The 114,659-nt window shown below is 46.1% G+C and overlaps 6 protein-coding genes across 14 annotated transcripts; 2 read left to right on the top strand and 4 right to left on the bottom strand.

Annotated features, from left to right (window-relative positions):
* Window positions 1-4,270: 4,270 nt before the first annotated feature.
* On the bottom strand, window positions 4,271-30,238 carry ARHGEF33 (Rho guanine nucleotide exchange factor 33). The gene is made up of 15 exons (XM_049817849.1): window positions 30,007-30,238; window positions 26,580-26,629; window positions 20,387-20,551; window positions 18,626-18,747; window positions 17,587-17,729; window positions 16,227-16,286; window positions 14,798-15,013; window positions 13,956-14,085; window positions 12,483-12,615; window positions 11,576-11,659; window positions 10,608-10,691; window positions 9,657-9,805; window positions 8,621-8,779; window positions 6,144-6,905; window positions 4,271-4,409 (listed from the first exon to the last, which is right to left on the bottom strand). Exons 1-15 carry the CDS (start codon window positions 30,026-30,028, stop codon window positions 4,271-4,273), a joined length of 2,418 nt encoding a protein of 805 aa, XP_049673806.1. The 5' UTR covers window positions 30,029-30,238.
* Window positions 30,239-41,820: 11,582 nt separating this feature from the next.
* On the top strand, window positions 41,821-63,953 carry DHX57 (DExH-box helicase 57). Of its 3 annotated transcripts, XM_049817834.1 has the most exons (25): window positions 41,821-42,950; window positions 44,318-44,532; window positions 45,206-45,358; window positions 45,644-45,814; window positions 46,549-47,360; window positions 48,793-48,971; window positions 49,112-49,233; window positions 49,498-49,693; window positions 50,464-50,588; window positions 51,765-51,898; window positions 52,585-52,639; window positions 53,405-53,607; window positions 54,632-54,748; window positions 55,111-55,207; window positions 56,532-56,705; window positions 56,977-57,177; window positions 58,047-58,323; window positions 59,490-59,585; window positions 59,685-59,768; window positions 59,902-60,039; window positions 60,859-60,933; window positions 61,363-61,497; window positions 62,525-62,725; window positions 62,840-62,951; window positions 63,081-63,953. In XM_049817834.1, the coding sequence occupies exons 2-25, from the start codon at window positions 44,327-44,329 to the stop codon at window positions 63,086-63,088; spliced, it is 4,071 nt and encodes a 1,356-aa protein (XP_049673791.1). In that variant the 5' UTR covers window positions 41,821-42,950; window positions 44,318-44,326; the 3' UTR covers window positions 63,089-63,953. The 3 variants fall into 3 exon arrangements, with proteins under 3 accessions (XP_049673791.1, XP_049673788.1, XP_049673789.1); XM_049817831.1 differs by having other exon boundaries at window positions 41,821-42,945; window positions 62,840-63,953; XM_049817832.1 differs by having other exon boundaries at window positions 62,840-63,953.
* A 2,643-nt stretch (window positions 63,954-66,596) lies between these two features.
* LOC126046036 (serine/arginine-rich splicing factor 7-like) lies at window positions 66,597-74,217 on the bottom strand. Of its 4 annotated transcripts, none has more exons than XM_049817854.1 (9): window positions 74,094-74,217; window positions 73,504-73,684; window positions 73,181-73,357; window positions 72,181-72,255; window positions 71,955-72,056; window positions 71,410-71,463; window positions 68,973-69,017; window positions 68,273-68,308; window positions 66,597-67,401 (listed from the first exon to the last, which is right to left on the bottom strand). In XM_049817854.1, exons 1-9 carry the CDS (start codon window positions 74,113-74,115, stop codon window positions 67,377-67,379), a joined length of 717 nt encoding a protein of 238 aa, XP_049673811.1. In that variant the 5' UTR covers window positions 74,116-74,217; the 3' UTR covers window positions 66,597-67,376. The 4 variants fall into 4 exon arrangements, with proteins under 4 accessions (XP_049673811.1, XP_049673813.1, XP_049673812.1 ...); XM_049817855.1 differs by lacking the exon at window positions 66,597-67,401 and adding an exon at window positions 67,408-68,021; XM_049817856.1 differs by lacking the exon at window positions 68,973-69,017.
* A 201-nt stretch (window positions 74,218-74,418) lies between these two features.
* Window positions 74,419-79,495, bottom strand: GEMIN6 (gem nuclear organelle associated protein 6). 3 transcript variants are annotated; one of them, XM_049817860.1, is made up of 3 exons: window positions 79,488-79,495; window positions 78,471-78,616; window positions 74,419-76,250 (listed from the first exon to the last, which is right to left on the bottom strand). In XM_049817860.1, exons 2-3 carry the CDS (start codon window positions 78,596-78,598, stop codon window positions 75,875-75,877), a joined length of 504 nt encoding a protein of 167 aa, XP_049673817.1. In that variant the 5' UTR covers window positions 78,599-78,616; window positions 79,488-79,495; the 3' UTR covers window positions 74,419-75,874. The 3 variants fall into 3 exon arrangements, with proteins under 3 accessions (XP_049673817.1, XP_049673815.1, XP_049673816.1); XM_049817858.1 differs by lacking the exon at window positions 79,488-79,495 and adding an exon at window positions 78,953-79,453; XM_049817859.1 differs by lacking the exon at window positions 79,488-79,495 and adding an exon at window positions 79,381-79,453.
* Window positions 79,496-86,372: 6,877 nt separating this feature from the next.
* On the top strand, window positions 86,373-94,817 carry SRSF7 (serine and arginine rich splicing factor 7). Its single transcript, XM_049817853.1, has 9 exons — window positions 86,373-86,470; window positions 86,805-86,985; window positions 87,131-87,307; window positions 88,192-88,266; window positions 88,356-88,457; window positions 88,829-88,882; window positions 91,066-91,110; window positions 91,707-91,742; window positions 92,868-94,817. Exons 1-9 carry the CDS (start codon window positions 86,443-86,445, stop codon window positions 92,920-92,922), a joined length of 753 nt encoding a protein of 250 aa, XP_049673810.1. The 5' UTR covers window positions 86,373-86,442; the 3' UTR covers window positions 92,923-94,817.
* Window positions 92,723-107,768, bottom strand: GALM (galactose mutarotase). Of its 2 annotated transcripts, XM_049817850.1 has the most exons (8): window positions 107,454-107,767; window positions 106,812-106,966; window positions 102,551-102,757; window positions 101,040-101,121; window positions 97,537-97,678; window positions 97,268-97,442; window positions 96,672-96,783; window positions 92,723-92,905 (listed from the first exon to the last, which is right to left on the bottom strand). In XM_049817850.1, exons 1-7 carry the CDS (start codon window positions 107,647-107,649, stop codon window positions 96,706-96,708), a joined length of 1,035 nt encoding a protein of 344 aa, XP_049673807.1. In that variant the 5' UTR covers window positions 107,650-107,767; the 3' UTR covers window positions 92,723-92,905; window positions 96,672-96,705. The 2 variants fall into 2 exon arrangements, with proteins under 2 accessions (XP_049673807.1, XP_049673808.1); XM_049817851.1 differs by lacking the exon at window positions 97,268-97,442 and having other exon boundaries at window positions 107,454-107,768.
* Window positions 107,769-114,659: the final 6,891 nt, after the last annotated feature.

The raw sequence follows: 114,659 nt of genomic DNA, 5'->3' as shown, positions 1-114,659 counted from the left end.
CGTGAAAGGATCTGCCGTCTATGGGTAAACAGATCTGTCTCTTGAATTTTACTGTATGAGGTTTTTAGGTAGGTAATTTCATGTAAGAGCCTACTTTTTGTCCCCTTGTCGAATCAAATCACAGTAAATAAAGGGACATAATGTTTAATATCTCATATCTGGCAATAGGCAAAACATCTGCTTTCAAAGAATGGAGTGAATAAATGAAAACCACTCACAAGTAGAAACTGCTTAATATTCATGGTAGTCTCCTCCATCTAATCCACCCCACAAAACCCACAAAACAAAGCAGTGGCCAAACACAGAACTACACATCCCAGCTCCTCTTCTGTTTAGGCATGAGCAAGGAGCCATCACAACTGTGTGCAGAGTTGGGAAAAAGCAACTGGATTCCTCAGAGCTTGTTGAAGTGGTTTTTGCCCTTAGCGAGGATTATTTGTACTTGTACATGTACATGACTTGTACTGACGTGAAAATACTCTTAAGAACTTGTGAAAGAAGCCAGGATACATTGCAACTCTGGGGGAAAAAAAGTAAGAGAAACTGCCTAAGCTATATAAACTTAGAAGTAGCCTCAGTTACACTGGCTTAGAGGAATGAAGTGGTGAGAGGATATGTTTGACCAGCAGTGAAAGTCAAAGTTACCCATAATCTGAGGAGAGTCTAGGGTGGCTGACTTAAGGAGGGAGTGTAGCCATGGAGAGGTGATCTGGAAGAGTCATAGCCATGATGACAGCATGTCCTGTTGAGGGCTGTCTCAGGTGCTGGCAGTTCCCCAGCAGCTAGCTGATAGGCATGTTCTGCATCCACATGATCAAAAGGGATTTGAGGAGGAAACAACCCCAGTAGGTTTGCACAGGAGTAAACCTGCATTTGGGCTGTTCATTCAAAACTCTGCTGGCATACTCTAATCTCTGAGACCGCTGTCCTCAAGTGACACAATGCTGCAGAGAGCTACAGAGCGGTAGGAGGAATGCTACACATGCTTGCAGGTGCTGTGTGGCATGGGGAGGTCTGAGTACTGCAAGCTGCATTGTCCCTGTTTGTGGTGTCATTGTTTAGGACCGGCTGAGAATGTGGCAAGGGTAAGATAGTGTCGATAGTCAGAACTGGAATTCAGTTTTTTAAAAAACTTGGTATGTGACAGGTGTTTGTGATACACAGGAAGATATTAAGATCTCTTACAGAGTTGGATAGTTGAAAATACAGTGCTGTGTATGTCAGTGGAAGAGGCTCATGGGACTTTTTTTTTTTTTTGTGAAAGTTCATGTGTCTGTAGCAGAAGGAGTAAAGGAGATGTAGGAAGGAGCTGAAGAAATGTCACAGTGAGCTGCAGCAACAACAGGATCTTGACCAGAAGCCTAGAGAGTGAGTCAGCCGAGTGCTGAGTAAGAGTCTTGGAACCATGTGTTTAGAATCAGTCCTCCCACATGACTGTGTGTGCAGTGGAACAGGATTTTGTAAATAATGTTGCCTCAGAAAGGGACCTGGGAAACATGGCTGATTCAGTGCAAAAGAGACAACAGCGTTATTTAAAAGCAACATTTATTTGGCACAGGAAGAAAAACAATCCAGAGTACACACATACACTAAAGGTGAAGTTGGATCGGATCCTGCAAGAGGTTGTGTGTTTCTGTGTGGTGCTGAGCATCATTCATTTATTTTATTTACATTTGCAGATCGTGAGCAGGTACAAGGACATCTCAAATGATAACTATAGGTCTGGAAGTAAGAACTCGTACAGGATCAGAAAGAAATAACCATCAATTCTGACCATGCCTTAAATCACTAAAACAGAAGCTAAAATCCACGTGCAGTGTACAAGCAAGGGTCTGCCACTTTGGAAGGATTTCCTCACCCAGGAGATGTTAGCAGGTAGGTTTTCCCCTTTGTCCTGTTTCTGTCCTGGCATCTGCCTGGCAAGTGTGAGGAAGCAAGTTTGTTCTATGAAGGATAGAAGTGTCATTATATATAAGACCAAAGACACAAGCATCAGAGCCCTTGACAGCATCAGTGCATTACAGTGGAAACTCGTCCATATTGATGTTAACTCTGGTTCCATGGATGAATAGGTCGGTCTGTGGCTGATTCCTTTGCAGAACAAACAGGCTTTGCTGATGCTTCAGTTACAAGTATCTGGCTCTTACATATTTCTATCCTGGCCCTGCGCTGTCTAACTGAAAGCTGCGAAGTCCTGGGAAGTGTCTTTGTGATGCAGTGGCTGGTCAGTGTGGAGCTGTTGTGACTGGGAAAGGCCAGGGAAATTGTCATTTAATGACAATGAGAGGGAAAGGGAAAGAGATGGAAAGTTTTTTTGTCATTAAAAGCCTTACATTAAAAAAAAAATATATCTTCCCAGAATAGTTTCCAAAATGGGGCAGGGGTTGGGGATGATACTTCTTTCAACTTTGTAAGGAGGAAAAGTGGATTTTTGGGAACTATTTTGGGTCCAGTAAAATCTACGGGGCAGGCAGGCATCAGCTAAAATATTTTAATCTCCGGGGTTTTGCTTGGGTCACTTTCTTGAAATGTTGGGAAAACTTTGATTGAGATAAAGGATGGATTTTGTCTGTCTTAGGTGGATAATGCTTTTCACACACACCTCTTCACCTCCACCAGAGGAGGAAAAGCAGATGGTGGATGTGGGTCAGTTGACTCTATGGGAGAGCTATAGGCCCCACATCTGCAGTGGGTGTTAGCCGCTGCAGCCGAGGACACCTGCTCTGGGGCCTCCCCATACCATTGCTGCTGCCAGGAGAGCCATGCAGCATGATGGCACCAGATTCAGTCACCCTTGCACTGGTGTTGGAGTCCCAAGCCCCTACTCTCAGAGCCTTGCATCTTTCCCCCGAGGTGTTGCTGTTGGCCCCATGGAGACAGTTCACAACCTCTTCAGGTGAAGCTGTTCTTTATGACAGACCAGTGTCCCAACCCTGCCAAAATAAGGTGATAAAAGCATATTTTCTCTTGAAACTGCCTTCAGCATGCCCCAACTTCAGCTAACACCACAGCACTGTACGAACAGTGTTCTTGCTGCTGGGGTGCAGTGGGATATCACACCAGAGGGCTGTTTCTCTGCATACTTTCTTTTTGACAGAAGCTATAGTATTCTGCAGAGAACAGCATTACTGAGGGTTTGTTATGTCGAGATGCAAGGAGGGTGGTGTGTGTGCGGCCTTGTGGGAGGAAGAGTATCCTTGCACAAGAAGGAGGGCTTGTGACTTTGAACATGGGGCACCATCGACTTCCTGCCCTAGTGCCTCAATTTTAGCTAGAATAACTGCTCCAAAGCAGGGTTCTGCACGCGATGGAGCTTGTGGGGTGGTGTCAGGCCAAAGAGAGTTAGCAAAGAGTATTTCAGGTGTATTACAGACCAGGAGCCAGGACACTGGTTTACTGTGTGTGTCTGCATCGATCCATGGTGGGAAGTAGGGTGGAGAAGAGTCTTTGTCTGTTGTGGCAGGCCCTGGGGTCAGCTTGTGTCACCTGCCTGGAGACACAGGCAATTCTGACAGCAGGAGCAGAGATTCATACAGCACGAGGGAATTCAAGAAACAGCATGCCGCATAGAAGGTGAAGGAGGATTTTGGGCAATGATGAAAGTCCAAAAGGAAGGATGCTGCTGATTAAGTAGTACAAAGCCCAGGTGCTTCAGCTGATGCTTATCGGACCTTCTCAAACCAGCAGGGTAATGTGAGCTGGCCTGGAAGACATCTTAGATGGTGGGGTTTGGTTTTTTTGTTTGTTTGTTTTTTTGGTTTGGTGTTTTGTTGGGGAGGTTTGGGGGAGTGGTTTGGAAAGTGGAGGAAAGAGGGGAATTTCAGACTTCTGGCCAGGATGCCAAGGCTGCAGAGGTAACCCCTGTGTTGTGGGTGAGCCCAAAGTAGACCTGACTTGAATTTGGAAGAGCAAAGATGTATGGGAAATCAAGCAGCGTTGGGGGAGGAGGGGGAGGAGAAGACAGTGGGATTCAGCCAAAGCTTTCCAAAACTCCAAGGAAAGTTAAGTCAGGCAGAGGTGAAAGCTAGCAAGTTCCTGTGCTTATCGGACCTGCTGGCTGAGCTCCACTTCAACCCATAGCCTGGCCCTGCCCTGTGCTAGGAAGAGCAGGATGTGTTTGTAAGGCAGTTGTGACAGTCTCCTCTCCCCCACCCCTCCACCTACTGTCTTAGTCAGGGGTGATCTTGGGACCTTGCTGTCTGTCTCCACCCTCAGGGACCTGGGGAAACACTGTCGCACTTAGGCTGTGGCCTGCCTTTCTTGGGGCTGCTTATTTCTTTTTGAAGAGCTTGCGGAAGGAGCTCCGGAAACCCCCCTTGGGCTCGTGCCGTGGGTTGTGGTCGCTGAAGGATGTTTGCTCATTGTCATCCTTCTGGCAGAACCTGGTGTTGTCTTCTGCATGGAGCTCCTAAAAGGGAAAAGACAATTTAACCAGCATTTGTAACCTGACATCCTTGTCCCCTTCTCTCAATCTCTCTCTGTCTCTCTCTCTGTACTAGGAGGGACCTGGTGTGTGAGGAGGTGCTGGCAAGGCTGGGAGACAACAGGTCACTCAGGCCTTGGCAGCACTGGTACCTCTGCAGGGAGCTTGTTGCTGGCTCTGAGGCTGAGGCAGTGGCAGAGGATAAGCACTGTTAGAGGGAACTGGAGCCTTCCTTGCTAAGCTTTTTGTTTAGGGGGAGCTTACTAGTCCCTTTTGCCAACAACAGAGCAAGCCAGTATAGGCAGTTGAAGGAACTTCCCACCCTCTCCTTGCTCATGAGCTCTGTTTACCCTAGGGCAGGGAGGCTTCAGGTTTCTTGAGCTGATACGGTGTGAAAGACTTCTGTTGGCTCTGCTGCTGCCTGGTTTTGTATCTGTGGGGCAGAAGGCTTCATTAGCACATGCACCTTGCAAAAAATGTGCCACTAAAAGATCTCTTCCCCCTTTCAGGAGAGTGCCGAGTTCCTCTCTGCAAGGCTCTGGACAAGTCCCTTTTCTCCAGTTCTGCCCCCCACTGCCACGGTGGTCTCCTTTGCTCTGTGAGGGAGATTGTGACCTGCAGTTCTGGACTAGCTCCACATCCGCACCCTGCTGTGGGCCATAGCTCTGTGCAGGTGAGTGCGAAAGAGCTTGCAGGCTCCTGTTTGTGGCGGGGGCTGTGTCCCCATGGCTGTTCTCCCTCTGCCTCATTTCCCCTGCTCAGCCTTCCACCACCTCCTTCACTCACTGGGCTTTTTTCTCTTTTCTTTCGAGGCTTCTTTGCTGCCTTTTCAGTCAGGCTGTTGGAACCTTCCTCCTATCATCATCTACAGCCTCATCTGCATCTTGCCTCATTTTAACAGGAGGGTGTTTCTCCAGGCAGCACTGAGAGAACTAGCTAAGCACCTCAGCACCCTCAGCCTTTTCCCCAGGAAGTGTGAAGGGCATCTTCCCCCTGACTGTGACAGCTCAAAGCTAACTCTGAACAGGCACTGCAGACTACAGAAACATTGCTCCTGCAAGACCTGGTGTCCCTGCCATGCCAGTGGTTGTCTGAGGGACACAGTTGCTGGGCTCTGTCTATTTTCACACAGAATTTAGCATGGGTCTGCAGTCCATGCAACAAACGCAGATGAAACAAAAACCATGGACCAGATCCTCGCTGGTGTAAACGGGCTGAGTTCAGCCAAGTCATGCTGGTTTACACTAGCTGAGGATCTGATACTATATCCATTGGTTTTCTTAACCCAGCACTCCTCACAGCGGGTGGAAAGGCACCTTTTCAACTAGGTGCCACCCTATAGCACTAATTTTGAAGAGCTTTGTGCATACTTGGTGACCCTGCTCAGATACAACATTTACTTGTGGGCGAAGCTCAGTGACAGCTAGAGACACATGAGAGGCTAGCTTGTCTCAAGGGTGTTCTAGCTGTCACTCAGCCAGCTGTGTGCCTTAAGCCCATGCTTGTCCCTGGGGAAAGATGTGTGTGAAAAGGAGCTGTCATGTCCCTCCCTTGGGCATGTACACGCAGATGAGGACTTTGAGTGTGTGGACTTGGAAGCTATTTTGGTATGTTCTGCCCTAACTATCTCATATCTTTCTCCTGCTGCTGCCGCTGCTTCTGCACCACAATGTGCTTTTTTTTTTTTTTGCTTTTTTTTTTTTCCTCCTCCTATTTAAGCCTCCTTACTTCCAAAAAGCTCTGTTTTTCACCAGCTCCTCTCTGTGGGGGGAAGTAGCTCCTTTGGGAGCTTCGAGATGAGGCTGAGATCATGTGAGGCTGGACATTCCTCTCCTGCTTCTGCTGCAGCCGGCTCCCACTGCTGCTCCGTGTGCTGTAGAGTCTGGTGCTCACGCCCTCAGCGCTCCTCGGCAGCTCCTTCAGAGACCTGCTCAGCTGCTTGCCTTTGCTGTGGAACATCTCACGCTTGTAAGTACTGCTGCTTACGGGAGTGCAGCTCTTGGGTAATGGCTGTAAGGCATGATCTGTCCTCTCTGGTTCTGATGTAAAGTTAACAGGCCTAAGGAAGCAAATGTCTAAGCTGGACTCAGAAGACGCTGGGGAGCAATTCTCAAAGAGAGCAAGGTTTTGGAAGGCATCATCTTCGTAAGGGCCTGGCAGGGTGAAAACTTCCCCAGGGTAGTCAAACTCTTCATAGCTTGGCGCAAAGTTCCTCGCATCCTGCAGCAGCTCCACAGAGGTCCTGATGGCTCTCTCAGTGTTTCCCACCGCATCAGCTGGTGGTGCTTCATATTCCATTTCAGGGATGGACTGTAAGGGAGCTGTCAGAGCCTTGAGTTCCTGCTCTGTGAGCTGAGAGGATGCAAGGATGTTCTCTGGCCTCTCATGTTTTCTACTCTCCATTTCCCAGTCAGAGGGCTTTACAGCCTGAATGTTCTCCATCACGGTTGGCTGGGGTTTCTTCATCTGGGGCATCAAATGCCTTAAAAATAAGAAACAAAACAAAACAAAAAACCAGAAGGAAGTGGAATACTAAAGGATGCCTGAGAGACAGTGTGACAAGCCCCCCTCCCTGCTTGCTCCCCCAGCCTTATTCTCTTGCTTTTAAGGCCAAAAGGTATTTTCGTATCTTGGAGAACAGTAACAGAGCTGCTACTAATGGAAATTGCCTGGCTGAGTTAGCAGGAGCAAACTTGCAGGGTTAGAACTGCTTATCTAGTAGCTTTGGCTGACTTTTGTACTCTACACCATGAAATGAATAGAAACTGAGATGAGAAGCCAACTGCTCCATCTCTCTCCTGTTCATCTGCATTTTGGACTTTTACTTTACTTCTCTTTCTGTAATGTAAGGGCTGTGTCTTACTTTCCAGTGGTTTGATTGTCTTCTCAAGTGGACAAGGTTCCTCTCTTGGGTCGGGTGACTCTGTCCCCAGAAGTGTGTTAGGAGTACTTGGAGGGCTCCTACGCTCTGTGTGTTCCAGGTTAGTCAGCAGAGAGTCCTGCATTGGATGAGGTATTAGGTGTAGGGTGTCCACCCCCATGGCCTTTAATGAACACTAGTTAGGAAAGTCCCACTGCCATCTTCTGGGGACATAATGAATAGAATGAGGGAACAGAAACCTTGTGATGTTCAAGATGTGCAGAGCTCTGCATCTGTGGCAAGATAACCCCATATATCAGAACCAGGCTGGGAGATTTGGGTTGAGCAGTAGCCCTGGTGTGAACTTGGGGTTATAGCCAATGCCAGGGTAAAGATGAGCTGACAGCATGTTCTTGTGGCAGACAAGGAAAACCCTGACCTGAGCTGTATTAGGAGCTGCATGGCCAGCTGAGCATGGGGAGTTATTTTCCACCCCTCTGTTCAGTGCTGGTGAGCCCCCACCTGGACCCATGTTGGGTCCTCAGTTCAGTATGAATGTGGGGAAACTGGGGAGCCACCAGCTGAGGCTACCAAGATGGGGGCCTAGAACATAATGTCTGTGAGGAGAGGGAGATTGGCTTGGGTAGTCTGGTGAGAAGGAAGCTAGGGATTGATCTAATAACACTACCTTTTGAGGGAGACTCAGAATGATGAAGCCAAACCCTCCTTGTTAGTGTCAAACGATGTAAGGAAGCACAACAGCCACAAATCACTGACATAAGAAAAAAGGCAAGTCTAGTGTGCTTCTCTGATCATCACCTCAGTTGGCACATATCAGTAGACTAGAAATGGCCAAAGATTGCCGGGTGCTACTAGTAGCTCTGTCTTTCTTGAATTAGTCTTGTGTGTTTTTGAACCCATTTGTACTTACATCTTGTGATAGTGAGTCCCATCATTCAATGATGTGCTGTGTGGAAAAGTACTTTTTTTGCTAGTCTGAGACCTTGGTCATGTTTCCTAGCTCTTGTAGTGTTGACAGTGAATAATGCGGAGTGTTACTATGCACACCACTGCCAGACTTACACAAATACATATCTGCCCTGGTACACTGTTAAGACAGCTAGCAAGAGCATTGACAGCCCTGGGTAGGGCTCTGAAATGTTTCCTGCTTGTAAGCCACATGGTAGTGGATAGCAGGAAGGAGCCAGCCCTTCATCTCTCTATGCATACGCAGGGAGTAGTCTTGGTCTGTAACTGCCTAGTGTCACTGGCATAGTATGGGGGAGGAGAGAGTTTTCAGCCTACTTTGAAAGCCGCCTACTAGATAATAGGCTTACGGGGTTGTCGTGCCAGAGGAAGGTGCTGGTGGGAACGACTGTATTGTCTCTTCAGAGTGGATCCCACTGTCCCGGATAGATGTCGCACTGGGTGTTGGAGAAACCTCTTGGCTCGTACACTGGGAGGTAAGACCTTTGTACAGCTTCACCAGGGATGACCTGAGGGAGGAGAAATCCATCGTCGTGCTAAGAAATAAGGCAGGGAATGAGCACGAGCATGTAGAATCACAGAAAACAGGGCTGGGAGGGACCTTAATATTCCCATTCACCTCTTCCCACCCCAAGGAAGGACCTGTTCCACCTAGTCTTTCTGTCCTCCTTTTAATGCCTCTCCTGATAGCAGTCCCTCCCCAGCAGTCTGCTCCAGCCCTTTACCACCCTCCATATTTGCAAGCTTTCCTTGAAGTCTGATCTTGCCCTACTCTCCCAGTGAATCATCACAAGGAGCAAAGGCAACCAGATTTTGATTTTACTAAAAAGTATTGATTTCAAGGAACTCTTCTGAACCTCAACTTGAGAATCAACATTCAGGGTCATTTCTATCACAGTTCATCTCAAACAGGTTATGGGAAGCTTTTGTTTCTCCCACCCCACTCCCCCTGTAAAATAAGGTAATGCTATTCTTTCTCAATCTTAGCCTATGAGGGTTTCAGGCAACAGTCTGGGTGTTCACCAGGGTCCTGAGCTGCCAAAGCAGCTAAGTCCCCATGTATTTGCCTACTGGGGAATAACTTTGCCATCAGCTTAAGGAATCAAATATTCCTGTAAAACATGGCTGCTATGTTTAGAAGGATTAAACTGATTTTCCTTCTACTCTCAGAGTTAGACAGAAGGGCCCACCGCAAATCTGACCTCAGTTTGGAGGACAAATGCCAATAGTGGGCCTTCTCCAGCACTCATATGCAAAGGGCTTTGTTTTATTTCAACAGAGCAATGTGCCTGTTGACCTTGCCTGGACCTAAATTCCCTGTTTCCAGGCTTCCCACACACCTCCCTTTCCCTGGTGATAGAGAGAATGAGCTGATGTTGTGCTTACTTCTTCAGCTTTTTCCTCTTCTGTATCAGTAGGTCTTCATTGCATTGGAAGAGGAGGCTATAGTGTGAGATGAAAACCCGGAGGCGCTGCACACACACCAGCAGCAGGTAATAGTCAGGATGCTCTTGCTCCGTGAACTTCAGGACGTTCTGGGGCACAGAGGAGAGCAGGCTGTTTGGAGGGTGTCCTAACCCCTTCTGGGGAGAAGGTGCTATTGGGACCATGGATTAGTGCTCTGGAGTGCCCTGCACTGCCCTGTGGGAGCACAGTGGGAGCTTTTCTAGGCAGCACCAGTGTCTGAGGGACTTGGATGAGGCCTGCCTCCAGTGCAAATACACAAATAACCACTGTAAATGTAATCATGAGATGTGTGGGTGATGCACTGATTGAGTTTAGCATTGGATAAATAAACCAATCTCTCGTTTTTATAGTGCTTGCTTTCTATGTCTTTTGCCTTGTCTGAAATGTTTCACTACAATTCAGATAACCCTCCTGTGAACCAGAACTCTTTATCAGCAAGCTCTGTGTAGGAAAGGTTGTTGGGCTCTAGGAGCCTCTAGCCCTCAGCCAACAGGCTTGTGGACCACTCAGCAAAGAGGCCAGCTCTGTTACAGGATTTAGGTTGGAGCTCACAGTAGATGTGCCCCATCTCTGGCCTCCTGTTCTCCCAGAGCAGCAGGCAGAGCTTTTGGCTTCCCAGGGGACAAAAGCTGGTTCTGTCAGGCCAGAGAAACTGGCAAATAGAAATGAGCTTCAGGTGAAAACTATAAAAATTAAGCCATTCTCAGCTGGCTTTCCCTTTCAAAGGTTGTTGGGTTTGGTTTTTTTCAGAGAGCTCACTGGGTTAGCCAGAAGCCCTGTACCTGTACAGGCCTGAATACCAGCTCTGAGTTAAAAGTTGCACGTTGCGCTAAGAGTTCAACAAGATAGCTTTCCATCCTGGGGCCCTACCTGTAGATGAATAAGGTATTCAGGGATTCGCTGGACTATATGGAAGAACAGAATGTAGAGATCAGACTTGATTTCTTCTTCTACCTGAAATACAGAAAACAACTTCAGAGTCTTTCCCACCCATAAAACATGTCTGCTTCCAAATGGTTGTGGGGTTTAATTAGTAGTTTTGCTGTAAGTAGTTATAAGAGTTCACAGGAGCACGCCAGTTAAGCAGCAGTTGTGCGTGACAATACACCAGTCTTCATCTGCCTTCTGGAAGGGATATTTGCGACTCCTTCTACAAGCAATACTAGTCCTAAGGATGAAGTTCCTTAGGCTGGTGATTATCTGTGAGGGACACTCAGCCTAATTAAGTAGGGTTGCATGTTTAAAGTGCAGTAGTAGTTTCACTGAAACCCCAGATAGGCACTGTTGTTCAGAATGAATTTCTTAGTTTAGGCCCAAATGAATATAACAAAATGAGATTGACTGCTAAATTAAGATGTCTTGGAAGCGAGCTAGTGTGGTTTAGTTATTGCACTTTAAAACTACTTTTATATTTAACCTTCCTAGTTTAAACCAAGAATCAAGGGTGTGAGAAGCTGAATGGTAGAGACTGTTTTCTCTCTAAAGCACTCTCAGCCTCGCTCTTGGTCTCCCTGTTTGGCTGAGTCCTCCATTTTCCAGGAGACACTGTTTGCCTGGGACAGGTCTGGATAGCATGTGCATAGGCAAGCTTTCTGGGAGGTTTGATCTGAGACATTATTTTATGTCACAGCAGAAATACAGCTTTGGTTACACACAGTGATGAACATGTTAAAGCTGCCTTTTGTAGGTGCATGTTAGCCATGGCAACGTTCAGGAAACTGGCATTTGATAACAGAACAAGTGAATTGGCAGAAGAGTCCTATCATGGCAGGCATAACAGGACGAGATCCAGGCTTGCATGTTGCCATTATGTGTCTGTGAAGCAGGCAGAAGTTTACCTCCTTCAGGATCACCACGTGGATCAGAGATATGCATTCTGGGAGGTCCCTCAGGTACGCAACATAGTAGTCCAGAAAATTATTCTTACAAAAGGGAAAAAGAAAAGAACAGAGAAACTTAAGAGAGATTTTTGGTCATAGAGCCAGCCAGAATGAGAAACTGTTGATTCCCCACCATCACTCCTGGGAGCTCATCAGTGCAGCAGAGCTGCTAACTGTGTGAAGCTTTCAGGGCTTGGGACTTCTCAAGAAAGGCTGTTTAATAAAACGTGTTCAGCTGTTGAGCACAGTATATAAAGCTTTATAACAGATAGGAGGGGTAGAGAGGCTGGGGAGGAAGATGCTTTTCTTATTTAAGACTCCTAAAATTTATAAAGCATCAGGTGAGTTTTTACACATCTTTCCAGGAGAGGTCCCACTGCTCACCAGGGGTTGGGCAGACCTTCACCCTGAGAAGGAGGTGCTTTTTCACTTGGGGCTACAAACCATATAGGATATGGGGCCTGCCCACCCATTTGTCATAACTCTGAGCAAAGTGTATTGGGGAAGGGGAACATAAGAAACAACATTATTCTCACACTCTTACTGTGAATACAGACGTCCAAGCTGTCAAGGCTCACCTGTGGCTCCTGCAACCAAGACTAGATCTTATGCATTTATTCTAGGGCTGTGCTATGTGGCTGCATGCCCCCAGGTGAGCCCAGCATGTGGGCTCCCTGACCAACCAAGTACTACAACAAAGGGGCTACCATGCACTAGGACACTCCTCAAAGGAGGCTGACTGAAAGGCCTTACCCTAGCCAGGGCTTCACAGCACAGCCCCCCTGTTGCAAGGTATCTCAGCCCACCTGTGGGCTGTCAGCACAACATCATGAATCATAGCAGAAGAGAGGTGTCTGTAACATACCTCATCATTTGTTAACTTCAGGAAGATGTCTCCTAGGATCCCTTGTCGTGGCCAGCTCAGAACTCGCTCCTGTAGAGCGTGAAGTAAATCGACATGCTGCTGGACCAGGTACCGCAAAGAGTTGGGGAAGAAACTGAAGGGAGACGATATCAGGCTGGTTACACAGAACAGAAGCTCAGCCCTAAGCATGTACTGCTGAAGTGTGCATTCATGGGTGGTCAGCACAGTCTTGCTTTAGACACAGGTATTAACAACTACCTTTATTGGACTCCTGGCTGCACCAGGAGGCCCTGTTTTGGCTGCTATGTACATGCAGGTACCCTCTCCAGTAGGCTGTTATTACAATGTTTTGAAGGTTTCTTAGGCTGACTCTCCAGTGCATTGTGTAGCTGACCAGAATTTGCAGAATTAAAAAGCCCAAGGCAATGCTGCTGTGGCTAATGAAGCAGGACCATGGTGCTGAGCCATCCGATAACATGCTTAGCGGAGAGGTCCCTAGCTTTGTATGTTGTCTCATTGGTCAGGCCCTTTAACAAGCCAACCCTTTGATGCAGAGCTGTTCAAAATGTACTATTGCTTTTCTGTCATTTCATGCTGATTTCATCCAGAATCAGAATGAAGATGTCAAGTATCAAAATACTTCACCAGATGGAAAGATCCCAGGGAAAAAGAGTAAAATTAAAAACTCACTTTGGACTATCATGCTTCAGTTTGAACTGTGTCATGTAACTGCTTAAATGAGTCCACATGAACCAGTGTACCAAGTGTCCCACAGTGGACTTCTGTCAAATGACTCCTTGGATATGGGACTCCTAGGGACAATGGAAAAAAGCAAAAAAATAGAGAGCTAGCAAGGACTGGGCTCCCCAAATGTGTTTAGGGGATGGGAACTCCCAGGCCAAAGCTGAGTGAATGGGGAGAGCTGTAGGAAGCTATCCCATCCTAGGAACTAAGACTGATGCCACAGGGAATGGCCTTTGCAAAGAACTAGGTTTAACTGCTAAGCTGGGTCGGCCCCACTGGTCTTGTGCCTGTGTGTAAATACCTGTGTATGTCTGTATATATCAATACCTGATGGATGGCAGCCACTAGCCAGGGGCTTATGCCCACAGCAGCTTCTAGAGCGGGAGCTGTGCACTGGGAGAAGCAGGCAGTGAATGCACAAAGCTTTGTTTCCATCCAGGCAGGAAGCATGCAAAAGAAGAATAGGAGACTGATGGGGCTCAGAAGGAGACTGAAATGAAGTAGTGTGAAACGGTTTGGGATGCAAGGTGGACAAGATGCAAAGACAGGCAGGATAGTCTTTAATCACTGCAAAAACCTTCCAGTGCCTCAAATTTTCAACTAGAAATAAGCTCTAAGTGTTCAAAGATCTCTCTGTGGATGAAAGAAAAGTGGGAGAGAGGATGATGAAGAAAGAATATTGACTGAAGAAAACTCCCCAAAAGAGAGAGAGCGCACTAAATCAAATACCTTCTCTCTTTGGTGCTCCTTTTCACATCTGGCCCTTGCAACGTGGCCTTGATCTTCAGGATTAGGGAAAGGTTGATGACATATTTCCTTTCTGACTCCAGCAGTTCCAAAGCGATGTTCTGCCTTTTGGCTTCCAGAAGATAATGGTTAAGTTTAAAAATAAGGAAATGCTGGCCTCAAGGACAGCCTCATCTTAGAGCCATTGGGCTGGAATTGCTTTAATGCAAATACTTTGAATTTGGGTTGCAATGAAACATTTTCTGTAGCTTTTGTTCCCTCTTTTTTCCAAGTGGATTCAAGCAAAATGTCAGACTCGTGATCTGACATTAAATCATGAAAGGAGAAACTGTCAAAAAGTGACACCAATGTCTTGTCTTTGTGTGTCTACTTTTCCCAAAATATAAAATTCTAGCCTGATGCTCCAGACATGACTGGAGCCACAGTTTGCTAAGAAAGCTCCAAAGCAAATGTATTTTCCCCTGTGAATACCATTTTTTTCCCAAGAATAACAAAACAAGCAATCAAAGGCAAAACAACTCATACCAGGGATTCACATCCAGTTTCCTGCAGAATGAGAAGTTGTATTTTTCACCCACTTAAGCAACTACGCTGTCACAATCCCATCAGTACTCTGAACCTGCCAGGTCTTTGAGAGGAGAATGGGTGTCCTGGGTGTAGAGCAATTCTGTCAATGGCACAGACCAGAGGCCCTGAGACATTCCCCCCTAGCAGAAGAAACTGGCTTGTGTGTCTCCCTCTGTAGAAGCTGATTACCAACCAGCTCACACCAGATGTGAATGCAGCTTTGAGCCTCTCTAGCCAGTTTTCCACTCTGTCCTTACCAGCCAAGGAGGGTTCACATATAATGTTGTCTGCTGAGCTGTATCTGCTTTGGCCCATGTCTTTCCCTCGTTCCGGTTGCTCTTTGGAAATGTATTCATCTCCCCAGTCCTTGGTGTCCTTGGGCTGCTTCCACACTGTTGATGGCAGATGTACTTTCGACTGCCCCTCTGTTGTCAAGGAAGGCTTGAGACTGTCATCTGTCTCTATGGTTGCTCCTGCAATGACAAACAGCTGTATGGATCTTGATGTCTCGGTTGACAGGTTATGCTACAGCAGGCAGCTAACCTGCATTGTCATCCATTTGAAGTACTGGAGGGAGAGTTTGAAGCATTCTCTGTGTTTCACAAGGGCTATAGCCTCGTAGCATTAATTTACAAACAGAAATGCAGTTGGTGAGCACTTTGGCAGAACAAGGTTTGCACTCTTCCAGTGTTTATTTTCAGGCCAAATAAGGTCCAAAATTAGACATATGTCAGAAAAGAAAAAACATGTATTCCAAGTATGGTTGCACTTCAGGATTCTAGGACATTTCAGGACTTGGTATTATGACACTTATTGTTAGGTATTGTAGAAACAGAAAGTATTATTATAATTTGGATTTAAATGCTATTCTCAATGGATGTAAACTGTCCTGGCTTTTAAAATTTTTGTTAGTGTGATGTGATTATACAGCAACAGCAGGACCAGTAGTCTGATGCTACTAAATCACAGAAAAGGTAGGAGAGGGTGGGTGCAAGTGCATTAGAGCTACTGGGCTGGAACTGCTTTAATGCAAATACTTTGAATTTGGGTTGCAATGAACCATTTTCTGTAGCTTTTGTTCTCTCTTTTTTTCAAGTGTGTTCAAGCAAAAGAGCTATCGAGAACAGTGAGTGCTTCCAGTGAAGAGTGCAGACATCTAATGGTTGTTCTCATGTGTCCTTTTGCTGGCCAGGATCCATAGTGTCTCTTTACCCTTCTCTTACTTCTGACCAATTTTTATTTTTGCCAGAAAAACTCCTCTGTTACTATTCAGACATGTCTACAAGGATTCTAGAAGCTGGTGGGCAAATCAACAGCTCACCAGTTCTACTGGTATGTGGTTACCGCAAAGACGATCTCTTCCCAAGTGGCAAAATGGCACTCTCGTTATTCTTTGCCACATCAATTCTTCCTTTCTGCAAGGGCACTTAGAACCTCCAAAAGCAGCAGCAGCAGAAAGGCTTTCCCTGACAAATATCAATCCTTTGCACTGTCTGTCAGGTATTTGGCACTTCAGGAATGTAGGTTTGCCCTCATATCTCAACTGCAAGTATGAAAATGGAGGTACACAGCAAAGTGAAAGACATTCTTGTGAAATGCGTTCCCTGAAAGCATTTCTTCAGTGCAGCAAAGTAAGCACTCTGAATCAGTGTCCTACTGTTTTTTGACAGTTCAATATTTTCCTACCTGGACATGCTACAACTTTCACGCTTCCTTCTCCCATCGGCATGATCCTGGTGTCAGACACTGTTGAAGAACAAAGGGAAATTTTACAAGAGGACAGCTGTAGAGCAGTCTTCCTCCTACCAAGCCCAGTCAGGATGGTTAGATCCTACAGTCTTTCACATTTTTGCTATGGAAACACCCCCATTAGATCCTCCACTAAGGAGGATCTTTACTGTTGTGGCTCTTGTTGTGGTCTTTCTTGCAGTAGCACCTGCAGGCACACTAATGTGGGGGTCCTTGGTGTGCTTGGTGCTGTATGACTGCAGAGGAATGTGAGCAGTCTTGGTTCGTCCTTGCTTAGTAGGTGCATGTTGGGTAGAAGGCACCCAGCAGGCAGAACAAGAGGATGGAGGCCTGACAGAGACACGGCTGCCATTTTGGGTAGAAAAGAGCTTATTGAAGAGTAGAGGAGTGAGATGACTGGAAAGAAAGGGGCAGTGGGAGAAGTGTGTGAGAGATGTGGATGTGCAAGAGGGGTGTGAGGGAGAGGGCTAACATACCACCTCAGAGGAGGGCAGAGGGGGGGCAGATTCTGAGCAGAACACAGTAGAAAACAGCACGTGGTTTTCATCCAATCTCTGCCTTTGCTGACACTTTAAATGTATATGTTTTTAGTGTCTTCCTATCTGAGCAGCAAGAGAGTGATAGACCCCCAAAGTTAAAAAAGGCTCTGGTCCATCACCTTGTCTTTGCTTCCAACATTCACAAGTATTTGGCAGTTGACAGTTTTCCTGGTCAAGGTGTAACCCTAACACCATGGGTTAGCAGCTTCCACAGCTAACAAGGGGCAGTGATTCTCCTAGCAGTGTGGATATGCCAGGAGCAGTAACACCAGTAGCCTAGTGTGTGTATGTACGAGCTCCCATGACCCCTCGTCAAATCAACCACTGGTATGGCCCCTTAATGGCACCAGGTGTTCTTTGTCAGCCCAGTCCCTGTGATCTTCCTTTCTGTGCCCTGCTCCCTTACAGGGAAACAAATCCACAGGTTGTAGTATTTTTATCAGGGGCTCTTACTTGGCTCTGTGTCTGTGCCACTAGCATTGCAGGGGAGAAGATCCAGCCTGCTTCCCTTTCCTTGGAGGAGGCAAGCAATGGCTTTTGGGACATTGTTCACAGAGCAGCATCTCCTGAATCCAGGCCAGCACCAAGGTCACTATCCTGAGACACTGCCAAAGTGCATGCAAAAACCCAGGAGCACCCCTGTTCTCTTCTTGTGCTGCTGGCACTTGAGGAAAACTTGGTGTCCTCTTACCCTAGTGACCTTTTTCTGGATTTTTTTTCCTGAGGAAGGCACTGCATTTGCCTACTCTATTTCCTACCTTTTTCATAAGTCACGTTGTGTAAAAGACTTGTAAAATCTTCATTGATGAGCACAGGTTCTGGGAGGTTAATGGATCGAAATGGGCTGCCCTGAAGAGGTGTAGGCACTGTCTGTGACCCGTGATCATCCTTCTGTGCTCTTCTGTACAAATACAAAGAATGAGACGGTTGGAAAGTATGAATGCTACAGGTGAAGCTCCTACACTACAGTTGTGGCAGACACCAGTATAAGTACAAGCACAGAGTCAGAAGTAGGACAACTCCAGCAGAGACCAGGAAAGGAGTTGGCTTTGATGGAGTTGTCTTTGATGCAGTTCATGAACAATGTTCTGTAAGTAACTTCCACTAGCTATAGGAGAAGGTTATTTCAGATCTGTTCTTTTGCAGAACATATTTCATCTAATTAAATGGCTTAATTAGCTAAGGGGCTAGCCTAGATTTGCAAAGTGTTTGCATCAAGGCAGCTGTATGCTCATCATCAAAACTCTGTTTTCAGGAGGCTAATCAGGGCCAAGGTGGATGAGCCGTCTGCTTCAACACAGCAACAGTGTGACCCAGCAGTGTGCAAACAGGCTCCTGCATGACCTGCTCAGAGAAGAAAAGGCTGGTGACAGGGAAGCAGAGCATGACTACACCATCAGGAGACCGCTGAGTTCTGCACGCTTGGAAAGGGAAACTGTAGTGCTATTGTCTGCATGGGGGTGGCTTAGCAGTAGCTTGTAATGGTGAAGGCTCCTGACTTTCAACAATATTCTTGCCCCAACATGTCTTTAGCAGGTCTGTGTGTTTCAGCAAGCCCTGGTTTCCCTGAGAGGTGCTGGGGCTATTTTGCTGTTGGAATCCCAGTGAGGTGCTGGTGGTTTTCTGCTGTGTTTGCTCTGTGGGGTACGTGCCTAAAAGCCTGGGGTGAACTGAAGTGTAGAGCTTCCAGTAATAATCAGCCAGGAAAAGATTTAAGAAATTAAGCTATAAGGAAATGAACAAAATGAACACCACTGCTAATTAGCACTTCCGGAGCCCTCAAGTTCGGGCCCTTACTTAGCTTTCACTTTCCGTGATTCCCGCCGCTTCTCTTGCTGCAGCTGTTCAATTTTCTGTTGCATTTCCTCCTGCTTCGCACTGATTTCTTCAATCATTGACTTTGCATCGCTGAGCTCCTCCTGAGAAACAGGCAAAAGCACAGCATTCCCAGGGTGCCCATCAGCCTTACATGGCACAGCTTTGAACGCTGCCTGGTGTGCACTAGATGTGCTTCAGGGTGCTGTGGAGAGTGGCTCTGTGATTAGACCCTCTTCCTTTGCAAGTCCAGTGTCTGTGATACATGCCATGTACAGTGTGGCAATCCTTAATTCAACTACAGGCAACTCACCCAAGCCAGCGTGATTTCACATGGTTAAGGCACTGGTGGGAGATGGAGACATCGGGCTTCATCGACCACCAGCTGAAAGCACTGGGAGGACTCCTGCCTTTAATGGCATTAGGAGGTTGGCCTGAGGAAGCACATTTCCCTCTGCAGTTCTCCAGCATGTGTATTCACATGTTGCACTTGGTTCAGATCCCAGTGTGATCACTCATACATGTATAAGCTTTTGCCGGTCAGGCCTTGGAACTGCCTTTTTAGCCTGGTTTCCTAAGGAAATGAGGCCCTCTATAACCTCCCTGTCAGCACGTCCTCCCTCAGACAGTTTCAACTAAGCCTTACTCAGATGTAGAGCTCTCCGATGCATGAAGTTCCTGCAGGTTTCATCAATGTGAGCAGCAGGATGGAGGAGAGAGACTCAAGAGTTTCTTGTAAATCAAAGGAGAGGGATTTTCCCCAAACAAGGAGGTGGCTTCACTGGGAGCTCAACATTTGGACAGTCAACATGGGCATGAGGCAGAGGGAGAGCAGCCTTTGCCCCTCCTGTTGCTTGCATAATTCCTTGTATCTGGATTTTAAACCCCTTTTTTCCCCTGTAACAATGTCCTGGATAACCCTGCCTCTGGTTGCTTTGAGACCTCTGCCATGTGCCCTTACACTTCTTGTCTCCCTTGCTTGACTGGGACCACAGGGCTCCTTTTGCCCAGTGCTATTCATCTTTCCCTGTCACAGGGTCAGTAACAGGCTTTTCCAGTAAGCAGCCCTCTTTAACTTCACAAGGTATTATTGACTCAGCAAAACCCCATGGGGAAAATTTACCATAAAAATAATAAAACAGTTCCTCTGCCTGCCTCCTCACAGGCAGCCATCCAGTTTCTGCATGGAGACACTGGCTGGTTTAAAGTGTACATCAAGCCTTCTTGCTAGGCTCTCTCTCCAGTCCTTTGTCTTTATCCTCTTGGGCCAGATCAAACCAAGCAGCACTTCCTCCCAGCCGTGTGGGAATGCAACTTCAAAAGGCTTTAGGGTTTTGTGTTAATTCCCTGCTCCCCAGTGGTTTTGATTCCTGCAGGAAATGTAAGAGACCTGACCCAGGGAGAGGTATGGCACTGTGGCCCAGCGGCAGCCTGTGAACAGGCTGTGTACCCATTGCATGTGCAACCCGGAGCAAGGGTTGCTTCTGCCCAGGGTAGTTCGCAGCACTGTCTCATGGCCCATCGGGAAGGCTAAACAGGCCAGAGCACAGGTTACATTTGGGCTGGAGCAGTCGGGGCAGTTGTAGACACAAAGCCAAAGGAAGTGCACCAGATACATCAGAAACGATTGCCAGCTCATTTTCTTTGCAAGCAGGAGGGATTGATGGAGGCAGGGGAATGCTGCCCTGTGCCACCTGAGCTAATGTGGCAGGTACACAGCCCCCCTGCAGGTCACAGTCCTACCTTGAATGTGTTGAGGGAATTCTTCATCTCAGCCACTTTCTCTTCCATGGCACAGCGGCAGCTTTTGACCTTCTCCTCCAGTGCATACTCGCCATGCTGGATTCGCGACAGCTCCTGCATCGCTTCTGTGAAACCCGCCTTCAACTCAGAGGCTAATGCCTGCAACTAGAGGAACCACAAACACGGTGGGTTCAGTCCCTCCTCCCAGATGCAGGTGGCTGTGTCCCCGAGGGTCACCCATGGTTCAGAGTGGCATGAAGGCTGGGTATAACCCATCCTGTAAGGTGCGGTCCTCTTTCTCCTCCTCCTGTCATGGCTGGGAGACACGGGGGGAGGTTCGGCCCCTGCTGCAGCCTCAGTACAGGGTAGGAGGTGTTTGTCTTGGGCAGTCAATGTGCCCCTTTTTAGACTTAAAGAGTTTTTCCAGGCTCCCTGGCAGTTTGCAGCCTGTCAGTCTGTAGAAGGAGAGGACAGCCTGAAACATGCCAAGAAGGTTTGCAATAACAGCAGCCAGATTATCAATCCCCAAAGCAGCTGAGCAAAGAAGAACATGTCCATTTTTGAGCAAGTCCTCCTCCCCCACATACTCGTGGGGCTGGTGCAATCTCCAGACAGGTCTAACACCTCCTGGCTCTCCAAGGGCTGTGGAGAAGCTCTATCCTTGGTCAGCAGGCCCTTTCCAGGGAAGGAGGCAGCTCTTTAACTCGTGATGGGGAGGGGGCGGGAGGTTTTCTCCTGGTATTCAGTGACACTGTGCCCACTCTCCCTGTTTTCTGTCCCTAGAGGCCCTAGCACTGCTGGAAGAGCTCACAACCTAAGCTGGAGGCAGCCGGTTGACAGCTGGGCGAAGCAGGAGCCAGGCCGGGGCGAGCCAGGCCGGTATAGCGAGCAGACAAGGCAGGCGTGGAGGTGGGCAGTGAGGGGAGGTAGGCGGCTGGCGGAGGGCTAAGCAGGGACACCCTCTTTGGGGGAAGCCGGGGCTGGCAACCCTGGGCTCTGCCCCCACTGCTGTGAGCAAGGCACTCGTTCTGCCTGCACAAAGCCCACGGCGAGGTCGCGGCCCAAGGCACTTCGGTACCAGTGGTTTTTACCTTTACAACAGAAATTCGGCCTAACATCTGGTTATAAACTGAGTCCAAAACTGGAGCACTGATGGTAAGAGGACAGCCACCCCGGGGAACTCAGGCGCTTGAGTCCTGTAAATGGAGCAGAGATGGCTTCCGATACCTTGGGGCAATGGCATGCACCATCCTCCTCTGATCAAGACTAGCAGTGTCTTTACAGAGGACGTCTGCCTGACATTCCCATGCCTACCCCAGTGCTCACCCCACAGTCCCCAGTCTGGTCTGGCTGGACACACATTCCCAGAGCTGCCTGGGTGGGAGGAATGGGACTGACAGGAGCTGGGACAGGTCAGAGGGGAGCAGGAGGCTGAGGACATCTTGCCTTCTCAGGCAGTCAACCCTGACTCCCCAGGCCAGCTGGATCTCCAGACCCTTTGGTTCAACCCCTTTGCCCACCCTTCCTGGCCACAGTGGACGCCTTCCTGTGTCACAGGAGTGTCACAGGAATTGTCACCCTGTGACCTGTGAGTGTAGCCTGAAGGGTTAGAGGGGCTGCTTGGGGCCATGGCTGCTAGGGGAGGCAATGACCATACTGCTTCTGCTATCTTAGCCTAGGGGAGTGAGCCAGATGGTGTTAGCATCATCAGACATCCTAACGTACCTGCCTGGAGAAGTGGGGGGATATAAAGTACTGCAACTGTGCAAGATGTTAATATTCCCATCCCTGCTCACAGGTGCTTGCCACACTTCCACACTGAGCTGGCATTGCCAAGGCATAGTCTTCCTGCTAGCCTGCATGAGGGCTAGGCATTGCACACTTTCCTCCAAGTGAAAAGGGGTGATTCATCAGATCAGTCCCTTCCAACTTAAATATGCTATTATATTCTATCCTGTGCTATCCATTTTAGAGATCTGCTTTAGGATCGATATGTCACAGCCTCAAGTCTTGCTAGCAGTGGAGCAGTCCAGAAGCTGGCCCTGGAGATAACAGTGCCTGGGGAGAAGAAGCCCAAAAGGAAATGTTTCTGCCCACAAGCCTGGCCATGTCATCCTTAGATGCTTCCGGAAAGGGAGTAAATTAGACAGATCCTTTGTGAAGGGCGCAGGGATGGGAGTTATTGCTGATCTAGAGGTTTCAGAGTCAAAAACTGCTAGGCATCAGCAAGTTAGCAAAAAGGGACCGCTGTAGAGACTTTGGTGTCCATGTGCACTGAAGCGCTCTGTGAAAGCAGAGTTCAGGCAGCCAAAGGAAAGATTAGGACTAGAGGCTGGACTAAAATATTCTCTGCATCTAAGAGCAGACGGTCACTTGTTATTTTGGTGCTTATTGTTGACTGATCTCTGCTCTTGCAGTCACAGTGCTAACTTGGTTTCTTTGTGTATCCTTCCCAGTGCTCCAGACCCCAACTTGGGTCTATCCTGCCCAGTACATCCTTCCTCAGCCCTATGCAGTTTGCAGTGGCTATTTCAGACACCGAAATGCATCTTACACTCGCATTTCTCTTTATTGCCACTTGATGGATGAAAGCAGCCAGCAACACTGATCAGCCACATCTGCCAGGGCTTGTATGGCTGGACATGAAGTGCTGAAACCCTGTGAACTCCCTCCTCTGCTGCCGTCAGTGCTCAGAGCATTTTCTATTCCTTTCTGGAAACACAAACAGCCTTGTGGCATTGGATGCAAGTTTGATCCAAAATTGAGTGGAGTGGTACAGGAACAACATGTTATCTTTGAACTCATGCCAAGCGCAGTGTAGCACTTGAGCTGTGGATGTTAATTTCTCATGTCTAATGACAAGCTGTAGAAAATCATCCTTTAAATCCCATGGGCTGTTACAACAAATGGAAGCAGTTGAAGCATCAGCTCATGCTTATGTCTTGCCCAAATGATTATGCCTACAGGACCAGAGACATTTCACAGGTTTGTGAAACACTGGAAAGTTAAGCCAATTCAGTGTTTCTGAAGTTTCTAAAGTGCAACACATACCAAAACCTACAGATTTTATATTACCACAGAAACTTGGCAACAGTTTAACTGTAATGGGTTGCCCTGGCTTACCTATTCATGAGAATAAATACACACCTTAACATTTAAGTTGTGGGAGTTAAGGAACACACCTTAACAACTTAAGTTGAACTAATGCCTAGAGGGTATATGAATCTGCATGGTCACAGGGACTCTTTAGAAGCTGTCCAAGAACTGTTCAAAAAAAAAAAGCATTTAGGCTTCTCAATAATTTAGTACAAGATACACATTTCAGCCTGCACCTGCCTTTGGAGTGTGGCCCTCAAACCTGACAAAGCAATGCAGTAAGGGATCCAGCGCCATACATCTGTAGCAGCTTATGTCTTTCTTGGGGGCTGTGACTCCCATTTTACCTGCTGCCCTGATGTTTTTCAGCTCTGTGTGGAAAAACCACGCAAGTAAAATCTCTAGCGAGACCAAGTAACTGCGTTGTGCTCTATGGGTAGCTTCCCATGGGGAAATGAAGGGATTCTCCTCCCTTGTTTGCATGACTGATTAGTAGGACACTGAGAAGCAGTCATTTGTGACTCTTGCTTGTCCTGCAGCCCAATGAGAATATGGACTCTTTGTCGAAGTCCACCTGGAGAAGGGAGCAAGCGTTTCCCAACATGGAGGGCGGAACTGTGACCACATGGAAGAAGTAATGGTGGCTAAAGGGGAGAAGGATGAGATCAGAAGATGTACAAGGAGCATTTCTTGGCCTGGTTTTGACTTTACTTTGCAAGAGTGGAGCTATTTATATATAACAGCTGTGAAATATTCTTCTGAGCCTCTACTCGTCTCACTTGCTGTTCTGTCCCCAAAGGGTGGACAGGACTGATGCTGCTTCTGGGACCAGAGGCAGCAAAACTTCAGAGCCTCCCCATCCTCCCTTCGTGGGTGCCAGCAATTTGAGCTGTTTGCAGAAGGTAGTGACTGTCCCTGCATCCTAAAGCTTTGCTTAGACTTTGAGGCAGCCGAGGGAAGATGGTCATGGCCAGGAGACAGGGATTGCTTATGGATGGAAGGACTGGGATGGAAAGCAGAGGGCAGAGCCTTGGTGAGCTGAGTTTACTGCCCTGGCTGCCACTGAGAGGATGAGAGGGAATCCTTCCTTCCATGAGTAGCTGTGTCCCCACATATCTCACCTGGCACTAGCCAGGCTGTCCAGGGCTCTGTGTCTCCAGAAGGACGGCTATTTGCATCTGCTGCCCTTGGCAGCTGCCTAGGATCCTTGCGCTAGAACAGGGCCTGTTCTCAGGGACCCTGAGCTGAAGCCTGTCAAAACCAGCAGAAAACAGGCTCATGATGAAGAAATACTGCACAGGAATAATTCTTCTCTTTACATATATATATCCTAGAAAAGAGCAGAACCTTCTGTGGCCATGGAGTACTATCTGTTTTACTTCCCCCAGCCTATCTACTGTCCATCATTTTGCACATCTTCTTATGTGGCTGATCTGAAGAAGTAAGTAAACACTGTGTCACCCAAAAGAGGGCTGCCTGAGGACACTGCCTGAAACTAATCTGGCACAAAGTCCAACACTTCCCACAAAGCCGGGATCTGATTTTTCTGAGCTGCATGATGTATGCTTTTACCAGGGAACAACTGATTTCTAGCACAGCTACTAACTCCTACGTTTATGGACAGCACTTCTACAGCTAAGCATTAGGAAGGCTTGCGATGCCTCATAGTGGGAAAGCAGTAGAGCTGTGCTGATTTACAGTGGTAGAGAACCTGGCCCTAGGAGTATATCCAGTATTTATATTCCTAGGCAAGGATGGTAGGAATCAAGGCAGAGCAGCAGGGTAAGGAGAGAAGAGGAGGATGGAGATACCTCAGGGGGGCTGCAAGCACTAAACGGCTCTTGTTTCACATCTGTGCAGTCTTTTTTGGTAACTGCAGTGTCCATAGGGGCCTTGCTGAAACAGAAGGGGACAGCCAGCTGGTAACTTTCATTTAAAGGATTCATTAGGGTATCCACATCTCAGCTGTTTTTTTCTGGAAAGCAACATGTGTGCATGGTGTTCCCAGCACAATGTCCCAACAGTGTACTAGCTTTCCATGTGTGTTGGATCCACTGTGCTGGGCCCTTCAGCAATCCAGCTGCAGCTCCTGCTTAGAGCTGTCTTCATGGGAAAAGAGGATGAGACAAGACAAGCACTGACTAGTTAATGGAAAGTAGTATCTTCTACTTTTGCCATGGTGCACTTACAAGCAATTATGGGCATTAGTGTTGCAGTGGTGACAAGGGAGGTCTCAAATAGTCAGGGTTTCCAGTTCAGGGATATGTTTCTCTTTTGGAGTGCAGTTCCATATTGAACCAGACCAAGGTTTAAAGCGCTCAAAACTCTGTTGTGTTTCCTGCAGACTGGCAATACATAGGAAACATCACTGTGGAAACACCGAAACTGCATCTTACAGGAAGGATGCTCCCTGGGCTGTGGTATAGACAATCTTGTTGCATCCATGGTGGCTGATTGCAGCAAGAATGTCAACTCAAAGAGCGGCTGTAGAGCTCTGGAAGTCCTGATCACCTTGAACCAACATGGGCTCAAACAGAGGGTTTCCAAGCTCCTGGATGGAGAGCCAGGGATGTGCAGCAAGACTCAATGCTCTGGCTGGCCCAGCTGCTCTGGATTATCAGGCAAGAAGAGCACCCCATGGTCCAGGGAGCTGTGACAGGTTGCCAGGATAACCCAGAGACTTGGCCCCTGCTGGGGAAGACACCCCTACCCCATGTCAATCAACACATCCTTGCTCCTGGGACAGTTCATCGGGGTTGGTGAAAGCTCATCAGAGCTCAACCATGAAATCTCCCTCCAGCCCAGTGAATTGACATTCTCTAATTTCTGCTAATGATGCCAGCTAGTTAATTAGCTGAGCTCACAAATCACCTGTCTAAACACAACTGGTTGTGAGCAGAGAAATTTTATTGAAGTGTCTTTTAAGATGAGGCCCAAGATGTGATAGGTATGACATTTACTCATGCAATGTGCACATTTTAGTTGCCATGTTCCTTGTAAGTGCCTACATTTTTCCTTCCTCTTAATTTAGCTTTTTAACTACTGTTTATCTTTTAGTAACTCTTTGAGTTATTTAGGGCATTTTGCTCATCTTTACCTGGGAAATCTGTGTTGCAGGGGTACTCACAGGCACACTTTCAGTCTCTCCTGTGGGAATAAAGAACTTCAGTCAATTAAAATGACTTATTATGGTTGCTATAAATAACTGGAACAGAGGGTTTGAAGTCCCTCTTGAGGTACAAATCAGTTTTAAAAGACTCAAGTCTCACTTTAGGAGGTGTGAACACCATATCATTTGTAAAATAAACTGCAATTATAAACCAGGAACGTCTCACCTAAATCAGACATTAAATTCACCTCATCTGCTCTCCTGTGTCTGTCCAAAGCTGATCAATGCAAAGAGGTGAGAAACCTTGTATGTGCAATTAGGACTAAATTGCTCCCTGTGAAGTTCAGTTCTGTGTACCAACCTTAAGTAATAGGTTTTTTCCCCTAAAGCGTTACTGATCCATCTCTCTTCTGAAACTGTGAATTTTATTATCTACTATATTTGTACATATTTCTATTATGTCCACAAAAGGCTGATCTGATCTGTATATTTTAAGCCCTAGGTTATATTTTGTCACAATGCATTCCAAGCAGCAATCATGTCTTTTGTAACACCAAGAAAATATATCTTTTCATCAGTTTCATCATTTCTAGGTTTTTGTGGCCTTGTGATCCCACCTGATCTTGTACAGTGGAGCTAGACTTAAAATTTCTGAAACAGGCTTAGCTCAGGGGGGAGCTTATATCTGTTTTGCAGAAGTGTTTTGGACACTGCAGACATTACCTCTAGGCATCAATGGGTTCTTGATTGAAACCAATAAGTCTATATGTATTACTCCTCTTCTAACATCGTCTCTTCTGTGCAGAAACCTTCAATTATCCAACAGAAATTATCACTGGTTGTACTGCCGTTGCATTTTGAGGGGATTGCAGTCCAATGGCCATTGGTTCCCATGTTATTCCCTACGTCAGGCTCCCTGGCTGGCCTTCGCACCCAGAAAACACCATGCCACCCAGTTCCTCGTCTGATTCCCCTCCCCTTGGCAATGTCACTTTGTGAGGTGGGTTTTCTCTTGCCTCCAAGAATCTGCTTCACCCATTTCTGCTGTCAGTCACAAACATGACCAGTCACCCCATGCCAAATTCTAGGGGCAGCCAAGCTCCCTCTTTCCATGCTGGCTGCAGATGCTCAGTGCCTTATCCACCTGGGCCTTCAAGACCACAGAAATTCAGTCCTGCAGAGGCTTGAAAAGAGTGCAGGGAGGACTCTACACAGTCAGCCAGTGTATGAATTAGAAGGCTGAAGCCTGGAAGTCAGAGCTTTACAAGGCACAGCTATGTTCTGATTTCTGTACCCCTGAGGGGGAATATGGGTTACCACCAAGGGCACCTATAGATTGGCCCTGTTCTGGTCTCTAGGATTTGTCCTGATTCCTGAGCAAATTCTCCAGCGACTTGCAGAGGAGGAGAGGCCGTCTGCCCCTCTTGGCCCATGTGCCACTTTCTCCCCACGCTGGCTGGTCTGGCAGCCGTGGGGTTGGGTAACAAGGTCAGACACTGACCCGCCGGAGAATATCCTTTATGGTTTCTCCTGGGGAAAACAATGGGCAGCAGGCTGATTGGAAGAAGTAACTATGATCCCAAACTGCCAGCTGTTTGGGGTCAAAACTCATCAGCCAGCCCGCACAAAGTCCCAAGTTTAATCTTTTAAATGACCAGTTGTTTTCATTTTCAGGTTTGGCCCTTCTGGGTCTTTTAGGGTGGGGATTTTCTCTGCAACCCCACAAACTAGAAACCAACTTTTGGCCTGAAGTGAATGATGAAGCTTTCCCATGATGCCTGGAGTTGAGGCTTGAGAAGGCAGCCAGTGTGTACTGCGATCCTCCTGAATCAAGAAAAGTGAGGTACATGTCTGTTCTGATGTAAATGTTACTGCTGGACTCTTACTGTGGGATGGTAAGACAACTGACCCAAAAAGAGCAAGAGGACATGTTTCTTAATTAATAGCACAGTATAAACCAGATGTTGGGAGGACAGGGAGATTCTGGTTTTGCAAAGTGGTGGATGTATTGAATGCTGAGTTTTGTGAAGGGCTAGAGGTGTCAGGTAGAAGCACAGCACAGCAAGGAAGAGCCATGGTCTCTCCTCACATTTTCTTTGGGTGTTTTTCAATCTGATGTATAACATAGAGGGCTCGACCCAAGTCCTGCTGAAGTCTGTAGGGATCTTTCATTTGGGTTTGGATACGGATAAGTCTGTAATGTCCTTTGATATGCTCAAAGAGAGGAACTGCTCCAGAGCAAGACCAGAAGAGGGGAGAGGATCCCTGCTACTGTGATTTTACCTCCCACCTTTGCCATGAGCATGAGCAGAAGCACTGTCTACATGTACCCAGTCAAAATCCAGATCATTTCTATAAAGTCAGTGCTAAGAGCTAGAGCAGAGGAGGCTCCTCACAGTTGCACTGTGGGAAGCAAGGGGCTTTGTGATTATCTCCCAATTTCTGCAGTGAGCATCTGCAGCCCGTGGGGGCATACCAATTAATTGGAAAAAATCCCTGAGTTAATTTCCTTTTTGGCCTGCTGTAGTGTAGGGGCCTAGGTACACAGACCTAATTTAGTTAAATGAGAATAATAATAATAGAGAAATTAACTCTTCTGTTACTATGCCATGAATGAATGTTGGCACCACCAAGCATCTTTTAAGAGGGAAAGAGATGGTCCAGGCTTTCTTCCTGAGCTGACAGTTATGGGCACTTCTAAAGCTGCTCCCCTGTTCCTCATAGTTTCAAGAGTTCCTCAGTGTATGGACACAGTCACCTCTGAGGTGGAAAGGCAGAGCGCAATGCTGCAAGGGGTTTGGGGTGGAAAGCAAGTACCACCAGCCTCACATTCCTCTGCATCTAAAGCCGATAACCACTAAAACCCTGGACATGAAACCCCAGAGCTTTGCAGATTTTTCTAGAAGTGCTGCTGACTGTGGCAGGACTGGTTGCATGCAGGCAGTGTGGTCTGGATACATCTTGGTGCTTGCAAGATTGGGACTGGTGCAGAAGTCTGAGTTGTGGCACTGACGTGAACAAGAACCCCTTGCAACAAAGCATGTGGGGGAGAGAAGCAGATCCTCAACACAGTGCCCTCATGTAAGACGTAGCTTTTGACAGAAGTCTCTCTACATCCCAAGGCAGAGGTGAGTCCGAGGCAAGAGAGGGGAAGTGACTTCCCACATTGGACATTACATATGCCACAGGATTATTTTCCAGAGGGGAGAGGGAGGTGTTTCTAAAATAAGAGATAAAAACTTCAAACCCCAGATATTTCTATGAAACTAAAAGAAAGGAACGTTTGCCCACAGCTGCTGTAGGTAAGAGATGCTCTCAGGGGGCTGGCTGGTGCCAACAGGCAGGTCATATGAGAGCATGTTTTTTCCTCACTGTCTTTCATACTATCAAGAAGTGAAATAAGAGGATGCTTTACCTTCTTGTTTGTTTGAGTCCATGGCTGCTATAGGATGTGTGTCCTCGCAGGGACTCCTGTCCTCACTCTGGAGGGTTCTGGCTGGTCACTGGGAACATCCCATGGATTTGAGCTGCCCACATGTGAGCCCTGCGATGGGTCAGCTGGTGTGAACCCTGAATGCAGAAAGATGTAGAAAGGGTTTATTGAGCGGAGATGCTCAAAGTTCAGAAAACAGAGGGAGGAGGAGGGATTTGAGAGGGAATGAGACATCCTAAAGATCTGTTTGGGTTCACAGTGCCTTCGCAAGCAGAGTGGGCGCTGGTACAAACACCTCCCTCCCAGCCCAAGGCTGTTTGTGCTTACGTGGACAGGTGATTAAGAGGTACTATGTAATCCCACAGAGACTATTTGCTCAGCAAGATGCTTCTTGTACAAACGCAGAAGCAAAATGAGATGTATTTTGAATGGCACATGAACATCTTGCATGGGTGCTTTGCATCGAAGAAGCAGCTTTCTGCTATGCAACTAATCACCCAAAACATCCTCCAGACTTGCGTTTGGGCCAGAGAGATACTGCCTTCACAACGCTGCTGCACAATCCTGCTAGCACTTTTGGAGACACTTGTGCTTCCATGTCTGCTTTCTCCGTCAGTTGTCTCCCTGACTTTTGGAGGCACAGGAGTGCTGCAAGGCACCTCGATGTGTAGAGCTGCAGCCTCTCTGGAAACCAGGGCCAACAGAGCATGATGCTGTGCCTAAGTCACTCCCTTGGTAAAGCATCTCATCAGTCCGGTAATGGGGTTAGGACCTTGGGAACAGTCTTAAGACAATGCCTGATTAATGGCTCAGGCAGAGCCCCAGACAAAAGGATTGCAGCAGCTCACACTTATCTTTTTAGCACGGGCACTGCCCCATATCCACGTTTCCTCTGCCTAGGGTTTAATTCAAGTCTGCTTTTGCTGCCCCTTACAAGGAAACTAGATTTGATTTAGGAGTCTAGAATAACCTTCCACTTCCATTCCTGTTTGACATAGATATGCCCAAAGCTGAAGTGAGTTATCACCAGCTTTGCTAATGGCATTGGAGGGGCCAGTGTAACTACGGCAGAGCTCTGCTGACACAGCTGTGCCAGCAGGGCTGTGGTGGTTCAGAGAAGCCTGGGGTGATGTGTTCAGGGAAGCAGGCACATAGCATTAAATAGATGGGAGAGGTGCAAAAGATGCACGGGCGCTGGGTGGCTTTAGGAAATCACTGCAGAAGCAGCGGCTTCTGGTACAGTCAGCAGTGTAGCTTGGGGGGCTGCACACTTTCAACCTGATAGCTGTCCAGTGTGGAACTCCCAAGGGAGGAGGGTGGTGGCACCCTCAGGGCCCCTCCTCCTCTGCTGTGTGTTCCAGCCCTTTTCAGCAGAGAAAAAAAAAAAAAGATTTCTTTTTCTGATAGGTATTCCAAACAATGGCAAGAATGCTATTTGCTTCTGAAACACGTAAATATGCAATTCTTTTTACAGTAGTTAAACTTCCCTCTAGTAGTTTTGAGGAGAAGGTACTTAAATTTGGGTCTCTGAGCGAAACAGCCGTTTAACTTCAACTTCAGGAGCAGCTTGTTTAGTAGCAAAGTTGTAAAACTTTCCTCCCAGTTCAGACTAGTCAATGCCATAGCAAATTCCTGAAGCTTTTGCTATTGGGCCGTTGAACTGGGACCAGCTTTTTTAACACTGAGAACTGGTTTCAAAATTCAGAATTGTTTTTGCAATGTTGGGAGACAAGGAACAAAAAGGAAAGGCAAAACAGAGATGAAAGAAACATAAGCCTCCTCTGTGGTAAACATTTTCTCTGAAAACGATGAAAACGGCTTTTTTGCTGGAAATTCATTAAATTTTTTCTTTTAAACAAAATCAAGTACATATTTTTTCTACCCATTCTGCTTTTATATTATTAATGTTTTACCATGCCAGTTATAGCAATATAACCATATAATTTTTAATAATAAGAATTAACAAACATCAATTAGTATGGAATTAGTTATATTAATATACCATTAAATACACTAACTGCATAGCCTGTCTTAAAGATTTTATAATTTTACTATCCACTTGCTGAATTATTCTGGGGATGCCTAAATCTCCAGTGACAATGTGACATTCGTACCCCTGGCCTTCGCAAGGCAGAATGACCATACCCTGGCTGTTAAGAAGAATATTTATTGTGGAAGCATGCAAAAATGAGAATCTCTAACTCATACTGCTGCACAGCTTTAAATGGGGGAGTCAGGGGACTGTAATGCATGAGGAAACCATGTATAAATGGGTTGCAACGGCAGGCATTCAAGGTGAGGAAAAGCCAGAACTAAAGCATAATTCAGTTCCACGAAGTGCTCTCTACTTCCACTCCTAGTCCAGCTCCTCCCAGGCATCTGAGACCTGAAAATGCTTGTGTCTTTGTCTAGGTCCCACTTCGGCAGGTCCCCTTCCCCAGCACATCACTGGAGCTATGCCATCAGTCTGGCAGACAGCGATTCAGAGTGAAGGATGCAACACGAAGAGCATCTGTGGCTACCCTCCACTAACACAAGGAAACTGCAGTTGTCATGAGGGGCAATGTGCCTAAGAGGAGAAGCTTACAGGATGGCATTCCCCCCTCTGCTGTGCTACAAGTGATGACATGAAACAGCTTGGGTCCAGTACAATGAAAGAGGTTTTTCTGATATGGAGAAAAACAACCTACATGAGGTTTTAATGAGAGAGAAGTAATACTTGTAGAAGAAGGGCTCGTATGAGGATATGTCCTTGCCCCATTACCTATCTTCTGTTCTCATGCACTTTCAACTCAGGGCTACATAGGGCTGGAAGGTAGCCCTTTAGCATTTTGGCTTATCTCTTGGGTTGTAAAAATGCTGTCGGTTCCTGGTATCAGAAGTAATTTTTCCTTATAGAGGGAACTCAAAACAATAGCTGTACAGCATGGAGATTTAACTGAGGAGCTTCCGCATCACATTCTTGCAGACAAGGACAATGTTTGAGCACAGTCTCTGTCCTCTGCAGAGCTCAGGAGTGAGGCTTTGAAACTGGGACACCAGGGATGCCACCATCCCCTCCTGCCCCAGGCACCACCAGGAGCCCTGCTATATGACCGCACTGCAAAGTAGGTTGACCTTGGTTGACCCTGTTTTACCAGAGTAACTGTCTTTTGTGTGTCCTCTGGCTGCAGCCTTCAATTTCCTGAGTCACCCCTCGTTTTTTTGTTACATTAAATAATTGCATTACCTTGGATACTTTCCAGCATTTGGGGCTCACTGGTGGACTCCCTCAGTACGTAACATTGCCTGCCTGTCCCTGGTTCTTCTGACTTGCTGAATATATGGAACAAAACCATTTAGTCCTTCCTCAAAGCTAAAACAAACAAAATGTGCACCTCACCACAGTTTGGAGTGAGTGCTTGTCCTCTGTTCCCCCTGACTGCTGGGTGGGGAAGCTGTTAACACTGTCCTTACCAGAGACAAGGGTTTCAGTCAGCCCAAGTTGGCTGAACAGTGTCTGGCTTGTTCCTAAAGGGTGCAAAAAGGGGTTGGAAAATGGGACTGACACTTGGCCCAAAGACCCTGGATGTGGGCTGCTTGGTCAAATCCTGCCTCTTCTGGCAGCAAATGAGTCTTAAGCTCACAGCAGAGTCTACATGAGTAGGAAAATTTGTATGCCTCTAGTCCAACTTCCTGCTCAAATCAAGACTAACTCCAAACTAGATCAGGTTCCCCAGGGCTGTGTCCAGCTCAGGTCTGAATATTTCCCATACTGGAATCTTCGCAGTACCCTGGGGAAGAATATTTTTCCTTATGTCTGGTCGGAGTTTCCCTTTGCTGCAGCTTGTGCCCATTGCCTTTCACTGTGCACCTCTGGGAAGAATCTGGACTCCATCTGTTTTATAGCCCCCTTGAGGCAATTAAAAGCTGGAAGAGGATCCCCCCCCTTCACCTTTTTTTCTCAGTACTGAGCAAACCCCACACCATTAACCCCTTCCCGTAGGCACATACATGAATGCATGTGCACATTAGCAGCGAGAGCAAGCCCTCCAGGAGGCTGCTTTCCTAAACCACCATCAGGCCTCCACTCACAGCAAATCCAAGGTTTCCCTGATATGCCAGCCCACCACAGGGTAGTTTCCTCACCAACAAGGAGATGTTATTGTTCCTCTGCAAGCTCGCCACTGGACAGGGGCTCAACACCCAGTCACATGAAGCCATCAGCAGACTGTCTTGGCCTGCAGCCCAAGCCCATGGCCCCCCTGCTTTAGGGACAAGAAATGGCAAAGATGTGCTTGTTTCTTCAGAGCTGAGCATTAAACCTCATTTACCCTCCTGCAGCTCTCATCAAGCCAGAATGACATCTCCGGAGCAAAGCCCAGAGAATAGTTTCAGCATGTTAAAGCTACCAGATTCCTCCATTGTGGCAAAAGGAAGTATTTTCCCCTTTTGACTCTGTCTTCCCTCCAGCAGCCAAATCTGCCAAGCCCAAGAACCAAAGCTGAGCGCCACCTCTGTCATTAGTGATTGTCATGATTCTGACCACTGGTGTCCAGCAACGAATACTGCCCTGGTGCTTTGCAGGAGCAGCTGGCACTGCAGCCCCCCCACCCCCCCGTGTGAAAGTTAACAGAGCCTAAGCCGGCACCCACTTCCCATGAGATGCCCAAGGGAGAAGGTGTGGATGGACGGGGAGGTCCCAGTGTGTTGCTGCCTGTAGCTATCAGGGTCAAAGACCGGAGCGCGGTGCCACTGAGGCAGCACAGGGGTGGGATTCCCACTCGGAGCTGGGGGGGTGGGGGTGGGGGGAGGCAGGTCCCCCAGCCTGCAGTGTGTTTGTGTGACCATGCTCACCCTTTCAGTGCTCCCCCCACATGGAATGGCATAACTGGGAGAAACAATCAACTGTGCAGAGGATCACTTGTTTAAAAGAACAGCCAAATACCTGAGCGTTAGCATGTGAACAGGCAAAGTTCAGTAAAGCATTTACAGCCTAGCCTTGATGGACAACAGTTACTATTTGTTTGGCTTTCTGTCCCATTCTGCTTCTGAAATCTTGACATGGGTAACAGTGCAGGGGAATCCATATGCACTTTCGCTGCTTCAGTTGTTAAACATCCACAATTTTTCTAAATAAATGCTTGGGATCTTCCTGGTGACTGTCTCAATCCTGCCAGCTGAGATAGCTGGCTGTTTTAAATATCGCACTTAGAGAACAACCCCCTCTAAAGAGAGCAAAAAAATCAGTACTTTACTCTCATCACTCTCACGCTTTGTCTCCAGCTAACTCTAATGCAGTTGTCATTCAAATACTTCAATTCAGCATGATACCTCAATTTAGCTCTTAAATGGTAAGAGCAAAAAAGGTCTTTTTAACCCAGTATTTGAGAGACCTTACTATAAATGCAGCCTCACAAGATTCTCTATCACACTAAGAAGCTAGATCTCCATACAGAGTCTTAGAAGAAATCAGCTGGAAATAACTGTGGGCACTGAAGATGCAAAATACTTTAAATACCATTTTAGGTGCTGTACATGCAACATTAAATAGCTACAGCTCTATCTTTTTCCAATAATATGAAAAATGGTATCATTAATCCCACTCTTCATCCCATGCCGAGTACATTTTAAACTTACCCCAGGCTAGTTGAAGATCCTTCAGCACTGGCGGTTGCTAGAGTTGGGAATTAGCACAGTGCGAGAAAGCAGAGAGAGAGGAGAGCAATGGTGGCTTGATGTTTCCCAGGATGGGACTGTCACATGCTAATCACTGATTTGAAACGCAAGCATAACAAATGCCTTCTAATTATGTAATCTTCGGGTCACATCCTTGCATCCCCATGCAAAAATCAGGACTCTGTACTTGGAAGAAGATGATACCAACTTTTTTCCCTTTTAAGTAGAATTGCACACTGCTGCGAAGGGAGGGTGAGAAGCCTTGTGAAGTGACAGGCAGAGGGGGCCACGTGGTGAGAGACGGGTGCTGATGTTGTCTCCACTTCGTCGAGCTCAGAGGCTCTTAAGAACCTCCTGTGGCACCCAAGCGAGGCAGCCTGCAGTTGGGGAGAGGGAGATGGGACCAGCTCCTCCTTGCTTGCTTTGACACCCTCAGTCTCCTACCGTGCATGGCATCGCTAGGAACATCAGGGCCAAGACGTCTCCCCTTCTTTCATTCAGGGGCCAAGAGCAAGGTTGCCAAAGTAGCCAGGGCAGGGGAGCAGCAACCACCAGCGCTTGCGTATTTTCTGTTGGTTGTTAGATCATGAAAAATTTCCTTTGAGTAAGAATAAATAAGGGCTTGGAGGGAGGTGGGAGAGTGGGAGGCAGGAGCCCTCCACACCTGCTCCATTTCTTCACTAAGGTCCTGCAGGGCTTTTTGCTCTGAAGGGTGTCAAGAAAGCATGGGGAGAATGCAGGTAACCCAAGGCCAGGGGTGTCAGAAGGTTTGAGCCAGTCCAGTGAGGTACTCTGGAGCATGAGAGCAGGGAGACATAAAGGAGGACGAACACTAACAAAAGGCAGACTAATTTCTCCCTGGAAGACAAAGATCTGCTTCAAATATACCCTTCAGGCAGAAAACCTGAAATGTAAAACCGCACAGCCTAAATCAGTATAATTGCTGTGCAGCACAGATAAATGTGGCGATGTGGAGTCCTAGCAAAGGCACTGAAAGGACAGGCTCACAGATTAACAGCAGCTCTGTGGAAGATGCTGCTACCTCTGAATTCAGGGACTAGGGACAGAGGACACTATATTTTTTTTGGAGCTGGCTATTTCAGGAGCAAAACACAACAAAGTTGAACAAAATAAAATTATAATTCTGAAGGAATCTGCTGGAAAGTGCATTCTTGGTGGGTCAAAGATACCTATGAATTCAACAAAAAGCTTAAGCTATGAAAGATTTATTTTTTTTTTTTAATAAATAAAAAGAAAAACATTTAGCTTCATGAATCTATGAACAAAACATTTCAAACAGATTTTCCTATATGCAGCTTTAAGAAAAAAGGGCTGAAAAGCATTATATTGCCAAATATAATATGATATAATATAAACATCTGCTTTGTTTCAGATGGCCCAGTATGTTTCAGTCATAATAATGTGCTGTTCTTTCATTTTGCTAATAAACCACAGGGCCCAAGCTTCTTCCGAATCTTAGCAAAATGAGCTGAGTGTTTGAAGGCACATGTGAAGGAACAGCATTCACATATTGTGTCTGCAAATGGAGGCAAGGACAGGTATTTACTAAAACTCCATTAAATATCTGGCAAGCAAAGACTCAACACATACATTTTTTTTCCTGACAGCACTGGTATATTGTGTTTGGTTTTTTTAAACTAGAAAGCAGTTTTTCTGCTTTGTAAAGCAAAGTATTTAGATTCATAGTGCAGAGACTTTTGATGACCAAACGCAAACAGAAATAGACTTCTCATTGCATTAGACTTTCTGGTGGGACAGTGGCAGCCGTCAGTCTCCCCTGTCTACTCTCCCATCTACTTCCCTTCCCAGAAAAAAGCAGCTTTGGTGCATGGCAGAGGTCTGTCCTTGAGCAGTCTGGTACCAGAGCCTGGGATTTATGAGCTTGACCTGTGAGGAGTAACTACCATGTTACAGCTGCACTCGCTCTCTGCCCTGACCCCACTATGCAACACCCACCTTAGGGTAAACATGATCATATAAGCACTCTGTTTGCAAAAGTTTCTGTGGGTGGCAACGTTTGTTTTCTGGGGAAAGTTATAAAAGTTGAGCATAGATTAGGCTTCAATTGTTGATGGCAGGTTTTTTTGAACTCGGGGAGAAAGACATTCCTAGGGCAAATTGAAATAAAAAAAAGAATTCTAGTCATCAACTGCTCCACTTACTTACAAATTCACCCTATCCAACTTCATTTCTTCAAGGTTTTCACTTAGGAGACTTCACCTGATCAGTCTCAAATGAAAAATAATTTTGTTTACTGTTGATATGCATCCTCAGGGGTTATTTTTAATAAATGCATGAAGAAATCAATGCCTGTTGAAAACTGGTCACAGCTGTTAAGCCCAGAATGCAGAAAGCTGCCTTTAACACATGCTACTGTCCATGCCAAATAGCTACATTTTCAACTTCTGCTTCAGTCCTGCTGCTGCTGAGCCATAAAATGTGCCACTCCATTTTTATCTATAAAGTCTCCTTCACCTTCCATCCTGTAATGACAATAAATCCAGCCTGTTGAGAACACAATCAGTTTGTGGCAGCACAGTGATGTGTGCACTACCCAGATAAGCAAAATGCCAGGAATCAGTACCTTCCCACTGTAGTGTAAGTACCTGCCTTAACTTTCTCCCACACTGTCGCCTGTAAAAGTTTTGACCTGCAAAGCACACAGGCTAGACAGCCAAAGAACACATTCCTTTCTTTGCAAAACTACATTTTTACTAATGTTCCTCCCAGCATGTAGCCTCTACAGGAAAAACTTCATAGTCCAGTCATGATTTGAAGTTACCAGGGATTAAGTCCTATGAAGTTTATCCTGACTTTCATTAGGGGCACCTTAAAGATGTGTAAGTGTATGCAGCCAGATACTGTGTGATCTTCTTGCTGTAAAAATCCATCCTCTTTTACCCTTTCCCCATCATGCTACATGCCGTTGTGACAAAGTGTAAGGATTTACAGCCTCCTGCAGGGAAAAAAAAGTAACTGCCATGTGAATTCGGTCCTCATAAACCACGTATTTCTGCTGATCTTTGACAGCTGTGATCAAGCTCATCATTACACCTGAAAACCGCTATAAGGAAGAAATGTCTATGTGTCAGCATCTCTTGCAAATGAGAGGAAAATAACTTTTAAAATCAGTTACTGGAGATTTGTTTCCCTTAAAAAATGAAGGCATCTAGCAGTCACAGCAAGTTGCTATAGTGCTGCATATTTATGTTCTCTCATGAAAGCCACAGTCATCTGGTGAACTGACACCTATCTCGTGTGAGTAGGTAGAAACTAGCAATCCTGAAACTTGGCAAAATAGCCTGCATTGGGCTGTCAGGGAGTGGCACATATTAACAGTCACAAAACAGTGTCAAAAAGGAGAAGTCTTAATTCCCTGGTGAAAATGGCAGTGGCTGGCAAAGATTGGATCTCTGCTGCCAAGGGTGTATCTACATCAGCATTTTAGTTAGTTGAAATCACAAGTTCAAATCAGAACCACCTGTTTTTCTCTACTGATCAGCTACTAGTGACAAGCACCTTGCTGACCCCTTTGCAATGGGCTGTATTTTCACGGGAGAGTAGAGGCATCACCCTAAGATTTTTGAGAGAAAATGCCTGTAAAGCTATGTGTGTGATCTACTGCTGAAAGCCCTCACTGAAGTGATGAGTACTCACAGGTCCAGACTTCATGCAGAATTCACGTCTGTCGTGTAATATGACAGCAAAAGACAGAAGCTCTGTAGCAGATTTTAACATGCCACTATGATAGAGGCGTAACTTAACTCAGTCTGTTCTCAAGCATTGAAATAAATGTCTAATTTTTCCCCAGACATTTGAGTTTGTCATACAGGTTCCCATTTTGTATCCAGGTACATTCTGTAATACATATTTCATTTGGTGTCTGATCATTTAAAAATAGAAGTGGTCGTAATTCTAGTAGTATTGTGGCTATTATTTTTGGTCAGCAGGGCAAGACAGAGCTTTTTTCTGATGAAAGACCACATACTAACAAACATACATTTTAGATTTATTTCAGATACTGGACTGGGGAAGTACTGAAAAAAAAAAATTAAACCTATATCAAACCTAGCAAATTTGACAGAAAAGTCATTTAAGGAGAATAAATATGCATGTTCTTATGTCATTTTTTATGGTTAATTTTCTCATTAAATCTGCTGTGTGGATTATATACTGGGTATCAACGATTTGTTTTAGGAAAAGATGGTATCTTAGCAATTCAAAACACACACCCTTATTCAAAAGAAATTAACTCAGCTGATGTTTATATGAGTGGCACTAAAATATTTTATTCTGAGTGATGAAAATAAACCTCCATGTTTTCTTATCTCTCTGAAATTCGTACTTTACCTCAAAAAATAAGTAAGCACAAACTTTGCAAACTAGCAGTGCAAATCAGCACTGTATTTCTGCATGCATCTGTAGGCAGAGAGCTTGAAACAACAGCTCTGAAAGGGGTCCGAACTGTTCTATTTCTCTGAATTCTGCCTGAGCCCAGAGACCTGGTAACAAAAAGTGGGTGGGTGGAATAACTATCTTGAAAACTTCTGACTGGGAATGAATCACAGACTTTTGACTGATCTCATGAAAAGGATACAGCTGGCATCAGCAATCTCAGATACCCAGTGCAAGTTTCGCTAGTAGCAAAAGAAACCTACTCCCATGCTGGGTGAATTTTATTTGGACTTCACAGCTTATGAAATCAAAACCAATGGAAAAGACTACATGAGTTTTCTACTTCAAACTTATTTGTTTTCATTGAATGGTCTAAGGTACTTTGATCCATTTGGAAATGTGTAGGTTCCAGCCCCATGAAATATGTTGGTTTTGAACTTGCCTTCATAAACTGCCCCAGAAGGATGTTCTAGTCTTCCAGTAACATTCATCCGCATTTCATGAGAGATGAAGGATAAAGAAAATTATTAATGTTTATGCTTACAGTACCATTTCCTTTCATTACAATATCCTTTCAGATTGCTGCCTTTGAGTCTGCTATCATATTCAGTCTGCTATTCAATATGATAATTCATTTCAGATTTAGACAGGTTCCTGCTTCCACAAATATTTCAGGTAAGAGCTTAGAAGTTTTTGGCCAGCCATGGTGTCCAATAAACCCCTCCTCTGCTGGTAGTCTCACAGGATCTTAACAATCTATGCAGCACAGAACTGCTGTCCCCAGCCCTGCAAATAACTTGTCTACCCTGACAGCCTGAGGGGTTAATTAAATTTTCCAGAATTTATTTCTGTGGATCCAGGAAGAGCAAGTCTTTCATTTGTTCAACCTAGGCCACTAAGCCATGCCTGGGGATTTAAATCTGTGCTGTAAAGCACTTCTGTGCCATAATCTTAATTCTTATTGTTGCACCAATATTTTTGTAAGAGACTGAAAAAAAGGCCAGACTAGATCTAATAAAGCCACAAGATGCTGTTTCCTAATTGCAGACCCTTATTTGTCTCGTTTCAAGGACTGTCTCCTCTCCAGCAACAACAAAATAAGCATTTTTCCTATACTTACTAATTCATTCCTGGGGAACTCAGTAACCAAGGGCAGCCAAACAATGGTGTACCTGTCAATGGCCAGAGCTCCCCTGTTTCATTGTGGGATCTGTGTGTGGCATATATACACACGCAGGAGGGCCGTGCCTAGCCCACTATGTGTGCACAGCCCATTCATACAGGGCTTTCACAGTGGCTATGCTGTGCTGGGCACCACCGGCACCATACTACCCGGGTGTTTCACCAGGGTCTGCCTGCCAGCAATGACTGGTATGTTTGCAGGAGCCTTGGGAGGCAGCAGGACATCTGAAGACCCCAAGTGTCTCAAGGCTTCAGGCTGGGCTGTGACAAGATTCCCAGGTGGAGGAAGAGCCTGCGGTGTTGATCTGATCCTTCTCAGGTTGTGACTTTGCTTTCTGTGTCTTTTTAAGGGTGGATACAGTGAGATATGCTCCATTCCAAACCCAGAGAAAGTTTAAAATGAAGGAATACTTAAAATTACCTTGTCATTTTTCCAGCTGCTGACATAGGTAGTTCTGTTGGCACCGGTGTGGACTCCATGACCGTTCTTCTCAAGCACACCCTCAGGTGTCCTTTTGCACTCCCCCTCTAGAAAACAAGAGTGGTGGAAGACATATTTTCACTTCAAGACAGAGAGCATCTGAGAGGCAAAAACCTATGAGATAATGCAATGTGTTTCTTCTATTGCATGGAGCCATTTCTCCCAGAGCTGAGTCTCCATCTCCTTTGGACAGACTCCTCCCAGAGATGAACCCTTGGAGCACACAAGCCCTCCGGGAGCAGCCACCTTTGGGTGCCACGCACAGAGTGCAAGCCAGCAGCAGTCCCGTCACCCACTCTTCCACCACCACTGAGCCCACTCTGGGGGTGGTGGGGTGCCGACGTGGGGCAGAGCAGACCCCAATGGACCATCAGGGCGGTGGCTGTGGCCGCTCTACAGGAGGACCCTGCAGAAACACCCCCACAGCAGCTTCTGTGTGTCTGGCAGGGGTGTTCTTACACAGCTAATGCAGTGTGTTTCTTGGGTCATAGACCATTTTTGCTGGTAAAACTTTTTGCTTTAAACTCCAACCCGGCACAGGTTGCCCAGAGGGGTTTTGGAGTCTTCATCCATGGAGATATTCAAAGCCCAATGGGACGCAGTTCAGGGCAGCCGTTGTGGGTGACCCTGTAAGTGCAGGGGACTGGGGATCTCCAGAGGGGCCTCCCCACCTCAGCTGCATGGCTTCGGGGTCACTCGTCACTTAGGTAACCCTCACCCTGAAATTGGTATAGATTTCCTCCGCTTTAATCCCATACACTCAGTTTTCCAAAAGGAATTAGCACCTACCAAGATTTTCTTACCACACTTGTCTTTATTTGGGAATACGAAAGACACTAAAAACCGCAGCATCTGTTGAGAAAGAAACCACCAGTGTCACTGTTACCACTGTCGGCTGAAATTCAAATGTATATACACAAATACATATTCAAATACACAGCAGCTTGAAGCCGCACATAATTATCAGCGTGCTGCTTGAGCGTGCGGTTCTTTATAGGGGAGCACTCGGTCCTGTCAGCGGGCACTGCCTGAGGGAAACGGGGCGGCGGCGAAGGCGCGACCGTCCGTGGTTGCCAGGCGGAAGTGTCCGCTGTTGCTAGGAAGGCCGACGGCCCGGAAGGGGAAGGCGGGCGCTTCCGGGTCAGGGGAAGCTGAACGGAGCCGGTGCGGAGCGGAGAGGAGAGGTGAGGTGAGATGGGAGCGGGGAGCGGAGGCGTCTCCGGGGCTGTGGAGTCGCCCGGAGGGCGTAATGGCGCCGCGGAGAGGGAGGGGGTGCACGGGAGGCCCGCGAAGGGGGGCTGAGGGGAGGTGGGTGGGCAGGGGATGGGGTCCCGGGAACGTGGGCGGGAGGAGGGGAGGGAGAGCCTGCGGTGAGGGAGGGGCAGGGGCAGGGCCAGGAGAGGAGTTTGGGGATCCCCGGGTGTGGGGTGCTGCCGACCGGGCCACCCCGAGGCTGGGGGCGCGGGGGGTGCTGGAGGAGTCGGCAGGGAAGCGGGGCTGATGTGTGTTGAGGGGAAGGAGACGGAGACCCCGTGTCCTCGGGGACGGCTGCAGGTCTCTGGGTCCAGCTGCCGTGCTCACCCTCTTAGCCTCTCTCGCTCATGCCAGGCTGCTCTGAGCGGGGTCAGCTTGTCTGTTAAATCCTGTCCGGTCCTGCTGGAGCTCTAGTGGGGAGAACTGTCACAAAAAGGGAAGTTTGCTTCTGTCCAAGCCCTGAGCTGTTGCCACTCTCCAAGCCCTCATTTGGGCTGTTACTCATGCACAGCCACAGCCGTTCTTGTCCTGGCTCTGGAGGTGCCAGTACAAAAGTCCAGGCTCCTGCCAGACTGTCCGCAGCTTCTCACCTGTCCCTGCAGTAGCTTTCCATTTGCAGGAGCATGTGTCACTGACAACAACTGCTTAGTACTAATGGGCTTGTGTCAGAGCTGGTGAGGATCTTGCTGTGAGAAGGAGAGGAGGGCTTCTGTTTTCCAAGGCAGGTCCCTAATCACTCCCCGGCCCAGGCTCCACAGAGTGCTGAGCCATCTGGGTAGCTCCTTGCAGAAGTGGATGGGTCAGGAGCAGGCTAATGCGGAAACAAACTGTATCTTTGGCTCCAGCTCCCCTTCAACTTTTTACTGTCAGCCCTGCAAACTCCTGAGGTGAAAAGGGGCAGGGTACAGGCTGCTTTCTGCTGTGAAACTTCCCCTGAAGGTTTGTCCTTTGGGCTCCCATGTCCAAGAAATTTCCATCAGAGTGGCAGAACTGGAGCTCCCAAGCTAGGCAGCACTGCTGGTAGGCTCATACTTTTGACAGAGGTCCTGCAGTTTTTGGTTGAACAGCTGTGAGGAATATTACTTTTATTTTCTAAAACCACAGAACTTCTTTAAGTGTTCTAGAAGAACGTGCTTTGCTTCAGGTGCATACAAATATATCAACATACAGATAATTAACTGCAGTTTGAGAGGGTATCTTCTCTTGTCACATGGAAAAACAAATAATGTAATGTGTGCCCGGACATTTGCAATGTGCTAAATCATCTTCTTGACTAAGGGCTATGTTTTTTCCCTTCCTCAGCAAGAGAACATGAGTTCAGCAGGGAGGAAAAGAGGAAAGCCCAACAGAGGAGGAGGAAGAGGGAGAGGAGGTAGTGGAAGAGGAGGACGAAGAGGAGGAGGCAGTAGTAGCCATTCAAACAAGTCTCAGCTTGGTGGAAGTAGGAAATGTTCAACCAAAATTTGGGATGATGGAGATGATTTTTGTCTCTTCGAGGAACCAAGGCTGGAATCCAGGTCTTTCTGTTATTTTGGGGGAGAGTGGGGTAGAGATGTTTGGGATACTTTGATGCTGTTCTTTGGTATCCTTGAATATACAGAAGAGTGAAGGGGTGATAAAGCTGTTTCAGTATGAAGTGGTTTTTACATGTCTTTTTTTTTGATTAACATTTTAAAGCTAGGAAAGTTGTTTTAGTTTTTTTTTTTTTAATATTAGAACCTCTGATTTTCTACTTTGGTCATAAGTAATTTCAGAACATCTTTGATCAGAAAACACTAATAAACACAGGATATTAATTTTTATGTATTACAAAGCAGAAGCTGGGCCATGGAAAATAAGTAATTTAGAATTAATTTAGTATTCTGAATGTATTTTGACCAATCTAGCTTAGAAATACATGGTTGTACTGTAGTCTGAGAACCACTTTACCTAGCAAAGTGTTTATTAAATCACTTTGGATTTGACATAGGCTAAAATACATATATGCGTGCGTGTGTGTGTGCAGACATAGACACACACATCCTGGTCATGTAAGAATGAACCCAGCTGAATAATCCTTAGGTGATGGACTTGTCTTAGTTTGGTTTTCCTGGTTTGAATTACAGGGTTGGGTCCTAACACATCCCAATTCAGTCAAGATCATTTGAGCCAGGCAAATAAGTCATTGTTATGTTCCATTTTAATTTTTAGATCAAATGCCCCAGCCAGAAGAGGAGGGCAAATGAAACAGAGACCTGAAGCAAGAATGCCTCTGCAGACCATACACATGACATCGGAGAATCAGAGAAGAGTGAAAGAACTTCTTCAGGAGCTTCAAGGGCAGGAGCTGGCTCCTGAATCAGAGTTAGTTTAAATGGAGACACTACTTCTAGCTCTTCTAGATGAGCATGCTTTAACAGGCACACTGTTAGAAATGAAAACAGTATTCTTTTTTCCCTTAACTTTTAAATTGATCTCAAACCCTGTGGTTTTGAGTCTGCTTTGTTCTTCTACGATATCAGCTCTGGGAAAGGGGTATCAGAATTTGCCATTTAAGTGGAGGATTTAAAACTGCAGAGGCAGAGTTTTGTGTCTACTCAACAGTATAATTTTGTTTCATTTTAACTTTTAATAACTGTTTTTTATCAGAGTAGCTGGTTCTGGTGAAGATGATGATGAACCTGATTACCTTGATGATGAACAATGCTGGTCAACAGATCAGGAAGTATCTGACGTAATACCAAGGTTGTTGGCTGAGCCAGCTGAGCACAGAATTGTGGAAAGTGAAGTGTCTTCATTTGCTGTGCACAAACTCTCCAGGTGATGCTTTTCAGTGAATAATTTGTATCCTGAAGAGGTAAATCACTAGTCTCCTCAGTGCTTGGACTTCCTCTTGACTCCAGGGAAATTCTATGTGCAGAACTAATGAGTTTGTATCTCCTAAAAATTTAATCCTCAACTAGATGAATTTAAAATAATGGTTTTAGGAAAATAAATCACTTCAACCTTTTTTCAGTGAAGTTTTCCGTTCTTTCTCCAAGACAATGAAACATATATTGATAAAACTTGGGGAGTATTGCTGTTATATGTATGTTTCTTTCAGGTAGGTAACGTTTCAAAGCCTTGTAAGTGTTCTTCAACCATTTTGCTCAGATATGAGCATTTATTAACTATTTTTGCTTTGTTTGAGAGTGTTTTATATGTGAGAGCACTCAGCTTTTTCTGAAGAGTTTAATTTATATAGTTCTCTGGGAAATCTAATCCTGTAACTATTATGTGCTACATTGTGAGATGTGAGATAGTTTACACATAAACTAATTTGTCACCGTATAAACAACTGACTAGCATTCACAGACACCAAATTACTGCCTGCCACTGTCATTTAAAATAGCATAAATATTTTGGTGTGGGTTTTTTCCCTCAGTAGTAGTAATAGTATCTCATGCCATACATGCTTCCTTCCTGTAAGCCTAATCAAGCAGATCTGTGGTTATTTTGCTTCATATAAGTCTCTGTCACTCACTCGTTGCCATGTTGTCTCTGTTTTGTTGCAGGTATGGTTTTGACAGTGAACGTTGTAGGACAGTACTGAGATCCTGCAATGGTAATATTGGGGCATCATTGGAGTATTTGCTATTGCAGTGCTTTACAGAAAGATATGGAGAGAAGATGCAGGTTTCTGCAACAGCGGCTGAAGCCAGACAAGAAGAATGTTTAGAACAGAGACAAGAAGAGGCTTTTGCCCTCCGGTCAATATATGGAGAAAAATTTGTAGAAAGAATTCAAAATCGTGTTTGGACTTTTAGTTTGGAATTGGAGTACCTAGCAAGTAGGCACAGCAAATCTAAACAAAAGGGTGGTTGTACTAGGGACACAGCAAAGCAGACTTCAAAGGAAATATGTAAATTTTATCTCCAAGGAGGCTGCAGGTTTGGTTCAAAATGCAGATTTGGACATGAATTCCCTCCAAACCACCCACTAAAATCAGCCAGGAACTTTGTAGGTGATGCTCATCTCAGACCTAACAGTGATGGTCCCATATATGAACTTGAAGTAAGATTTCCTGAAGAAAACAAGTATCCACTTCAAGCACCTCTTGTGGCACTTTATTCCACTGATGAGAATCTGCCTCTTGCCTGTCGTTTACACATTGCTGAATTCCTCTTTGGAAAGGCCTTAATGGCTGCAGAGTCTAATGAACCAGTGGTGTACACCTTAGTGACTTGCTTAGAAGATGAATCTGAAATAAGCGAGTTACTTAAAAATACTCACCACAAGTATAGCGTTCCTCCTGTGTCCCTGCTGGCCACATCTTTGGTAAAGCTACAGACAGAGAGTACATCTGGTTCAAATCAACTGTCCGAAGGTACACCAAATTTCCCTTTATGGTTTCTGGGCTAAGAACAGTCAAAAAGATTTTAAGAAAAAAAAAAAAAAGAGAAGGCAGAGGGCCCAATTTAGGCATCTATTCTAAATGTGTTTCTGGAGATTAAGGTCATGGGGTGAGACAGATCCATAATCTGTTTGTGCCTCAGGAAGTCCCTTCCATAATAAAGCTGCGGCAGAGATGTTTTCCACCAGCAAGCACTAAATTAAAGGAGCACAGAGCTAATGAGTTTGGGTTGGCAGAGTGAACGATGCCTAATCCCACACAATCAATAAAAAGCCATTGAGATATGTGGTGTGAGCTTAACCAAAATTGACCAGAGAGGTGTGCTTGGGAGGGAACAGGGAAGGTTGTTTGCAAGCTTTGGTATATCTGCTAATCATCAATTTGGGAACTTTTTTAATTACTTAAAATTACCTAAAATTACCAAACCCTCCTTAAAATTAACTTTGTAAAGGTGGATTTAAGGCTAAGTAGATGTTGCAAGTGTTTCTAGAATGTTGTTCAAGGTATCATCCCTTTTTTTGCCTGCAAGAGTAGCTAGGTTGATTTCACAGGGGGAGGGTTGGGACAGTGTCATTTATGGCAGGATGACCTTCAAGCTCTCAATTCCAAAACTGTTTTATCTAAGGCAAACTTTCTTCAAGAGAGTTTTCAAGAATATGTGCATCACATTTTGGAACACCTGAATAGTGACAGCCTATTTTTTTGTTATAGTAAAACAAATTATTCCATTTTTTTTAAAAGCTCCACAGAAAGACAGCTTTGTTCCAGAAATTGGAATTGGAGGTTCCAAATAATCATTATGTTGTAAAATCTTCCTTACACTATAAAATACCTTGTTTAGATAAATGCAGCCTTAAAACTTTCAAGGGCTGGCTTACTGTCTGAGCAAATCCTGCTTCAATTGATAGGCAGTAGGCACCAAAGTGTCTGGTCTGGTTTCAGCCTTGGTTTAAAAGTACTTGGCAGTGGCTTAACACTTAATGTTACAGTATAGTTTTAATTTAAGCTGGTGCTGCCATCAGTCTTGTGCTCCATAGAAGTGGTCATGTGGTGAATTAGAGAGGGGAGCCGAGACACATGAAAAATGTTCAAGAAGGCAAACCAGTTACCAGTCTGGTTCACCATGTGGCCACACAGACCCAGGTGTTGCAGAGCACAGCTAGTGTGGAGGTAGTGACAAATGGGTTGGAGCTGCAGTTGTGGTTTGTTTGATGTGGTGAGCGTAGGTTTGCTGGTAGTGTTGAACTAAATGCACGTCAGAAACAGTCCTGCAGACCCTCAGCTCCAGTCTAACAAGTTTTTTTGTTGAGAATGCTCCTGAAACATGTGTCCCTTTTCTGCAGTGCTGATGAGGCCCTGTTCCTTAGTAACAAGAATACCTAACTGTACATTGTCTTGTCTCAAGCCTCAACAGTTTCAGAGCCTCAGGAAGAAGAGGAGGAGGAAGATGAGCCTGAACAAGTTGTTGTGGAGAATGAGAGTTACGTGAACCTCAAGAAAAAGCTTTCCAAAAAGTATGATGTGCAGGCAAAGTCTCTGTATAATGAAAATGTTAAAATCTGCACGCAATTTCGGCTGAAAAAGGTATAATGTACAGAACAGAATATCTGTTTTCATGCTTACTTTAGAGAAATAAATATTTAAGCAACCCGCTGCTGTTTCAAATGGTTCTGTTCCACTCCAGTGGTGTTATTACTGCCATGCTGTCTGTTTTCGTGCATCAGTCTTCTAGGCACTTCCAGTCCATGTTGTATGAAAGACAGAAGCTCCCTGCATGGCAAGAGAGAGAAACCATTCTTGATTTGCTGAAGAGCCACCAAGTTCTTGTTGTGAGCGGCATGACGGGGTAAGAGTATGATTGCACATACAGACTTTATGTATCAGCGTATACCCAGAAGATAGTGAAATACATATCCATGTCCTGAAAGGGTTAGGGTCGTTGTCCATCTGTAACCAGTGGCAGCAGTCCTAGGTGAATTTCCTGTGAAGGATGACAGTAATGAAACAAAGCAAATTTCAAGTGGAATGCAGCCATCTTTAATTTACATGGATGGAAGGTGTTGGGTTTGTGTGGGTTTTTTTTTAATTAACCCCTGATTTTGTCATGCAGATGTGGGAAAACCACTCAGATTCCTCAGTTTATTTTGGATGCTTCATTGCAAGGATCTCCAAGCAGAGTTGCAAACATCATCTGCACTCAGCCTCGCAGGATCTCTGCCATTTCTGTGGCTGAACGTGTAGCCAAAGAAAGAACAGAAAAGATTGGACTCACTGTTGGATATCAGATCCGTCTAGAAAGTGTAAAGGTATATATGCTTTGCTTGTTGGTTTTCATTTAGTTCTATTAAAGTGTGCTTAGTGCTTCTCTAGTATACAGAATCTCTGCCCTGTATCTGCCATATAGTGAGATAAGCAAGTCTGTATTACCTATATTTTATATTCTGTTATGAAATATATTCTGTATTTTATTTTATCTCAAGTTGCACAGTCCACTTTACAAAATGAGAGTACAGTACTATGTCTTGTCTTGTTGTTTTGCTTTCTGTTGAGATGGGTGAAGGGATCTGAGAGTATGAGTAATACTTCTGTCCTCTGGAAGGCTACTGACTTCATTTCCATTTGTCTCCACTTCCATTTGTCTCCCAAGTGGAGATTGAAGAGTACAGCTTCAGTCAGCCTGAAGTGGGGTTGAATTCATACTGCTGTCTTGGAAGTGAAATTTTGTCTACATTGCAGCTGATTGCTTTTTCCAAGAACTATGTTAATAAAGAGATTCACTAAATCTTTCTAGGGACAGAGATCAGAGGTGTTTATCAGAAAGCACCTTCCACAGGAAAGACATTTCAGATTTTTTGTTTAGCCCTTATAGTTAGCAATGCACCTTGGTAAGAAGCAGGTGTTCTCAAGTTTTAATCAAGAAAGAAAAATCATTCAGCCCTTCTCCAGCAGGGATCGCTTGTTTCCTTTCTGTCAAACCTGGCACTCAGCTGTAACCGTATGCTTTACAGCAACATGTATTCTTTGCACTATATTAAGTTGCCCAAAGTCAACTGAATGCTTTGTCTTGCTGTTCAAGTCCTCAGCTACCAGACTCTTGTACTGCACTACTGGTGTGCTATTGAGAAGGCTGGAAGGAGATCTCACTTTGCAGGGAATCACGCATGTTATTGTTGATGAAGTTCACGAAAGAACAGAAGAAAGGTAAATAATCTCTTATCCCATAAGCAAAATGAAGAAACATATTCAGAAGAATAAAGCTGACTAAGGTGCAAGTAACTGAAGTCAGACTTGCTGATGCTGTGGAGTAACATGGGATGGTGGAAGGAGTCTGCCTTTAGGTTCTTGTCTTTGGGCAGTAGGAAGTTGTGTTGCAGCAGCTTGCAAAGAAAGCGTGTCTCTTAAATTTCTATGCCTCCAATGTGCTGTCACATTGCAGTGGTGTTGAAAAGAGGTTTTGGATGGGGCTAGAGGGTTAAGTAACTTTTTTAACCACAGTTGTCTGGTTCTTACTCTTCCCTTGTTTCAACTTTTACCAAATACCCTAATTCTTCACATGCCCTTTGGGGAATTATTTCTCCTGATGCTACCTTCAGCAGATCACCTGCAAGGGACAAGTGCTCGTGTTTTCTTCCAGTCTATAGGTTTTACTAGTCCTAGACAGTCTCATCCTATCCTGCTCTAGCCTTCTGCAGTTTTACCCCACTTACCTACTGATGCCAGGCAAAACATAATGACTGTTGCTATCTCTGTAAACTAAGTGGCAAGCATCCTTTTCTTTGATGTTTGCCTTGTGAAACACTGCAATGCACTGGGTTTCTAGGAGGCTTTGACTGTGACCCATTATTTTACAGCTCAGGTTATATTTTAGCCTCAAAAAAAGGCTTGTATCTCTCAAGGATTCTTCTTCCTTCTCATCTAAAATCACTTCAAGCCAGTCTTCTAGGCATGTCACAAAAACTATATATATGTAGGGAAGAATACAGTGAGTAGGGAAGAGTGGGTAAGTTTGAATAACTCTTCCAGTTAGGAAGAGAGGGAAAAAGGACTCGTCTGTTACTTTGAGTTAATCTGTTATCTGGTGTTCTTGTGTTGTCATTAATGCAATTGATTTATAAGGTAGCTAGAGCTTTTTGTTGCTTAAATGAATTTTCCAAGTAATCCTGATACTCTAGTAAGGGACAACTAAAAAGTAAGCAGGTTGCCTTCCATTAATTTACTGCATTATTAGCCTCCAGCCATTCTGAGAAGCTCATGCTTCTGTGATGGTATTGCTGTACTATTGAAAACACCAGGAAGGTGGACAGAATGGGGGGGAAAAAAGAGACTCTGAAAGTTACCATGGAAGAAATTCAAATGTCTTTTTGCTTTTTTCTTCAGTGACTTCTTGCTGCTGGTTTTGAAGGATATAATGGTTCAGAGGCCAGACCTGCGCATTATACTAATGAGTGCCACCTTGAATGCAGAGCTTTTTTCTCAGTACTTTCACTCCTGTCCAATTATTAACATACCAGGTGAAAACCATTCATTTTTATTATCTTGTCACATTCATTGTTTTAGGGGTTTGTTTTCAGTATTTCTGCTTGCAAAGTATTTCTCAATTCAAGTGCAAGGGGCTAATTTGCAAAGTGGCAAGATGAGGGTTTATACAAGAACTATGATTCCAAAGGCTTAGAAGGAAAGACCAATGAGATTTAGGAGAGAGAAGGCTTGAAAATGGAGCCTTTTTTGTGCTGTCTCTATGCCAGCAGAATTTCCTTCCTCAAAAGACAAAAAATGGCATGGCATGCATGACATGGTTCCCTGAGCTAGTTTCACCACAGCTGAAGACTCTTCTCTGTCCTTGTGAAAAAGCAGCAGTGAGAGGATCCAGCTGGGTGTGTGCATGTTTAGCCAAATGTGCCTTTTATAATGCTAAGTTATTACATGGAGTATGATGCAAACTTGTAGCCTCATGGATATGTTCCTGTAAGTGTATCAGCCCTTCTCTGACTGTGTAAGTGGATGTTACCAAACCATGCTTGGAAAACATCCACTGTTTGTCCTAGACAGAAATTATACTGAAGAGTGCAGTATAGATGAGAGCTGTGAAGCCAGTGTATGACATAATAACCTGTGTGAAATGGTAACCATCTTTTGTCTTTTTCCCCTTTTATGTATCTTGTGTGGCATATAGATTTATCCTCGTGTTTCCTTTTAGGTCGAACATTTCCTGTGGATCAGTTTTTCCTGGAAGATGTGATTGCAATGACAAGGTATGAAATTGCCAAAAGTTCTCAGATGTATTTGGCCTTTGAGGTTGCACTGTTCACCTTGAGACTGTAGTAGTTCTGTGCATAGATTTAAAAATTAAATCCTTTCAAATCTCCCCCATCACCTGCAGTCTTGGAGTTCTACTAAAGCACTGACTTTAAACCATACTTTCTTGTACTGCAGTGGGGTCTAGGATCTCATGCCAAAACAAGCCTTTCTGCATTAGATACCACATAAGTACTCAAGAAAAGGTGATCTTTGTCATGAAGAGTTTGTCAGTGCTTTACTTGTTTCAGTGGTGGTTAAACATTGGCAAGCAAAAGAAATTTGAATGTAGATTTCCGCACTGAAGGTGAAAAATGCAGGATGCCAAAAATTCCTTTTTGTAAGCCCTACCTTGCAGCTCAGGTACCAGATTCCTGTTACCATTTATAGTTACTGGAGAGTCACAGCAGCTCAGATACTTCAGATAGTAAATTGATCAGCTGTTGGAAATTACTTGCAGGTTGTTGCTCTGAGCTGCCCACTTAGCTGTCAAGATCAAGTTTGCAGTCCTAGTCTTTTGCATCACAGCTTTTAAAAGACTAACACCCCAGTGTGGAAGGACACCTTGACCTTGATACTGTCTATGCTGTTGCAACCCACTTATACAATGTTCCTCTCAGATTTATATATAAACACTTTTGATACCCTATCTCTGTAGCTAATTATTAGAAGGAGGCTGTTAGGCTTCTTTCCATGCCACTAAATGTTCTTCTGCTGTTCAGGTATGTTTTAGAGGACAGTAGTCCCTACAGGCGCAAGACAAAGCAAGAAAACAAACAGAATGAAAGACACAAAAGAACTGCATTTGAAGAAGTAGAGGAGGACCTGAGACGTGCTGGCATTCTGGAAGGCACTGACACAGTTGTCAGAGATTCAGATCCAGACCAAAAATTAACCCTGAAGCAGCTCCTTACACGATATAAAGGTGAGCTCCTTCTTAAGTCTAATAAATTGGCATATAACACGTACCAGCCCACATGGTACATTAGCATATAATATTGTATGTTGAATGCATGTATATAATTCAGAGTTAAGGTCACTAATTCTGGATGAGATCAGAAACCTCCTGCTGGCTTAAAAAAAAAAAAAAAAGAGAACCATTGTTCTCTTAAACTAGAAGAAACATCTTGAACATCTTGGCTGAAAACACTTCTTAGGATCTGAAAATGGACAGTTTTCAGCTACTGTTTACATCCCTTTTCAGATGTCTTGTTAATTTGACTTTCTTCTCTATATCTGTTCTTGCTGGAGCAGCTTTACTTAAAGCACAGCATCTATCTGCCCACTTCAGGGAGGTCACTTCAGCATGACAGGCCTTCCTTGAGAAACTGAGTCACTCTGTGAATGGTTTAATAAGAGAGGCAGACCGTTCCATGAACTTCCCACTATGTCATCATCAAAATCCTCCTTGTGCTTAGTCCTGAAGAGTTCCTGCACACCCTTATGGTGAGCTCCACAGTGGTATTGAGCGAGAGGCATTGCTTAAAAGCTTCAGATTCCTGCCAGACAGTTACCATCTCAGAAGAGTAGGGGAATCTGGGTGTCTTTTTGAGTTGGTGTAAGAAACATTGGAAGGGAGAAGAAAGGGCTTGAGAAGGTAGTCCTGGAAGTATCTGTAAGTGGCCATATGAAGGCTTTTGGCTCCTCTTACCACTAGTATGTGCGTGTGTTCGTCTGCTAGTAGATGAATCCTGGTCTAAGCTGTGCACAGGGCAGGTGTGAGCCCCAGTAAGGCATAAGAAGGGAAGGGAATTGCTGAAACGGAGGAAAGCATGGAAGGGGGAATGTGACACATTGAGACACTTAGGGAGCTACCTCTGTCTGGTCTAAGCCAGATGCTGTTTAAACCAAGGTGTGGTTGTTTGTGCAGCCACACTGGTTCAATGCATCCAGCAGATATTTTTTTACAAGAGATGGACTTACTGTGTGGTTTATTTCTTTTTCCCCAGGGGTTAACAAGACAGTGTTGAAAACACTGTCTGTCATGGACTTGGACAAAGTTAATCTGGAATTAATTGAAGCTTTGCTGGAGTGGATAGTTGCTGGCAGACATTCATACCCCCCAGGTAATTGCATTGTCCTTGAGAGATAAACAAGAGTAGATTCATGGAGGCTGTGCACTTATAGACAGCCCAAAGCTAATGTTTTGCATGCCAAGTTTCTGTAGTTACTGACTGTTTTTGAAAAAAATAAAGTTCTAGCCAAGTAACAAAGCCCCTGATAAACATGGGATGGGTAAGGTGAGGGTCTACATTGGAAAATCTTTGGTGAGGGACTGTTGCAGCCTGTGTGTTTTTTGTACAGTAATTGCAAAACAGAGCTGGAGTTTTGACTTGGGCCTTCTGCACATTGATAAAATACCATGCTGTCCTTTCTGTTGAGTGATATTTTTTTTTTATATTTTTTTTTTTTAAATCTATGTATATAGGGGCTGTGTTGATATTTTTGCCTGGTCTAGCAGAAATCAAGATGCTTTATGAGCAGCTCCAGTCTAATGCTCTTTTTAATAACAGGCACAGCAAGAGGTAAGGCAAAAAAAAGCTCCAAAACTATCAGTCTTTACCCATAAATACAGAGTATCTTCCTGCACAAAGCCTGCCTTTATCCAGGGATAAATGAGGTTCTTAAATGTGCGAGACAGCTTATGATATGAAGGTCTTGACTCCAGTCCGGGTAATTCCTTTTCTACTATCTTATTGTCTTGCTCTTTTTGTTTTTTCTCCTCAACTCAGGAAGGTTAGTTGTTGAAGTTCTCTGAGACCCTAGTGATAAGTGTTCTCTGTTTTGTGCTCTGCATGATCCAGTGGACTGTTGAAAACTCCACCTTGGCCCTTGTTCTGTTTCAGAATGTTTGCTGAGACACATTCAGTTGTGGTTGCATTTGGCCTTAGATCGTTACATGGAGATGTAATTGGATCGCCATGACTAAACAGTTGTTACACAGATGTCCATGGCAACCTTAGCTGGAGTGATTTCTTCCAGTCTGGCACTATAAATGGCAGATTCTAGACTCTTCAAAAGAGGTAGAATTTTTGCTCAACTCTGTTCTGAGACCTGTCCCTTCTGCGAAGTTCTCCACCTTCCCCATAGAACATGTATCAGTAATAGTGTGGCCAGCAGGACTAGGGCAGTGATTGTCCCCCTGTATTCGGCACTGGTGAGGCTGTACCTTGAATACTATGTTCAGTTTTGGGCCCCTCACTATACGATAGACATTGAGGTGCTGGAGCGTGTCCAAAGAAGAGCAATGAAGCTGGTGAAGGGTCTAGAGCACAAGTCTTGTGAGAAGTGGCTGAGGGAACTGGGGTTGTTTAGTCTGGAGAAAAGGAGGCTGATGGGAGACCTTATTGCTCTCTACAACTACCAGAAAGGAGGTTGTAGCAAGGTGGGTGTCAGTCTCTCCTCCCAAGTAACAAGTGATAGGACAAGAGGAAATGGCCTCAAGTTGTGCCAGGGGAAGTTTAGATTGGTTATTAGGAAAAATTTCTTCACCAAAAGGGTTGTCAAGCACTGGAACAGGCTGCCCAGGGACGTAGTTGAGTCACCATCTCTGGAGGTATTTAAAAGACTTGTAGATGTGGTGCTTAGGGACATGGTTTAGTGGCAGACTTGACAGTGTTAGGTTTACAGTTGGACTCAATGATCTTAAAGGTCTTTTCCAACCTAAATGGTTCTATGATTCTGTGTCTTAAAGGTGGTATGGCAGAGAGGTTTGCTGGTTTTATATTGCTTTGAATGGCTGTGGGCAGTGTCTAGTACTAGCAAGGCTAAAGTGTGTGCAAGGCAGATTGTTCCTAAGAGGGAAGAGGCTGGAGATGCACTGAGCATGCTGTCATATTGTCCTTCCAGGTGTGTTGTTTATCCACTTCATTCTTCACTGTCTAGTGAAGAACAGCAGTCTGTGTTCCTCAGGCCTCCTGCAGGAGTTATCAAAATCATCATCTCTACAAACATTGCAGAAACATCTGTCACCATTGATGATGTGGTCTATGTGATTGATTCTGGAAAAATGAAAGAGAAAAGGTACTGGGATTCATTCCTTGGGGCTTTGTGATCTGGGAAACTGCTCTTTACCTTGAGCTGCATACTTTAGCTTTTCAAAGAGCTGGAAAAAACTTGAAGGAACTTGATCTGCAGAAAGCTGCTGCAAGGTGGATGAAGCCAGTCTACACTCAGATCCAAGGGCAGGGGTGGGAATTTTGTCCATACAGAAGTTGGCAGCATCTGCCTGCTTGACCTCCAGCCTGTTCACTCTGCACTCCTGAATGTAAGTCTGTTTCTTGCTCTCCTGCAGATACGACCCAAGCAAAGGAATGGAAAGTCTGGAAGACACATTTGTTTCCAAGGCAAACGCTCTGCAAAGGAAAGGGCGAGCAGGCCGTGTAGCCTCAGGCGTCTGCTTTCATCTTTTCAGTAGCCATCACTATAACCATCAGCTTATAAAACAGCAGTTACCAGAAGTACAAAGAGTGCCCTTGGAGCAGCTTTGTCTAAGGTGAGCTGTCGATCCTGTATTGCCAGAAAAAGCCAGTATGCAGAATATCCTTCCTGCACTGCAGGGAGCAGCTGGGATGCCATTATCAAGGTGTTTAGTTTCCTAGTGTTTTCCTCACATCGTGAAACCAAGAAACTTGCTCTGGAGACCTAAGGCTCTGTTGACTGAGTGCTTTGATGTTACTATCATATTGCCTTTGCATTCAGAGCCCCACCCCTAACTGCACCCCCCACTGATTCTGCCTGTCCTTTGTCACATCTCATCTGATCCTAGAAAAAGATAGCTCTCATCTGATCCTAGAAAAAGATAGCTCTCATCTGATCCTAGAAAAAGATAACGTCTCTCAGATATCTCATCGCTGGAGAAGACAGTTGCATTCCTGTACTCCAGACCCATGGTAGACGTTTGTCCCTTTACACTGTAAACTCTCCTGTGGTGTTTCTGTGCAGCATAGTGCAGTAAAACTACAACCTGGGTCAAGCACCACCATCATGCAAATATTAAATGAAGACAACCTCCTATCCCTGCTGCACACTGTGCACCCCTTTGTACAAAAAGGAAATGAAACAACACAATTTATTTTATTACAGTAAAAACTTTATTTTAAACCCTAGTATGCTAATAGGAATCTGTTCTTGTGGATTCTGTGAGGTCGGATAAGGTACACTGCCGCCCAGCTATTATTTCACATTGCTTCCTGACTTGAAATACACATTATGGGCCCTCTTCTAGGGAGCATGTTCTTAGAAGCATGTTTTCTGTTGTTTTTTTGTTTTTTTGTAAAAGTTTGCTTTTTTGTCCTGTGTATGGAACTAAGCTGCTTTTTTTTTTTTCTTTCTTTCTTTTAAATTTTTTTTTTCCCCCTTAAGAATTAAGATTCTGGAGATGTTTTCTGCACAGAGTCTTCACTCTGTCTTATCACGACTAATTGAGCCCCCTAGAACTGAGTCTTTGCGAGCATCAAAGCTGCGACTGCAAGACTTGGGAGCATTAACTCCAGATGAAAAGCTCACCCCTCTGGGATATCACTTGGCTTCTCTCCCTGTTGATGTCAGGATTGGCAAGCTAATGCTGTTTGGCACCATCTTCCGCTGCCTGGATCCTGCACTAACTATAGCAGCCAGTCTGGCCTTTAAGTCGCCTTTTGTAAGTATTCTTAACCGTGTGTCCCACTTTGAAAGTGGTATGTTTTCATGCAGCAGCAAAATGCTGTTGTAACTTGCAGCTTAGTACACTTGAGTATTTTAATTCTCCTTTTTAGCCTACATTGTTTATCTGTTAATGCAGTGCTTGTTAAAAAAGTCCAGTTATAAGCAGAAAACCAAAACCATGTAGCAGCGACAAGAATATTATTTATATTATGAGTGAACGGTAGAAATGGAGCAGGTATTAGTTTTAATTTGAAGTAAGAAGTACAGCCAGTCCATTTTGTCCAAATTTGGTGTAAAAATTGAAAATGACTGGTAATACAAGAAGCAATTAGAACTAATTACAAAACAGTGATAATGATGAAGTTGACATGTCTGAGCTGTGAATGCAGAGTTCTTTTTGGATCTCAGTTTGTGTGTTCACTTTCACTTTGGTTTTTTGAATCAGCTGCTGTACTTACAGGTGCTCTTACTGTTGGTAAACTACTGCTATGTACAAACTTGCATGAAAAGTGAGACTTTCTTGAAGTTTTGATTGCTATCGTTAGTAGTGCAAATAGTTTGTAATGAGGATAGTTGTGAAAGAATTGGAAATAGACTGTTCTAGTTCTTTAATTGCATATTGTTTTCCATATGCTTCTTGGGCATTTTCTACAGCATTTTGACTTCAAGTGCTATAAGTTTCTATATGCTGATATAGAATAACTTAAATTCAGCTTTTTGAATGTCCTGAGTTACTATTGTCTTTTCTCTCTCTCAGACCCAAATCGATTTTAGACTTGCTGTGCTCTTTTCTATTATAGGCATTCTCATCTGAGTTTCAGCTCCATTAACTTGCTAAGATTTGTCAGACGGTGTTTTTCATGGATCTTGGTATTCTGCAGCTGCAGAGAGGTCTGCCCAAAATGAAATATTTTCTGTGAGCTGGTCAATCACAAATTTACCTTTGGATTTCTTGTGGTTAGATAGGGCAACGGGCTTAGGTGTTCTGCTGTTGACTAGACATTTTTTAACGCCTCGCATTTTCTGTTATCCATGGAGAAAATTTGCCTTCTGACCTGTGAGCTGCTGTGAAAATACAAAAGATTGTGCCATGCAGCTCTCACAATGGCTTGTCTAAGTTATGAGCGGAAGAACACGCTTAATCTGTTACTGCCTGTCTAGGTGTCACCATGGGATAAAAGGGAAGAAGCAAATAAAAAGAAGTTGGAGTTTGCAGTAGGAAACAGTGACTACCTGGCTCTTCTCCAGGCCTATAAGGTCAGCTAAAATTTGGTAGCCTCTCTCCAAGGTTTGTGATGTGCTTTAAATTCAAGCCAAAATAATTTATTAACGGTTTCTTCCCATGCTCTCAATTAGGGATGGCATTTAAGTATCAAAGAGGGCTCTCAGGCAAGCTACAACTACTGCAGGGAGAACTTTTTGTCAGGAAGAGTTCTTCAGGTAAGTCAGTTTTTGTGGCCTTGCACAGGGACTGGTTGAGACACTGGCAAAGTCCTAGTGATGAAAATAAGCAACTGGTGACGACTCTCCTCATTCTGTGTGGCACCCATCATAGCCCTTTGTCTGTTTGTAGGAAATTGCCAGTCTGAAACGGCAATTCACAGAACTGCTTTCTGATATTGGGTTTGTGAAGGAGGGATTAAGAGCAAGGGACATTGAGAAGAAGTGGTCCCAAGGAGGCGATGGCGTGTTGGATGCCACAGGAGAAGAGGTAATTCACAGCATTTCAGTGCTCCAAAATGATGCTCCAGTTTTTAATTTGACCTGGGTGCCAGGTGGGCTCTAGACTCGTGGGCTTCTTGTCGCAGCCTGGCTTTGTAATTTCATGCTGGCAACAGTCACCTCCTTCCTGCTCTGTTGTTCTTCCCTGTACATCACATGTGCTGGTACTAGCCTCAATTGCATGAGGCCTTACGTGCCAAGGAAGAACAGGCCCAGATGTGGAAGTGAGCTGAAACCCGCTCCTTTGAGACAGTGAAACACCTCTGACTTGACACGTTAGAAGTCAGTAAGTGGTCGAAAGGCAGGGGTCTGACTCATGACCTGGCCTGAATGTTGGGATTAGTGTCAGCCTTATTTTGGGAACAGAATTACATTACAGAGCAAGCAGTAAAATATTTCAGCATTGCGGACAATCTTCAGAACGCAATACCTCTGGAGCCAGAGATATCCTAGGACTATGTGATGAGGTGATAAGGGTTTGGTAGTTGAAGAGTCTCACTGTGCATTGGGAAAGCTTGTGCTTGCTTTCTGTCAGGGACAAGCTGCTTTGTAGCCAGACATTAGGGAACGGTTACATTCGGCACTAACTGCATCAAGATAGTTGGTGGCCAGTTTGCTCCACTGATAGTGGGGGAACACGGCTCAGGTCTAGCCTGAGATCTTAGGAGCAGTAATTGGTCCTCCCCTATAAAGCACAGCAGTGCGGCTATAAAAGTAAAGCAGTTCCAGGAATTCAGTATTCCAGAAGGAGGGCTTTACCTTTATAGCCTTACCTGTAGAATACCTAATGCATGCATTAATTTCACAGGCGAATTCAAACGCAGAGAACATCAAGCTGATCTCAGCTATGTTGTGTGCTGCGCTGTACCCCAATGTTGTCCAGGTAAAAGAATGCTTTTTCATTTTCCCTTCTGCTGTCTAGCATATCCACACAGCCTGCTTTCAGCAGGCTGAGCTGATTATGGCAGCCATGAGCCTGGCTTAGGTTGCCAAAGCTTGCTGCTTACAGTGTTAGAGCCAGGCAGCTGGGCTCCAGTTTGTATTGCTTGAGACTGCTGCTGTTCCTGCAGGCTGATTTTAGTGTCACACAGAAGCCAGCAGCAAATGTTCTTAAGAAGCTACTTTAAATCACAGCTTTTTAGAAGGCTGAGGTTACAAATGAACAGTTAGACAGTATCCAGAGGGTAATATCTGTCTCTAGTGACTTGAGATGTTACTACTTGAGAATTTCTGTTTCTGGTAAAATGAAAACATAAGTTAAAAAGGTTTTCTGGTACAGCAGATTTTTATAACCTTTTATCTTACCATATAGGTGAAAAAACCAGAGGGCAAATACCAGAAGACCAGTACAGGAGTGGTCAAAATGCAACCAAAAGCAGAAGAGCTGAAGTTTGTTACCAAAAATGATGGTTATGTTCACATTCACCCTTCATCTGTGAATTATCAGGTCAGGATTCTTTTTTTTTCTGCAAAGCATGCTCTTTTTTTATAAATCACCTTTGCTTGAGCGGTTGAGATTACAGTGAGGGTCCCTATTGATGATTCAAAAAAAAATCTTCATGATTTAACAGTCCCGTTAGAATTGTAAATAATGGCACATTCCTGAGTTGAGTGTCCTCTTGGGCACACAGTTAAACTCCAGCCTCTGGATTGGAATTAGCAGATGCAGTAACCCCCCCGCGTTCATGTTTTATTAAGCTGTGTCTGCAGAGCTGCACAGAAAAATGTTGCAGTTGCAATGCTCCCATGGCTTCTCCTCAGTATTGACTGAGATTGCACATGTGTAGCACCTTCATACATGTAGATGGCTTCTCCCCACCGCCCCTCCCCAGGCTTTATCTCTTCAGCTGAAATATTATTTATTGGTAAATAATTCAGGGACATACACTGGTTTGTTTCTTTGTGGGTCCTCAAACTCTGAAGTTAATTTCGATTCCAGCTTAATAGCTAATACTTAGATAAGAGCTCTTTTCTCTCTGCCATGATATATGGTAGTATTGGTCTCATGAAGTCTGTCTCCATATTTGATGATTCATTGCTTTGTCAGGATATATAAATCACTTGCTTTAAAAAAAAGTGGGGTTTTAATCATTAACCACGTATTTGGATTATAAAGGCTTTGAACTGTTCATCACTCTTGCTTTGAAAGAGCATAACAAACGTGCACATGAAAATGTCCTTAGCATGACATGGAGAACTTGGGACCTTGAGGCAGCACTGATGAATTAACTGACTTCTCATATGCTCATCCAAAGCAGGAAGGAACAAGGGTAACTGGCAAAGTTATTGGCAGCTCTTACAGGTCAGAGGGAGTCTGTTAGTCATGCAGGTGCATTTTAGGCACATTTACTGTTCTTTGCAGCCGTAGAAGAGACAGTGGAGGCCTGTGTGGAAGAGGCAGGCAGGCCCATATGTGCCTGAGCAGGTAGGAAGAGATGTGGCGCTTTTACGAGGATGTTGTGTCTGTATTCCAGACTAGACACTTTGAGAGCCCCTACCTGGTGTATCACGAGAAAATCAAGACCAGCCGCGTATTCATTCGAGACTGCAGTATGGTGTCAGTGTACCCGCTGGTCCTGCTTGGAGGAGGGCAGGTTCACATGCAGCTGCAGAAGGGAGAATTTGTCATTTCTCTTGATGATGGATGGATACGGTTTGTGGCTGCCTCTCACCAGGTAAGGAAAAGGAGGGATAATCCTGGGAGTGCTGCAGAGCTGTGCTTGTGTCAGGAATGCAGGAGATGCGTTTCATGAGCCTTACGCTCACCTCTGTTTTACCATGTGTGTTAGGTGGCTGAGCTGGTGAAAGAGCTGCGCTGTGAGCTAGACCAGCTGCTGCAGGATAAAATCAAGAATCCCAGTATGGATTTATGCATGTGCCCCCGTGGATCTCGGATCATCGGTATGATTGTAAAGCTTGTGACCACGCAGTAACTTGAGAACAGCTTTCTATAAAGACTCACTGTTTGCTACTGCCTGAGAACAGACCAAGTAACATCAGTGTCTTGACGTATTTGTTCTCCCAAAAAAGGGTGCTGATCTCTGGAAGACCAAGTTGGCAACTGTACTATTGACAGGTTTTGGGGTGTTTTGGGGTTTTTTTCTTTTGTTTGCAGAGAACTTGCTTGTTTAAAGTAAGGTGGCTTACAGTACGCTCTGGGAAATGGGGAAAATGGCAAATCTCCCAGGAGGAATAGAAATCTCCAAGTAAGAAAGTAAAGTGTTTTTTCATGAGGCTATACACTGACAGTACTGTTTCCGGTCACAAAAATACCTGCTACCTGGCTGCTCCTTCTAGTATTCATGTCTGGAGGCAGCATGTGACATCATAAGCTGCTCCCAAATTGGTTTAAACTGACTTCTGTATTTTGGCCAAGACTTTACTGAGGTAGTCAGTCTTGGCTGACTAGAGATCGATTTAATAAAAAGGTGAGCACCTTTTGATTCATGTCAGAGGGTTCTGAAAGGGATTTAGAGAGCATCCTCTGGCGAGGAGACCTTACCGGATCAGTTGGGAGTAATGTGTTGGATCAGTGCAGCTGTTCTGGTTACAGTGTAAAACTGCAGGAGAGTGTGGACATTTCCCCTGAAAGCTAGGCTTTTCTGGCCCTCCCCTGCACTATGAAAAAGTAAACCAGTTGAGATAAGACTGCTGTAGTACATTAAAAATGGATCCTTCCTCCAGCCACCCTGCACAGCTGGTAGAAAGCCCACTTTGGCTGAAAGTTTACAAAACTCCTGCTCTGGGGAGTGGACTGCTACAAGAAGAGTGTGGCAAAATGCTGCAGTAATGATGAACTATTACTTCTTCCCTTCAACATTGCTTGATTGCAGTGCTGAGCATTGCTACAGCTGAGCTGCTTGACGTACTAGCAACTGCAAATAATAGCAAAAGTGCCTTAAGTGAAGTAACTTTGCTGTCATCTGTAATAGTAAAACCAGAGTAAACACTGTCTCTACAACCAGCCCTGCCTAGAAATAGCCTTCAGGCTGAGGAATGATGAGCAGAGGGAGGCACATCATTTGGGGACTAGTTTGATTTTTCAAAAAACATGCTTGGCTGTTTGTAGAAGCAATTTCACAGGAAAACGCCCTTGCATGAGGAAGCAGACGGAGTACCAAGACCAACATACCCATGCAGTAGAATGGTCTCTGCAGGCATGTTGAACAGCAGGCTAAACTGTTCCCACAGCTTGGTGTTGGTCAAGAGTAGCATCATACTCCTGGAACTGTGCACCTGGACATGGCGGGGGGGGGGGTGGGGGGGGGGTGGGGGGGGGGGGGTAAAGAGCTGTTAAAGGCCTAGGAATCCTGGGGTGGGGGTGTTAAAGTAGTGCAGAGGCATACAGCATGTGTTGCCAGCCATTAGCTCTTTGTTAGATACAGCATTGCTGTGTGTGTGCCTGGCAGCCCTGCCAGTAAGGGTAGGCAAATACCGTTTCTGTTCATCTTGGCTGTAGAGTAAAACAGGAAGATTCCATTTTTCACCTCAGACTTCCCTTCACTTTCAAAGCCTCTTCAATAAACAATTTCTTGACCAGCTGACAGTGCTGTGTTTTGGACAGAAACTAGTGCCCAAGCAAGGTCTGTGTGACTCTGCCTGCAAGTACATGCTAAATCCTACCTGAGCTACCCTAAAGTGAGGGCAAGGACAGCTGATCATGTAGCAGGGCATAATTATTAGCAGCATCCATCTGCCCTGCTGGAGGGAGGACTGGTGAAACGTCCTAGTGCCTTGCCTTGGTGGTGGAGTGGGCAAGTCTGGGAAGGGAACAAGGCACAAATCAATAGCCACAATCAAAAGGTGGCAGTGGCTGCTGAACTGTGAGCACCCCCTCACATCTCACCACCTGCAGCTGCAGGAGGTTTCTATGCAATAGTGCCCCATCCACTCCCAAAAGAGGCTGACTGCCCATGAATTGCATAGGCACTAACCTGGCTTCATGGACTGGGCACAGTGGTTTTAGTACTGGCTTCCTTCAGCAGTTGTGTTCAGCCCCTGAAACCAGTGCCACACCATGTAACAGCTCCAGTTCCCCTTAAGAGTAAAGGCCTTAAATACTACAAAATGACTGAGGCAGAAGCCCGTCCAACCCCCAGGCACACAGCGAAGGCAGAGCTGGAATCTTGCTGCTGTACTCCCCAGTAGCACATTGTAAGCCCTCCACAGTACAGCTGGAACTGCCTTTGAGCCAGCAGTCCCTGACACAAGGATGCGACCCACACTAAATACAGAATACAAGCACCAAACACAGCAGCAGTGCTACTATTAATGACCATCAGCCTCGCTATAGCAGCTGAAGCTCCTTCTCTGACATCCTCCATGGGAGCTGCCTCCCAAAGCTTCTCTACCCGAGCACATGGATGCAGTCCCAACCGAAACCCTTCCTTGTAATACTCTTAAGGTATGGAAAGACTGAAAAAGAAAGGTATCAATCACTAGCAGAGTTTTAGGCTACAGGTTTATTGCAGAGTCAGCTTGCTTCAGCAGTACAGAGGGAAAATAAGAAAAAGCTACCCCCCCCCCTTAAAAGCACTGTCATGTGGGGTAGTTTTACCATTGATGCTGTAAACTGCAATGGGGCAGGGGGAAGAGAACCTAATAAATCCTCCCCCCCCAAGCAGTGTTTAGCTTTTGGGTCAGCCTAGTTTAATGCTGTTGCTTCCAGCTCCCACTTCTGCAGCTTGTAATGGACTAGGGTTGTAACAAAATATTAATTGCAGCAGCATTAGCACAAGGAAAGTCACTTACTTATGCTACTAAGCACCAATGCACTAAAATGTACAAAAATGGAGAAGAGACAAGGGATGAGACAAGTGTGCTGTAGTACATAGGATGAGTCTGTGAAATCATGTATAGGGGCTCATTATCATTCTTTTAATACCTGGACATCTTTTAAAGCAACAATGACCAACACTCCTCTGAAAACCCGGGGTTGGGTGCCCATGCACAGCTGCAGTGCTCTACTCTAACAGTAGAGTACCAACCCACTGCCGACAAATTAGAAGCCCCAAGAGAATTATTGTTCCTCGCTAGCCTGTAAGACACAGGAATATAGGCCAGAACATACTGTAAGGAAGACTTCTAAGTCAAAAATCATCTAGCACTCTGATTTCCTTACTAGTCTGATAATAGCCATCATCAGCTGCAAAGACAAATCAATCTGGCAAAGACCTTGCACTCATTTAATCATACTTAGATTAAATCCTTCAGCACCCTATCAGCAGTGGGACCATCTGTATACAGGCAGCTGTAGTCCAGTTTCCCAAAGCAACAATTGAATGGGACACAGCAAGTCCCTTGGCTACACTTTGCTGCTGAAGATGTGACCAGGCAGTTCAGGGCAGACAGGTGTAACTGAGGGGTGGATTCCCCAAATGTACTGCTATTTAAACGACCTGCAGGTTCTGCTTGTGACCTTCAATTTGTAAGAAAAGCCTTCATTTCCTAAAAAGAGTATCTAAATCTATCTGTCATCTTCTGCACCAGAACGGCCAATTTATCTTAAGTATGCAAGGAAGTAGTACTATTTGGACAACCAGGACATAAAACAAGACTTCTAAAAATATTTACTTCAATAGTTTACATTCCAGAAGTATTCCAAATACCTTCAAGTCCTTTAATCAACAGGACAGGCAGACCAGCATTCACACATTCCTTGGTTCTTCCATCTGTTAATGCCCTTTGTAGACATTTTTCTAAGTCAGTCAGTCAAATCATCAAGTGTACAAGCACCTCCAGACAGGTTTTCAGCTTCACTGAGCTTTGAGAAGGTGCAAATAAACCACAAGGTACAGATCACCAGAACATTCAAGACCGAACAGTGAGAAAGAACAACAGCTGGTAAACTCCCATCAGCACCTGTAGGAAGAAGTCCTGCCACAGGCACACGCCTGCAGGACAGCCCTCAACTGGCTGCTGCACTACGCTCAATTCACAAGTGCCTGCAACAGCCTGCCACCTGCTTTTCACCACAGTGACACATGACCTGCTTCAGCTACCCAAATGTTAACAGAAACAGCAGGGTTATCACAAAATATTTCTTCATTAGAAATGCACAGTTTATTTCAATGCGCCAATAAAAAAAGCCCAACATTTCCAGATCACAGAACGTTAACACAACAAAAGAGTTTTGCATTAGTCTACTAATAAGACTTTTAAAAGATTCAGATTCATGCCAATTGTTAGTCAATAGAAACAACCTTCTAGGACTAAGCCCTTACATTTATAAAGACACCACAAAATCCCTTATAATAATGTAAACAAAATAAATTTTCTTCTTAAACTTTTTAAATTTGAATCCATTCTTTCAGGACTTGCTCTCCTTCAAGGGCTTCCTGATGGTGAGTGACTGAAAGGCAAAGAAAAAGATTAAGGACCAACTCCTACAGCAAAACCAACAGAAACTGTGCCTGCTACCCCTGGTTTCCTCTGCTCAGGAGCCCTCCCCCCCTGCCTCATAATGCCTCTCCTAATGCTGTTTTCATTTCCAGTTCATGAATAATGAGAAAAGTGCTATATTTTACACCTTTAGTAACGACTGCTTTAAGCTTGAAAAGGGCAGGCAAAATAAGAGACATCAGCTATGACAGCTAGATGAGACATCAAACCTGCTCAGAAAGTACCTTGGAGCCTGCGCTGCAGCTGTGCAGAGGAATTCTTACCCTGCCATAACCTACGCACTTCCAGTATAGTACCTTATGGCTAGCCCTGTCTCAGACTAGGCAAATTCCAGCATGTACTTCTCTGGTTACGTGGGAAAACTTGCTTCTTACTTCACAGTGCACAGCAAAAACTTGGCAGCTGTGCAACTGAGTGAGAGCCAGCTGTCAGGAGCCACCAGCAGGAATTTAATCCTACCACGTATTCAAGGTCTGCTCCACACCTTACATCACCCACTTCTTCCCAGATTCTCAATTCCTCAGGGTCCTCCGGATAGTTGATTCTCATTTGCCCACATTTTCTGTTGTCCTTTAAAATTTAATTTAAGTAGGTTACCTTAGAGTTATTACCATGAAGTTCTGACTGTAGGAAGTGCCCATAACAATTCATCTTTTCATAGTAGAAGTGCCCATAACAATTCATCTTTTCACAGTTCACAAATTAAGACAAGTAGAAAACTTTAAGCTTTTATCCTTGCACAAGTTAACTTCTACAGCGACCAATCCAGACACTAGTTCTATGTAACTGTGTGGCACTCTCCAGTTTTAAGATATTCCTACCTTCTCTTTGGAGATGGTGATCTGGACTTTGAGCGACTGTTAAAAAAAAAACAAAACAAACAAAACAATCAATGTTGTAAACTTGTATACACTCAGTAACCACTTTTGACTATTTAAAACCAGTAGTAATAGTTTGATGTTCTTAAATAAACTCAAAGGCACCACCCTTAATGCTGCTGATAGCAAGTATACCCAATTACTTTAAGCAAGAAGCTGCAGTTGAGAACTGCTGAAAGCCAGAACCCTCAGGAAAAGAGCAACACACAGCTTCAAAGCAGCTATAAAATGATCACAGTAATCCTGCCAAGCAGGAGCAGTGAATCGAGTAGAGTCGAGTCGGGAAGACTGAGAACTACAGACAGTTGAGAACAAAGGTAGGGAAAGATACACCCCAAATCCTGTAAAAAATATTTTTTGTTACAATCATGGGTTAAACAAAAACTGGTATCCACAACCCTTCTGATAGAATTGCCTGCTGTCCCACAAAAACCAGCTATTAAAAAAATACATAAAAATAATGTATGAAAAGTATTTAAAAATCAGCTGTTAAAAAAAACCACAACAAAAACCCCAAAGTCTTCCACATGTTAACACAAATACTGGTCCATGCAGAGATCTCAAATTATGACCAAAAAAAAAACCAAAACACCCCCCCCCCCAAAAAAACCCAGCTGAGTGCTACTTGTATTTATACGCTCACCTTTTAGCAGGTAAGCCAGATTTAGATCTACCATGGGACCCAGACCTACAACAGGAGAAAAATAAAGCTCAGCAAAGCAGCCAGTGGCATGCACATACAATGAAAGTTAGCTAAACCAGCAACAGCAAATTCATACTAATTAGCATCACAAACCAGAGACGAAGGCTCTGGTGTCTGGTGCTGCAGGCTTTTCTTGTGACATTTCAGGAGAATCCTTTAGCTCTTATTCCAGAGACCTCACTTATCAGAACCCAAGAGTACAAGCACAAGAAGCTCCCCAGCAAAGCTTCAGCTACTACCTTCACAAAACCAAAGACTTTGTACCAGGCTCCCAGACTTTCTCCCTGCCTGCACGCGTCCCTTCCGTAAAGGGAAGAATAGTTTCAAGTGTCATCTTAGAACATCTTTTAATAGCACTTTAAGAGCCTGGAATCAGCCACAGGTAAGTATGTGTGCCGAAGAGCTGATGCATTCTTCAGATCAAGTTCCCAGTGCCACTTTTATTCAAGTATAATACAGCTCTTTCATCAGTTACCCAATGAAAACAGCATTTCAGTTTTCAGTATCTCGTTACTAATGTGTAAACTATTCCCAGCTCGTCCCAGTATCATCCATTCAAACAGTGAGACTTTTCTTCCATGTTTATCATGTTACTTTACCAACTCAAGTATTTGCTGTTACTTAGAAAATATTTGTCCTCCTTGAGTGTGGAATTCAGGCATGTGGTATTACTGAACATCAGAAAGCCCAGTATTTGAGATAGTCAGTTAATAGACTTGGCCAAAACCACAAGAAACTTTTATTCTATTTCTGCTCAAACAGTTTTTAAAGGCCAATCAAGATTCACCTTTACCCAGCCTATTAACTTATAGAAATACTATGTGGACACTGCTGGCACAACTTAAGCACAGAGTTTGGTGCCACTGCTTTGAAACCTGCCTGGTCACTATGCTGAGCCATCCTCTGTCACAGTTCCTAATACTGTAACAGTAATGTTGTTACTGCAGTTACACAGAATGGAGTGTTACACAGAATGGAGTTGCTCACTACCCCGAACCTGTGTTTTGTAGCATGAGCATGGCTTTTTCCTTTGGTAAGAAATAGAGTAAGGCAGCACGCAAGAGCATCATCTTACTACAAGAACTGCTGGCAAATCCTCCTTCCAAGAGGCACAGCAACAAAGCAGGACTGCAAATCAAAAGCTCTAGAAGCAGCACCGGTTATGTACTAGTGTTTTGCTGTATTAGCAGAGGCTGGAGTTTTCACAGTGCTTCCGTAACTCCAGTCCTGAACTACCACTTCTCACCACTGCAATTGCAGACCTATGCAAAGCCAGCATTCCTCAGAAATTTCAGTGCAAGTATCAAGCCTTTCATACAGGAACATGACTGTCTCAGAACTAGAAGTCAGCAAGCAACATCATCAATATCCAGACTTTTGCACAGTAGCAGCATGCAATTTGGCTAGTCATCTCCTGCATTACAGACCTGTACAAGTGGTAAATCAGGACAGCTCTAGTAATAATAACAATCATCATCGCCTTGAAGGCTCAATGTGCAAGTCCTAAAGTAGCAGGCAGACCCCTAAAAAACATTTCTCTTCTCCCGTTCTAATGCAAAACAAAAGACAGTTTCTTCCAACTTATCAGCTCTCATGTCCATCACATTTTTATCCTCCTCTTTCATCCTTCATCCAACTAAGATGTATCACAAAGGACAGAGGAAAATAATGCAAGAACGTGTATTCTATACGCATTTTCCTCAACTTCCATTTCAGCATGGAAAACATCCAGATCCACAAAACCAGGGCTACACATCAGAGCAGCCCTTCAAAATCCCCTGTGGCATTAGGACTCATGGTCCTGTTCATTCAGCCCTCCAAAACTCTGGACTCAAGTGTCCTACCCCATATAAGGTAGTGCTTAGCACTACAGCAATTTAATTTGATCTAATTCTCAGAACTGAAACTGACAAAGCTGAAAAGCCATAAGCAAGAGTTCAGTCAATAGCAGCAACCTTCTCATCGCCTCCCTGCCCCCAGCATTTGGGATTTAGAAAAAAACAGGCCAAGAAAAACCTAAGCAGCATTTCCTGCAGGACACAAGGTCAAGCATTTTCTACATGCATAGGCATTAACTAGTTTTCAGAACTTCTCTCCACAAATCTTAAATCATATATATGTATATGCTTTGTTTACAGCTACATATACATAGAATATATATATAGCAGCCACCCACCAAAACAAACTCATGTTTATCACAAGAAATCAACCACTACTTTAGTCTGTGAAAAGGCCTAAATTATTAACCTTAAGTGTGAATACTGCTATGCTGCACAACCTTCTAATCCCTTCCAGCCAAACTCCCCTGGGGAAGAAAAAAACCCAAAACACACCACCCCAAACCCATTACTGGTTTGAATTTAAACAAGTATCTTACCTGCTTCGAGGCCATACAACAGACCGGGACCTTGAGCGTGATCTGGACCTAGATCTAGAAAAAAATAAAAAAAACAGTGAAAGCTCAACTACTACTACATGGTTCACACAGCTGAGATAGTATTCTTTGACTTTTATGATACTGACCTCAGAAAATTTTGTTGGAACTATAGGTTTTGCAAAAATAACTTCTATTATTAGAAAGCTGGAGTACTTTCCGCCAGTACTACCATCCCCACAATAAATCCCACCACCCTCGTCAACTAAGCATAATTACTCCCTGTATCCTTGAGGCTGAAGTAGGAAACCTTAACCATAGATCAAGGCTGTAACTTCACCACAGCATAAAAAAAAAGCTCAGAAGCATCAGTTCCAAAATTATATGCTTAAATTTTTAACTTCAAAGAAACCATTCAGATTCGGTCTCAGGGATGTACACTCTGAAGGTTCCTGAAAACACACGGACTGCTAAATACAAACGTAAATGTTAACTCCAACAGTTACATTCCCTTCAACAATGCTGTGGGCTTAAGAGAAAATACATACCTCGATCTCCTTAAAGAACCAGACCGGGATCTGCGGGGTGAAAATGATCTATACCTACGAGGAGAGATTGATCTGGACCTGCGGTAGGAAGCTGACCTTGATCTACAAAACAAAGGGAAAAAACAACCAAAATTACTGCACGGTACTTATCACTAGGACTACAGAAAGAGCTGGAGCAGAGGGAGGAGAAAGAAAAAGAATGGAAACACAACAGCCAGAACCCTACCTCCTACCACGACTCCGACTGCGTGACCGAGAATACCTTCTTCCTCGGGACCTTGAACGGGATCTAGACCGGGACCTGGTTTTAGGTTAGAGAAAACAGGTATCAGGAAATAGCTGCAGCAATCAGTGCAAGTGAGGCCCTGCTGAAGTCAAAACTGATTTCAGACAACTAAAAAGAAAAAAAAAAAGCCAAACCAAACCAAACCAACAAAAACACACCACTAGCATCTGTCAGTTGGAAAAATCTCTGGGCCTACTTGTCTTGAGCATTTTACTACCTAGAAAAATGTTAAAAGCTGAATTACATTGCAGAATTACATTAGAATAGAAAACACTGTAATGTGTATTTAAAATAAACCTTGCAAGTTTGCAGGTCGACCCTCTTTGGCCCAAGGTCTAGCAGATCTAGACGATCTAGAAGTATCTATAGCCGATCGCTGCATCTAGGTGTTCTCTTCAATCTAACGACGATCAAACTGACAGCCCAATGAGCCAGGGTGAGGCTTGATTGACGCAAGAAGATTTTTCTAGGTGGGAATGTGGTCAATCTGGTGTTCCTCTTTCTAAACCGGAGGGGGGCCCCAATTGAAAGCCAAATTTACTGTTACGGCGATCACCGTCTCAAATTTTCTGCCCTTAAAGAATAAGGTGAAGCTACGTGTAGATGGCTCGAGGGGATCTGGCCTCTTATGCTGATCACCTCAAGGTCTAGGAGGATCTTAAGTGTCGGATTTGCAAGGCGCCTCAGCATGAAATCTTAAGGCTCGTGACATTCTGAATCAAGGCGACTGACTCAAACGAAGAAACCTGAAAGGTTTTGACCAGGTTGATTATTAAGATATTAACATTTTATATGTATTAGCAAAAAAAAATTGTGATATAAACCTGTTGACTTACAACATTAAGAGTTAAAACTGGCGTAACATTCTGTTCTTTGCTAACAAGAGCTACACAAAAGTGAACTGGTGAAGTAACCCAGCCACCCTGGCCCCACAACGTACCTGCTCCTCCTTCGGCGACTATAGCGGTGACAATCATAAGCATAGTGGCCTTTCTCACCACACTCGTAGCATCTGTCATTAGGGTCAAAGGGGCGTCGCGCAGGAGGCCTGTCGTAACGGGAGCGACGAGGCATCCCTGTTGACACTTCCACTCTAACCCTGGAGCCACATATTATCCTGCAACATATGGTATGTATTAATCACAGGAATTCTTTTCTCCCCTGTGCTCGTTACACACAGAATGGGCATCGATGATCGGTGCGGGCCGCAGAGGTCAGAAACTGCAGCCCGAGCAGTCAAGGAGATTTTAGGCATGCACATACTTCCCATCGAGGCCGAGCACAGCATCTTCAGCATCCCTCGGGTCTTCGAACTCCACGAAGGCAAACCCCGGTGGGTTCCTGGCGATCCACACGGTTCTCAGGGGCCCGTAGTAGCTGAAGGCTCTCTCCAGCTCGCCTTTGCCCGCGCCCGTGCCCAGGTTCCCCACGTACACCTTGGTCTCTGCCGGGACGGACGCTGTGTCAGCGCCGGAGCACGGCCCCGCACGGCGGCCGCAGCGCGCACGCGTGGCGCTGGACACGAGGCCGCGCGGGCGGCCGCTGCCGCCCCTCCCCCCGCCGCCCGCAGGCGCCGCCATCTTTGAGACCGCCTCCATTTTGGTGCGCTCCCGCCGGTGCCGTGCCTTCCCTCCCTCGCCCCCCCCCGCCCGCCCGCACCAGGGCCCGCTCTTCGTCCGCCCCGCGGCCCCGGCGGCCTACTCCCGCGCCGCCCTCCGCAGCCCCTCGGCGCCATCTTCTCTCACGCCCGCCCGCCCGAAGCAACCGCCGCCTTCTCCCACCCTCGGCGCGGACCCCCGCCACGGCAGCCCCCTACCCGCTCCGCACCGCCCCCCTCTCCGGCTCGCCCTTACCGTAACGCCCGTAGCGCGACATCTTCCCGGTTGCAGGCCGAGCCCCGCGCGCGACCCTTCCACAGAGGGAGCCGCCGCTGCGACTGCGCGCCGCGCCCCGACGGCCGCACCGGGGGGGGGGGGGGGGGGGGGGGGGGGGGGAGGCTGGGCGGGGCTCCGGTCGCTTGGCAACGCGGGGCGGGGCGAGACGATCGCGCTCCTCGGGCGCGGGCAGGTCTCGCGAGAACGGCGGCAGGCCGGCTGCGCCTGCGCACCGCGGAGCTGGGCGGAGGCGGGAGCGGTGGGGGCCCGGCCGCGGCTCCCCTCAGCGGCTGCCGGCGGGGGCGGCTGGTCACGTCTGCCGCGCAGGCCCCGCGTCCGTGGTGGCCGTAGACTGCGTGCCGCCCCCGGGGCTCATGTCGTCAGCGAGGTTCCTCACGGGCCCGGACAACTGCGGCTCGCCCACAGCCAGCCCCGCCTGAGAGCGCCTGCCCGTAAGGAAGGCCCGGCGGTGGAAAGGGGCGGTAGGGGTGACGAGAACTACTTGTTCCAGTCATCATCCCCCACGGGAGACCAGTCACTCAGCCTCTGGCCCTGCTGAGACTGGAGGTGAAGGAGCCCCCCAGGCTCCTTATTCCCTGGTGAGGAGGGAGAAGGTATTACCTTCCCTCTAAGGAGGCATGCTCAGGCTATTCTGAAATGTCTTGAGTGGAGTTTGACCTGACGCTACCTCTCACCGAATACCTCCCAGCTAGCCTCAGGTGCCCCAGAGCTCAGGCACCTGTCGATCCCCTCATCCAGACAGGCAGCTGAAGCGTTTGTGCATTGGTATCGCCAACCTTTCCAGGGAGACACACAGAGGAGCGTAGGTGCAGTAGATGATTTTGAAGAGAAACCAGCATGAACCTGGCCCATCCAAAGTAATTCTAAATAAACCACAGCAGGAATGAAGAGGACCTTTTTATTAACAAGGGTTAAACAGACTCTTCAAGTGCATTTGAGCACACCAACATGTGTTTTGGTGCTTTCGTAAGACAGAACAAATCAATACACTAAGAGAGAAATGAGGGGTCTAAAGGCTCCTGACTGGATTAATAATCTCGGGAATCATCACATAATGATTCTTGCACTGTGTGTTGCCATAAGCTAGAAACAAAGCATTAAGAAACACAAACTTACTGAATTGCAAGAAAGTCTCTTTCTAAGGAACAAGGGTCTGCCAACCACTGCTGCTCTAAAATAACAAATATAGATAGGAAATGTTTTTAAAACCTGGGGGGAAAAAACCCAAACAACAAAACAAAACCAAAAAAGCTTTCTCAACAGATTTTTCACCTGGTTTGGGAAGTCCAAGTGTCACAATCCTCTTCCTGAAAAAATAATAATAAAAAAAAATATCTGGGAAACAGTTCAAACAAACGTGCCTACACCACTAGATAATTAATTTTGAAGGCAGAGGAAAATACAGTTTAAATCTATCCTATATCATCTTTCACAATACCGTTACAAAAAATACTTATTTAACTGATGTATCAGCTTAATACTGATACAGTAAACAGACATATCAGTTTAATACACCATCATTATTCAATGGCTTGCTTTCAATAAAAAATAGTGCATGGAAAACGCTTCGTGCTTTCAGTTTATACTGCTTGTTTTATCCTTTTCTTAACATATAAAAATCAGACAAAAGGACCTAAACACATCATTTTTTGCAAATAGAGAATATTGATACCCAGGACAGTTCCTAAAATAGGGTGAGTAGACCCATTTCTAAAGACAACTGCTTTAAACAGCAGACATCACTCTTGTTTTTCAAGATAGCCCTGTATCAAGCCTTGAACCCGAGAAAGAATAATCTCATTGGAGCTGCTGCACTCTTCTGGGCCATACGGTGGGTCAATAGTTAATACCCCCGCCACGCATAGCGTTCTTCCCGATTCACCTTGCTCTGTTACAGGGATGTGGTTTGTTTCTAGCCAAGTCTTCAAGATGTTCTTCCTCTTTTCAAGTTCCTCTGGGCTGTAGGCTTTGCTTTCTTCAGGTGCAAATATGCAGGAAAGCCGTTGCTTCATTTCATCGTCCCCTTCTTTCAGTATTTCAACCTCCTGGACAGCATGGCCCAAGACAATGGATATGGACACTTTTTCATTCTCCAGGAATGTTGCAAGGACAATACTGCCAAGGAAAGAAGTATGTATGAGTCACTGTACTTAACTGAAGACTGAGAAACACAGGCCAAGATTCTTGGAGATGAGTGCTCATTAGCATCACCATAACCCGGGTATTTAGGTAATATGGAGTACCCAGCATTTTTCTTGAAAAGCATGCTGCTATACCCTTAAAATACTGAAAATGCGGGTCTTCACAGGTAACTTCTAGCCTTGAATTTGAAACTACTCTAGATACTATCAAGCAGAACGTTACTTTAAAAAAGCAAAAGTGTACATTAAAATCAGGACTGAGAATCTAAGTATTTTTGTGCAGCATTCCCAGCCTTGCTGAAGAACCTTAAATCTTCCAACATTCAAAAAGAACAATACCTTCATACATTCAGCACTTGGAATGCTGAAGGCAATGGTGGCAGCTGACAACATCAGAACCTTTTAATGATGAATTATTAATACTTAGTTATTGATCATTACTAAAAGAATATTTTTTTTAATGAGTGTTGCTAGTTTCTTAACTGAAAACTATAGTTTGATGTGCTGGGTTTGGCTGGGGTAGAGTTAATTTTCTTCACCCTAGCTGGTATGGGGCTGTGTTTTGGATTTGTGCTGGAAACTGTTGATAGCACAGGGATGTTTTTGTTCCTGCTGAGCAGGGCTTACCCAGAGCCAAGGGCTGTTCTGCTCCTCACCCTACCCCACCAGCAAGCAGGCTGGGGGGGCACAAGGAGTTGGAGGGGACACAGCCGGGACAGCTGACCCCAACTGACCCAAGGGACATCCCAGACCGTAGGACATCATGCTCTGTAATATAGAGCTGGGGGAAGAAGAAGGAGGCAAGGGGACATTTGGAGCGATGGCGGTTGTCTTCCCAAGTCACCATCACGTGTGATGGAGCCCTGCTGTCCTGGAAATGGCTGAACACCTGCCTGCCCATGGGAAGTGGGGAATTAATTCCTTGCTTTGCTTGTGCGCAGCTTTTGCTTTACCTATTAAACTGTCTTTATCTCAGCCCACGAGTTTTATCACTTTTATTCTTCTGATTCTCTTCCCCATCCCACCAGGGGGGAGTGAGCGAGTGGCTGTGTGGGGGCTTAGTTGCTGGCTGGGGTTAAACCACAACACTTGACTATTACAATGGGAACACACCACAGCAGGTTCTGGCTCATGTTATAGCAGCCTGGTCTTTTCCCAAGGGCACTTACATCCCAGAAGTCCTAAAATATAGGTAGGAAGGCAGCTTATTGCCAGGATCTCTTCCCTATATGTCAACAAAGAGCATCTTCCCTCTTGTGGGAAGAAAAATTCCAGAATTTGATGCCAGCATTTTGCTAATCTACTGTTGCCACCATTAGTGGAAATAATGACTTTTTGGGAAATGTGCCATGAAATGTGCCTTGATTTTAGCCTGGGCCATCCCCAGAATCACTCACAGCTGTGCACACCTTTCCTACCAAAACAATAAGCAACGCCAAGAGAAGACAGAGTACCAGAGCTACTCCAGAGTTGAAGCAACAACCAATTCTTCTGAAACACATCAGAAGCTGGATGTTTTAGTTTCTAGCCTCCATCTTGTGCTCACAACCAAAAAGGTATGAAAAAGCTCTGGCAGCAAGGAGCCAAATTTCTGCCTATTCCCTGGTGCGTTCTGCCTTTCAAACCCTGTTTTCAAGTTACTCACTTGAGATACTAGAGACCTGTCTTTCTGGACAATGACATCTGGATTTCTGTCCAATGCCCTTGCTGATTTTCCCTGTTTCCTCTCCAAAGCAGCCACTACACCCTCACGGGTGTCTAGCTGTAGAGGAAAGCAGGGCATCGATGCAAAAACTCTGGACAGAGGATAAGGATTTCAACACCTAAAGCATTAAAAACATTCCTGTATCCCTGCTCTCTTTGTGAGGCAGGCCTTGGTATGTTATTAAAAATAGTCCTAAACGCATGGAGTACTAACCTCAGGTCCACAATAAAGTTAGCGTGAATCCACATGTTACCTATTCCCCAAATTTATCAGTCCTTTGAATGAGATTAAAGTGGGTTTAGGTGAACTGGCCTCATCAGCTACAATATTACTTTCTCTTAGGCCTTGCCATTTAAAAAAACAGGAGATGCAGCCCCAACATGCAGTTTTTGCTCCAAATAAGTTTGCTTCAGTCTTGGCATCTTTTCTCTTCCTGAAAAACTTGTTTTCTCTTAGCCTTATGAAGCAAAAGCTTTGTTTGGTACTTACCTGGCAGAAACTGGATCAACTGTTAGGACCCATCCTTCATACTCATGTTTCTCAATTGCAGCAACTTTCACCATTTTGTTCACGTACGTTTCCCAGTCTAGAGGGCTCTTCCTCTGCCAGTCATTCATATTTCCTACATCCAGAACCTAGAAAACAGCCAGGGTGATTAGTAGAAGCAATGAATCCTTTTGCTTTGCCCTTCACATCAGAACTGAGTTTGCCTCTAGGTAAAGATCTTCCATCTGTCTTAAACACAATTTGCTTTTTTTAAAAGCAAAGATTCACACAAGTGGTTTGCATATTGCTGCAGCTCTGTACTTTCCCACCCAGTTCGCGTGTTTTTTGGGGCACACAGCACAGCCTCAAACATCACTCTTCTGCTAACTTAACACTTCCCCGTTGCACTAAGCTCTGCCCTCTTACAAAACCTCCGGGACGCCTGTCCCTCGAGGACTGAGGTTTATCGGCTTTGCTCTGCGTACCGGCATATCCCCGTGCTTGCCAAGCCCTTCCACCGCCTGCGGAGAAGCGGCGTCCGCCCGCATCCCGGCTCTGTCCTCGCCCCCGACGGCAGGGCGAGCACCAAGTGCCGTTACCCTCCTCCCCCCGCACCAGTTGCGCGACTGGTAAGGACGGTGAAGCCACCCCGGCCCCAGCCTGGGGCCACCCGGGCATTCGCCTCCGTCCCAGCGCCCCTCGGCGGAGAGAGATGGGGCAGCGCAGAGCGGGAGGCCGAAGGGCCGGAGGAAGCTCGCTCCCTCCCTCGCCACCCCCCTCAGCGCCCGCCCGCTGCCGGCGGAGGCAGCGGGCGGCGGGACGGGCAGCGCCGGCAGCCAGACGGAGCCGGCAGGGGAGAGCAGCCGGGCGCCGCGGGGGCAGGGGAGCACCCCGGGTCACCCCGGCCCCGCACCCGCATCCCCGCTCGCCGGCCGCCCGGTTCCCGGCCCTGCCGAGGGCGCCTGGGAGCTGGAGCTGGGCCCGGGCCGGGCGGGACCGCCGCACCGCCCCGCCACCCACACCGTGGAGCACCGTGGCGGCCGAGGCTTCCGCGGCCGGGAAGCGCTCAGAGCCGGAGCGCTCCGTGACCGCGGGTGCGCAAGTCGCTCAGCTACGGGGCCGAACTCACGAGGGCGGCTGCCGAGCGCGGAGGCGGGGCCCGCAGCGCTTACACCCGCCCGGCCTTCGGTGTCCGGCCCCGCTTCACCCGGCCCGCCCGCGACCCCGCCCGGGCTCTGGGGCCGCTAACCCCAAAATGGCGGCGGGAGCCCCTTCGAGCCATCCGTGTGCTGATGCAAAGAAACTAACGCAATGGTTTGATTAACTGTTAAGTAGGTATTCTTTACTGGCAGCGCTGGATGCACGGGGGATCGCTCCACCTGTCGGGCGCACCGTCGGGCCTAATTGTGCAGGTTAAGTGCATGTTCTACATACACATTCACCAGATTGCCGAGAAATGTTATACATATTCATTAGTTTTCCGGGAAGCTATTAGCATATGCAAATGTCCTTTACGCAGGCGCATTGAAGGTCTCTGGTGGTCTTCAGGAGTCCTCTGGTGGTCTTCCATAGTCTTCCTCACTTGTCTACTACTTGACCCTCCTCAGGTGATTCTGTGCAGCATGGTCCTTTACATGTTTTGATACATCAATGCTTGTAAGTGCTCTTATTATCTTAAGTTTTCATTAGTGACATAAAACCATATGGCTAGTTTAAGCTAAATTATCTACAAGGACGAGAACAAAGGCAGGAGTTCTTCTCTTTTCTGGCCCTATCTATTCAAGCAAGGCCTCTGCTTGTGCCTTCTCAACAAGATCATAAATTCATCAAACATTTAATTAAGTTCTGTGGTTGCTCATGGATCCTTCTTGCTCATCACTCCCAAGTACCAGTCTCTGACAGGCTTAATCCTTGACAAACACCAATCCTTGGTATGTAAAGTTACAGAGAGATAATCATTAAGCAATAAGCAGTTTGTTCAATATATCAGTGCATAAGTAGGTAGAGATGGGCGCTGTGTGTACCTGCTCTGTAAAAATAAGGTATTTTTGCTCCCAGGCTTTGAGTTGTCTTCGCAAGCTTTCCTGTGCTGCTGTGAAAGTGAAAAAACTTGATTTCTGCCCTCCCCAGATCCAAAAGCTGCTCTATTTTAACACCACTAAGGAAAAGCTTCCTATGGATGAAGCAAACAAGCTGCCATCATTTCAGTAATTTGAGTGAAAGCAAGCATGCAATGATTTTGTGAGCATAGCAGAAAAAATATCAAGGGTACAAAATGAGATCATCTTATTTTGCAGGCTTAAGGAGGTAATTTTTTGGTTTTGTGATGTTTGAATTCAACTTCCACCGTGCTATGGGGATTATTTACGAATGGCTTATGCCACTGCATTCAGCTACTGTTTTCTTTCGCATTTCTAGTTTATTAGAAAGCAGGGGTTAGCAAATGTAATTGTTTTCACTATGAGCAAGCAACGCAATAGGAAATCTGTTTGAAAGGTAAGTGGTAGAAAGAAAGAACGTAGCTTGTTTTTATATACTTATGTGCGTATCATGTTTTAGTATTTTACAGTCTGAATAGCTTCCTAACCGTTCCCCTTCTGGATCACAGACTGGAGGGCGGTTTGTTCAAAGTCCCTTTTGAGCAAAATACTCCACACATCTTTGGATTTAATTCTTGCTAGTCTCGGTCCCTGCTCTCCCCCCCCCCGCCCCCCCATTGTTGCCCATGTGGTTATTTAATTGTTCTGAACCACAAAGCCCTGGAGTACTTTTTTACCCTGTCATCTCAGCCATACCTTACAGAAACAGGTCACTATCGTAGGCAGTCAGTCCAGCTCTCTAACCATAAATTTAACCTTCATGAAGGTCACAAAGAAGTGCAACTCTCCTAACTCAAGTAACTGCACTAGCGGAAGCTCCTGGCAGAGGTCACGTTGTAAATAGGCCATTCGGGAAATGACAGCCACTTGTCTGGTGAGAACAGCTCTGCTGGTCTTGCCACACCGCCTTCCCAAGCCTGCAGCATCCTTTTGGGAGGATGGCCGCAAGCCTGAAGCACTTCCCTGCACCCCACCGGCCTCCACTCTGGAGGTGGTCCCCGCCGCTGTCCTGTTACCATAAATCGGCAGTTCAGAAACTCTCCGAGACTCGGTTTTGGAGTTTTAGAAAGCAGACATTCTTTATTGCAGCGCTGGGTACATGGGGGATCACTCCACCTATCACGTACCCCCGTCAGATCTAGTCATATGGTTTATATACAAGTTCTAGATGCATATTCATTAGATTTGCAGCAGCATCTTACAGAAGCCACCCCTGTAACCCCCCCCCCTGCTACCAAAACCTTGCCACACAAACCAATACATTGGTACATATACTGTAATTCTCTGGCCCAAAGTGAACTTCCCTGCTTCCTGTATTAATATTACAGTAGCTGCCACAGCCTTCAAACATCCAGGCAATCCCTGACTCACAGTATCCAATTGTTTAGAAAAATATGCCACTGCTCGTCATAGAGGTCCAAGACACTGGGTAAGCACTCTCAGTGCTATCCGTCACTTCTCACGGGCAAACAATTCAAAAGGTTTTTCCAAATTTGGTAATGCCAATACAGGTGCCTTCAGTAGTGCTTGTTTAAGATTTTTTAAAGCATTTCTTCCTTCTTCAGTCCATTCTAAACAAGTATCTGTAGAAGTTTTCAACATTTTATACAGTGTTCTTACCATTAGGCCATACTCATTGATCCATAAATGACACCATCCCGTCATCCCAAGGAAGGTCCATAATTCTCGAAGAGTATTTGGTTCCAGAAGACGACAAATAGCCTCTTTTCTTTCCACTGATAGCTGTCGATGTCCTTTAAAAATCTCAAAACCCAAATACATTACTGTTTCTTGTGCTATCCGAGCCTTTTCTCATGACACTCTGTAACCACTCATTCCGAGAAAATTCAAAAGGCTTATTGTTAACTTCAAACATTCTTCTCAGGTTTCCCCTGCCAGCAGGATATCATCTATGTACTGGAGTACAACACCCTCTCTGTTTTCTACTCGCCAAATCTCAAGTTCTTTAGCGAGCTGGTTTCCAAAAATGGTAGGGCTATTTTTAAACCCTTGTGGTAACACGGTCCAAGTATATTGAGTTTTCCTCCCTGTTTCAGGATTCTCCCACTCAAAAGCAAATATTTTTTGACTCTCTGGGGCAACTGGGGTGCAGAAAAAGGCATCTTTTAAATCTAATGCTGTAAACTATTCTTGTTTTCCTGTCAGGTTTGTCAGCAAAGTATATGGATTCACCATCACTGGATGTATATCTTGTACTATCTGATTAACAGATCTTAAGTCTTGAACCAGTCCATATGTTTTTCCATCTGCCTTTCTTACTGGTAAAATTGGAGTATTATATTTAGACTTGTACTCCTTCAATAACCCATATTTCAAAAATTTTTGTATTAATGGCAATAGCCCTAGTTTAGCTTCCATTTTTATGGGATACTGTTTCAACCTTACCAGTGTCGATTCTGGTTTTAGATCTATTCTCACAGGTTTGGCTCTTTTCGACCCTCTGGGTACTTCTCCGGCCCAGACGAAAGGAACCACTGCCACTTCCACTTCTCTGGGAATATCTGCACTTATGAGTTTATCCTCCTGTAACAAGATGCTTGGATGTATTTAGATTCTGGTATTAAAACTTCTACTTCCCCTTCCTTGAATTTTATTTCTGCCTCAAGTTTTTCCAATAAGTCCCGACCAATCAATGGTTTCAGTGCACCTGGTAAATAAACAAATTGGTGAGTAACCCATTGTTTTCCAATGTTAAATTTTAAAGGTTTAAAAAATGGTCTTTCTTCTGCTTTCCCCATTGCACCAATAACTTTCACCATGTCAGTTCCTAGTTCATGTTTCTTAGTATTTAAAACTGAATATATTGCTCCTGTGTCTATCAAACATTCTACCTCCTCATTCCCCAGCTTAATTGTAACCAGAGGCTCCATTGGGGAAGAGTACTCCGGTCCTCCTCAATCTTCATCCTCTATGGGTACTATTGGTACTCCTTCTCCTTTTCCTTCCAACAAAGCCAGGCATTCCCTTTTCCAATGTCCCTCCTTCTTACAGTATGCACACTGATGCTGTCCAACAGTTGGATTCAGCAGTCCGCATCTCCTACCTCTTCCTCGTATAACTCGTCTCATATTCCCTCTGGGCACTCCTCTTGCGCCCTTTTGATACACTTGTATAGTCTCAAGAGCTGCCATTAACTTTGCATTTCCCTTTTCCTTTTGTTGATCTCTATTCCTGTATACCACCCAAGCAATATCCAACATTTTCCCAATGTCCCTAGCGTCTGACCCCTGGAGTTTTTGCAATTTTCTCCAAATATCATCAGATGATTGCCCGATAAATAGAGTGGCTAACTCACCTTTCCCTTCCTCCAATTCAATATTTAATGTAGTATATTTCCGAGCTGCTTCTTTTAATTTATTCAAGAAATCAGTTGGTGATTCCTTCTTATCCTGTTTTATTTCATACAGTTTGGACTAATTTATAGCCTTCGGAGTTGCATTCTGAATTCCAAATAATATCAATTTCTGATATTGAGCTATCATTCCTTTATTATCTGGATCATTGGGATCCCAGTTAGGATCTACGGAGGGAAAATGATCCTCCACTTGCCCCTGTAAGGCTCTTGAAGCTATCTGTGCTTGAAGATGTGTTCTTACAGCCCTCCGTATCACATCCCTCTCTGTACTATCAAACAATACTTGTAAAATAGCTTCGATATCTTGCCAATCTGGATTTTGAGTTTTAACCATAATTTCAAAGACATTTGCCACCTTTTCTGGATCATCTCGGTAATTTCCTGCAGCAATTTTTCAATTATTTAAGTCCGATATTGAAAAAGGAACCTTTACAGTAATTGGTCCATCATTTGCCACAGCCTGTCACAATGGAACCCATAAGCCCGTCTTGTCTACTTCGCGTTCAACCAGCTACTGGGGTTTGCCCTGCTCCCTCAATCATATGATCATCTTCTCCTTCTCCAGACCTCTCCCTACAACCTTCCATCTCCTCCTGTCTTAACAGCCTCAATGCTGGTGCCACCAGCATTTCCAAATCCTCTTCTGCCTCTTCCTGAGTCAATTTTAAACACCTTTGTCCAATACTACAAGCTGAGCAACATCTTTTCAAAGCTTTTCCAGTATATTTATTCTGATCCTTTTCCAATGCTAACACAAGAGGATCTGAAGGAGCTAAATTAATTCCACATTCCTTCTGGCACTCAGGGTGTTGACGCAGCGTTAAAAACATATCTGCATACACTACTTCATCCCATTTACCTTCCTTTCTTAAAAATAACATCAATTGTAACAATGTATTATAATTCAATGTTCCATTCATTGGCCATTTTTCACATTTTCCAATTTATAAAGGGGCCACCATAGATTACAGTACTTTATCAAATCAGCTCTTTTGGCCAAACCTCCTGGAGATCCAGCAATTTGTTTCCAATGTCATAAAATACATCCTAAGGGTGATTTCTTTATTACTCCACCGGTGGAACTTCCAGCCCCCATTATATAGAAACACAAATTCTATTATACTGTACACGGAATACAGATTTTCTTACAACAACTTAATATAACTATAAATAAAATTACCACCAAGATAGGCAAACTTATAAGTGCAATAACAATTGTGCTCATCAACCCAAAAAGGTACCCATGAAAGATTCAAATCCTTAGGGGGGCCATACCCCTTCTCCTATAGGGTCCTTTCCCTATGTCTACCCTGCACAGTCAAAAGCCTGCACCTTACAGATAGGTACCAAATACCAAAACCACAAATCCCCAAAATTACCAAAAGAATGCCTTACAAATCGCAGTTCTTGCTTCGAGCTCTTGAGTCTGGGGATCAAGGTCCCTCCCAGAAATCACCGTGCCGGCTGAGGTTCCTATGATCCCAGGATCTGTTGAGATTTAGAAGCAGTGTCCCATCTGGGTTGCCAACTGTTACCGTAAATCGGCAGTTCAGAAACTCTCCGAGACTCGGTTTTGGAGTTTTGGAAAGCAGGCATTCTTTATTGCAGCACTGGGTACAAGGGGGATTGCTCCACCTATCGCGTACCCCCGTCAGATCTAGTCATATGGTTTATATACAAGTTCTAGATGCATATTCATTAGATTTCCAAGAATTGTCATACATAGTCATTAATTTTTTCCAGGAGATTATTAGCATATGTAAATGTCCTTTGTGCAGGCCTTTTCAGGTGCTATGGTGGTCTTCAGGGGTCCTCTGGTGGTCTTCCATAGTCTTCCTCACTTGTCCGTTACTTGATCCTCCTTAGCAGATTCTGCACAGTACGGTCCTTCACACGTTTTGGTACAACTTACCCTATGGAATGCTCGTTAGTACTTCTTATGTTTACATTAGCGATGCAACCCATATGTTACTTTAAGCTAAATGATCTACAAGGACAGGAACAAGGACAGAAGTTCCTATCTTTCCCGGCCATATTTATCCAGCAAAGTCTTATGTGTGCATTTTTCAGCAAAGATCATAAATTCACCAAGCACCCAGTTCAGTTTTAATTGCTCATGGTTTCCTTCTCTTCAGCTTTGGTTTTCCCAACCTTCGGCCTCTACCATATCAGTCCCCTTCGCTCACCTCAAGGCCCCGCCGCTGCCGGAAGCCCCCTCCCCCCCACTCCCGGTGGCGCAGGGGCTACCGAGCGACCCCCCGCGCCGCCGCCGCCCCCCCCGATGGGGGCCGGGCCCGTCCCGTCCCGTTCCTGTCAGGCGCCATTGGCCGCAGCCCGCCGTCGCCGTGGCAACCGGCGCCCCCGCTGCTCCGCCCTGCCCCCTCCCACCCCGCCCCGGCGCGCGCCTGCGCGGCGCCCGAGGAAGGCTGGAGCGCCGGGCAGGGCGCAGGCGCGGTCGGCGGCGCGTGCGCGCGGAGGGGCGGTCGGAGGGGCCGTTAGGATGTCGCGTTACGGCCGCTATGGAGGCGGTGAGTTCCAGGGGCGGCGGGCGCGGCGGGCGAGGGCGAGGGCGAGGGCGGCTAGGGGGAAGGGGCGATCGCCGTGAGAGGGAGAGCGGGGCGGGCGGCGGAGCGGGAAGGAAGGCGAGGCGAGGCGAGGCGGCCGCCGCCGCCATTTTGCGTCAGCGACCGTGGGGGAGGGGGTGCGCCCGCGCGTGTGCCGCTGCTGGCGGTGAAGGCGGGAGCGGGCCGCGCCGACAAGATGGCCGTGCCCGAGGGGGGCGGGGCGGGGGGAGCCGCCCCCCGCCGCGTGAGCCCACCCGTGCTCCGGCTCCGGCGCTGATCCCGGCTTCGCTCCCGGCAGAGACCAAGGTGTACGTGGGGAACCTGGGCACGGGCGCGGGCAAAGGCGAGCTGGAGAGAGCCTTCAGCTACTACGGGCCCCTGAGAACCGTGTGGATCGCCAGGAACCCGCCGGGGTTTGCCTTCGTGGAGTTCGAAGACCCGAGGGATGCTGAAGACGCTGTCCGTGGACTTGATGGGAAGTACGTGTGCATTTCAGGCGTTAGCAGGAGCTATAGCCGGTTTTAAGGCCAGAGAGGGAACCGGGGTTTTCTCTCTGGTTCTCCTTTTTGTAGTTTTACTGTAAACAGTAACGATTAACTTAGAGCCATCGTGGACTTGTTGCAGGGTGATATGTGGCTCCAGGGTTAGAGTGGAAGTGTCAACGGGGATGCCTCGTCGCTCCCGTTACGACAGGCCTCCTGCGCGACGCCCCTTTGACCCTAATGACAGATGCTACGAGTGTGGTGAGAAAGGCCACTATGCTTATGATTGTCACCGCTATAGTCGCCGAAGGAGGAGCAGGTACGTTGTGGGGCCAGGGTGGCTGGGTTGCTTCGCCAGTTCACTTTTGTGTAGCTCTTGTTAGCAAAGAACAGAATGTTACGCCAGTTTTCTTTAAACTTTAACGCTAGAATAAATGTATAGGTGTATATTACAATTTGTTGCTATTTCTATCAAATGTTAATATCTTAATAATCAACCTGGTCAAAACCTTTCAGGTTTCTTCGTTTGAGTCAGTCGCCTTGATTCAGAATGTCACGAGCCTTAAGATTTCATGCTGAGGCGCCTTGCAAATCCGACACTTAAGATCCTCCTAGACCTTGAGGTGATCAGCATAAGAGGCCAGATCCCCTCGAGCCATCTACACGTAGCTTCACCTTATTCTTTAAGGGCAGAAAATTTGAGACGGTGATCGCCGTAACAGTAAATTTGGCTTTCAATTGGGGCCCCCCTCCGGTTTAGAAAGAGGAACACCAGATTGACCACATTCCCACCTAGAAAAATCTTCTTGCGTCAATCAAGCCTCACCCTGGCTCATTGGGCTGTCAGTTTGATCGTCGTTAGATTGAAGAGAACACCTAGATGCAGCGATCGGCTATAGATACTTCTAGATCGTCTAGATCTGCTAGACCTTGGGCCAAAGAGGGTCGACCTGCAAACTTGCAAGGTTTATTTTAAATACACATTACAGTGTTTTCTATTCTAATGTAATTCTGCAATGTAATTCAGCTTTTAACATTTTTCTAGGTAGTAAAATGCTCAAGACAAGTAGGCCCAGAGATTTTTCCAACTGACAGATGCTAGTTCTTTAGCTGTCTGAAATCAGTTTTGACTTCAGCAGGGCCTCACATGCACTGATTGCTGCAGCTGTTTCCTGATACCTGTTTTCTCTAACCTAAAACCAGGTCCCGGTCTAGATCCCGTTCAAGGTCCCGAGGAAGAAGGTATTCTCGGTCACGCAGTCGGAGTCGTGGTAGGAGGTGTGCTTAAGTTTGTCTTTTATTCCTATTTGCTTCTTTTGCTTTGAAAAAGCTACACTTGTGCAACTCTTCAATTGACTTCTTTGCAGGTCCCGGTCAGCTTCCTATCGTAGGTCCCGGTCCATTTCTCCTCGTAGGTCTAGGTCTGTGTCTCCCCGCCGGTCCCGATCGGGTTCTTTGAAGAGATCAAGGTAATTATTAATAGTTTTTAATAGGTTGTGTGCTTTGTTTTTGTTGTTTGTCATTTTAGTTAGGGGATTCAAAAAGGTGTTGGGTGGCAGACTTCGAAAGGTGTTGACCTCTAGAAATCAGACTGTAGCATGCTTTGAAAAGTTTCTGATAATCCTAGTTGAATTTACAGGTGTGGTAATATGATTAGTTTTGAGACCGTACACAGCTGCATATCCGTTGATAAATTTTGATGTCTAAAACGTCTAATGATCATGTAGGTTTTAAATTCAACATGTAAACATTAATCTAGAGTAGTGCTGTAATTGTCATCACTTCTGGTTGAGTTGACTTCTTTGATTTTATTTTAATTTGTCCTTACTTGTTATTTCAGGTCTAGATCAAGATCCAGATCTAGGTCCAGATCTGTTACGTGGCCCCGAAGCAGGTAAGATCTCTTCCGTGACTGTGGATACTTAGTAAAAGTTGCTTAAATGTCTGTTTAGGCTTTCTAACAGCTGTTAACATTTTCAGAAAAAACTGTGTTTTCGCTCCACTAACTTAGGGGTCTGTAGTTTTAAAAAGCAGTGCAGAAGATTGTTCTTTCTCTTTTTATTGTTTTACATATCACTGACATCCAGGTCCCGGTAGTCATCACTAGTACTGTTTTGTTCGGGTTGCATTAACAGCTAACATAGCAAACGAATTTAGAATTAATCTGAAAAGTTTTCTTCTTTCTCTTTGTGTAGCACAGACGAGATTGTGGATTCTTCCCATTATTTGTCAGAGAAATCAGGATGCCCTTCCAGTAGTGCGTTAAAAGCATTAATGCATGTAGCCAGGCAAGTTGTGAAGGGCTTGCTAGTACCATGAGCGTTACAGCTGTTTCCAGCTTTGTTGAATAACGGAGCATCAGTCTGCAGGAGCTGAATTCAATTTGAGATAAACATCTGTCAGAATTATTTTGTACCAACAAATGTGCCATAAGAGTGACGATCAAATTTTAAAGGAACACGGGATGTCATTTGTTCTCTGAAATTGTAGCTTAATCCTTCCATAGTAAGTGAATGCAGCTTGTGCTTTATGCAGTCTTGTCCAGGCAGCACAGCTGACACAGGTTGATTGGATGTCCTTGGCAAGCTGTGCTAGGAGAACAAGAGTAAATTGAAGTTCCAGTCTGAAGAAGATGGGACTGCTCTTGCCGCAGCCCATTCCCAGGCCTATTGTTCTGGTTTGAAATCCATAACACAATAGTCAACCGTGAAGAAACACAAAAAAACAAAGGGAAGCTTTAGCTGAACGGCATAAGCAGAAAAGCCTATAGCTGAAGTTGGGAGATTCGATGCTGAAAGGTGGTGGTGGCGGCGTTTTCTGAGACTAGAACAGCAAGCAATGACAGGAGGTGAAGACCACAAGATGGCTTAGTTAAGAGCAGAAACTCACACAAACAGTCCAGAAGCTAGTAAAAAGAGAAGGGAAATTCCCTGAGGCAGTCGAGCAATGCCTTTTACTGATACTGAAGGTATACTTTCTCTACCTGTTGCTAAAATATGTTGAATCTTAATACCATTTGTTCCAGTGTGACTAAATCATGGCTCATCACTGTCCACTGTCAGTGATAAGCAGAAGACAGCTACAGTCAACAGGCTCTCAAAGAGAAAAACATCTTGATTTTACCACTATTGTTTTCTTTTTTCAGTACCAGGATGGTTTTCTGCAGTGTAAAGGATGCTTTTAGTGACATTTCTAGACTATTGTGTGACACCTTTCATTGTAAGTAGAGATTAAGTCACTGAGGCAGAGGAAATTACACACGTACAAGTACAGGGAAGTGGCAAAATACTGGTGCTTAACTCTAATGAGGTCACTGTTAAACTTCCACATGAGGCAATTGGAAGATGGTTTCTTTACAGAAGAATCGAAGGAATGCATAGCACCCAGAGACGGGCTCTTGAGTCAGAAGGAATACAGACTGCATAAGTACTACATGATGTTTGCTGGTTTGACAGCGTCAAAGCTACATCTGGAAGCCGTTGTGGAAAGCCTTGGATGTGGAAAGTAGAAGACTTCCTTTGGGAACCTAAAAGTTTCAGTTATTTTAGGCAGTATTATTATTCTTCTGGTGTAGCAGTCTTATCTCAGAGTGAGATTTTTGACAGTCTTCACAAGGGTTAAGTTCAGAGAGATTTAAAAAAATAATTTGAGCAAGTGCTTATATAAGATGAAGCACAGAGGAGAAGGTATTTGTAGGCACGTGCTGCCTGCAGCCAGTTGCAACTATAGTGGTAGATGTCACTCAAGTGTAATAAAACTTTTGCAAGTTTAGAGCATGGCTTTTTTACTGGCTTTGTGAAAATACTGGCCAGGATTTGGATTGTTCATGTATTCTTGCCACCTGCATCAGCAAACACCAGTCATCAGCCGGGGACCAAAGTACAGAACAACATGTGCACCATCTATTTAAAAAGCTTTCTAATGAAAATTAGCAGGAAAAGGCCTGGAAATGTGCAGGATTCTGTCTGTTCAATATGACAGTTCTTAGACATTTAGTGTGAATCTTGCTGTCTCAACTGTGGGAACATGCATGCTACCAGCTTCCCTGCTGAGCTGTGTTTTTAATTCTTCTTGTAGGTCTAGGTCTCATGGCAGATCAAAATCAGGCTCACCGGCTAAGAGGTAAGCATACAGAGATAAAGCCTGCAGTACTATCTAGAATTCAGTATTGGGTTTGCATGATGAACAGAGCCTGGTCCTTTAGGAAGAAAATCCCCCAAACATGGGTGCCCAGCTAATCTGTTTGCGATATGACTGAGATCATAAAATTCCCTCTTCAGCTATTTGGAGTATGTTCCTTACCCTTTTGTTTTCATTAGCTTTCTCTAGTTTCCAACATAGTACTGATTTTCTTTGTGTCTTTGTGCTCAGTTCTGTTAAATATTTCTATCCATCAGATAAAGGGCTTCAGGTTTATTAATGCTGTTGATAAAACAGCAGGAATCTGGTGATGTTTCTTTTCTCAAAGCTTCACCTCAGTACTACCCCTTGTTTTCCTATTTTGTCTACTGAAGACAGTTGCTTAAAATTAATCTCCACGCTAAATGAATTGAGAATCCCTGCCAGAGTAAAAGTTGATTTGAAAACTTTTGCCATTTTAAAGAGCTTCTGGCTAGATTCCCGTAATAATTCCATTGTTGTCTGAGATGCTTATGTTTTTTGAATGTAAAAGTTCCATTTGACCTTTAAGCTGCATTGATGATATTCTGTTTTGACAGTCGGTCAAAGTCCCGATCACCATCTCCAAAGAGAAGGTATGTTTATCTCCCTGCTAATAACGTGTAGACTCTGTAGAGCTGGCATTTTAGTATCTGCAATGATCTCTGCTGAGGAGTTTGACTGCTGCTTGTAGGAAAATACTGGAAAGGTATTTTGCTGAGATCTCTTCAACAGAAATAACGTTGTGATTGTGGTTTTATGTATGGTAATAAATACCTGGTAGTCATTCCTCAGGATACTGGTTATGTAGCAGTGTTACATCTTGCCTTTGCTCCTGTGTTCATTTGAGTTCACTAACAGTTTTACTGCACAGAGTCTTTCTACTGGTGAGCTTAAAGCACAGAATAAATGTGGGAATTGGCTTTTGAGTCTCATTAAAAGCTGCGGTGAAATAGAGTGGAGTAACGTGGCACAGCAGTCAGGACTGGAAGGTCGAACCTGTTATTTAATCTGTTCTTTTTCCCAATATCCGTGTGTGTATGCCGATATTTGTAGTGACAGAATCAGCAGCGGTTTTTTCCCTAGTTTGAATTCTTTAGTACTTCATTTTTATGACTTCAGTGCTTAGGATTTGCAGGGAGGGGTTATATCCTAGGAAGAATAGCTGTAGAACTGCCACGATGTGTCCCTTGCCTTGGTGATCTTTCTGCCCTGCAAGTTGTTTCTTTCTTTTTTTTTTTTTTACATACTGACAGAACTTCCGCACTTAGCTTTGCTTCATTTAAAAACGTGGCTGTATGTAGTCTAACCTCAGAAACAATCACAAGGGACTTGAAGAAATGCTCATAAATGCTGAGCGATCACCATAATAGGTTTTGACAAGCTGCTGTATCAGAACAGCGAAGAAGTAGCCTGCTTCCATGAACGTCACTATTAGTAGTACCCTTTAGATGACTTTACAGTGATGACATTTAAATTGTGTTATAAAAATAACAGTAGAGAAATGCAAAAATGTGAAAGTAAAAACCATAAAATAAATGTATTATCTCTAACATTAAATCATCAACCCATTAGCTTCGTTAATAGTGATTTGTTGTTTTATTAGAAAACAATGCTTAAAGGCTGCTTAAGTAGTGTAGGTGTCCTCCTGTTGCTTTTTCCTGTATTTGTGAATCCCAAATGACTACTGAAATATTAACTGTGGATTCTTTTCATTTCAGTCGTTCACCATCAGGAAGCCCTCAAAGAAGTGCGAGTCCTGAAAGAATGGATTAAAGTTATGAAGTTAATCTTTTAGGAAGAAAGTTATTTTGCTTACATTATTATAAGGGATTTTGTGGTGTCTTTGTAAATGTAAGAATGTAGATAGAAGAGTATATCAACTAAAATTTGGCATGATCTGGGTCTTCTGAGTTAGTCACACCAATAGACTAGCACAGGTCTCTTTTTATTGTATGAATTAATTTCCTGTGATATGAAAATGTGGGACTTTTTTATTGGCACATTGAAATAAAATGTGTATTTTTAACTAAACCTTCTCTGTAGTAACCCTGCTGCTTCTGTTAACATTTGGGTAATTTTAGCTGTGTGCCATGTAATGTGGATGAAAAATGTCTAAAATGGGAATGACTAATACTGGTGTCTTCTCAAACTAGTCACTTTTCACATTTATTGTTGAATGGCCTTTGGTGAAAGGATCAGTTTCTGCTTTCCTTGAAATGGAACTTAAAATCCATCTCTGTCTGCAGATGGCTAAAAATTTGCATATGCCCTTTTTATTCCTTTATGATACTTAGTGGGCATTAATTTTTCTCCCTGATCTAACTATTCTGCAAATCTTACTCTCTGGTGCTTGACTAGTTGTGATACCCAATGCCCAAAAACTTAAGGATGAGCTTTTATTCAAAATACTGACATCTTTTAAATGAGTAACATCTGCAGAAACCTCTAAACATAATAGAAATCATCAATAACTTGACAATTGCTACTTTTGCTTGTTGCATTTTTTACTTCTTTAAGCTATTAATATAAAGGAGACTTCTTAAAATGTCTCAAGGCATGTTTTCCTTTTTTGAGGGAAGATAAAAGGTCTTCCGGCCTACTTGCTGAAGGACCTTAGGAAGATGTGTTTGAGAGGCAAAATAAAGCTGTTACTAGTCTTTCTGCAGCTCACTCAAAACTTTTCTCAAAGTGAAAGATTCTCACAGCTGACCTCAGGAATTCTAACCTGCTTCACAGAAATCAGTATGATTTTAAAGCAGCCCAGATCCTGGAGACGATTTTGTTGTTAAGCTAATTTCTTCCAGCAAATACACAGCTGCAGGATTAATTATTTGTGTACAGGTATGTCAGGCTCTGTGTTTGTCTTCATTCTGTAGTCAAGAATTGCATGATAAGGCACTTTGTTGACACAGATCACAGCAAAAGACTGGAAACATATTAGACTGTGAACAAACAAAATGGTAGGCGGAGGGGGGGGAAGCAAACCTTTTTTTACTGTGATGGGGTATCTAGCAGAAATAAAGGCCAGTTTTGGCAGTAAACAAACACTGAAATGTAAAGTGAGGCCTGTTTGGGCTTCTGGCAAAATCTATCATGGCAGTTTGCTTCCAATGTGTAAATCACAGCAGAGCATCTTAAATGAAAAAAAAAAAAAAAAAGATTAATTTTGGTCACACTTTGGGTAACCCATGATTTTAAAAAAAAACAGGCTTCCTGTTAACAAGGACTTCATGGTGTTTTTTCAGCATATGAGCAAATGGTGCAGTTTCTGAGCACACTGCCATGCTGCAGCATTGTCTGGCCTTTATGCCTAGTCCTCACTCGTGGGTTCTTGGTGTCTGCCTGGACGCTCCCGTGGTGCTCGGCAGTGGGGATTAGTGTTTCACCTGCTGGGTGTGATGGTTGATATTCTGGCAATATCCACTAAATTCCACCGTTGCCGCAATGGGAGAGCCAGGGGCGACACAAATGTTGCCCTGCAGTGATTTAGCGGAAATGCCTGAAGCCTGTGACTTGTGTTTGGAATATTGGTTGTGCATTGCCTGGCCGGTTTATAGCGTGCCTGCGTCACAGACACGTGTACGCCAGTGCTATGGAATTTGATCAGCTTTTTTCTCTTCTGTACTCTTACGGCAAACCTACTCCACAATAAACCTGCAGACTAACACAACAGCTGTACTGGTACTTGTTTTTCAGTACCCAGAGACACTGTGGAAGATGGAGCAGAGGAGCCTGGGGTTTCTGTAGGGGACTGTGGTTCCCCTAAACCCAGGCTTAGCGGTGAGAACCTGAGCGAGGAGGCAGGGCTGTGCCAGTGGGGCAGCCCTGCCTGTGGCTGCAGCCACTATGAAGGATGGCCAGCACTCCTGAGGTGCGAAGCAGTGGCAAATCTGGCATCCACGCTTCTGTGCAGCTGTGGTGACCAAAATTGAGGGTGGCTGTGCTGACTCCCTCAGCTCTGGCCGTCCGCCTTGGAGCAGGCTGCGCAGCTCCAGCTCTCACCCCAGTTTGGTAGGACTTCACCAAAAATTCCATACGGTCTTCGTGAGCTCCTGGAAAAGATGCCCGGACAGGGGTGTGTTTGTGTGACTGCTGCTGCCGTGACCCTGGCCCCTGCACCTCTGCGCAGGCGGGCTGGGGCCGGGGGGCAATGGGACCTGTACCCGAGGTCTCTGATGCAGTGGGCAAGCCCCACTCACAGGGCTGATGGCGCTTCCACCCCTGGTTTGCAACCTAGCATTTCCTGAGCTTGGATCAGCGGGGCTGTATTCTCCAAATGATAACCAGTACAAACTGCAGCCACCTAACGTGTGACTGCTGTGCGCTCCGGGCATTGCAGGACAGTAGCGGGATGCTCGTTTTGGGGATCAGAGTGGCAGAACTGACTTGTGACAGGTCTGCCAGGTTTGCAAGCCCATTAGCTAGGCACTTCCACTGGTGGCAAGGTCATTCCCGCAGCCCTACAGACGAGGAAGCACACTGGAGTGCCACAGGTCTCGGCTGCAATCTGCTGGCGGGAGCCAGGACTTGTGTGGCCCCTTCAGCAGCAGCATGGCAGGAGAAGGTGGGAGTCAGGCTGCAGTGCCTCACACGGGGTGCCTGGCCCAAGGGCTGGCTACCGCCGTGTCCCTGGGGAAAGGGGTGCCAGCTCCCTAATACAGTGGCACTGCCATCCCCCTGGCTTGTGCTGATTTTTTTATGCAACCTCAGAAACTTGGAGGTTTTCATCAGAGAGGCCCATTCCAGGGATTTGGGTATTTCACATGGAAACACATTAAGAGGATGGTTTTCCTCCCGCAGTTGTATATTCAAGACTGTAGATGGATGCATCCGCTGCACTTCAGCAGCCCAGGCGTAGCACAGAAGATGCTCTTGCGCAGCTATCACTGCTGGCTTCAAAACAGGAGTTAAGCCAGAGGAGCCAGGGTGGCCAGCTGGGATAATCCCTGCACACCATCCTCTGCAAAGCTATTCTGCATGACCACTGCGTACCCATGCCATCACAACGCTGTCAGAACTGGCGGCTCCAGCTTCGAGGGCTGCCCTGTTGCCTTGCAGGGGAAGGACAGGGCACCCTTTGATGAGCTGACACCAAGCTGTGAGGCAGGTCAGTGGCGGGGAGAGGCCAGCAGCCAGCACAGCTCAGAGCATTTTATTGGGAATAGCTGGTGGTGTAACGAACAACCACAACTTTATCAGCCTTCCTGCATGCTCCACATGACTGTTACCAGATATTCTCCTGCTGTAGTTTGAGCTGCAACATGCCATGTCCCTAAACAAGGTGTTTTCAGTGCATTTTTACTGCAAAACAAAACTTAATGCCCAGGCTGGACAGAGGGTGAGAGCTTTGCACAGACCAGGTAGCGGCAGAGCTGGTGACAGGAGTTAAAGCCAGCAGAAACCATGGGTGAAAACCACAGAGAAGGAAAAAGTTTCCCAAATGCGATGCATCACCCAGAGTAGTTTGAAAGTGCTGTTCGGCACCTGATGGGCTTTCTGGCTAACCTGCTAAAGGCACTTACCCCTCTCAGTGTTAGGAGTCAGCATCCCCTCGGCTTAAGCAGTGTTGAACAGGAGCCACGTGGTGTGGTTGTACTCCTCGCCTGGCCGGAGTAGGGCGTTGGGGAAGTGGGGCTGGGGAGAGGCAGCAGCATGTCAGTGACAGTGAGCACACACCACAGGACCAGAAAGGGTCACCAGGGCACAGCCGCATCCCCTCGGCTTTCCTGGGGCAGCATCCCGCGGCTCCCCCCAGCATTTCCAGCGACAGAGTTTAACCACCGGCTGGCCGAGTGGGCGAGTCCTCCCCCTGGTTGAATTCAGGCCCCATGGAGAGGATGTGGTAAGGCCCCAGTGGGGTCTTCTGCTCTAGACACCGTGCCCTCGGGAAGCCAGGCTGAGTGGGGCCAGCCCCCGCTGCACTGGCCAACCCCTGCCTAACACCACAGGACGTTGTGACCTGTGCCTGCCTCAATCCTGGTGTCTACAGAGCGTACCCTCACCAAACAGACTCTATTCATACATTTAATGCCCCAGAGACATGGGGGGGGGGGGGGGGGGTGGTATGGTCCCCCGCCGCAGGACCCAAGCAGCTCCCTGGGGTGGGGGGACGGTTCACCTTGTTGATGGCGTCGGGCCAGTTCTGGGTTTCCAGGCAGAAAGCCGAGTGCTTGGGGTATGCGATGGCACCTTTGCCCTTCAGGGAGCCATCCAGGTTGTTCCCAGTGTAAAACTGGATGCCAGGCTGGGTGGTGTAAACCTCCATGGCCCTGCCAGTGGGCGGGTGGCGAGCCCTGGGGAGATGCCAGTGGAAGATGCCAAGAGGTTGGCCAAACGGGCGCCCCATGGCTCCAGGGGTTGGGGACCCCTGCCAAGGTCCCAGCCTACCTGGCTGCAAGGCGTCGAGCCTGCACCTGCGGCAGGCAGAAGTTGTGGTCAAAGCCATCCAGGTGAAACTTCTGCAAGTGCTTCCCCAGAATCACAGGCTGCTGGAGATCGAAGCCGGTGCCCTGCACAGCGGCCACCTCCCCTGGGCAAGGAGAACAGCAGTGTTGGCCACTCACCCACACACCAGCAAACACCTGTGGTGCTGGCCCCTGTGCAGGGTTGAGATCCCTCGCTTTGGTGAGCTGAGGGTTTTAAGCTGTTTGTGATCCTTATGTCATTGTGGTGCCCTGCTTCAAGCAAGCTTGCCTTGTGGACACTGTGACTCGGGCTTGGGCATGATCACCTTGTCCCCCAGCAGAGCGGGCAGCCCCTGGGGACGCTGCTGTGCTTAGCTGGGACAAAGCAAAGCCAAGGAGCCAGAAAACAAGAGGAGAGGGCTTGTATATTTAACTATAAAAGCTAATTAATATAACCCCAAAACTTATTAGCTATTAATATTTATATACACATAAGATATATATACATATACTTGCATTCTCTCTCTCTCTAAAAAAAATGAATCTTCCCAGAACTCTGAATAAACATCCGTGAGATGGCCACAAAGGTAGCCCACCTGCCAGGATGGTGAATATGGGCTGTATTCTGGCACCCATCCCCTCCTGCCTCAGGGCATTGTTTCTGGAAAAAAAAGTTTAAGACCGTAAAACCAGCTTTTTCTCTCAAGTCTTTTTTTTTAAGGCCTGATGTGGGGACTCAGCATCCCGTGATAAAGCTCTTGCAGCGAGAACAACCCTAAGATATACTAAATGCAGTGCAAAACACAGTCATCCCAACTCAAAGGCAAGGGGTTTTGCGCAGGGGAAGGTGAGAGAAGAAGGGCAGGGGAGGGCATTTTTCCCTAAAGTCACCCTTTTCCACCCCTCTGTAAAGGGGGAGGTTTCCAAGGGTCAGCCGGCAGCTGCTGAGTGCATGAGCATGCCGGTCCTGCTACCAGCCCCACGCGTTGTGCTCTGCTAGCTGCACTCACACCCAGCTCGGCTGCAGCTCTGCACTTGTTCTGCTCTGCAAATCTTGAGAAACATCAGTCTCCACCTGATAAACAGCACACTTCTGTGGCTTCTGATCCTATCTAAAGAGAGCGCATTTACTGAATTCAGCAGTGGTGTGGAAAAACCACATTTTGATTTAGGCACTTAACGTAAAATACAGCAGCCACTGCACACAAGGGCTCTGTCTTTAATAGTTGCACAAATCTCATCTTCACCCCAGGGCTAAGACTATACAGTTTTATCAGCTTCAAAGGCTACATTTACCCAAAACTCCAAGAAGGAACTGCAAAAAGCAGGGGCAGCAAGCTGGCCACAATTAAGATGTGAAATAGCTTCATGGTGAAAGCAGTGAGGAGATGCAGGGCAGTGGGTTGGGTACGGCCTTAAGCTCTTCCCCAGCTTGAGCCCAGGCATGACACACCAAGCTGAGCAAAAGCCACCTGGACTGGGAGACCCACTCCTCCAGGTGCAAGCTGATGCATGCACGCACAGTGGTTTTGGTTCATGAACACAGACGTAACTCTGGGTTTAGCAGACACCCGAGCTAAAAAGCTTTCTTGCTTTTTTCTTTTTTTTTTTTACTTTTTAAAGCCTCTCTTCCTCTCCCTCCCAAAGTCAGAAGGTGCACTCAGCAAAGCCGCCCTGCAAGACCATGAGGGAAACAAGCCCTGCCACTTCCAGAAGAGCCTACGCTTACCAGAAACCACCATGCAGGCTCATGCACTCCTTGGGCACAGATGCTGCCCCACACCCAGTTTCTCTTCCGTTGATGCTGGCTGCACTCAGAAGCCTTCCTGGCATTTATGGCCCAGATCGGCTGCTTGGTGCTCCGGTCACCACTCTGTCCTCTGGAGACCTCCAGTATGGCACAGCACCCTCACCTGCCACGGCTCAGTATCTGCACTCCGATGGCCTCCATTCCTCTAAGCCAGTGGGGCTGGATGAAAAGCCATCATTCAGGAGCAAATCTAGAAGTCTGCTTTTTTGATTATTTTAATCTATTTTACATTTTTCAAAAATTAAGCCAAACACAGCTTTTTTCTTTTTCAAATAATGATTTTCATTCTTAAAAACGATAAAACTTGGTATCAGATTAATTTTGCAATTAGATCAACTCTTACTGCAACTCAGCACAGTCACTTATGCTAAAGGAAAAGTGGGTGTTGGAGCAGCATGGTGGGAGGGCTGGAGTCGAGCCACCCAAAGCAAGGTGCCCCCCTGTTAGCAGTGGGACTATTGCTGAGGGCATGTGTTCGGTGCTGGCTCTCCTGTGGGTATGGGGAACGTGTTCCCTGTCCCAGCTTGTTCAGATTATTTAACTTAGCGGCTCAGTTGTTTATGGGGAGGAACAGAGTGGAAGTGGTGGGGGAAAAAAAACTAGAAAGCCCTGTTTTTTCCATTTTACCCCCTGAATCAAGACTGGGTGCAAGAGGCTGCCAGCTTGCTTCTCCGTGCTGAGGCTGGAGACAGTAGCAATACCACCTTTGTTTAATTAACCTGCTTAGCATGCAAAACATGCTGTTTTCCTTAACTGGCTTTCCTCTTTTAGCCATTCAGGACATTAAAGACAGGAAAGAAAAGTGTTGGGTTTGTGTCTTTAGCCTCCCAGCCAGTAGCAGCTGCTCCCTCATCCTGATGAAGGGACTGGTGGCTCAGCTTTTGCAGGGAAGGACAATGCTGGGGTCCAGAGCACCAGAGATCCCAGCAGCTCTAGAGCTCAGCACCAGGCCTGGGAGCTGCCCTCCGGATCAGGGAGTCTGACCACGTCCTCGTGTGCTGTTGCATTCAAAACAGCAGTCTGGTGCCTGGAGCATGCTGCATGCTGCTTGCATCTCCCACATTTTACTGAAGCTTAAGAAATGAATTCTCCTGCTTTCTGTGGACTTTGCATATGGGCTGATCTTATGGAAATAAGATCTGTGGAAGTAAGACCTTGACATCACATGGAAAATCCCAGTAGAGAAGTATGGTATGGTAAAGCTGAACACTGCTGGAAGAAGCAAGGCAGGCAAACCCCCAGGCCAATCCCACCTCTCAAAGTGCTCTCTGGTGGCCCCACCAGCCCTGGGAACAATGGATCGGCCTGCAGGGAAATGCTGGCCAAACAGGTCTGGAGGGACGTGCTTCGGTCCTGTGACATTGGTAGCTTGTCTCCTGGATGGGCCCCTTGGACCCATGTTGCAGTCTCACATCCCATTTGCATCTGGCTCCATTTCCTACCTGCACCCCCTGGACGGACCCTGGTCCTCCTCCTCTCCAGGTCTGGGACTGGTGATGGACCCTGCTACCCACACCTGGCTCTGCCCACTCTGCTCAGGTGCTGTGGGACTGTGCCAAGGGGTGAGGGCCCTGCTGTGCCTGGGGTGCCTTAGGTCCTGGTGTGTCCCCCGATACCCACCAACACTCATCTGTAAAACCATCTCCACCGTGTGCTGCGGGTGTCGCACCACCCACCAGTAGGGATCTTGGTGTTGTCCACAGGCAGGTAGGAATCCGCTTCAATAGAAATCTCGTGGTCGTAGATATCCCGTGAGCCCTGCAGGAGGATAGGAAATACTGGGATTCCTGCTGCGGCCCTTCCACCATTCGAGCAGCCCTAAGCACTCCCAGGAAGTGATTGCCCATGGTGGTGCTACGGCTGATCTGGTAGTGCCTGGGGGATCCCACCTTGACCCTGGGCATAGGACAAAGGTACCAGCACAGACAAAAACCTGCATGGGATCTAGGAGCTGTAAATCCTGCAGGGCTGAGACTATCAGCCTGAACTTGCACCTCACCAAGCACTACCACCCTGCAGATCAACTAGCCAAAACATGCTGCTTGCTGAGCACACAGCGGTGGGCAAAAGGGGAAGGAAGCAAGTGTGGGGAAGTGCAACCCATCCTCTTGGCTCATCTCCTGCAGAGTGGGCGGTTGCACTCCTCTTCCTCTCCCGCAGCCTCAGGGATGCTGGCAGGGAACCTGCTGGGCTGGAAGGGGAGCAGGATCAAAGTTGAGCCTGCACGTCACTGTCTAATCTGAGCAGTAATTTCATGCCCAAAGGTCTCCTGTTCCTCTGGAAACATGCCTGCGTTGCATGCTGTAGGTGTTCATATTACTGTACCGTTGGGAGGACAAACAGAGGGTAAACTAACAACTGCACAGCCATTACTAGGGCAGTAGCCTGAGCAGACCTCCTGCATGGTGGGGCTGGGATGTCTCTCACTAACACTTTTAAGCATCTTTGTGTGACTGCACTGTCCCATCCTATTGCTCTGCCCAGCAAGAGTTTATTTCTCAGATCCTTTTCCTCCACTGCCAGTTATAAACAGGGTGAGACTAAACCACAGGTGCAATACAGTGCCTGTCTAGTTGGCAGGACCCTGGACTGGTATGGGTGAGCCCTCTGCACCCTGCTACTGCCCCGCTCTGCAACATTGGCCGCCTCACATCTCCTTTCCATGATGTTTCTCCTCCCCATTTTGACCTGGGTATTTCGGTGCTGCACAGACTGGCTGGCACTACAGGCCCCGATCTCAGCCACACCATCCACACAAGGGTTCAGTATGTTGTCTCAGGAGCGCCAACAGAAGACAGCTAAGAAATGCCAGTCCACCAGTAAGGCATGCCGCTTCTGCACCTCCTCTGTAATCTTCCCAAGGAACCAGGAGAGACTGAAACTCTCCAGTTACACACAAAAGGACAGTTAATATTCATGATGGGATGTCTCTGTTCACAATGCACTGGGATAATGCATCCTCACTTGAGGTCTTTGTGATTTAGTCCTGTCCCAGCTTGTAGGCTGCATGCAGCCCATGATGCATAGAAACAACCCCCATCGCTGTGTCCCCAGAAGCATGCTGTGTCCCCAGACCAGCATGTTGGACCCAATGATCCCATGGGAAGCCCATGAGTCATCCCATGGGTCCCCAGGCTTTCTTCCCTTGCACAGTGTCCCTCCACGGGCTTCATCTCCCCATGCTTACCTGCCCTGCGAGGTTGAAGTATGCATGGTTTGTCAGGTTGATGGGTGTCATCTTGCTGGTCTGGGCTCGATAGTTGATGGCCAGCTCCCCGCCGCTGAGTGTGTAGGTCACCCAGACTTTCAGGTCACCAGGGTAGCCTTCCTCACCATCAGGGCTAAGCCGGAAGAAGCAGACACCGTTTGGGAGGACCTGGGGGCTCCAGAGAACCTGCAAGGAACATGCCATCGTTGGGACAGTCATGGGAAACACAGTGCCCTTCTCTCCTGCCCTAGATTGGGCTGAAGCCAGGGACAAAAGATATTCAAAGAATGAAGCCCCGAAACAAAGGTTTTTTTCAATCATCTTTCCTGCTCTTACTCCTAGAAGACAAAAGAAAAGAAAAAAAAGCCCAAACAATCTTTTTCTCCCTATGAAGGACTAGAAAACAATATTCCCTTGTTGAAAAGGGGAAGTGGGAGAAAACATAAGCACCAGCCTGCTCTTGGTCAGCCAAGGCCAGCAGCAGGGAACAAGCTTTCCAATGAGCAGCCACACAAACAAGGCAGTTTGATCTGATGGGGGTCTGTCCCAGGCTGTGTTACAGCCTAAGAGGGTCCACGTGTTTCATTTTTGCCCTGCAGCTGGACTTATTTCCCCTCCCTTGGATCTCCTGGTGTGCAACATTGCCTCGACAAGCTGCTGCCTTTCCCTCAGCTAACTCAGGGATGGCTTCTAGGACAATGTAAATACACACTGGGAGATCCTGCTTACTGTCTGGGGTTGGGTTAAATAGTACCAGATGTATTGCCAGATACATCCACACGTCAGTGCTGAACCAGAGAACTGGGACCTCTCCATTTCTTTCCCCTGCCAGAGACCAGGGCTCTGCTTGGAGCTGAACCTGCTGGCGAGCGAAGCAAGCCAGCACACTGTAAATTTAGCTGCCCAGACTGCCTGTTTGACCCTGGCCGTGGACCTGATGCTAAGCAGACATCTCAGCCCCTTGCAGGATGGATGTGCAACAAGAGGGGAGGTGCCCAGTCTCTGGAGCTTTGCATCTACCTAAGGAATAGTTACTGTCTAATCAAAGAGGACAGATCTAGGGGCAGGGGCCAGATAAGGGTTCTGAGATGATCCCTTTCATGTCCTCTGCAGAAATCACAAACTCAGGGCACTTGTCAAAAGCCAACATTTTCACCAAACGTGGGAACTGAGGGTGCCGAATGTGATAAGCAGGCTGCAGAGCAGGTCCTCCTGCACCGAGTGCAGTTTGACTGCAGCTCCCACTGCTGTGGGACGCTGTAGTTTTAGATATAGGTTTCTATTTAAGTTCTTCAAAGAAAAAGCTGTTAAAGACCAGTGAGCATACAAATATCACTATTTTTTAAAGCTAAGAGGGTTATTTTCTAAAGTTCCCCAGCAGCATGGTAAGGTATCGCTGCCACGGAAATGTGGCTGCAAGCTTCTTTGTCATCAGACCATGTGCTGACTGCAGCACTGAGGTCTGCAAGATCAGGAAAAGCAGACAACATGGCCAGGACGGTCACAGCCAAGAGCCAGCATGTCTTGGTTTTGTTAGGGTTGACCACAGGTCTCTGCACAGTGACCATTACCTGGCTGGAGGGGGTCTTGAGCAGGTGCCCAAGTGTGCCCCATGGGCCGGAGGACATAAAGCCCTGGCTGAGACGTGTCGCTGCCTTGTCCTCACCAGGCTGGCATGCCTTCAGCAAGCAAGGGTAAGAGGCAGGAGAAGAGACCACATCCCCTGTCTGCAGAAGACAGCCTGGAAGCCCCAGCTGCAGAGTGCACGTTTTCAGCTCCAGCTCACAGGGGGTCATGGCGCATAAAAAACCCTTTACATCAAATTGTCCTCTTTAGGGGTACAACAGTGTGATGGGTTAACCCTGGCTGAACACCAGGTGCCCACCAAAGCCGTTCTATCACTCCCCCATCCTCAGCTGGATAGGGGAGAGAAAATATAACAAAAGGCTCGCGGGTCGAGATAAGGACAGGAGAGATCATTCACTATTACCGTCACGGGCAAAACAGACTCAATTTGCAAAACATACTCAATTTATTACAAATCAACCAGAGCAAGGTAATGAGAAGTAAAATGAAATCTCAGAACACCTTCCCACCACCCCTCCGTTCTTCCCAGGCACAACTACCCTCCCGGATTTCACCACCAAGCCCCCCCAGCGGCACAGGGGGACAGGGATGGGGTTTATGGTCATCACACGTTATTTTCTGCCGCTTCACCTCCTCAGGACGAGGGCTGATCACACTCTTCCCCTGCTCCAGCGTGGGGTCCCACCCACGGGAGACAGTCCTCCACGAACTCCTCCAACGTGGGCCATTCCCACGGGCTGCAGTTCTTCACGAACTGCTCCAGCATGGGTCCATTCCACGGTGTGCAGTCCTTCAGGAGCACACTGCTCCAGCGCGGGTCCCCCACGGGTCACAAGTCCTGCCAGAAAGCCTGCTCCATGGGCTCCTCTCTCCACAGATCCGCAGGTCCTGCCAGGAGCCTGCTCCAGCGCGGGGTTCCCACGGGGTCACAGCCTCCTTCGGGAACCCACCTGCTCCGGCGTGGGGTCCTCCACGGGCTACAGGTGGATATCTGCTCCACCGTGGACCTCCCTGGACTGCAGGGGGACAGCCTGCCTCACCAGGGTCTTCCCCACGGGCTGCAGGGGAATCTTCGCTCCGGCGCCTGGAGCATCTCCTCCCCCTCCTTCTTCACTGACCTTGGTGTCCGCAGGCTTGTTTCTCTTACATGTTCTCACTCCTCACTCCGGCGGCAGTTTCTCTCCGTCCCAACTTTTTTTCCTTCTTAAAAATGTTATCACAGAGGCGTTACCACTATCACTGATTGGCTCAGCCTTGGCCGGCGGCGGGTCCGTCTCAGAGCCGGCTAATATGGGCTCGCTCTCTCTCGAACACAGGGGAAGCTTCCAGCAGTTTCTTACAGAAGCCACCCCTGTAACCCCCCCCCCCCCCCGCTACCAAAACCTTGCCAAACAAAACCAATACAAACAGCCAAGTCACTCCAGTATTCCCTTTTTTCTAAGGCTGCTAAGGAGTGTTTGATCCTGATCTGATGCCAGTTCACACTGCACTGCCCAGAAGTGAGCTTTTTTCCAGACACTCTGACTTTTGCCCCATCACCCTGGATGTTGTTTCACAAAACAAAACATTAACCCAGGAAAGCAGCTGCACCAGCACATTCACATGTGTTCCTCTGGGGAAATGGTGGATCAGCTACTTGCAGGTTACAAATGCTTTTGATCCAACAAAGCCCAAGGCTTTAGAAAAGCAGAGAATTCTGAGCCTGCTATGCAATCATCAGGGTTATCAGCAAGGCTTTCAAGACAAGAGATGCTCCACTGCTCTTACCACTTGTAGCACATGGATGGACTTCAGCGGCAGCTTTTGGGAGAAGATAGGAAGGGTTGAGTACCCTAGGGCCAGGGGGTTATTTTACCTCAGGAGGTCACAAGGAAGGGCTGGGGAGGGGACAGAGCAATGCTGAGGCATTTTGCAGGCTTGATCTAGTCACTAGCTGCTGCGAGTCAGAGCGAGAGCCCGGGGTATACCATCACTGGGATGAAAGCAGCATCAAAGGGGATAATCTAATAACCGCACTGAAGCCGCAGCACACCCTGCTCTCCCCTTACTTGGGAGTGCTCTCAAAACTAAGCAGCAATGATAGTCAGTTTCTGCAAACCCAGGACCTTCTGACTCTGGGAGGAGCTATGGGCAGGCAACAGCCTTGAAACTACAGGCGCAAATGAGTCTGCATGGATCACTCTTCCCCAGGAAACTTTCTTTGGGCACTGGGACAACCACAGCACCCATACTGGGGCGGTGTGGCTGGCGCCTCGGGACCCTCCGTCATGCATGAGACTGGGTCCTCACTGCCATGTCCCAGCCCAGGCTCTGTGGGAGCAGCACGTCGCCCCAGGACAACCCCGTCAGAACTGGGCTCACAAGGCCTCAGGGCTGCAGTAACACAGAGGAAGCACAGCAGCCCTCTGCATGGCATCCAAGGATGACATAAGTGAGCCCTGCTAAGCCACCTGGGCAAAGACGAGCTGACCCAGCAGTTCACAGGGTCTCACTTCCCCCTGTTCCTGCACTCACAGCACTTTCTGGGAGGTGATTCAACTCAATCACCACCAGAAAACCCTACAGGGTGGGGAGTAAGGACACCATATCCTCTTGTCACAACCCCACAGGCTGTGTACCAGAGGACACCAAGACCCGCCAGCCTGATTTTCACCTTGTCAAATCCCCTGGCTCCTCCGTGCAGGCTGTTGGGCCCATTGTTGAGGAACAGCTGATACTCCTTCCCGTCCACGGTGAACCTCCCCTTTGCAATCCTGTTGGCAACACGCCCCACGACGGCGCCAAAGAAGGGGTGCTTCCTTGTGTAACCTGGCCAGAAAAACAGCATGTGGTTAAACGGAAGGATTGGGACAGGATGGGTGGTCTCCAAGTGTACTTACAGACTCAGAGGTGTCTCTCTCTGCTTCCCCCTGGTACTAAATAGGTGACCGCAGTCCCAGTGTTTCACAGGACACACAGCTTGCTAGTCATGCACATCTTTGATTAAAACAGCCTGATGGGATCTTGTATTCTTTGCAGATTTGCAGAAAAGGCCTCTCTCACTGCCGGTCAAAGTGTGACACAGCACTGCCCCGTTAGAGGGGCACACTGCAACCTGGAGCCACCAGTCTCCCCGTTCCCCGTCCATCACTGAGCCCAGAACAGGCAGCAAGAGTTATATTTATTCAGCCCACTATTTGGAGAAGATATTTAGAAGCAGATCATGCAGTGTGGCAATAAACCACAAAACCCTGGTTAAATTGCCTGATTTTTTTATTTTTTTTTTTCTTTTTTAAATAAACAGATTTAGACTCACCTTCCAAAGTGTCAAAGCCTAGGACAACATCTGAACACTCCCCATCCCTTCCTTTCATCTCCAGAGCAGCAATTATGCACCCTAAGGACAGGATTTCCACTTTCACACTGTCCGACTTTAAGATGAACTTTTCCACCATTCCTCCTCTTTCCTCCTGGGGCATCTGCCCGAACACCTCTCTCTTCACTTCTGTCATTGCTCCCCAAAACCTGGCCCGCAGCACCGCCGGCAGGAGCTGCAGCCCTGCCAGGGAAGGACGCTCAGGGGGAAGCAATGGTGGCCGGGAGCAGAGCAAACACAGCTCTTGAGAGCAATCATAAAAATCACATGATTGCCTTCCAGCGCTGGGAGGAGTTACGCCATGCATCGGCTGCCGCTCCCCACCACCCCAGCTCAGCGGACGGCACGCCGGCAAGCGTCAGCGTGGCCATGGAGGGATGCGGTGGAGCGTGGAGAGGTGCCGAGGGCTTTCACCTGACAGCACCGGCCCTCTGGGTCCAGTCAGCTGGAGGTGGCAGAGGAGAGAGGGAAGGATGCCAAAACAAGGGAGCAAGGCTGTGCGTGCTCAGACTTGTGCTGCCAGGGCCAGGCAGCGTGGCTGCCAGCCCGCACAATTGGGCTTTCGGAGGACAGAGCATCACCGCCACCGGCTCTTCTCCTCCACTTCCATTACACTGCCGCAGCTTTCAGGGCCCTTGCAAAGTATGACACGACAAAAAGCTGTCTTCTCCCTTTATGCCCCCGCCTTAGCCCCTCCACAAGAGGCATGAGGTAGGTCTAGTGCCTGCTGACAGAACTGTCAATCGGGCTCAGGCCGTTTGCTGGCCAGATGTCAGTTCTCAAAGGCACGTTCAAGTGTCTCTGACCTGGACTCCATTAAAAATCATCCTCTTTTGAAATACTGACTTCTCCTGTCTGTCTCAGGTCTTTGCAGGCAATTTCAGTCTGCAGGAAAACCCTAGCAATATTTAAGTAATGTGTGTGCACATTTCTGACATCTCTTGGCAAGGACTCAAGTGCAAGGCGAAAGAACTTTACTACAATTTGATATTATTATATTTTTACGAGGGCCAATTTTTAGAATTTGTTCAAAGAAGCAATTAACTCCAAGAACTGCCACCAAAAAACCTAAATCAATCAAACAGTGGTTGCTAAATATCCATTTCCAACACAGCAATCACCTTTAGACAAGACAAACTACAGATTCCAAGCCGACACAGAAACAAAACCTCCCGCCGAGGGCTGAGCAGAGGTGGTTTTGAAACCCGCACTTCTTTGTTAACGATGGCCTCATGTTTGCAGCTAACACAAATGGCTGCCGCTGCGTTTCCTTCTGCACCTTCACAACTAGTGCTCTCTATCGGAAAACAACATTGCAAATAAATACGCTTTCTACTGCTCATCAATACCACCTCCTGTGTGAAACCAGCCGGGGAGCAGCACAAGCATTGTTTTGAGCGAGGAAGGCTCCTGGCAGGTGGAAGAGAGGGCAGCCACATTTATAACTGATTTGTGAAGTGTTTTCACATGCAAAGCATTCCCAGAAGCTCACTCCTTAGCACCTTGGCTCCCTCAACACCTCTCTCTTAACATGCTTCTCCACACATAGGAAGCATTTCTGCTTTGCAAAGACAGGCTTTCATTAAGGTGTGTTTTTTTAACATGACGGGAAGCACCATTTTGATTTAGTTGTCTGATTCACACCAAAGAAGGTCCAGATCCAACTCTTTTGATATAATAGTCATGCACACTCTTTCATTTTCTCACATACTTTCACAGATGCAAGATCACTCAGCCCCAGTGACAACTAAGACGTGCAGGTGCAAAAGCAATACCACAGACAAATCTGTTCATGAACCATCCACCCAATCTTCAAGCTGACAGATAAAGCAGGAAAGAAGCCACCTTGCACAAGGCTGAATCTTGCACGAAACAGTAAGGGCAGTGGAGCAATATCAGCTTCAGGATTTGAGCAAGGTATTTCAAGAGTCCTGCTTCATTACCTAGAGGATTTCTCATAGTTTGCCTTTGTGTGCATCCTACCTGTCTAGCTCTGGCGAATGGTGGAGGCAGACAAGGGGCAGAGGCAAGATATGAGCAAGTCATGTTCAGCATCTCACTATACTGGATTTTCTTTTCGGTCATTCCTATTTTTAAGAGAGAGTTTGTTTCAGGCCTTACTCATTGTGGCACTGAGTTTTGCTTACAGTGAGGGTCACATGCAAGCTCCTTGCATTTTTTTCTTCTTCCTTCCCAGAAGAAAACCGCAGTAGCAGGCCTAAACATGCCTGACTGGCAGCAAGGCTCTTCCACAGCCAGTGAGTGTTCAGGAAAGCTTGCTGCACATCTCCATGACTTTGGCTTCACTTCTCTGCCTTGCGGCTCTGCACAAGTAGCTGGGCAGTGGACTAGCTCTATTCTCCATATCTCCCCTTGCTCTCACCGAAAAGGTACTGCAGCAGCCTTTTGCAACCCCAAACCCAAAATGTTTGTGTGGAACAAGGATTTTTATGTTCTATCACAGCCAGGGACCCTGCAGGTATAGCAGAGGCATGGCATGAAGACAGGTTACATGCTTCCCAGAAGCCTGGCCCCAGCTCCTCTAAACCAGGCAAGAGATTTCTATTTAGTAGCAAAGGAGAACTGGGAAGTCAGCCTGTGAGTGAATGGTCTTGTCTTGCCCCCACCTAAAAGCTAATAAAAAGGCACACTATGAAAAAGAACAGTTTGGGAGTTGGGGTTTTTTTTTTGAGAGGGAGCCATTTAATGCATTGTCAACTACTGTCAGAAAATAAACCTGTTCTGAGAAAAATTACAGAGGAGAATTTATTTCCCTGAGATCAGCAGCTTGGAAATTCCAGCTGCCTGTGGAGCAGCTACTGTTTTGCAAGGCAGAAGCAGGGCATTGGATTTACACATACTTGTGCTATTTTCTTATGGATACTTAATTTTTGTGCTTTTTTTCAGATGTTTTTCTTTCATCCAAAATAAAGTTACTTTGCTTAAAAGGCTACAGTGAACCAAACTCTCTGTCATGCAGTACCCACCATCACAAGATCCTTCTTTGGTTGGTCCTAAGCAACTTCTGTAATAAATTACGTCACTACTCTTCCTTCCTTTATTTTGTCTTTATTTTAAACCCAGCTGTGATTTTCAGTTTATTATGGAACCACAGCAAGACTTTAGGACTCAATTGATGAAAAAAAACCTTAAAAGGCAATTCAGGTTTGTGAAGGGATGTGTTGTGCTCACTTACAGGATCCGACTCTGTTCTGAGTTACCCAGATCCATAATCCCCATTTTCAGCAGAGCTGCCTTATGTAATAGAGCAGGAGTGTGACCTTAATGCCACTCACCATCCTTGAGATAGGTGACATGTCTGTATCTTCCCTGTGAGGAATCTTTGGACAGTACCCCTGGGACAGGTTGCTTGGATGAGATCTCTTGTGTTGGGGAACCTAAGCTGTTTGTTTCATCACCATTAAGTGGTGCAGTTTTGCATGCAGAGCCCAGAAACAATCAAGCTGTTATTACACCAGTGGCATTTTGATTTGAAGGTGACAGAGACACTCCAAATGCTGTAATACTTAAGCAATGGCCAATGGTTGCAGTTTGGTGTTGCTCAAGAAGCTTCCTTATTCACTGATAACAACATTAATGTACCCAGCACTGCAGCTGGAGATGGGGTCTGTTGGGGCTGGTTGCTGCACAGACACAGAAAAGAACGCAGACATCACTTGTTACACCCTCCAGCATTACAAGACTGTAATTAAATTCCCTTTTTCCAACAAACTTTGTGTAAGCCCGAGGGGATAAGCTGGCACTAAAGCCTGCAGAGAGTTTGCATTGGTACACAGAACAAAAGGGGAGACATTCCCCCCACCATTTTATTGTCTGTTTATTGAATGTATCTTCAGCTCTGCTGGGTACTTCCCAGCACATAGGCTTAAAATGGAGCCTGCACTTTTTTTGCTTCATCTCTTCAGGGCCAAATATACTGAACCATTGATTAGGTTATTTTAGGATTATGGCACAGTACAGTTGCTTGCTGTTATTCTGGCAGTCATTTATCAGGAGCCAGTTAAGCATGTTTTATAAAGCTCTTCAAAAAACACAGCTACCCGAGAACACTTTACACAACATGTTTCAGATGTGCCTTTGTGCACAAGTTGTTTGTGTCTCAGTAGCAGCCAAAGAGCCTTTCGGATGTGTTGGTTGCTATAGTAATTACTTTCCTTGGGAGCTAAAATAATAGCTTACAGCTCTTACAGCTCACTGTTGTGTAGGTTGCCTTGAACCAGAGACACTTCCATTTTGTTTTGGAGGGGGCTGGGGACTCTAATGTATGCTGAGAGACAGACTTTCCTTTCTATGTTTGTGCAGCTAATTTTGAGTTTAACCTTTGTAGAGGATGTGTCACAGGTCTAAAGGTTCAAAAATAAAAGCAGCATAGGAAATGGTAGGACAGACTTGCAACTGAGGTTTCTGATGGGGGTGAAGATTTGGATTTGGTTTCCATTTGTTACTGAAAACTGGTAGGAAAGGGACTGAGGGTCATGCTGAGGCTGATTTTCAGTGCTGAGGACCCTACAAAGCAATGGGTGGGGGGGCTCACAGGAGCTTCAAAAGTGCCTAAGCAAGTCAAGCTTAGGACATGACAAGGAGGACCACTCTGCATCATTCAATATTTTTTTCACTGCTGAAGTAACTGCTGTATGGACCTGCGGTTCTGGAGAGGGTAAGGGGGCTCACTGCAGACTAAACTGCCTTTCAGAGCAATCCCACAGCTGTCAGATGCCAGCTCCCCCCTCCATCGGCAGGCACAGAACATTTCAGAGTGACATTTTAAATTGCAGTCCTGTGGGCTGTAGGACTTTTGCTTGAAAGGGCACTGTGCAGAAGCATTTCCCAGCAGCAAGACAAGCCCTGTGCTCATGAAGGAGGCACCGAATGGGAAGGTCTGTAAGTTGTTTTGGGCTCCTGGCCTGACGAGCCAGGGATTTTTGTGCAGCTTGCAGCCGGGTGGGCTGGCATGGCATGGCATTTCTGGTGTCTGCCAAGGAAGCAGAAGAGAGGTGGGGGCAACTGGCACAAGAAATGATCAGACCGATTACCCTCCTGCATCAAGAAGCAGCTGCAGGGCCACTGCAGCTCAGATTCATGACTCACAAAGGTTGACCTACATAGGGTCCCAGCACCAGCAACAAGTACCAGTTTGGTTTTGCAGACAGAGACCAGCAAAAGGGGAGGAAGATACGAAAAAGGGCTCAGAGAAGGGGGCAGGAGGAGCTAGGATGAAAGGAGAGAGAAAATAAATACGGAAGGAGTTTTGCCTCACAGTGCTGTCCTAGAAAATTCGCTCTCAGATGTGTACGTGGCTGCATCGGCAACTGGCAGAGAGATGCCAAAGGGAGATAAAAGGACTGCATCATCTGCTAAAGGCTGAGAACACAAACAGTTCCTGTTTCAGTAGCAGCAACATACAAAGATGTAGGGAGGGAGGGTGTTTGGGGAATCCGCAGGGCAAAACCTTTGGATGTAAGGGGGTTGTGCTTGGCTTGCAGGCAGCAGGTGATAAGAACTTATTTCCCACCTGTAGATGTGCAGCTCTGCCCCCCCCCCCCCCCCCCCAATTTAGGCATAGCATACACACAGGCTTTGCACCTACACAGCTTTGCTGCTGAAGCGTAATCTTTAGCAACAGAGTTAAAGCAGCTTAGCAGGGAGTTGTGTGAGCACCCCCCTTCTCCCCAGGCAGTGCTGGATAAAGCGCCCTTTGGCATGCCCACGTTTCTATATGAGGCTTGTATCTAACGACACTGGTACAGCTAAAGGCAGGTGACTTTTTTATGGAGCAATAGCCCCAGAAAGACACAGGTGATGCTCACCTTGCAGTGAACGGCAGTCCAGGACTGCTCTGATGACCAAGCCACAGCCCCTGTGATTGCATATATGCCCTGGAGACCCGTGGAGGCAGGGAGAGCCTATGCACACTGGGCATGGGGGGCTCAGCCTGCCCATCCGTCCCTCCAGCCTGGGGCAGACATGTTGCGCCCAGCCCGCAGCTGACACCAGGCTGGTTGGAAGTCAAGAGGACATGGTTTTGGTGTTCCCAGGCCCTCTTCTGCTCACAGTGTGGATGTAGCCAAGATTACTTGTGTAGTGCCCCTAAGGATATCGCCTAAAGATCATGGAAATCCCAGGGTAAGACACGATGATAGACTTGGTCATGAAACCCCCTGAAAAAAATACTGGAAATCTGGAAATGCTTCATTGCAAGGACTCATGGCTCTTTCCTTTTTTTTTCTTTCTTTTATGATTACAGAGCCAAACTTTTAATTCACAACAGTCCAATTGTGCAGGCTTCAGCTATGAGAGCATTTAAAATGTCTGTTCTGTATTAAACTCGTGATGTTTCAAATTTTTTTATCTGAGAATTTCCTACGGCCTTTTTATAAAGCTCCTGGACTAAGTTTTCTGCTATCGTATCAGAAAATTTGGCTGCATTTTTAGCCCTGGTGGATTGTGGTGTACCAAAATCTTAAAATCGTCACTGAAGCACTCCAGTAGAAACAATATCTAAGATGCAAGATCCTAAATGCAAGAGGGAGAAAAGTATTTCTCTGGCAAAAACTTTAAGAAACAAAAAAATAAATCAAAAGGGCATCCAAAGATAAAACTTCACAATCAATCCAATATATTATCTGATTCTATAGATTATCAGCTGTCTTTGAAACATATCACCTGTATTCACTGTGGCTAACACCTGAAGCTTTAGCAGAGTAACAAAATTTGTTTCTTTACCCAAAACAGAGTCAGGTGTGGGAGAATCTTGGCTTTCTTAAACAGGAATTCTGCAGCCATCATGGGAACTTAAAATTGTAATTAAAAACATGATCAAAGGATGAGATACAGTCTCAAGTTACCACAAGGTGGACAAAATAATTCAGACTGTTTTAACCACAAAAAAATTACTTCTGATTTTTAAGCCATGGTTTGCAGGGAAGCAGGACAGGGCTATTTCATGACTTTTGATTTCTAGGATGGGCAGTACTGGTCTAAAGAATGATTAATGAGACTGTTTCTGGACCACTAGATTTTTCTTTGGGTTAATTTGGGAGTAAATTTTCTTATTAATTACTTGATATTTGACATTTGTAATGAGCTGCTAATGACTCAGAACATGCATTTTAGGAAGCCATGTTA

Source organism: Accipiter gentilis, chromosome 15 (assembly GCF_929443795.1).
Source record: "Accipiter gentilis chromosome 15, bAccGen1.1, whole genome shotgun sequence".
In the NCBI taxonomy this organism is placed as follows: domain Eukaryota; kingdom Metazoa; phylum Chordata; class Aves; order Accipitriformes; family Accipitridae; genus Astur; species Astur gentilis.
The sequence above is the reverse complement of the archived record's forward strand: the minus strand, read 5'-3'. Positions and strand labels throughout refer to the sequence as shown.

Excerpts from the sequence above, each read along its gene's own strand:
- GEMIN6 (XM_049817858.1), bottom strand. The coding sequence starts at position 79,015 with ATGCGGGCGGACGCCGCTTCTCCGCAGGCGGTGGAAGGGCTTGGCAAG. Across the intron at positions 78,617-78,952 it reads GCAAGCACGGGGATATGCCG|GTTCTGGATGTAGGAAATAT; the intron begins GTACGCAGAGCA and ends GCTGTTTTCTAG. Across the intron at positions 76,251-78,470 it reads GTTGATCCAGTTTCTGCCAG|TATTGTCCTTGCAACATTCC; the intron begins GTAAGTACCAAA and ends TTTCCTTGGCAG.
- SRSF7 (XM_049817853.1), top strand. The coding sequence starts at position 86,443 with ATGTCGCGTTACGGCCGCTATGGAGGCG. Across the intron at positions 87,308-88,191 it reads AGTCGCCGAAGGAGGAGCAG|GTCCCGGTCTAGATCCCGTT; the intron begins GTACGTTGTGGG and ends ACCTAAAACCAG. Across the intron at positions 91,743-92,867 it reads TCACCATCTCCAAAGAGAAG|TCGTTCACCATCAGGAAGCC; the intron begins GTATGTTTATCT and ends TTTTCATTTCAG.
- LOC126046036 (XM_049817854.1), bottom strand. The coding sequence starts at position 74,115 with ATGTCGCGCTACGGGCGTTACG. Across the intron at positions 73,685-74,093 it reads GTCGCGCTACGGGCGTTACG|AGACCAAGGTGTACGTGGGG; the intron begins GTAAGGGCGAGC and ends CCGTCCCGGCAG. Across the intron at positions 72,256-73,180 it reads AGTCGCCGAAGGAGGAGCAG|GTCCCGGTCTAGATCCCGTT; the intron begins GTACGTTGTGGG and ends ACCTAAAACCAG.
- DHX57 (XM_049817831.1), top strand. The coding sequence starts at position 44,327 with ATGAGTTCAGCAGGGAGGAAAAGAGGAAAGCCCAACAGAGGAGGAGGA. Across the intron at positions 57,178-58,046 it reads TTGGAGCAGCTTTGTCTAAG|AATTAAGATTCTGGAGATGT; the intron begins GTGAGCTGTCGA and ends TTCCCCCTTAAG. Across the intron at positions 59,769-59,901 it reads TGTCAGGAAGAGTTCTTCAG|GAAATTGCCAGTCTGAAACG; the intron begins GTAAGTCAGTTT and ends GTCTGTTTGTAG.
- GALM (XM_049817850.1), bottom strand. The coding sequence starts at position 107,649 with ATGACAGAAGTGAAGAGAGAGGTGTTCGGGCAGATGCCCCAGGAGGAA. Across the intron at positions 97,679-101,039 it reads CAACACCAAGATCCCTACTG|GGGAGGTGGCCGCTGTGCAG; the intron begins GTGGGTGGTGCG and ends CTCCTTGCCCAG. Across the intron at positions 96,784-97,267 it reads GGCCCGACGCCATCAACAAG|CCCCACTTCCCCAACGCCCT; the intron begins GTGAACCGTCCC and ends GCCTCTCCCCAG.
- ARHGEF33 (XM_049817849.1), bottom strand. The coding sequence starts at position 30,028 with ATGGACTCAAACAAACAAGAAG. Across the intron at positions 12,616-13,955 it reads AGGAGCACCAAAGAGAGAAG|TTTCTTCCCCAACTCTTTGC; the intron begins GTATTTGATTTA and ends GTCTCCCTTCAG. Across the intron at positions 8,780-9,656 it reads AAGAGGAAAAAGCTGAAGAA|GTCATCCCTGGTGAAGCTGT; the intron begins GTAAGCACAACA and ends CTCCTCCCTCAG.